Source organism: Pectinophora gossypiella, chromosome 7 (genome assembly GCF_024362695.1).
Source record: "Pectinophora gossypiella chromosome 7, ilPecGoss1.1, whole genome shotgun sequence".
NCBI classification, from domain to species: Eukaryota; Metazoa; Arthropoda; class Insecta; order Lepidoptera; family Gelechiidae; genus Pectinophora; species Pectinophora gossypiella.
In genome coordinates this window covers 6,789,508-6,926,534 of record NC_065410.1, presented here as the reverse complement: position 1 = coordinate 6,926,534, position 137,027 = coordinate 6,789,508, and the positions used below count along the sequence as shown (strand labels likewise).

The window sequence follows — 137,027 nt, the reverse complement described above, 5'->3', positions numbered from 1 at the left end:
GACACGTTTGAAGTTTGCCAGCCCTTATTGTGGCTTAGGACGAATATGATTTACTGACGTTCTGAGGGGTTAAAAATGCCACATCAAAACAATTCATCTAAAAAAGCAATATTGCTATTTGATATTTGTTTGCATTGCGCACTTACCTTTATATGCGCAAATGTAAAATTGTAATATAGCTTTTAGATGAATTTCTTCGATGTGGCGTATTTAACCCCCTGGACTATTAAAGTATAAGTATAACGTACGGTCACGAGTACTAATATGTATACACTTTGCAACCATGTCACATTAACTTTTTTGACAAATCAAACCGTAATCCTCATTAAATGTCAAATATGATAGTGCGACAGGGTTCTAAAGTGGGTACATGATATGACTGTACAACATAAACAGCTTAACAAATATATAAAATAAACATCTCAAGTAAATATACCTATGTAATGTAACGCATAAGTACGTATTGTATAGTAGGTACTTAAGTAAGTAAGTCTCCGAGATGTTCTGCAGCTACTGCCAGTGCACCAGGCACCAGGCTTCAGTGATGCAATTTCCAACCCGGGATTCGAACGGTCTGCAACTTTTAGAGGTGAAAGCACACAATCTAACTGGCCACTAAACCATCACAGTTTATGTTTAAAAGTTTTTTAGTTTATTTTGAAACGGATAGGGGGCTTAAGAACGCCACATCGAAGCAATTCATCTAAAAAAGCAATATTGAAATTTGACATTTGCGCACATAAAAGTAAGTGCGCAATGTCAAGAAATGTCAAATAGCAAGCAATATATTTAAATAATAATAATTAGACGAGTTGCTTCGATGTGGCATTTTTAACCCCACTGTTATTTATAAAACCAGTTTCGCAAAAAGTATGATGTTTTTTATTCAAAATGAAAATAAATTTAATGTAGGTACGTAATTAAATAAAGTAGGTAGCGAGAAAGCTCTGGCATCGGTAATTGGCTCCTTTGTATAGCAACGGAGCCTTCCTCGGGGGGCCATAAAAGAAAATAATTGAAACAATTTCCTCTCCAAATATTTTTTCATGCGAGCAACGAAACGTCGCTAAGATGTTTTGACACTTCATGTATGCAACTAGTTGGAGTAAAGCAAAATGAAACTAGTGAAGCTAAATTGATTGGCATAACCATAAGTTCACGACTATATCCCAATGAGGTAGACAGAGGTACATCCATCGCAAGATGAGCTAAGTACCCACACATCACCGAGCTTTCTGTTACATTTAAATTGATTGCAGTGAAAAATAAATCAATTTATTTAAGTACTTAAAATATACATTATATACTTATGTGAAAAACTTTGACAGAGAACAATAAAGAATACATAACAGTTAATAAAGATACATTTAAGTACTTACAGCCACATGATACGCAATCTAAAGATGGATAATATAATAGTACTTAATATAATGGTGAACTGAACAATGGCCCCGATTCCTGCAGACACCGCCTAATTTTATTTTAGGTTATATCCGTCATTTTCGTATCCGTCGAAAAGGAAAGGGACGGATGATTCACAGCTCTTAATTTTAGGAAGAATGAGTAAATTAATGTGTCGGGTTATTGACTGACGTAAAATTTTTAGACGGTTGGTTTAGATTTGTGCTTAAAATTGACGTGTGTTCCATAAATTTAATGCTTGTCGATTACCCGTCCCTTTCCTTTTCGGCGGATAAGAAAAGGACAGATATAACTTAAAATAAAATTAGATGGTATTTACAGGAATTAGCACCATTATATGTAGTTACTAACTTAAAATATGATTTGCCCATTGCTCTTTCTCGTTAAGTTAATTTATCACTTTGGAGAAGATGTGTGTACTGTACATACATAAGCTCACCTATTTCCTGCCGGGGTAAGCAGATACTATGGAATCTTCTCAGATATCTTCTTAGATCTTCTATGACACCATAAATCTTATATTGTATCTTGAGACTGATCTGACTGACTATAATCAGATGATTTGGGCTTTATATGACATCGAAGACGCTACCCCCATCAGTACCAGTCCTTTCTTTGAAGTCGTCATTCAGTATAACTGTTCTGATCAAAAAACTGAGATAATAATAATTAACTTTAAACGTATTCAATGTTTTTTCTTTATTTCCAATCCAATCTTAGAGTAACAATAAAAGCCACTTTTCTTCTTCTTATCGTGTCGATGGCAAACTAAATAGTATCGGCCCAAAGCCTGGTAACAAGTATGGCGCTATCTGTAGCGCTCATCAGATCCTACTAGGTGTTCGGGCTAGCACGACACGATGTAAGATGTTCCATCGTTTGAGGAACAGTGCCGCACTTGCACTATAAGTCCGAGCCGTTCGTGAAGACCCACTTGAACAAAATGTCCTTACTTCGGCCCACCTAAGTCCTAAGTATATTTAGAGACTTCCAAGTAAGCCAAAGCAAATCAAGACCTGGCGGAGGTCTGTCAGGACGACGAAACATAAGGGTTTGGGAGGTGTAACCGTCCTGCCAAATCCTGCATCTTTCTGAAACAAATTATGTAATACTAATCTAAATAGGAACCTAGATAGTTTTTCATGTTGATTAAAGGCGTGTACGTAAGTAGTAATATTTTTTAGTTGTAACTCAATAATGCTATGCGATTTTCTAAAGCAACTCGCCCGCTCACGTTCGCATAATACCTGTGGAATAAACTAGTATCTAGTACTTTGACAGTTGTCTCTGAAGACATAGACAAGAGTCCGTCGTTGACAGTTCGTCGGTGAAAATTTGCTGGCGAGGTCAAAGGGGTCAAAGGGAATAAAATCACTACGTTTCAAAGAGAATACAATTCACTACGTTTTACTGCGGTTGGCTCCACCAACCCGCAATGGAGCAGCGTGGTGGAGTATGCTCCATACCCCCTACGGTTAATTGAGGGGAGGCCTGTGCCCAGCAGTGGGACGTATATAGGCAGTTTATGTACTGCGGTTGGCGAGTTGCTTTTACAGAATCACACTGCAGAACATAACTTGTTAAAACTAAGATAGTAATTTCATGTAAGAAAAACAGTGCCAAGTACCAACCCTCAAACGTACTTTAGCTTGGAATCAAAAAGGCTACTTAATTATTTCTGTAATATTGTTACCTACTATTTCAAACAGCTTTCCAGAGCTTTCGTCGCCCGCCTGTCTCAACTGCCACATTTACTTTTTAAATAAAGTTTAATTGAAAAGTCCAAGGGTGATAAATAAGTAAAATAAATTGTTCAAGAATCGATTTCCTTTGAATCATCTTCTCCATAGCATTATCCCCCTTTGACAGGATCCGCCCGATTTGACGGGTTTGGCTTTTTACAGAAGTGACGACGGTCTGACCTTCCAATCCGCGAAAGGGAAAACCAACCATCAGGTTTAGGTCACATACCTCCGAAACACATTTTATCGGGAATGTGGGTTTTCTCACGATATTTTACTTGACCGCTAAGCACATGAACAATCCAAACATTAACTTAATTCGAAAACAAAGTCGTTAATCATTGGTTTTCGATCGTATCGTAGTACTTTCGTAATATTAAATAATTTTGCGCTTCGGATCAAAACAAAACATTCTCGGTAAGCGAGTAGGTAAGTAGATATCTACTGATCTTAAGGATGTAAAGCGCGGAGACAAGTAGCGAACAAACAAACAATATAACTTCGCTAACTATAATATTGTCCTAGTATAATAACGTTGGAAACTTGTATACTTTAATCAATTTTACGGTGTACTCTTTACTTTGTCACTTTCCTCTGGCATTAAATGGGAAGCGTTTCGTGACGCCGAGCAGTTTCGCCGAGGAGCTGCATTGGCTATTGTGTCTTTTGAAAGGGAACCAATTATGGATGTAATAATACCGATCATCAAGTTTTATGAAGCGTAGAGAAGATACTATAGTGTGGAAAAGACAACCCTCGCCTAGTTACCTTTACCTATAGATACTTGTTTCTAAGGATATTTTGAACTTTTCTCCTCAATCACACCGATACCGTTACGACGATTTCCCTTATTCAGCGCTTATCGCTATCGACCCACTGCCTCTCTCTCTCTCTATTTAAGAGCTGCGCTCTTGTCGGTGGAGTAACCGCCATTCCTCTCTTCTTCCCGCCAAAACCTTCACCTCCCGATACGACACGACCTGCACCTTCTCTTTTATTTGTTTCATAAATGTTATCCTAGGTCTACCCCTTCTCTCTCTATTTCCTCTCCGGTTCTCTATAGTCTTCAATATGGTTCTCTTTTCTTCAACTCTTTCCAGCACTTTTTCATTTGACACCATTTCAGTCCAGCTTATACCCTCCATTCTTCGCCAACACCACATCTCAAACGCTTCCAACCTCTCTCTGTCTCTCTGTGTCATAGTCCACGTTTCACTTCCATAGAGTGCAATGCTCCACTAGAGTCGATTAAATCTTTCAAATATAATCTTCTCAGACGTCGCCCTGAGCCGAGGTTCGCGTCCAACTGGGCACTCAGGCCTGTTGTCTTAAATTTTGTACCGGATGAGAGTCCCCAGTACTCCCCATTTCTCCAGCCAAGTAGTTAATGCTATTTGCGGCAAATCTACAATAAGCCACGTCACAAGTAAACTCCTCATCAATCAGGGGCCAGTGAGAGTTATTAGATCAATTGCGGGAAAGCTTCCACATTTCTTTAAAACCAAATTATTAATTCGCAAAGTTACGATGGGTGCTATGCATTATCATCCAAAAAGTTATTAGGTCCTAGGTGCTTCTTCTTCTTCTTACCACCAATTAAAGTTAGTTCATTTCTTACTACTGCAAGTTCTAGTCGACCTACCTAAATATTTAATGGCTGATACAACTACGAGTATAAGCATCTGTGGTATAGAACCAATCAGGAGAGATCGGGGGAGATCTTCAGCAGGGCTAACATACGCAACGTATCGATCGATTAAATAAATTTTGTCGAAATCGATAAGTTTGTTTTTTTCCTAACATGCGTGCTACGTGATTTTGTTCGTATTTTGACAGAACAACATTACTTATTTGGGTTCACTTAGTAGCGCACTAAGTGACAAAATGACATAATTATATCGTCAGAATCGATAAAACAAAATTTTATCACGTTGCGCATATGAGCCCTACAGGTTAGGTATGCGGCCCTGTGAAAATGGAATTACGTTTGGTTTTACAGGTCAATGCTTGTTGCACAGAGAACCGGGAAAGCGCATGCTTTTAGGTGACTTCTTATAGATTTGCCTCAGATGGCATTAACTACTTGGCCGGACAAATTTAAAATGGGAGTGTTAAGGGCTCTCACCCGGTACAAAATGTAAGGCAAAAGACCTGAGGATGCCTAGTTACAGGATATAATACAAATGTACTTTATTGCACCAAATTAGTTAGTTAGTTAGTGGGCTCTGTTTTCCGCATTTAGATTCTAAGATGGCCCATTATGCGTGCTATTATTGACTACGTAAGCCAACCTAACTCTACCTAACTCTGGGGTTTTTACAGGCTTCACGGAGCGACCATGGGGTCAGCACAACGGGTAAAAATCCTCAAAGGAATGGTCCTTTGAGGATTTTTACCCGTTGTGCTGACACTCCCGTGCATTTCAGGATTACACGGGGGGCAGTTTCTTCTGCATCCAGACAGCCCCTACAAAGTGGGCTATCCGTTAACCCTAAATTAAATAGACGTTTGTTGAGTGGGCAGTGACCCGTAATGCTGCCCACTACTATTCGGAGGTCGTTGCGGTTTAAGCGAAGCAGTCGGCGAGTAAAGCTCTTGGATATCATAAGCATGATATCCTTCGACTGTCTGCATGTGGGCAGCTGTGCCCATCTGTCGTTGTGTAGTCGCTGGGTATGGTCCCGTATCCGCGAGCGTAACTGACTGAAAGGTATCGGCAGGTTTATTGCACCAAAATAAAAGAAAATAGTTACAAAAGAGACTTAACTAGGTACATGGCAAATTATATGATTCAAACAAATTCAGTGGTTTAGAACCCGAGCTGGGATTTGAACTCGTGATACCACAATGTCAGTTAGGTGTTCTCTAAACAGGGCTATAACGTACTTATATCTATAATGTCAAACACGCCATTTTCACCGCACCATTCTGTCTTATATTTAGAAGCCACTTAGCAATTTGAATATACATAATATGCAAACTTTGAAAATTACTTGAGTGAAGTGAATAACTAAACAGTGAACACTATCTGACTATACTCAAACTTGGTCTTTCCCAAAGTTTAGTTCTGTACAATACCCTACCTCCTTTAACACGTTCACGCATATTACGGCAATCTGTTGCGCCTTAAAATTTTATGAACATCCGTTACGGGCGCAAATAACAAACAATGCAAAGTATTAAACTTAGGTACTGAGTTTACATGAACAACGAAAATATGTATAGGTAACACGCTTTAAAACACGCATATGAAAATTAATTAAGTTACGTCTACAGCCTGTGTCCGATCTAATATGTTCAAGTAGAGTCCTGATACTAATATCAGGACGACTTTACTTGGACTTTTATGTTAGCGTCAGAACCCTGGACCAAAGCAATATTTTATGTTTGGAGACTATCAAAGTTTTTAACACTATTGTGTACCCAATAGTATTTTAATACTATTGTGTACCTACATTAAATTATCTAGTACCTCAACGAACAGTGAAAAAACATACAAAGAAAATAGCCAGACATTCTGACATCAGGTTGTCTGGACCACATTTTTTTACATAGTTTGAGTCACTGCTATTCACTTTAGCATGTACATACAAACTCACGCGCATTTCCCGTCGGGGTAAGCAGAGAGTATGGAATTCCATTTGCTTCGATCCTGACAAACTTCTCTTGTTCCTCCACATACATTAATCGTTTCATATACGCCCTTTAGCATGTCAACGTAAATAAGCGAGATGAACTTACGTGAACTTTGTTCTCAAGATTCGAGATACTTATGAATACTTGTCATCTATTTGGAGTTGAGTGATTTTAACACCTGAGTACTGTTTAAATAGTTCATGATAGGTCGGTCTTCTAGGGTTTCCTGTAAGTTATTATATACCTTATGGCCAACTCATACTGCACATAAACTAGCTTTAAGTAGGTACATTGTTGATCGTTTCTACGTAATAAATAAGCACCACCAAGCTGTAACTCGTAGTAAATAGTATATTAAAATAAATACCTTGTAAGCTATTACATTTTCCAAATTAGTGCGGCACCATAAAACAGGGTCAAGTACGCTTGGCATAGTTTAAATACGTGTTGGATTTATTATATCGGCAGTATACCGGTGCAGTTAGCAAGCAATAACAGAAAATGTCTATCTACCCCAACTGGGAACAAACAAAGATAAAAATACAAATATTCTTTATTGCACAAAGAAAGAAACGATTACAGAGGTACCTAGGAGGAACATACTTTTACCAAAATTATGGAATAAGGAATGATGTCAAATTTGAAAATTCAGTAATTATCAACGATACTTTTTGAAAGCCACATATTATCTACCTATCGACCTATTGTAATAAAATAGTTAAGTATATATATAATAAAATAAGTAAGACATACTTACCAAACTACATTTTTTGTTTGTTTGTAGGTAAAGTTTTTGAAGAAATATTTTCTAGTTTTTATACTACTTATATTTTTTACAGCAGTTAATTCTCACGGCACGACAACCGAGTCGCGCGCTGCGGTTTCGACCAATAGCCGTTCGACGTGTGTCTACGTATGTAGCATTCGCTGCGTTTATTGGTCGAAACCCTGGATATAATTCGCGTCCCGGTTGTCATGCCGACCCTGCACGCAGAAAGAAGTTTGGCCGTACCGTTGCGTGAAAGAGACATATCAGGAAAATGTATTGTTTTGACAGCTGTCAAATTGTGGCAATGAACGAGATTTTTTAAACTGATTCTTGTTCATTTATTTTTTCACTCTATCCTATTTGGTTAATTTACAGAAGGCTAGTCAAATCAGCAACTTTTAGGGCGGTATTATTAAACTAATCTCAGCTTCGAGACTGCACTCAAGATCGTGTCAATGTGACAGTTCTCATATAAAAACAGAGACTTGAGCATGATCTTGAGGGCAGTCTCAGCTGAGATTCGTTTATTAATACCACCCTTAGTTATTTTTATGCTAAATATTTTGTTTTATCTGTTCTCTCGTGTCATGTTTATAAATCGTGCCTGCTTTGTCACGTATATATCCCATAAAAATAAAGAAGCTGGTTTATTGTGCTCACTAGTTACACGATATAAACATAATTACTTATTTATCTTTGTGCCATACTATCTAGTTAACAATACGAGTATAATTAGTAACAAGCCGGTGTAGATAGCTGAGTTTTATAAAGTATTTTTAGGGTATCGTAAAAAAACGTATAAAGATCCTGATAGGTTCACTCTTATGCCCGATGTCCGTCTGTGGCTCCTATGTCACTGTTCTTCTAGATATTTAAATTTAAAAAAAATGGTTTATATTAAGTTATTCTTCCAACAATCAATCAATCAATAATTCTTTATTGCACGAAGACATAAGTAAAGACATGTATAAACGAATAAAATAAGCACAATAGGCGGTTTAATTGCTATACAGCAATTTATGCCAGACAACCTTAGGGTGAAAAAACTTTATGTATTGGAGCGCAGGATGGTGCAATACAAAAAAGAAACAACAAATAATCATAACAGAACTACAATAAATCTGAAAATATAATATTTTTTTAATTAAGTAATTCAGAAGGTCCAGTAAACTAGCCCATTCAATATGAACTACCTTGACCTATTTCCTGCAGTACTTATTGATAGATACGGAACCCTAATTGTGGGATCCCGACTCGCTCTTATCTCTTACTTTACTAGGTACTTTCAGCTTTAGATGCTTTCAAGTAGGACTTTCAATTTTCAACTTGAAATTCTATCGGTTGATACTAAATGTTTAAATCTTGCAATAGATATCTATTTTGAGTGCTTAAAACAGTGAAGAAAAACAGTGTAAGCAATTTAGTTGAAACCTATTTCCCAGATTGGGTTTTCCAGGCATGTCTGTTCATGTTGCTTGGCGGAATGGTCTGCATTTTAAAATCACGGTACATTTAATTTCCATTGGAAATCAGCCGAGTTAAATCGTCAAATTGTCAACCGTCGCCACTGATTCGTTACTAAAGTGAGTAAAAAACATTAAATTAAATTCATCCATTGTAAATTAAACATTCCTATTGCTCAAAGGATTTGACGGATATTGTGTTTAGCATACCGCTACAAAGACGTGTTGTCCAATGATAAAATGCGTGCCTTGCTTCCTAAGGTCTCGGGTTCGAGCCCCACTGGACCCGTAGTGCTGGATTTATTTCAGATCTGTGTACAAATTTTAGTATAGCAGCCTCCATGGTGCAGTGGTTACAGCGTTGGGCTCACGATCTGTAGGTCCGGGTTCAACTCCCGATGATGCCATTGTCAAAATCACGGTGAGACTGTCATTTGTTTGGCTAGAACATTGCAGGCTGAATCACCTGATTGTCATGACAAAGTAAGATGATTCTGTGATTGAGAACGCACGTTAAGCCGATGGTCCCGGGCTACTAATCCAAACACCTCCACCAATCCACAGTGGAGTAGCGTGGTGGAGTATGCTCCATACCCTCTCCGGTTGATTGTAGGAAGGCTTGTGCCCAGCAGTAGGATCTAGGCTACATTTTATGCCTTGTGCGGTGTGGTCCCGATCATTAATCGAATATGCGACGTCTGGTTTCAACCTTTACACTACAGAGGTCGAGTTAAGGTGGTAATACACAAAACAACAGGTAATACTGCAAGTGTAAAGATTAACATCATATTTATGTTAAAAAGAATCTATTTGTTACACATATGTCCTTATTCGATGGATTTAATTCAATGCTCGAATGATTATAGATATAAATTACGTATATTTTGCTATAGGTACAAACTTACATGTTGTGTTTTGACGTGATTACTTTTGCGACTTGAGATTTGCCGCAAATGGCATTAACTGCTTAGCCAGACAAATGGGAAGCGCTGAGGGCTCTCACCCGTCGTACGATGGTGCGTAGGACATCTGTCAGAATAATGCACTTCCTTGGGATACTTTGGGATGTCTCTATCGCGTTAGGCAGTAGCTGTATCATGTAGATTTAGAACCCTGTCGGACTATCGTACTTGACATTTAATGAGACTTACGTTTTCATTTGTCATAAAAGTTAATGTGATATGGTTTCAAAGTATACTTACACATATGAGTACTCGTGACCGTACTTTACCATTCTGTATTGTTGTCATTCTCACCATGCTAGAGCGCAAAAGATGGTACAATTTTTATTACAACCTATATCACAGTGGTAATGAAAAAAGTTCAGAGGACAAGCCATCGTGGTAACTTTTTTAATCAACAGCTGCATATCATACCTACTTGCGAACTTTTTCCCGCGTTCATGAACGTCTACAACCCTTCTGGGACAATTTATGTCTTTTAATTCAGAAATTAAGGTTCTGTGTTGTGCTTGTATCATTTGAAAAGTTTGTGAAAGGTTATAATAAATTACTTAAGGATAAATTCCTTTTTTTTTGTTTTCGTTTAAAAAAGGAATACTTACCGTATAATGAATGTTCTTGTTTTATAAGGAGGTAATTTCTTTTTTCGTAGTGTTTTTTTTCTTTGTCTCTCTGAGAAGTGATTTCCACTGGTTTCATTGTTGTAAAAGAGTGCTCGATAAAACACGAGTAGAGCCGTAAATACGAGCCAATATAGATGATGCCCGCGGTTCCAGTCACGATAAATTCGGAGTATCACGGTTCTCCTAACCTAATGTACCAATTATTATTAGCTTACTAAGTACCTTGAAACTGCAAAAAGTCGTTGAAAAGGTGGCGGGCAGATTAAAAAAAAAATGATGCACTGCTTTTTTCTTAGTCAAAAATAGTCCGCGGTTGAAAATGATAAAAATAGCTTAGTCTCCATCTATCTCAACTTAAAAAAAATCACGTTAACGCTCCGTTTTGTCGTGAAAGACAGACAAACAAACAGAAAGACATACACTTTCGCATTTATAATATTAGTATGGATTGTCCCCCAGATTAAAACCACTTCACATGCACGTCACATGCATAAACTAATACAGTGTTATTAATTTATTATAGAAGCAAGACTAACAATAAAGTAGATATAATTTAATATACAAATAACGGCCTCTGCGGTCCAGTAGTTGAGCGTTGGGTTCACAACCCGGAGGTCCCGGGTTTGAATCCCGGTGAAGACATATCTCAAAAATCACTTCGTGGGCCCTGGTTTGGTTAGGACATTGCAGGCTGATCTCCTGTTTATCCGAAAGTAAGACGATCCGTGCTTCGGAAGGCACGATAAGCCGTTGGTCCCGGTTACTACTCCCGGTTGCTAAGTCAGTACATGAGTCACGTCTTTGGCGGCACAATAGTAACCTTGATACCAGGGTTGATGAGATTGGTTATTTATGTCACAACCCACACGATAGAAGAAGAAAACACAAAATAAGTCGATGTATTTTATTATTTATTTATTTATTTATTAACACAAATTACATAGACATTACAGGCAGTCCCAATTCGACTATGTAATGCAATTATAACATTAGCACCTAACTAAAGAATTTAATTTTGTATCTGCAACAGTATCGACGCGGCCGCCGAATATTTTTCGTGACATGGACTATAATATTTTAAACCTAGTTTATCTTTTAGTCTTCATTCTATACTAAATTCAAATTCGTTTATTGCAAAACACTAACACTGATAATCTCTTTTAAGTAAAATATTATGTATACTGCGAGTGCATTGACGATACGGAAATTTGAGCCGAGGTTCGCGCCCAACTGGGCACCCTCAGGCCTGTTGTGTTTAAATGTTGTACCGGGCGAGAGCCTTCAGCGCTCATTTGCCCGGCCAAGTAGTTAATGCCATCTGCGGCAAATCTACAATAAGTAACGTCAAAAAAATTGAAAAACGTGAAAAAAATTAGAAAGAAATGATCTTCACTAAAATATTTTTAAAGAGTAGCATAGATTTTTAAATCAATTATTTTAGATATAACTAGGTATAGGTTTATAATAATTAAAATAAAACTTATCTCTAAAAAAATCTCTAAAAAGGGACGTCAGCCTACACGTCAGCTCAGCAAAATGTTGTGACAATCCGACATTAAAGAAGACATTTTTGTATCACCACTTTTTATGTAAGTACCTACGAAAAATTCTACTTATAACTCATTGATAACACTTTAGTTCCGAAAATAAAAAGTTACTGTTCTTGACTTTCTAAAATAAATCGTGGAGTGTCACAGACAGTAAAGATGAATCCACTTCAAGATATCATTATCACTGCCAAGGGTCAAACCGAGAGCACTTTACTTAGTCAGTGTCGTAATCTCTTTGGCATTCGTTTGTGATTACAAAAACTTATGTTTGAAAACATAACAGAATTACAGTTTTGTAAAAAATATTTAAAGTTCAGGTTTCTATTTCTGTCTTTTTTTTTTTTGACGTGACTTATTGTAGATTAGCCGCAGATGGCATTAACTACTTGGCTGGACAAATGGGGAGCGCTGAGGGCTCTCACCCGGTAAAACGTTTAAGACAACAGGCCTGAGGGTGCCCAGTTGGGCGCGAACCTCGGCTCAGGGCGTCGTCTGAGAGGAAAAATATTTGAAAGAATTAATCGACCCTAGTGGGTCGATAGCGATAAGCGCTGAATGAGGGAAATCGTCGAACACGCCGGCGGGGTCGGTATCGGGGGCCTGAAGTGTTTGGTGTCGCGAGCTGATTGGCTGCCTCTAAGGCTAGAGTAATCGGGTCGTCGGGATCGTATATTACGTCCTTCGGACGCCGATACCTTTCAGTACCGTCCCTAAGCGGAATAAACATCCTTTAGTAAGTATAACCAACGATGTGCCGTTCACGGGAATGTTCCCAAAGTGGGAAAGTTCCAGATGTAAAAATCTGCTCTTTAATAGTAAGGAACCTGGCTGCACTTTTAGGGTTCCGTATCCTAATGGCAAAAAACGGAACACTTATGGATTCGTCATGTCTGTCTGGCTGTCCGTCATAACAACTATACTGTTGAAACTTTGTCTCGAATAAAACTTTACAAAACTGTTTTATGTGTAGTTTCTTATAAGTATTAAAAATAACATTTAAGTAGGAATTTAAAAAATCTTCAGAACAAAAGTAAACCTGAAGAAAATAGAAAGGATTTACAATATTTTTTTATTGTTTGTAAGTTCTCGAGACCTTCAAGTAGTAGCAAAAGGTGTACGTAGAGCTCATTTAGTTTAGTTTACGCAATCTATTGTTGCTGAGCGAGGGCCCCATCACCTTTAAGTTGTGCTAATTAGTGTTAGTAACAGAATTAAAGATCGATATCCCTTCGGTGCTAGTTAGTGCAAGTAAATTTTCACGTTACGTGGGTTTAGACTACTGGCAAATGTAGTAAGCCACTCACACGCTTCAATAAAGGTCAGCGCTCATAATCGCTTCAGCACCGGATCGGTATCGCCTCGACTCCGACCAAATAAATAATTCAAATGTTTGCTTTGTGATACGAGAACAGTTTGCAATTATGACTAAAATAGCTGACTGCCCGCATATTCCATTTGCGTTCAGACAGATTGATGTTTAGTTGCAAAGCGCATTGAATAAGACGAAACTATTTTAGTGTTGAATCAAGTACTTGAATTGGAATTCATTTTGTAAGAACTTACTGCCTTTGTCCATATATCCATGTTAGATTCTGGTGAAACAACCTGCATCCAAACTTACTAACGTTACCTATTTATAAATGGGTAGGTACTTATTAGTGAAAGTAGATGTTTGATTTTCATGCGAGCTTACGCTGAGGCGATATCTGCGACAACCTTCAAACAGTCAACCCATTGATTAATACCCATTATTTATGATTAACTACGTAAATAAATAATTATTTTAAACTATCGACGAGCATGTGCCGAGCTAGCGTGTAAGTCGAATGGGTGTCAAACGTAAAGACTTTTCCACATAAATAGCTGACTAATTGTGTTTCCAAGGGACACGCTATGTTCCTCAAAAAGACTGTAGATGGCGGTGTACAGTTATGTCTTTCTAATTTCAAAGATAACAGACAAATGCATCTTTTATCTTTGTTTTCGGGTATAACTGATGACCATTTTTATTACACCCAGGCACAATTCCACTCAATATTATTCTGATCAAAATAAAGAGAAGCAATATAGGTAGCAACATTATTCTATACATACGTAATGTGATCCAAATATGAAGCAACAATTAATATTATACATATATGCTTCTGGCATTACATTATATTTTTGAATAATTATTTATCCGAGTACGGCAATGCAGGACGGAAGAGGCGAGTCACAAGGACTGTAACCTGGAAACTGATAGAAGGCAGCAGTAACTATCAGTACTATTCAGAGGCGGAGGGCAGGAGTCCTAGTGCGGCTTTGAAATAGACTATTTTTGGCGTCATTCCACTCGCGTCAGACAGAGTAACTGCGGGGCAGAAGCCAAAAGGGAAACCACTGCTCTATTTTTCCCTAAAAAGTAGCATGGAGGATGCTACACCGACAAGTGCGTGGCTCTTAAATTAGTGATGATGTACCCGAGAAATGAGAAAATAGTTAAATCTCAACAGCTTCATCTATATTATTTTTGGGAAAGGTAGCCCGGAAAATGCCTCATTAGATGTCGGGCGAAGGCTGGTGACGTCATCCAATGTCGAGCGGTGTCTCCGGAGATACAGTCATGTCACTTTTTTTTTTTTTTTTTTTTCCTGGCTATATCTGCAATCAGTATCTTTTTTATTTTTTGTTTACTATGAGCAGATTTGGTATAAGTGTATTGTCAGGTAGAGTGTGTCTTCCAGCGAAGACAGCTACTCATAATTAGCTAATCTATGACCACTCATTCTTCTGAATGCTCCAGTATATCTTTTCTCTTGAGTCGCTTCCTATAGGTTTGACTGGTAAGCTGGATTGCCAATTCATTGGGATGGTTTTTCAACAGTCATGTCACTAGACATTTTTTTTTTACCGTGACTTATTGTACATTTGCCGCAGATGGCATTAACTACTTGGCCAAATATAAATTAGACTGGAATTTTAATATAATAATTCATTGATATAAGGTATAGCAATATTAAGATGATAAGTAAGGTTGTAAGTCTCATACTTAAAGCAACCACTTATAATAACCTGCCTTATTAAGTCTGTATACTGCGCCTGAACTTAATGCACTGACTGTATCTAAAGTTTTGTCCCTACCCCGATACCGACCCCGCCGGCGTGGTCGACGATTTCTCTCATTCATCGCTTATCGCTATCGACCCACTAGGGCCGATTAATTCTTTCAAATATTTTTCCTCTCAGAAGACGCACCCTCAGGCCTGTTGTCTTAAATTTTGTACCGGGTGAGAGCCCTCAGCCCTCATTATCGTTGTCTATGAATATCCTGTCCTATTCCCAAACATAGAGAATAGCCTAATTTATCATATCCTTGACATTTCAATTTGACACTAAATTTGTATCGAATTGTACCGTTCCTGGGGTGTTAATGTTTTGTTAGTTTAATTCAAGCTATAATATTATTTGAAGGTTGTAAGCGAAATTGAGCCCATGCTTCTGCTTTCTGTTTATTTTATCTTAATTGTGATCAGTTTTTGAGGTAAACCGTAAGTAAATAAACCACATTCTCATCATTCTATGCATATTATCATCTCATCTCAGGGCTTTATATCTCTGTCAGTTGATTTTAGCAGCGTTCTTCGTTAACGGCCTCCGTGGTCCAGTGGTTCGAGCGTTGGGCTCACGATCCAAAGGTCCCGGGTTCGATTCCCGGTGGGGACATATCACAAAAAAAAATACTTTGTGGTCCCTAGTTTGGTTAGGACATTACAGGCTGATCACCAGATTGTCCGAAAGTAAGATGATCCGCGCTTCGGAAGGCACGTTAAGCCGTTGGTCCCGGTTACTACTTACTGGTGTAAGTTAGTAGTCGTTACATGAGCCATGGCAGGGGCCTTTGGCGGCTCAATAGTAACCCTGACACCAGGGTTGATGGGGTTGGTAATCCACCTCACAATCCACACGATAGAAGAAGAAGCAGCGTTCTTGTGACTATGCACATAATAATTCTGAAGTACCATTTTCATGTATCATACAAGTAACGGTTACGGTATAAAAGGATTAGACGAAGAAGACACAAGTAACGGCCTCGATGGTGCAGTGGCTGAGCGTTGGACTCTCGATCCCGAGGTCCCGGGTTCGAATCCCGGTCCCCACATATTATTATCACAAAAACACTTGCAGCCACTCAACTGTCAAAATCATATCATACATAACATAAACAGCCTATATACGTCCCTCTGCTGGGCACACGCCTCCCCTCAATCAACCGGAGGGGGTATGGAGCATACTCCACCACGCTGTTTCACTCGAGGTGTTTTACGGCTAATATCCGGGACCAACGGATTGACGTGCCCTCCAAAGCACAGAATCATTTTACTTTTTCGGACAATCAGGCGATTCAAGCCAGCAATATCCTTACCGAACAAAGGACAGTGTCACAAACTGATTTCAGTGATTTGGGGTAGTTAATAAAAGTTTTATTTTTAGACAACGCATTTTAGTGCTGGTGTTCGAAATAGACTACGTAAACACTGGAATACCAATAAATAGTACAGCGATGATGGGTAAAACTAGTTTCAACATAGATTTCACATTAGCGATACAAATAAAATATAACTGTTACATTTTAGTCAGTCTAAAGTTGGAAGTTGAGAAGAGAGAGCCCTTATTTATTTATTTGACTGTACCCTCTAATTGTGGGAGCTTTGGGGGAGGACTATTTTAACTTAACCCAACCAAACAGTACCTGAAGGATTTCTGACTGACGAGTAGTGTTGAGCACTTAAATAGCTTCTATGCTGCGAATAAAAAACATAGAACACGTTCAGCTGCCTGTCTTCAAATCAAAGCCAATCAACAGTGGCTACAAGTTGTATTTGATTACTTGTGGCTCTGCCCACCCAATTAGGGATTACGGGCGTAAGTTTATGTTTGTTTACATATCGTGGCCAGGTCTTAGAATTGATAATTTCATGATGTGTTGGACCATTTCATAAACTAGCCAACTGATGTTGACTTAAATTGACCATATCGTTGAAACGTCAACGTTTAATGATATTTCAATCAACGTTTGGCCATAATGTTAATGTAGGCGGTGTCCATGTTATGTGGTGTATTAATAAAAATTCGAATAGTCAATTCATTTCTTAGGTTAATACTATCGATATGAAAAATTGTACAATGCATTGATTCATCGATTATAATATCAATCAAATGTTAAATATAATCGACACCAGCTCCGCTACCGGTGGACAATGTTACTAATTTTACGATATGATAGCCAATCATGAAGTAATTATGCATGAGGTAATTAAGTAGTTGCTCATATCGTTAAACGTTTTGTGTTCATTGATCTGGCCAAAATACTTCATGATGTGGCCAGCGAATGATATTCTATTTCATAAAAGATGACCGTTTCATGAAATGATCAATTCTAAGATCGGTGTTAGAGCTGATCTTGAGAACCACTAAATTTTGCAGGATTTGCATGCGGTTTTTTTTTTCAGATCTGCATTTCTACCTCTGACTACCCCAATCGGGATATAGTCGTGAGCTTATGTGTTTATTTTTCTCTCGTGTGGGTTGTGATACTAATGATCGACCTCATCAACCCTGGTGTCTGCGTTACTAATTTATTATGTCCCCTGGCTTGGTTCATGGCTACATGTTTACTTCTTCTTCTCCCGTGCGGGTTGAGAGGTGGAAATAATTAAAAGTAATTATGTATGTCTCTGCCCATGCTTCTTCTTCTTATCGTGTAGGTTATGACCAACTTCATTAACCCTGGTGTCAGGTTTACTATTGAGCCGCCAAAGGTCATCATGATTCATGTAACGACTACTTACATTAGTAAGTAGTAACCGGGACCAACGGCTTAACGTGCCTTCCGAAGCACAGATCATCTTACTTTCGGACAATCAAGTGATCAGCCTGCGATCACAAAATAATTTTTGTGATATTTCCCCACAGGAATTCGAACCCGGGACCTCCGGATCGTGAGCTTAACGCTCAACCACTGGACCACGGAGGCCGTTTACCGTCACATGTTTACTGAAAATCACTCTATAGTTTTATGGTTCCTTACCTACGTCAAAAGAAAAAGTGGAACACTTAGTATCACCTGGTTGTCCGTCTGTCGAAACCCTTTTTTCGATTGGAATAATAACTGGCAATTAATATTAAATACTAAGCTCTATTGTCCCTTGGGGTTATAAAACATTCAAGCTTCTAATTAAGCCAACGCAATCATATTAGATTACAGTCATTATACTTAGGTCGACAAGGATTTTCTGGCAAGAGTTTTTAAAGTAGGTATTTGCTACAAATAGGATCGCGACTCCCACTCGGGGTCGATCACCAAAAAGGTAAACCAATATACTTAATTGGGTAGGTAATGTCGCTTACCAACGAAATTACGTGTAAACTTTATTTAAAAAAATATACCTACTGACTCACCAAATGAATAGCCATAGGGTAGTTTCCAACTAGTTCAGTTACAAATTAGTTACTTTTTACTAAACGTCAAAATACGAAATTGCTATGGAATTTGTATGAAAAAGCAATCTATGATGATGTCATCGAAAGACATGACAAATGTCGCACTTATTGTTACATTTTTCTTTATTAAAATTCATAAATAAGTTAAGAAGAAAACATTTTTTGTCTTTATTTAGTAATCACAGAGGGATCGACAGAGGGATTGTGTCCTCTAACATGATGGACTAATGTTATGGGCGATAGGCTGATCCCTTATCACCATAAGGTTCATCATAACCATCTTTGGACTTCGTATCAACAGTGGCTGCAAGTTGTCTTTGATTACTTGTGGCTCTGCCCACCCCATTAGGGATTACGGGCGTGAGTTTATGTATGTATGTATGTATTTAGTAATCAGAATTTCATAACTTAACTTTAACCTGGGATCTACCCATTTTACATGTAGTATATTCATACAGAGAATGGCAGCAATAGAAATGTCAAAATCAATTCAGGTAAGCTCCAATTACTATGCCAAGTAGAGCTGCCACGCGAGCAAATTAAGATAACTCAGGATAAATGAAAAATGGGAACTTCAATGCAACATGTCGGTTATTTTTATAGACATAGCAATTTGCAGTTTTTATGCATTTTACTCGAGGAGCTCGGTGGCGCAGCGGTTAACGCGCTTGGTCTGCGATTGTTGAAATTAAGCAACTTTCGCAAAGGCCGGTCATAGGATGGGTGACACATGTCATTAACACTCCGTACAAATACATACAGGTAGCTATACAAGTAGGTATGAATGTTAGTGACACCGTAACGAATACTGAGGGGGATGGTTTAGACCATGATTCTGACTATTGACATCAACTCAAAATCATGAACTCAATCAGCTCTCAAAGTTTTCGTTACGATGTCACTAACACTCTGTATACAGGTATATTTTTTAACTTGTTTACGACTATGTAAATAAAAAATGAAATATTCCTAATTATGCATCATACCTAGTTATATCTCTAATTATACTTAATTAGTTAGCTATGATTAAAATATAAGTTGATGACGTTATTATACTTGTACATTACATGGGACTTAAATATAGCCGGTGAGGAGTGGGTGTATATACTATGCACCTCTACCTACCCCTTCGGGGATACAGGCGTGATGCTGTGTAATGTTATGTGTTACTTAATATCTTCTTCTTCTTCCTAGCGTGAATCCCGCCGTCTTGCGCCGGGGTCCGCTTTCCTACTGTTCTGCTGTTATGTGTTACTTAATATAAAAATAAAAATAAAAAAATAAAAAACTTGTATTCTCAATTGGGCTAGCCAAAGGCACATCCATCGCAAGGTGAACCAAGTATTCATGCTTCACCGGAGCTTTCTGTTAGACCAACGGGTTTCGGTGTAGAAAGTTTAAAAATTATATCGGATATATACCTTTATAGGTATTTATAGTTTTATAACTATGAGGTACTTTCTAGGTTACGTTCACCAAAAACAATATAGACTGCTTTATACAGCTTTAAGGTGTACATAATCATTACAAAATACTTAAAACGTAATGGTAGAAGCATAATTATATAAACATAATAATCGTTTGATATTTGGATCACATTATGTATATAATTTTGTTGCTATCTATATTGCTTCTCTTTATGTTGATCAGAATAATAATGGGTGGAAGATGTAATTGTGCCCGGGTGTAATAAAAATGGTGATCATTTATACCCAAAAACAAATATCAAAGATGCATTTGTCTGTTATCCATGAAATTAGAAGGTTAAATGAAGAAAAATCTGTACATGTGCCATGTACTGTGCCATATATTTTTTGTTTTTGAAGAACGTAGTTTGGAAAGTCCCTTATTACTGTCGTTACAAGCTACAATATTCTGTTCTATGCTACAATCAATTACACGTTCTATGCTGATTCTAGGCTTTGGATAGTTTTGAATCATTTGTCCTCGTGATTTCGCATTTTTTCGTCATATATCTTTCCATCAATAGTTCTATTTAAACCAACCGCGCCCTTTTGTCCACTGTGGATGTAAGTATTATTAGGCGATCCTCACACGACGCGGATTTTGTATCGGAAGATCGCGCGGCGATGCCGTGTTCGTACGTTAGGGCGAAAACTGGATGACAGCGGCTGCGGCGCGGCGGCGATAGCTGTTCCGTTCTCGATGCCAGCGCGGCCAAATCGCATTTTCGATTGTAGTTCTTTTGTTTCGTACGATTTATTATGGGCAAAAGAAGATCGCTGAATCCCCATAATGAACAAAGGAAACAAAAAGGTGAGTTTCAAATGCAGAGTCACCTCAACTAGAGCGCACCGATCGTACCCCGCTCGCCGCGCCGCTGCCATCGAGAACACTTCAATATAAATTTTAGCATTTGAACGCGCCGCTCCCCGCACCGCCGCCGCCGCCGCGACGCTGCCGCTGTCATCCAGTTTGAGGCCTTAGAGATAAGCGGATTAGATACTAGTCAATGCGACCTTGCCGACCGCTCCACCGTGATGGCAACCGCGTAGGTATGCGTAGTCGTGTAACTACGTAGACGTGTGAAAATCGCCTTATTATTTTAACGTGGCATATTGTTTTTTCATATTGGCCAAGTATGTTGCCTCAACTATGTCTGATGGTAAACATAGAGAAGCCCTAATTGCAGTAGCAACTGAAAAGCAACGCAATGAGTCAGTTTCGAATCAGTTGCGACTACCATACTGGCCTACTAGGTGCTTCTTCACGCTTCGCTTAAAGGACACCGTATTGTAAGAAGGAGGGAATAGTTGAGCCGGCAACCGGTTCCACTTTTTAATGGTGCGGCAAAGATAGGAGTTGCCATTCATATCATTTTGATATGGCGTTTACTACTTGGCCGAACAAATGGGGATCGCTGAGGGCGCGTTATTTTTTAAGTATTCTATTACTGGACTATGGGCAAGGAACTCCTAGGTACTGCGTAGCATAACTAACCTATCCATTATTGTTTCCCGTAAAATAGGTAACAAAGGTAACACATAATAACAGAAAGATGATTCCCTATTGTCTACTATTACGCGAAAATGGTTGCTGTTTAGCCTTTCGATAGGTATTATATAGGATAAGATACGAAGCGGCACGGCAATATTTTATTGTATCCTAATTGAGTATAAGTAGAAGCAGTTTACATGACTATCTCTTCCTCTCTAACTATTTTTCACTAACACAAAGCTTGACCACAGACGGTGATACGGCTCATCACCTATCACGTTGGGCTAACTGAAAGCTTGCTGAGGTGTGGGTACTTAGTTAATCTTTCGATGGATTAAGCTGCAAAAGTCCAATCAGTTTTTTGCAAAGTACTTAATAAACTAACTGATTGCATTTAAGACCTCCTGGTTAGTATATGTCGTTTCTGTAATAGACTAAAAACAGCTACAAAAATATAAATTTTACAATTACGACAACTAATGGTTCATAATTGACAACATTTCATTTTTACTAAGTTGCCTTAAATCGAAAACCATTTCGAGATATTTCTATGATTTACACAAAACACATTTTTTCAGATTTTTTAATTCAGTAATAATAATCTACGAGGTCAGAAGAGGAAGGCATAATAAGTTCAGACCTTTACATAAAAATTATAAAAAAAGTAAATGTCATACATAACATGACACTTTGATTGCGACTTGTTTTAAATACGCATGCAAAGGTACATTACATTATACTGCCTTCATTCTATCAATGGCAGAATCCAATTTTCAAAAAATATTTTTTGTAACTTCTAGTGGAAAAATCTTGAAAAGAAAAAATACGTGTCTTCTATTTAAACAAGTACTTTCGAAATAGCACAAAAAAACCACGGCTTAAAAATTTGAAATGTTGTCAATTTCACCACTGTGTACAAATAATTCGCTTGGCTCAGTGACTGAAATGTTGCTCTTTGATTGTACCTCTGATTACCGTAATTGAGACAGTCGTGAAGGTATGTTAATGTTATAAACGATAAAGGTACTATGACAAGTCTATCGGCTGCTTGAATACCTATATTGACGTTGAATTTACAATCATATCTAACATCTGCTCTTTATTTACTTTGTGCTCCCCTAGTCAGCGCATAATAAAGACCTCATATCACCGTTAGTGGAGTTGTGGTATGAAATAACATTTTAATCTTATCATACTTACGAGGAGTCGTGGAAGCCATGACGAAACAACCCTTGAGTCCCACTCAAGGTCTCAGGTTCGCAGGTTCGAATCCAGCACGGGCCTAAACCTATGATTTTCGAATTCATGTTTGGATCAGAAATGATTATCACGTGCTCGCGGTGAAGGAAAACATCGTGAAGAAACCCACATACCCGCGAATTGGGTCGGTTTTTCCTTCGCGTGTTGGAAGGTCAGACAGACAGTCGCTTCTGTAAAAAACCGGACCTTCAGGTTAGGTAAGCGGACCCTGTGAAAACGGTATAAAGCTAGAAAGATAATCATAATCATACTTACCTAGGCCAAAAGCTGGATAAGTATATAATATAATAAAGGGTTGTTTAGAATCATTAGATTTAGGAAACGAGAACGGAAAAACATACCGCAAATACATATCTACGCGTACCTAGCCACTGAACTGGCCTGCATTATTTGGAGTGAGATAAAACGCGTAGACCAAGTTCATCGGGATGGAATGCTTTGAGGACGTCCATTGCTAGAGTAAATGAAGATCAAATGTTATAGCTAACCTTACGATGACACACAGCGACCACAAATTCGAAAATGTCCTGATTCTCAATTTTTGTAACGTCAAACCGAAACGAAATTTCATGAAAATCAGTAAAGTTATACCTTTTTTTTTAAATCGAGGGCTGTTGTCTCTTGTCATTTCTTCTCCTCGTCCATAACACCTTACGAAAAGAGGTTGATTCAAAAATGTTAAGTGGATCTTCAACAAGGTTATCTATGGTAATTACTTTGTATAAATGATTTTGATATTTGATTTCTAAACTTCATTATAAGTAGATACATTTTGAATGATTCTGCATTTAGACCATCATTAAATAAAGTAAGTACTTACACAAACAGAAAAAGTAGCCTTATGTTGGTGATTTTCCCTTTAAGCACTTGTAATAGGGATTATGGTTTTTAAGTACCTGTGTAAGTATTTATATCCATGCAGTAGGTAGGTACTTTAACATATTCATGGAGTAATAATAAATTCCCAAACTTCGTGGAAATATTTTGAAATCTTAAATAAATGTTTTTCAATGGAACTTTTATACCTCAAATTATCTCCCGCTGAAGTTTCGAAGCCCCGGAACGTTCCCGTAAGATAATAAATTCATAAAGGTGTTTACCTACGTGAATTTCGCATCAAAGATCCTTTATAAGCAGGTATAAAGAAAACACAACATTACGGTAAAGTCCATTTATTTTTACGACCATCATACATAAATATTTACAATTGATTCCACAAATACATTCAATTTGTTGCTTTAACAAATGTCTTGGTTACAGATAACTTACATCTATAATATGGCCTATTCACTTTCTTTAAATTCTATGATTAAGTACTTTAAGATTACAACTACGTTTGTAAAAAAATATACAAAATAACATCGACTAATTAGAAATGAGTAGCTACACAAATCAGTATTAAAAATCGGGGTTGTGTCGATTCGCTGTGGTCGAGTATGTTACAAATATGTACGGAAAAGAACAGGGGGGTTATAATGGCCACATCGAAGCAATTCACCTAAGAAAGCGATATTGCTGTTTGAAATACTTACTTTCATATGCGCAAATGTCAAATTGCAATATTGCTTTTTTAGATGAATTGCTTGGATGTGGCAATTTTAACCTCCCAGGACAGTAATACTTTAATATCTGTTTTCTTCCACATAACGCGGCCGCGGAGTCGACACTACCTCAATAAAATTTAATTTTCATTGATTAACTACACTTTAATTGAAAGTTTTCGCTCGTGGTAGCTCCGCGGCGGATTCTAATAAACCAATCTGATCTTAATTAAAATAGCAATAGAGGTGCTGCAATGCCATCAGGAGCGAAAATCGATATACCTAGTATAAGATACATCAATTAACTAAAGAATATACATTTCCTAAAAAATATTAGGTAAAGATGTCATTGCATAAGAAGTTCATAATCGCAACCGCGACACTTGAGTCAAAAATATAAAAACGATCGATAAATTCGTAAATTAGAATATAACGAATGACAACCTGTTACATGAAAAAGATTGTACGCAGTCAAACGATCTCGATAACAAATGTCAGCCTAAATATAACTTTAGATTCGTTACTGTAAAAATATATCTGCTCATTGCAAGCACTTAGTATCGTAATTGAAATTTTCATTTAACCTATCCTACATGAGTTGGAAATACATAATTTAATCACTATAATAAAAGGTGGGCCCATTTCTTATTTTAATGCTAATAAATGTGAACTTTTGGAGGCACGTAAATGTTAGAGGAACGATTAGGTTGTGTGATAGGCAAGTTATGAAAAAATATAGCCATGTTCTAGTGCCATGAAATATTATACTAAAATGTTATAGTTCAGTATTTGAAGTTGAAGCATACCTTCAAGCGATATTGAATAATAACCAAATATATTTCTCCCGGGTGATATTAAATTCGTGGAGCTCACATTTTCCTGTCTACCGTATATAAATGTTTGTTATTTAAGCTATATTCAGTCAATAATAAATGTTTAAAATGAAAAGGTATATTTACGGGTCCTGTCGTAGTTCGTGTAATAAATAATTCTACGGAGGGAGTTAAGAGAAATTTAATTGAAAAGGCTGAGTGGTCCGTGATTTGGCACTTTGTTAGAGGTAAGCAGTTGAAGGTGGTATGAATACTTACCTAGTCATATCTAAATCAGGTGAGAAAAACGTTCAAAAGCAAAAACTGTAGTGGCAATAATATTATTAATAATACGGTAATATTCGATTGAGTATTCAAAAATATATAATATGAGTATATAAAATGCGTAAAATTAACTAGTCTCTGACAATATTGTGTTGAATTAGCTAAGCAGGTAGTAAATATTGATAAATGGAACAGAATTATGAAAACCGTATGTACGAGAAAAAATCCCATGGGTAAGTTCCAGGTGCTCGTAAATATAATACTTATTTGCTGAAAACACTTATTATGACTAAGTCCTTTAAAAATGTTTCGTTTTTACAAGAATTAAATTGTTTACTGACAGCAGTTAGAAGATTATTATTAGTTTCCTAATTATGTTTGTTTAATTTGCCTATAGAGACTTAACGTTTTTTTTACTTCACATATTATATGCCAAAACTTCCGCAAATGTTGTAGGAAAGCGCTCATTTAGAAGTTTGAAAGTGAGACCGGAATAAGAATAGCAGCTGTACGGTGAAATTTTGTGCTAAAACAATTTTATTCCTTTACGATTTTTTAATTAAATTAGCTCGGGTTTCAAACTGACTTTCAATTGCTAATGTGTTTTATTCAGCTTCAATATTTGGAGCAAACATACGCTTTCTGAACCTGGAGTTTTATAAATGTTAATTCCCGTAGTCAATATAAATTCGTGACAAATCGAAATTCAATAATCGCGGAACGTAACCTTATCTGTCATGTTAAGATGTGTGTGTATGTGTGTGTGGTGTGGAAGGAAATGAACTGAGTATTGAGATCAATTTAAGGAGTTAACTTATTTATTCTAAAATTCTATAAAACAACGATATGAATGTCGTTTTGCTTTTGCAAATAAATTCCTTGAAGAGTATATTTGTGACGGATGTACATCTTAAAGATAAACTTAAAGTTACCTAATTGTAAAGTTACCATAACATTTCATTTTACTGAAGCAAGAATCCACGATAGCTAAGAAAAATGGCACTCAGTCACTTATAGCAATGTGAGAAATAAAGTAGGTTAGTATGAGCCTAATCGATTCAAAATTCGTTGTCAGAAACATAAATATAAAGCGAAACCAATATATTCCTATGAAATTAGTTACATAAGCGATATAAACAGGTAAATTAATAACGTTAATTTTAAATGAAACTACAATTAAATTGAAATAGGTAATTATGATTTTAATTTATAATGATGATAATCTGGACGTTTCATAAGCCGGCCAGCTGAATAAATTTATAATGTAGGAAATAATGTGTAATGTAAGAAATTTTGAGTTTGGAATTTGGAAAGGGTAAATTGCTGACATTGTCAGTACACTAATGAGAGGCTGGGAACTGACCGGCGGTGACAATCACAAAAGCAACTTAGCTGAACTTTCAGAAAGGATCAGAGGTCACTTTACAACGGAGCACTCGCGCGGACAATATACCTAAATTAAAATCCCTTCCACGCACACCAAAATTTCACAGTAGTTTTGGAATTAGTTTTAGTTGGTGTTTATGAAACTAATTTTGAAGCAAAACATACTTTTTTGTGTATTATTACTGTTTTAATGTAAGTTGTCGCATATTACAAAAGTAATAATGCAAGAAAATATCCATGATTAGATTATACGCATTACAAATTTCATCATAACGTCACTCTTTTTATTTATCTCGTTTCTTTGAAGGCCTTGTGCCTACAAATGCCTTAAATTAAACATACAAAAGCGGGATTTACTCCTCCTCGACGTATTTGAAAGATAATCCGGATGAAATGCTGAAATAATGTAACTGTGTACTGTGTAAGATTGAGAAAAAAATGTCTAATCGGGCACTGACGGGGGATTTACGTTCTTTGTACGTTCTAATATCAGTACTACGAACATTTTGTAAACAGAATAAAATATACGGAATAAGATTCTTGCATAATACAAAACATTGTTTGATTATTGGTGTGTTCGTTAACGTGTTTCTGTTAATGATGAGATTAGGTGTATTCGTGCATTCATTAGCGGTTGGTAATGGCGCAACCGGCTAGGGCTGGGGCGGAGTAATCCAGTTGGTATGCTAATGTACATTAAACCTGCTCCACTGACACATGACTGTCGCGAATCCTATTACCTAGTTGTTTCAGCAGAATTATACCGGTGTTTATAAACAAAATATACTTTATAAAAAGCACTTTTTAATACTTCTTTAAAATCTTGCAGAGGAATATAATGTTAAAACAATAGCCATATTTATTCGCAGAACTTCTTTCGCGAATTTATTATACTATAATTGAAGAAACCTTTTACTGTAACAATGAAAGGAATTGTTGAAGGATCGAGAAAATTATAAAATTGCCAATTTCAATTATATCTACAACAGTCTTCCTCTATTCGTAATATACTCCGTAAATTTCAATTTTAAGCTCTTTTTTGAGAACCCACACTGAGAGCCAGTGTTTAACATTTACAGCTTTCAGATCGTGTTTTAAAACGTACGACTAGCCTCCGAGAAATTTATCATGATTGAAAATTCGTAGGGGTGATTTCAGAGCGACGCGTTTAGTGTTTGGAAAGTGCGCCGACACCTATGAAATGAAAACGCTGATGCTTTTCCGAACGCATCGCTGGCCGGCAACCAGCCAAACACCTCTCTCTGAAAACAACTTAAATTCTAAAAATTCTCTACTAACCACTCCAGGATGTCTCGGTTCATTGTCAATGTGCAGCGACTTGTAAACATTCTCACGCCAGACATAGTATTCTACCTCGAATGCTGAGAAATAGTTCCAGTAATACAATATTGATCTACCTAAATGCTAATAAATGCGAACTTTATTCATAAACGAAGGTCAATATTGTCGTAGGATGTGTCAGAGGTAAGTCGCACGCATAGATAAAGAATACAATTAAAACCTAGAGACGGTACTCAACTTTCTATGAATAACGTATCTCACATTTCAACCAATCATAGGCTTAAATAGAGTGAAAGAAGAAAGTCAGCCGAGATAAAAGTGTAGCATTAACTCAGTATTTATGGCTATGAATGGTTGAATCAATGAAGACAGTAAAATGTAAACTGTTAACTGAGTATGGCCTCTAATAGGACGCTATAAAAATATTGCTCGAGTTTTGCAAGACCCGTCGCTCTGCAAATTTTGTTCGCTAATTGGATACGAAAGATACCTAGTTATGTTTGCACAGGATTTACTATCTAGTCAGACGAATGAACGAGATGTGATGATGAAATATTATTCTTAAGACGCGGTCCTACAACTCCTCAGTATTGTGCATCGTTCTATGTACAACATGATCCACTTTTATGCCAAAGTGTGCTCAGTGCGGTATCTCTTACTCCTTAACTAGCTTTACGTCGTATTTATAATTTGTGTTGAGACGCAGACGGGCTTGTGCAGTTGCATATTGCCTAACAACTACTAGCCCGACTTCTTACAATATAAACATTTAATATCTAACGAATTTAGTCGAAATTCCTGTTAATCATCTTCCAAAACATGAAGAATAACAGGCATTATAATATACATATACAACTTACAACTAGGATAAAGGGAGGTAAAAATGTACCTCAATACAACCTCCAATTGTCAGTTAAAGAATGTGATGTCTTAATAGAGACATTTAAAATATACTTAGTAGCTAATATTTAATATGAATAACATTTTACGAACTGTGATCAACGTTTCATTAATATTTAACGAGTACAACAACTCTGTGCGAGCGAGCGGCCCGTGGGGATATCAACTTCACATAGCAGGGGTTCAAATTTTCTCGATATTATAACGAATTAATTATGGCCAACGTATTATATCTGCCTATTATATTCGTGCTTATCTGTTTAATGCTGCTGGTTTATTTTTGGTCAATGGAACCTAAATGCATTAGTTATGTTCAGAGCGCTGCTACTCAAATGTGTAGCAACTGAAGTTGTTGTTGTCTATTATAGTTGCTGCTATTTGTAACGTTTTACTCGTAACGGCAACTCCACTCTCTTTATTATTTATAATATATGCCCACAAACCACTGCTCACACTCAAATCTCTGGTCCACACCGGGACACTCATGCTACTATCACAATTGACATAACAATCACAACGTTAGGTTTTCGATGATTTTACAACCCTCGCACCTTACTTTAAGTACCCATATCAGATCATACTTAAAGTAAGGTAAGCAATACAAAAAAGTGGACGAGATGCCTTGTAAAATTTCAAATCATTTATTTACAGTCGCTTTGTTGTCGAGACGACTATAACTGAGTTTTATTTACACTATTTCTTGATTACCTATAAAAAAATCGAAGCCGTATTGTTTTTTTTTTTCTAAAATAAACAATATATCATTGTATACATACTCTTCTTCAATAGACGTGCAATCATATCCCTCCATAAATAAGTCCTCGAAATCAAAAAGCTTCCACTTTGTAAAGAGGTTTAAAGTCAAATGTAAAAGTAATGTACAAACGAAAGCCTGCTCTGTTTGAATCAAAGCATTTGCACTAAATATGCAGTCGCTCTATAAAAACCAGTCATAACATAATAGTGTTTAGGACAGCTGCAAATCAGCTTAAAATAAGCGTTGAAGAAGTTGAAACCTAGGACCACTCATTACTGAATCGAGAATTCAACAACAAGGACCTACCTGTGTTGTACTTTAGCGGCAGTGACTTGGTCCAATACTGAGCAGTGCCGAAGTTCTAGTTCTCGATTTTGAAATCTGTTATTCTAAATCCTGATTTTGAATATAAAACGAATTAATATAAAAATTATGACGTCATGATTTCAAATTTGACGTTCCGAACGGACTAGAACCTCGACACTAGGCCCTGTAGTGAGTATCAGTGGTGAACGTTCATACGATGATCTCTCGGATGACGCGGCGAGCGCGGGAATTGGGCGTGGAGTATCCTGACTCTAGGGACTCGTCATAGCTGAGGGACAGGTGCGGCGGCTTGTCTTCACCTCCCACCTCCTCGCCGCCCCCGCCGTACGCCTCCGGCAGCCCGCTTACTTCATGGTACGGAGATTCTGAAAAAAAAAAGATTTTGAGAGCAGGGCTAAGTCATACACTACTTATTATGGAACTCTTTTCCTGCGTTATAAATAGGTATGGCACAATAATCTGGTCTCGAAACGTGGCATTTTTCGGGAAATATTTCGAGACGTGTCATTCGAAGTTTAGATATAGACTAAGACATTGTACAGAAGGCGCGATTTACTCGCGTTTTCATACCACAGAGTAATTTGATTACTTTATAGATACCTGCATGCTTGGAGATGTGCGTCTGTATCCGTACGATGTTAAGTACTCTGTGGTATGACAACGCGCGTAAAACGCGTGATCTGGACAGGCTCTTAGGTATAGTTTGTATATATCGTAGCACTAGACTTGTTTTATATTGAAAAATGATGAATGAATGTCGGTCGGCCCGACATTTAAATACGAGACACTAATATACATCATCCTAGCGTTATCCCGTTTCTTACGGGGTCTGCTTACCTAACCTGAAAATTAGTCATGTCCTTTTTACGGCTGCCTTTCTGACATACCAACCAGCAAGACACTAATATACCTAAGTAGATTAACTCCTTATTTAAAGTATATTTGATTTGATTTGATTTAAGCACAAAAGTATAATTAATATAATATTAATATAAATCTGAATACCTACCTACAAGAGGGAAGATAATCTAAGAATAACTAAAAAGTAACCTAACGTTTGTAACAAAAACAAAAAAAACAAGTTTAGTTAAGTATTTATTCACCCATTTAAAATCACCTTAAAATAAACTGAATTGCCCGCACCCTGATAAATATTCAATAATCGGCAATTATCGAAGAGTGAAACTCAAGAGGTGTTATAAATACCTAATCATTATGTTAATACTACAAGGAAGAGGCTTACTAAAATCGAATTTTAAGCTTTTAATTAACCAACTTCTGCGCACGGGCACGGGAGTGACCTCGACCAAATCAAACACTACTGATTACCATAGGTACTTACACCCTTTTAGGGAAATCCTACATGGTATACTTTTTGGACCTAACAAGTAACCTAATAATAAGTATGTTCAATAACTATGTATAACAATAGAAAACTAAAACCTGTGTTGGTATAATATTATTGTGTTTGATAAGTTACAGAAACTTTCAGGTTTATATCTAAAGCAACTTATACCGCGTGCATTGCGGTTATATCGCCGTATTTATTTATATTTATATAGATAGCACTCTTCAAACGCTCGTTTAAAAGTTCCAGTCACCCTTGGGAACGCCGCGCGGTAACAAGACCAAAAGGTAAACCCTTTCCCGGCAAAGATGAAATGATTACTTATTAAAACGGTGTGAAGTTTTAAAGTCTTTGCGAAAAATATAATTATGTTACTCAATTTACAGAGTAAAGTTAGTGAATCTCTGGGTGATTATAATCACATTTGAGCCTGTGATGCGGGTTGACGAGTATTCTGAAGTTTACTCGATAGGTTTGTCAATTTAACTTGTTCTGTTTAAACGAACTCATTGCTGAGCTGCTAAACTCCATAGCTAAGTTAAAGTTGGGTTAGTGAGCCCATCAAGTTAAGGAAAACTATTTAATTTTAGAAACCTAAAGGAAAATTCCGGAATCGAGTTTGGTATACGGATACTGTTCTAGATGTTAAGGGTCATGATGTCATCATGTGTACACTAAAGAAATGTACTTATTTCTTTCTCCATTACACACAAATTAATTACATAGAAATGAAAATGTAAAAAGTTATATATTCAAAAGATGCACATAATAAACTTGGCTTTTTTTTAACTGGCTTTGCTCACGCACGTATTTTTTATATATAAACTAGATGTAAAATTATTCAACATTCTACATAATTAATGTTCCTTCACATTTAATACAGATGCCTACAAGTACCTAATACAGCCGTATGTAGGTTATTTGAATGACCCAATAAAATCTGGGTATCGATTATATTATATATAATCCATATACATTACCTATATCGATTACTTTATTATAGCGTTACTCAGTTTAGCTGGCTTGCTGTCTATGATATAATTAATATTGATTTTGAAATCATACACCATCCAGAAGTAAATACTATGTAGTACCGATTATTAACAAGTCAAACTGCTAGTTCCCAGGGTGGGTCGCCAAATAAAATTGTAGATAATAAAGTTACCGGAAGCTAAGGTAAATAATTTAGAAACTTATGTAGAAAATATGAATACATAAGACTTTTTTTATACTTGTCTTATTTTAATACCCGAAAATGGGACCCTTATTTGAGGTCAGTGTTATCGTAACTGACATTAATTATATTTTAGTCCTATTAGTATAATAATAAATGGATCTTAAAAATTATAATTAAAATACTTGACACATAGACAACAAAAAAAATCCATAAAATTCTTGGATAGGTAATCAAGTAGAGGTATCTATTTATACGTCAATGTATTCGATAGTAAATTGGCATGAGATTTAACTTTAGTAGACGAAAATAGCTCTACCTACCACGATTCAAACAACTTATCCTGCTACGCTTTAGAATCTGATAACTTAATTATAAAATGGAGTTTATACTAAATAAACTAAAGTAAATATAGCAAGAATCTTTTATCCATTCCTAGTTTAAGATTTACATCTTTTTCCCAGTTTGCTGAAAGAGATTTCTACTAATAAATTAATAGAATAAGCTGAATCGTTTGTCTGTCTTGTGAGTAAATCTATTTGTCTTTAAAATGTGTCGTACATACGTATACTGATGAATAAATAAATAGTAACTCACCAATATGTTGGTCCATGCGTTTCTTGGGCTTGTGGACGGAGGCATAGGGGTCGGAGCAGTACTCTTGTCGTGAGGGGTTCTGGCTGCCTCGCAGGTTGTAGTCTCCAGGCGGCGGTTGCTGGTGCGGTAGGTGCGGATACGGGGCGTAGTCGTCTATGGTACCATAACCCCCGTGAGTTATCGGGTCGTACCCATAATTACTCTGTCTGTCCATAATCTGGTGCGCCGGCATACCCGCTGCGTTATTCGCCGCAGCCATCTTCATTTGCCACAAAGAGTCCTGAGAGTTCACACTCCCCCCGTTGTTACTATTCGTATAACTGTTCTCTATGTATCCCATGTTCACCCCTGTTGGAACAAATTAGGAATGTGTTATATATATGTATAACGTAAATATAAATGGAAATTCTACTAATAATTATAAAATCGTATTTATCATGGCAAGAGTGCCGATTTGTTTTTCTTTAACCCAAACAAGAAATGTAAAATCCTGAAAATCCGGCCTTGTTTTCGGTGTTATATGGATCAAGAAAAAGAGCGCTTTCGTCGTAAGCAGACGATTAGCATAACAATACGTTCCGTGTTGTAACGTGTTTGACTGATTACGATAATGCCAGAGTAATCGCGGCTTTTGTAGAATGCTGTAATATCCGGCTACGTCATGTGTCTAGTTGAAAACGGTCAATAAATAAATGGAACGATGGGTATCGTGGTCGTAGAGAGGACAATGTAAGCAATATCGTTGCGGAAACAGGATCTATTCATAAGACTATTGACAATGCATGCACAGTGAGACGCAAGCGGGTGACCAGGCGCGTTGTAGGGATGCCAAGGAGATCCTATCAGCATAAATGTATTTAAAGACACGGCGAGTTAGAAATATCAAACAAAAGCTCCGTGTCTTCCGCAAGATTTTTATTCCAGATTTACCTAGCGCGCCAGGAATTGTGATATCCACTACGCAAACTTTATACAGAAATAAAATATATCTGAGTGTAGAAACGGAAAGGAGCACGTTACTGAAATAAATCTTAAAAGTTTATCTTCTCCCCAAGGCTAGAATTTCCAACAGCGAGTTAGTTGTCGCCGTCTGTTTAGAAATTCTGGAACAATTCTGAGGTTTCGCTCAGCGGGACACAACATGCAAAGCTAAAAATTTGGTTACCTGATACTTCTGCAACAACCAGCCATCCTGATAGCATGGGGCAAAATACATTTTCCAATCCTTCAATTCATTAATTAATTAATTTAAAAGCAATGACCACGTCACCCGCTTGTAAAAATGAAATTGTATATAAAAATGTCTACAATAAACTGTTAAATAAATGAATTTCTGTGAACATGATAGGTCATTGCATTATTAAAGGTGAGATGATGTGTATACGTATTACTTACATTCTGAGCTGGGCATGTTTTGGGTTGGATGTCCTTGGGCGTGTGGTGCGACGTGGTACCCGTAGCCGCCTTGGGTGGCGTACACCGCGTTTTTCGAGTCTTCTAAGGCCAAATCCATGGAATGTTCCAGAGCTTTGTTCTCCATGCCCGTACTGGGGTAGTAAGGAGGCGGCGCTTGGTTTTGCGGCGACATAGGCGGTCTCATTGAGTCCATTTCGTAGTCCTTGGAGGTCTCTTTGACATTTTCGTTGCGTTTACAGCGGCAGAATATGAATAGTAGGCTGAGGAACAGCAGGAAGACCAGGCAGGAGACCACGATGGCGATCAGCGTCGCGGTCGTCAACGCCGCCGCGTCTTTCGTGTATGATGTGCCGACTGCAAACAAACAGTCCGTTTAGCTATTGGATAGAGTTCGCATAGAGTACCAAGAGATAGAATAGATCTTGTATCTATCAGTGACATCAAATATACAAAACAAATCTTAAACCAACTTCAATAAATCCTCTGAGTATGTTTCGATCATGTTGAAAGTAAAAGTAAAGACGCCAATACCACGAGCAACAAGTCGTTTTGTTTTCTTAGAAGTGTGACTCTGCTTTTCTAATATAAATAGTAAATACACGGCTTTTCCTATCACATCATATCGTTATGGTAATATATACTTACTCTCCGCTTCAGTGTAGTTGCTGCAGATTTCTTGACCAGGTAGAAGACACAGTTTGACCTTCAGGCGAGGATTGAGGTCGTCTAGAGGCGGCTCGGCGAAGTGGCGGCCAGTGGACCTGCTGGATTTAGGTGGGTCTAGCACCTTGTCCTGAATCGTGGATGACGTTCCGGACAGCTGGAGAGGTATCGTGTCCACCACCTACGGAACAAAGGTAAAATCATAAATTGTTCAAGTATTTCCAAAGTAGGATCATCATTCACCAGAGAACTCTTATAGAAAGTCTTTTTTTTAAATATAGTAAATACGTAGGTAACTATACGTAATGAAGTTATCTTTACCATGGGATAATCGGATAATTACAGAACATAATCCTATACTTCCTTCACCACCACGGTAGTCCTGAATCTAAGGGTATTCTGCAGTGTAATCCACTCCGCTGCTCTATTATGAACACATATGCTTGGATGAATGATTGGCAGTCTAGATTCACCAATAAGCCATTTCGTGGAAGAGATCGGGAAGCTCGGATTACTTAGTATTTCAATGTAACTTAGCGGTGGGTTTGGCTAAATTAATATTAAGTTACACTACATAAATCTCGCTGTAATAGATACATAATTAATAACTCACAGCAATTTTGGATGTGTTTGTATCTATATCCCCAAAGGCTTAGGCAGATCTACACCTCACATTACTCTGCATATACTCACAGTGGTGCAGTGGTTGAGCGTTGGACTCACGATCCGGAGGACCCATTTTCGAATCCCGGTGGGGACATATCACAAAAATCACTTTGTGATCCCTAGTTTGGTTATGACATTACAGAATGATCACCTGATTGTCCAACAGTAAGATGTTCCGTGCTTCGAAAGGCATGTTAAGCTGTTGGTCCCAGTTACTACTTACTGATTTAAGTAAGTAGTCGTTACATGAGCCATGTTTTTGGCGGCTCAATCGTAACCCTGACACCAGGGTTGATGAGGTTGGTATTCCACCTCACAACCCACACGATAAGACTCTTCGTATACTTTTTATACAGGCTGTTAGTGATATCGTAACGAAAACTTTGAGGGGTGATTGAGGCCATGATTCTGAGATGATATCAAGTGGAATTTTCCGTCGCAAAAGTATGGAATTGAAAATAATAAAAAGAAACACAAAAAATTTCAGGATGATTCAGCCTGAAAATTCCACTTTATATCTGCTCAGACAAACCTGTTTAGGTTTAGCGATGTTTGTAAATAATCTATGTGTAATTTATGAAGTGTTATAAATAATAAAAAAAAAATCATGGTCTGAATCATCCCCCTGAGTATTCGTTACGATGTCACTAACACCCTGTATACTATACATAGGATAAAATATATCTACAATACACCCACTCCTCATTTTTAAGTACCATATAACAGGAAGCGAGGCTATTACTTTTAACCGGGGACAAATAAAAAAAAATATTTTAGTGGTTTAGTACCCGAGCCGGGTTTCGAACCAGTGACACTATATGACGTAAGTCCCTCGTCCTTGAACAGGACTGACACGTATTTTTAGAAATAAATTAAATGATTATTATGTTTTGCATGAGTGGAAAATCGATGGCCGAGTTTCAATTTACTTACCTATTTCTCTTTCCAGGAAGGAAATAACGTGAAAACAAGCAAAGCCTCTGCATGGATACAAAAACAGATTTATATTTTGGCGTGTATCGACCGTAAAGATAAATGGAGTAAATGGGTTGTGAATAAACCTACACAAGAGTAGGTAGGTTACATAAAAGCACTAGACTTTTGAAAAGAAGGGAATGAATACAGAATAAACCCTATTCACATTATGATAATAATGCTGCTACATTCCGTTGAGTTAGCATACAATTGAGAAATACCTACTTACCGGAGATTTATTTATTGTTTATTTTTCTAATAATTACAATTATAAGTTACTATACGGGCACATGCCCAAGGCGGTAACGTAGATACATAAATATAAACTTAAATTATTATATGAAACAAGATTAAAAGAATAATAATAATTATGAATAAATAATAATTATTTTGAATTTATGTTTTATGTAATAATAATTATTATTTAATTAGCTCAGATGGAAAGAGGCCAGACGGACTGACTTTGGTGCCTTGGAAGAGCGGTAGGTGTTTGACCTATGACGCTACTTGCGTCAGCACCTTTGCCGCTAATCACCTAAGTCGGACGGTTAGAAAGCCCGGGGCTGCAGCGGAATGCGCAAAGGTGAAAAAGCGCGGAAAATACTCAGCCCTCGCCCAGCAATATACTTTCGTGCCGTTCGAGGAAGCTGCGGGTTCCTGGTGCGCAGAGGCGAAGGCATTTTTGGCTGAGTTGGGCCGGCGGTTGAGAGGACGTGGTTATGACGCCCGCTCCGGTTCAAATCTTGTGCAACGGTTGTCTATCACTATCCAACGTGGAAACGCGGCTAGTTTGATGGGCACCCTTGCGCCGGGAGTGACACGAGGTGGATTATTTTGACATAACGCCTGCGCATATAAACTTTAATTCATTCATTATGGATTAATACAAAAGTCATTTAAATATTGTATCTATGTGTAATTAGACTAAGTTTTTATTGAATAATAAATGATTTATGAGGAATGGCGGTTACTCCACCGACAAGAGCGCAGCTTTTAAATAGAGAGAGAGAGAAATGATTTATATATTGTATTTAATAATATATACATACATACACATACATACATAAACTCACGCCTATTTCCCACCGGGGTAAGCAGAGACTATAGAATTCCATAATATAATATAATATAATATATAATATATTCGATTTAATAATATATAATAACCAATAATCCCTTTCCTTTTCGGCGGATAAGAAAATGACAGGTATAATTTAAAATAATATTAGGAGGTTTGTGCAGGAATCGGGGTCATAATAGTGTATATTAAATAACTTTTCTTTTAGACGAGTACTGAGACGGACCAAAAGGACAAATCAAGTAATATAGTTTCAAGTCTAATAATATCTTATCCGTTGAAATTCCTAGACATTTAATAAAAGAGAGGGCTCTCTTTTATTTAATATGAAATTAATATCTTTGTTGCATAAGAATGAAACTTGCTAACCTCTTTTGAATTTCGGTATAGGTACTCACACGAAATAGTAACCAAAACTTATTTACATTCTTTAAACTTTAATATAAACGCTGTAGTTGGACATTTTATAGCTATAGCACAATTTATTCTTTTTAAAAGTTGTGACTTTGAATTCAAGCATATCGACGCCTTATAGAGAATACGACGTAAGCTTCTTGTTGAAAAATCAATTTCTAACGTAATTTTCTTCAACGACATGTCAATTTCTTTCAATTAATTCGTTAGTAGTCGTTACATGAGACAGGTCAGGGGCCTTTGGTAGCTCAATAATAACCCTGACACCAGAATGTACGTATATTCCATAGATGAAAAAGAATTAATTTCAATCCGGGTAAAAATTTAAACCACATGTTATTATTTAGATTGAAACTAGCCTGTCTATTACGGTTTAGGTAGGTAGTTAACAAAACTTGCATGTGATTTTTCTAAAGGAGGTTTTCATTACAAGTCGACGGTATAGACAATAATCATGAATGAACTTTGCGTCATGTTCAATATGATATCATGAAAGTTAACAGTTTTATTTTTCATCCTTGACAAGTGACAAATGAAATACCCTTGTGGAACATCAAATAGTTGTTGTGTAAGTGAAGTGTGTATCTAGCATGTAAGAAAATAGAGCATACTATAAATAGTCGTATACCAATTTTATATTAAAAGCATATCAACATTTTTTCGGAGCCTTCTGACTATGTGACAAGGGATACGTTATGAATATTACTTACGTAGCCAGTGTATAATGGTAGGACGTTCAACCGGAATCACACCGTTGGGATTACTAAAATGCTTTTTGGATATAATATCTAAAACTATCAAATATCTTCAATTAAAATTAAAGAAGTTTATCAGCGTTGTCTATCATATTGGTATTCAATATATTGGACAATGACAATGTATGCACCTATGTGTTTGTATACAAGATGTTAGTGACATCGTAACGAATACTGAGGGGGATGAAGTTTCCGTCGAAAAATTAATGAAAAGGTCATTAATTTTGCTACAAAAATTCCGTTTGATATTAAATCAAAATTATGATCTGAATCACCCATCAATATTTTCGTTACAATGTCACTAACACCCTGTATATTGGTATGATTCCAGCACATCACTAATAATACTATCCACTAACCACTATTGAAATTCCACTTGATATCAGCTCAGAATCATGGTCTGAATTATCCCCCTCAGTATTACGTTACGGTGTCACTAACACCAATACGTATTCGTATGGCTACCTGTACATACTTGTACGGGTGTAAGTGACATTTTAACGAATACTGAGCTGGATGATACATCTCATTATTCTGAGTGTAGTTCTGAGTGTTATTAAGTGAAATTTTCCGGCGCAAAAGTATAGAATAATAAATATGATGAATATTTGCGACGGAAAATTCCAGTTGATATTAGCTCAGAATTATGAGCTGAATCATCCGCCTCAGAATTCGTTACGATTTCACTAACACCCTGTATTATAAGCATTTAATCCTCATCACTAATTTAAGAGCCACGCTCTTGTCGGTGTAGCATTCTCCATGCTACTTTTTAGGGACAAATAGGGCAGTGGTTTCCCTCTTGCCTTTCGCACCGCAGTACTCTGTCTGACGCGAGTGTGATGGCGCCCAGAATAGTCTATTTCACTGCCGTACTAGGACTCCATTTCATCCTATCAATTGAAAATTAATAAAGTAAAAGATCCGTGCGTAACGGTAACGGATACGGATATCCGGAACATCACTAAGAAATATGTACATATAAATCTTTCTAGTTGATGACAGCTGTTTTTAAAGTATGTACCTATTTTTTCTAACAAAATACGGATATTTTTGGCTAACTCACCTTTAAATAAAACTGTTCAAGTGCTGGTAAGTACTCTACGTATGTTTATAAAGTTGTAAAGGATCTAATATAAGGAACAAAAAGCTATAAGTACTTATTTTACTTGTTATAGGCTGTACAATATTACTTTTATATAGTTTTGTACGTACAAGTACAGAAAATAGTGAGCTATTTTGATTATCGAGTTGAAAATTGAAAGGCAACTGTGGAGATGTATGTCGCAAGCTTGTAGATAACATCATTAGAGAACACGGCTCAAAAAGCCGAAAAGCAAACTTGGAGCATGAACACCATTTTAACTCTTCCAATTCCGTCACTATGGCTACCATACCTGGCCAGAAACCCCAGTAATTAAAATAATCATCGATAATACGATACCTATAACGGTAATTAAGTAATTTGATTCACCAACTATAGATGGTGGTTATCCTGGGAATATTATGATTCTTTCGCAGACAGACACTTCGTTCAAGTTGTTAATGCCATATACGGCAAGTCTATCGACTATTTGCTATAAAAAACACCTCCACTAACTAACCTAACCAGCAGTTGAGTATAGTAGTGGAGTATGCTCCATACCCGCTTCGGTTGATTGACGGGACGCCTGTGCCCAGCAGTGGGACGATGTAGGCTATTTGTGTTATAGGTAAGTAGGTATGCTTAATCTGCAATAAGTCACGTCAAAAAAAAAAGCAAACATACAGGGAACCTAATAAGGCCGGATAGAATGATTTCTTTTCACGTAACATTTCGTTAGAAAGAAAGATAAAAAAGTGTATTATTTTAGGACGCTACAGAAACGGATACATTACATAACAAAATTACATTGATACAACCACAGAGAAAATAAACCTAAGAACAAAAAAAAAACAATAAAATATTTTGTATTACGAGTAAGTACATATATTATGTAATACAATAACAGCTTAATCATGTGAGGTCCTGTATATATAAATGTTTAGATAACTTTTTTGTGTTTGTTGTTTCGCAAAAGGAGGGTTATGTGTTTAACCGCTATGCCTATATGCATGTGTATAATGTATGTGTGTATGCACGTCTGTTCCAAACTAACTTCTAAACTACCTGTCAGAATTTTACAAATGGTAAGCAAACTAGCACAGATAGGCATACGCCCACAGTTATCTAAACATCACATATTCGGAAGAATTTCAGAGAAATATACCAATTTTTTAGTTTCAAAGTTTTTAGAGAATGATTTTTGCGTAGTCGAGTGTTAGTTTTTAAACTTTTAAACTTACATTTTTATATTCGTTTTGTTAGCATAGTGTAACGGCAACGAAAGCGAAAATCATTCATCAAAGTAAAGGTCTACTTTTTCCCAATACATTTTTTATAATTGGTTTGAAAAACTGTAACCATGGTAGTATGCTTGAGTCGCATTGTGAGGTCTCAGGTTCGAATCCTCTAAGCCAATGATTTTCGAATTTGTTTTTGAATTCATGTTTGGAAACTGATGATGATGTTTGAAAAAGTGTAACGGTTCGAACTCCCAAGCTGTAAATAAGTTAACTGCAAAGTTGTTGATAGTCGTATATCAAAGTGACTATTGAAAAACTACTTATTTATGTTTTGCGGAGATTCATTCCTTCCTATTCAAAGCAAGACCTTGGAGGAATATACTTACAATATAATATAATCTTAAGCTCACGACTATATCCCACTTGGGGTAGTCAGAGGTACATCCATCGTAAGATGAACTAAATACCCACACCTCACCGAGCTTTCTGTTAGACCAACGTGGTAGGTGGCAATATAATACAATATATTATTAAATCTCTCTTTATTTAAGAGCTGCGCTCTTGTCGGTGGAGTAATCGCCATTCCTCTCTTCTTCCCGCCAAATCCTTCACGTCCTGATACGACACGACCTGCACCTTATCTTTTATTTGTTTCATAAATGTTCTCCTAGGTCTACCCCTTCCTCTCTTCCCTTCAATTTTTCCTTCTATGATGTTTGTTATAAATGAATCGTGTCGTATCAGGTGGCCAATCATATTTCCTCTCCGGTTCTCTACAGTCTTCATTATATTGTAAGATTCATTTAAGAAAAGTATGGTAAAAGGTGATTAGGGGGGCTAAAAAGGCACATTAAGGTGATTCGTTTTCCATACAAAAGTTGATGCAGTGCTACAGGAAAACGGATAGAGGAATATTGCTTTACCAAATGCGCCATTTAGAAGTTAGAAGTAGACTTCAAATTATGCATCTCTTTTAATAGCTAACCTAGTTCGCATGTGTGTGGGACAGCTTCGTGTTTGTTTTTGATGCAATGTTTTAATATGATATCTGCAGTAAATACTTCAAAATTGTAGCTTAACTTAAAGATAATGTATGTAAGATTTCGCCACCTAACATTTCACTGGGTCAGAACTCAACACTAAACGAATAAATGGAAGAAAATACGAAAACTGCAGAAGTAACGCCATCTGCTGACGCAGCGCTACCTAGCTGAGTGAAACGCATCACCTTAAAATTAAGTGCGCAATGCAAATAAATGACAAATAGCAATATCGCTATCTTAGATGAATTGCTTCAATGTGGCCATTTTAACACCCCAGCCCATGGCTCATATAATGTACTTTCAATTTAGAAAGGACTCAAACCCTCTGGTTTTTAATGCTTGCCCGAGAACATAAGCAGCTAAACGTGTTCTATGTTCAATTGTTATTTTTTATCAATATCCCCAATTGTATAGAATTAGCCATTTTGAGAATTATGCATTTAGAGAATTTCCATTCTGAGAATTACCCATTTAAAGAAAAGCCATTTTGAGAACTAGTCTTTTTGCGAATCTGTTGCCATTTTGAGAATTAGACCTTCTGCGTTAAAACCTACAAATTATTACTGCCGCTCTATAATGTAAATAATTAATAGGAAGAATAGTATGAATGAGAAAGTTCAGAACAATACTATTATTCATTCATTCATTCATCTCTTTCATTTGCGTTTCTGATTACCTTTCCAGTATTATGTAAAGTTGAAACAGCAACCAAGATGAATTACTCCTTGTAATCGAGGGAGTGGGTTCGCATAGCTAAGTCTGTGGTAAAAACGTTTCACTAGAATTAAATCTAGACAGTTAGGTACGTAGTGTTGGATAGGAAAGAATCGATCGGCCTAATGTCGACTGATACATCGCTATTGTAATGAACGTTACAGCCCTTACGTACTTTGACAGTTCTAATTCTTCCCGCGCAATGAGGCTATTGTAAAATGACATATTTATTGAGATCGAGGAGCTCGGTGGCGCAGCGGTAAACGCGCTCGGTCTGCGATTGTTGAAGTTAAGCAACTTTCGCCACAAAAAAAGTTTTCATCTCGAGCTCCTCCGTGATTCGGAAGGCACGTTAAGCCGTAGGTCCCGGCTGCATTAGCAGTCGTTAATAACCATCAATCCGCACTGGGCCCACGTGGTGGTTTAAGGCCCGATCTCCCTATTCATCCATAGGGAAGGCCCGTGCCCCAGCAGTGGGGACGTTAATGGGCTGATGATGATGATGATATTTATTGAAATACAATCAATAAAATCAATATACAAAACTGGTCGTTTTTTTTTTTTCAAAAATAGTATTAAAGACAACCTGTCCTATTTGGACTAATCTTGAGAACCACGGAATGTGTGGCTTTTACAGTTATATACTGGTGTCAGTCAATACTTCTATTTCATACATACAGTGATATTATATCTATCCTTTTCTAACATAAAACAATAGAGTGGTTATCTCAAAGGCCAACCAATACCACAGTTAAAATTATCTTTCCACGAATAAGTATTCCTGTAATCGCCCAAGAGGCATTGAGGGCATGTGTTTATGTTCTTATGAAAAAAGAAAATTGTTATGTAGGATTATATTCGTACAAAACAGATATAACGTCATTTAATATAATATAATATATTAAATGACTTTCAATTCTTTATTATAATAAAGAATTGAAGATTTTTCAATCAATTAATCAATCTCAAACGGGCTTATTTTCCGAAAAAAGCCATCTATAATACTTACCTACTTGAATGCTTCTTAAATACATGGTAATACTAATTGATTTTTGAAAATATTTGTGATGTGAATAATATTAGTCACCGTTGCACCAAATTGTGATAAAAGTTTTCTTACCACTGGTTGCCTGGAAGAAATTTCTGCTTAGCAATAAGGCCGCCAGATTGTACTATATCTTTCGTTCATGTGTGTAAAACTTATTTTGTATGTTGTGTGCAATAAAGTATATTTGTATTGTGTTGTATTATTCTCAATCAACCGGAGGGGGTATGGAGTATGGAGCACACTCCAGCACTGCGGGTTGGCCGGAGTGTATTTTACGGCTAATAGCCGGGACCAACGCCTTAACATCCAGTTGATTGCCCTCAATCACATGTGCACAGCAGTAGGAAGTATACTATAGACTGTACGTATATATTATAAGGTGGCCCAGAAGTTTACGTTCAGAAACACCCCCATGTATGTTCAGGGATTATTTACGGTTTAGGAGATATGCCCCATTTTGTACCATTTTCTAGATTTTCTACCTTACTTCAGAAAATCATCATTTTGTCGGTATCTCTTTCTCAATAATGCTTTTATTTTGCTTATTTTGGGAAAATGATATTTGGAGAAAGAGAAATACGGAAACTACTCTAGTTTCCCAAAACATTATAATAATATGAGATGGATATTATTTTGTCTAATACAGTAGGCCTGTATGTACCTAGTACGTGATCGTGCGTCATTTTCATGTTTACAAACTGTAGGCGGATGCTTTCACGAAAGGCACAATACAAATATTATAAAAATAGCCTTGCGAGGTTTTCTCTTGAATAAATAAAATTTTATTGTCACTTCAGTAGATAGAAAAAATATATTTTTATAGTTATCTATTTTTGGGTAGGGAAATTTAAACGTCAAGCCGGCAAGTGGTAAACTTGATTCACATAATCGTTTAACTCGCAAATCTCGTAAAAAATAAATATTTTCATGTTCGCATTCTATCTATTGTTTTTATAGTTCTTGAGAAGATTAATAAAAAATGTTAATCTCCTTATTTTTTGGTGTCGGTTAAATATATCTACCTACCAAGTCTGTAATCTTAACTTAACAGACTTTACGTAAATCTTTAGATACTTAGGTCTTTTTTTATTTATTATCTTAAAAAGGAAATCTTCCAAGAGTCTTGCTTGGGAAAGGTATAAAGGTTTTCCGAAGACTGAAACACCACGAAATAAACTAAACTCGATAAATGTTTGGCGGCGAGGGTGTGCTGCCGCCAAAGGATGTTTTTTTTTGGGGTACCGAACTGAGCATAGTACCCCGCTAGCCACAAGTTGATAGTGTGACTAGGGATCGACGATCCAACAGTATTGTGTTGGAAGTTGTATATATACGTCTTGCCGTGAAAACTTCGATACCGCGTTTCAGGACTGCTTGAAGACTGCATTATTGAATGTGGCGCCATCTGTTGCATGTGAGCGGAACTAGGTGGCCAACTAGTTGGGTCCGCTACATCACTCCCCCCCTCAGACCGGAGGTCGATTTAAGTGCTTCAGTGCTCTTCAGGAATGCCGTGTTGCCTGTACTCCCAGTGAGTCGGGAAGAGGTGTGTACGGCGTGGGTTGTGCTCCTGTCCACGGTGAGTCGGGATGGGGAGCTGCTCCTATCCTCGGTAAGTCGGGATTGTGGAGCCGGCGACTGGCGTGAGGCGAGAAGGCGGCCTGCCACGTGGAGCGCGTGCTCGACAGCGTGGTGTGGCAGTGGACCTCGTGTGCTGTGTCGCTGCTGCGTGCGCAGTGCCAGGTCCAGGCAGCTTGGGCAGCTGGTCATGGAACTGTAGATGCTCCGAAGTCCTGGTGTGGAGTGTCAGATGTCCAGGCAGCGTCGTAGGCGGCTGGCAGGTGGACGTGCTGATGATGCTCCGACTGAAGGCTGATGATGAACGCCTGTTGAGGGTTGATGCGGGGTGATTGATGCTGGTGGCGGATGATGCAGGTGCGATGCAGTTGACTCAGACTCCCAGAAGGTGTAGGCAGGAAGTGTTCTGTCGAGGGTCACCAGTTTGGCGGCGAGGGTGTGCTGCCGCCAAAGGATGTTTTTTTTTGGGGTACCGAACTGAGCATAGTACCCCGCTAGCCACAAGTTGATAGTGTGACTAGGGATCGACGATCCAACAGTATTGTGTTGGAAGTTGTATATATACGTCTTGCCGTGAAAACTTCGATACCGCGTTTCAGGACTGCTTGAAGACTGCATTATTGAATGTGGCGCCATCTGTTGCATGTGAGCGGAACTAGGTGGCCATCTAGTTGGGTCCGCTACAAATGTCTGTATTGATTTACTTTGGTATTGTCGGTTAATATATATTTGTTGTTAGGGACGTCTAATATTTAATACATCCGTTCCGTTTTAGGCACCTACTTCCGTTATAGCTCGACAGTGAAACTTATCTATATAATATGTATAAAAGCGAAATACCACTCACTGATTAATCACAAAATCTCAGAAACACCTACAAACTTGAAATTAGACTAGTAGGTTCTTTATAGGGTGTAAACATCCGCTGAAAACTCAGACATCCGATAACTCCACGCTTACGAAATCACGAGCGGCCCGTGTTATCGTAATAAGAAATATGGTGCCCTAATGTCACTGTCATCTAACCACCATTGACTAACCACAAACCATTATCCATTGTAATTAGGTACATGGAGTTGGGAATCTTTAATGGAAATATACGATACTTGTCATTTTATTAATTAAAGTGAGTTTTTAGGGTACCTGAAGGGTAAAAAGCGGGACCCTATTACTAAGACTCCGCTGTCCGTCTGTCCGGTTATGAACAGTGATAGTCAGATAGTTGAAATTTTTAACAGATGATGTGTAATACTAAAAAACAGAATAAAATAAATATTAATTATTTTAATAACGGCAACAGTCATACGCTTGAAATATTCACAGGACATTAAGTTATATATTAACTTTAAGAAGAATTAATTAAATTAATATTAGGGGCTCCCATACACAATGAGTCCGACTCGCATTAACCGCTTTTTAAGTCCTTTTAATTTGAAATAATACAAATAAGAGAAGAATAAAAATACCTTAGGCATATTTATTGTTGGTGGAGCTTGAGAAAGGGATATGGAACGTACTCGCAGTATGCTACATACCCTCAGCAGTGCCCTGCAGTGGAACTTATATAGTCTGTTCAATCTTTATGTTTAGGTTATGCCTTACCTGCCATCCTCCAACAGCTCCAAGACCCTCGGCGACCCCAATGAGGGAGAGGCAAGTGGGTCCAGCAGTGAACACCACAGTCTTAGTAGCCGGGTCGTAAGTCACTTGCTCTGGAGGCGGTATCTCGTCCACTTTGGTCGTCACGGTGATCTCATTAGAATAGTTGCTCTGGCCCTTCGTGTTCACCGCTTTCACCTGACAAGAGACATGTTGTTAGGAAAAGTCTAATAATAAAAAATGCTATAGTGGTGCTGTCAAAACAAATGTGGAATGCGCTTTCGGGCTTTAGGGCATGGTTCCAAATTGATTTTTTTCCGAATAATTGTGGTTGTTTGTTCTCGTTAATCATCTCTCGAAATGGCACGTGCGTGGAATCCCAAAAGCGCATCCAACGAGCTAATCAACTGTATACAATATTTTCAGTTTCGAAAGTGTAGATGTGCTTTAAATTTCATAGGAAAAAAGAAAAGGCTCGATAAATTCGTGCTTTTGGTGCCAATAAATTTGTACGATAAATATCTTCAGCGTTATTTGTTGTCGTATTGAATGGGTAGCTCCAAAATTTATAGAAGGCCGCTTGGTGACAATAAAGAAGCGTTCGGCATGCTGTTTTTGGATGGAAATTAGTGTTCTGGGTATTTCAGGTTCATAGATGTTTGAGTTGCGCATTTAGTAGGTAGACGTTGTATATGCGAGCCAGCGTTATACGTTGCGTGGACACTCCAGCCCCTCAAGCGGCGCTAGCAATCCGTCAATATCTGTCATGTCTGAGAGAAACACGTGTAACCGCGTTCATATTTAAATCCAATTTACGGATTTCGGTCTTTTATGTAACCGCCACCGCAATGACAAACTGTTACCAGAGTAATTATATACCCGTAGTTTGTTAGAGTTTTTACCATAGGCACCTGCATATTATTTAATTCGGTTTACTAATACGTAGTAGATACCAAGGTATTTTTTTTAATTCAATAATCTACGTCACCAAAGTGACAGTTATTTGGATATTAACACAACATTATGAATTCAACTCAAAAATATCCAAAAACGTTTCTAGTTTCTCTAAGACACCACATACATACTTTTCTTGCCTGCTCTTACACAAAGCTCATGCGTCATCGACAAACCATATTAATTTAGTGTTTTATTTATCTTTCAGTTTTTAACATTGATCGTGTAGGTGGCATCTACAGCAACGTCACAGAACAGAATACAAGAACAGAACAGATACAGCTCGGCCAATTTACCTTGAAAATGAACGTTTCGTGCTGTCGGTTGCAATAAAATGAAAAACAAACATAAATTAATCATATTCGAACTTCTGATTTGTATGCCTAATACAATTCTTTTGCAGCTATTTTACAAGTCATAATCTACTAGTAATGCGGCATAATAAATAAATAAATGTTGGAATAGTCTCGTTCCATTAATATCCAACAACATTGATTCATGTTTCGTCAATACAAACACAATCTATTCGTAAGTATGTAAATATAGGGAATGAAGAAACGTTTATTTGAGGAATAGTCTCTGGCTCCCGGTACACGACTTTAAGCCTACGACATGTAAAATTACAGCGACATTCCAATGGTCACAAGTCATGACGTCATAGTTTAAACAACGTTGGGAAGTTTGAAAATGATGAAGATAATTACCTTGAAGGTGTAGGAGCTGTATTGCTCGAGGCGTGTGACGTTACAGGGGTTGATGCGTCCGCAGTCGTACTCCATCCAATCATGGTCTCCGGCACGCTCGCTGCCGCAGCGCTCGCCGCCCGCCGCGCTCCTGCCCACGCGTCTATACAACACGAAGTACTTCGTGCTCGACAAGCCCCCGTTAAACCCTGCCTCCCATTTCAATGTCACATACGAAGGCCCCACCTTCTGTACGGACAGCAATTTAGGCGATTCCGGAGCGCCTTTCGGCTGTAACCTAATCTGCGGCTTAATGCTGCCTAGCGCATTTGTAACTTTACAGTAATAGTCTCCGTAATCCCTCGGACTAATGTTCTTTATCCTCAACACGCTGTAGTACGAATCGTTGTTGTTCGTCGTGGTATTGATGTCGTAGTGACCATCGGATGACATTTGCAGTGGAGAAGTACTAGAGCCATACAGCCATTGAAATTCTGGTTTTGGGAACGAGAGAACTCTGCACGAAATCTCGGCTGTCTCCATTAGGTCGTATGCTACTTTCTTTTGCTGTTTTATAGCGAGCGGTGGATCTGCAAATAAAAATAAATAAATCGTCGACATGTAATACTAAGCTACAAGTAAAAAAGTTTTGCAAACAATTTGTCTTGTTGAACTTTCTTTATTTCTGGCTACTTACCTACATATTTACCTGTTTATTTCTATGTGAATGTGAGTGTGATGTTGAACTTCACACTAACGACTACTAATTAACCAAATTGAAGTTGGGAGTCAATTAAGTGTAAGTACGAGTGATACTTACGTTCTATTCTTAGCGTCATAGATGAGTCGACTCTCTTAACTTCATTCTCAAATGAACACGTGTACGTTCCCCTGTCATCAGGTATTAAATCATTTAAGTTGCTTCTCGCCTTTCCATTGAACCTGAGCGTTGATTGTACGTTGAACACGGCGTTGCTGCCTTCCGTGAAATCAGTCTTAACCTCATACAAATTCGCATCGGGTTTTATTTCAGCATTATCTTTGTACCACTTGATATTTGGTCTCGGTTTTCCTTGGGCACTACAAGATATGGAGTAGTCTTCTTCGCCAGATCGCTTCGTCATGTGAAGAGGAAGTTTCGACTGGAAATGCGGCGGTTGATGGACCTCGAGGGTCACGGAGGCGAGATCGCCGTGTCCGAGCTCGTTGGTAGCTTGGCAGCGGTAGACGCCCTCACTTCCGAGATGGGCGCTCGGGATGGTGTACTGGTTGCTGGTAGCAAGTATGGCCGGTTTGGCGTCGGGGTTGCCGTTGTCGCGGAACCAGCGGAACTGCGGCGCGGGCCAGCCGGGCGGCTTGGCGCTGCAGGTGAGGGTGACGGCCGTGCCCTCCTGCGCCACGGGCCGGTCGGGGCTGATGCGCGCGCGCCCCGGCTTGTGCCGCACCAGCACCGCCACAGACGCGCTGCTAGCACGCTCTACACTCTTCCCATTGCTTGAATTTATAACATTCGCCGCTCGACATACATAAGTCCCGGCCATATCGGCGTTAACTTTCCTCAATACTAGCGTATTCCCTTTCTGTTGAAAGTCGGGCTTGCCTTCCATGGTCCATTCAATGTATATAGGTTCAGGATTTGCGAATACTTCGCAACGGATCTCCACATTGCCACCCTCTTCGGCCTCATACGTTTTTGACTCAACGGTCACGCTCGGCGGAAAAAGGACGTCTAGGTAGACTTCCTTTTCGCCTGGTCTGCCGAGACCGTTGTCGGCTGTGCAGGTGTACTTGCCAGCGTCCTGGCTGGTGACGCCGGGGATGGAGTGAGTGAAGGAGTTGGATATGTATTTGCCGTTCCTAGTCCACTTCACGGAGCTGACTTGCGGCTTCGCGTCCACCTTGCAATCCATCGTCGCAGTGCCATCGATTTCCACCCGAAGAGGATTGTCAGGGCCAACTTCCACGCGAGGGTAGTCTAAAAACAAACACAAATAATTTATTACATTTCTGTAAACATACACAAAAGCTTCGTAACACACAACACAAACGTACAAAATTCGCAAGAATTATAAATTCCTATTTCAGTGCAATGTAAAACGTCCATAAAAAGTTATTAAGCAAATTATGAAAGTAATTTTGTTTAACAGTTAAAAGTTGAACCTCAACAAAATAAAACTGATGTAAATAAGAACACTCATAAAAGTTGAGGAAAAGTCGAAATAATTATTTGAATAAGTGAAGCATTTGAATGCTTGAAGGAATATTTCTTACGCATTCTTCGTAGTCAAGTCATATCCACGAGGAGCATAAAATGGCCCCGCGCAAGACGAGAGCTTTGAAATTTATGATTATGCTGAGGGCAGGAGGTTCGCCTTTTGAACAATGATAATATTCATAAATAAAATATTCGAGATGAGTACCAGACCACGGAAAAATTGGGGCATACCGTACCGATCTGGACCAAGCGTTTCATACTTTTGTTTATTTGATTGATACCATGTGCACCTCGTAATTTAGGGTTGCCAGCTGCGCTCGTGTTTATGCAGTAGGAATTTTAAATGAAAATGTAGGAAAGCAGGTGCGAAACATATAAGTACCTAAAAAGTAACGTAATACCTTCTAAGCTCCACTAAATGTAGAGTGCTAAAACAGGGGCGTGACTGGAAATAACTACCATAGCAGCACTGAATAAACGCATTTGCTTATTTTCTTTCTCGTTCTTACAATATAAATCTTACTCAATTTTAACATACGCCGGACAGCTTAATGCCCAGTAGCGCAGTAGACACATTTGTCTACATGTCACGCGCATTTCTCTTGTTTTACATACAATGAATTTGAATTGTATTCAAATATATAGGTGTACGAATGTAATCATAGAATTCGTATTCCATGTATGTACGGAGACAGACGTGTCTCTTGGTAACGTACCTACTATAGGAAGTCATGTCATGATCTTACCAATAAACCTAGTAATATTATTATGTACAGTAACTACGACGCATACTTCAGCAAACTGATTCAAAACTTCTTAATATAATTTGATATAGATTACGTAGGTACTCGAAGTGTATAAGGGTAGAGGTTAAATTTTACAGAATATTATTGCTTAATAAAGCGAAAAAATATTTTTATATATTTAAACTTATAATTATAGGAAGACCGTGTGAGAACGCGAGAAAGCGAGTTTGTAGAATCTGTACCGCTCAACGCTCCTTCGCGTCAGTGGGAACGTTACCTTATGGCTTCAACATTCGCGGCTTTTCATTTCAGCGTTAATCCTTTCACATGAGTTGAATGAGAAGCGGGTATAAGTACGTGATTAGTATGCTTTCTTTAAAAAGTCGAACTCGCGCACCAATGATTCCTCTGCCACCTTACAATATTAGGTATTTATGTACCGAAATAATATTTAATTCTAGTTAGTAAACACTTATAGAACCTAATTAATAGTTTTAATGAAAAGTTCCCCAATTTTTAGTGAAGGGCAAACTAAATAGTGGATGTTGTCCCACATATCGTAGAGTTTAAAATTTAATATTTATTGTTTTAGTATTTAGTGCCCTTCGAAGGACGACATCATCTTACTTTTCCGGACAAGTAGGTGATTCCAGCCTGCAATGTCCTTAACATACAAAGGACAGTCTCATCAGACAATGTCCCCAACGGAATCGAACCCCAATCTCCAGATCAAGAGCCCAACGCTCTAACCACAAGACCACGGAAGCTGTTAGTCCCGGCTATTAGCCGTAAAACAGCTCCACCAACCCGCATTAGAGCAGCGAAGTGGAGTATGCTCCATGTTTACGTAGTATTGAACCCGTTACAGCTACAGGTTGGTGGAGAAACGTTCTAAGCTGAGTCAAGTTCGTTTGCTAATTAGTGTCAACCGGGAATCGACCTGCAAATCGACCAACTAGAAATTAAACCTAGGTACTCTTTTAGAAGCAACGCTAAGATGATTATTTGATGCAAGACGTGTTCATAACATTTGATGTGGTCAGCCCTATCGTAATAGGAAGCGGATATGCCGTTATACCAGCCCACCAATAATAAATCTATTTACAATGTTCGTCGGATTACAACACGCACTGCATGTTTATCTCGTATGCACTGACGCTTTCATGCGCGTTCTGTTTGTTTAATCTGCGTCTGCAGGTATTCGTACACTTCCTTAGCGTATTTTTGTATGTTTACTTAAGAAATATTACGAAAATACTTTATTTGGTTCTCTGTACCAAATATTGTGGGGATGGGATACCAAAAGTTTCATGAATTTTCCGATAAGAAATTCTACTTGATATCAACTCAGAATCTAGGTCTGAATCATCCCCCTAAGTATTCGTTACTATGTCTCTAACACCCTGTATATTCTTGTACACTTTGTAGCAGCTCTTTACATGTTTACTTAAGTAAAATTACGAAACTGTTCTAGTTAACGGCCCTGGCTGAAAGTTTTAAACCCTTTTAAGCGTTCGCTTTTAACAGCTTATTCTTTAGAAAAAATGTAAAAAATAGCTCTGAATATGCTGTGAGCTTACGCGATGAGGATATGTTGTTGGCTAAGGCAAGAGCAATTTGCATAGATTTTCTAGTGAGCGGATCTCCCTAGCTTACCCGAGAGGGTGTTAAGTACTATAATAGACAAATTATGTAAGTTTTATTCTTCTTTATTCTGAATTTGACTTGCAATCGCTTTTAAAAGAACAAATAATTTACTCATTTTTAGTTTAGGATTTGCTTCAGAATGCTTTAAAATAATATCTGCGATTAAATTCAGTCATAGTAATAATTCATAGTTGTATTCTAAAGACTAGTTAGTCTTTTCAATTTTCTTTTTTAATTCATAGTTGTATTCTAAAGACTAGTTAGTCTTTATGAATTATTACAACCATACCTACATAGATAAGGCGTATAGGTAACCACCGTCGCTCTCTGCGTTGGTAAACCAAACATTGGTTGCCAGTGAATAGATTTGATGCTGTATCTCTGTGTTTCGATATGCAATCTCGGAATATTCAATTTTCTGTGAAGACGTGAAAGAGGTATTGCCTCATACATGTTATACCTGTTTTCATTCAGATAGGAAGTAAAGACACGAAATGCGTTCAAATGTTTATTAACTCGGACATGTCGTAAAAGTCTACTAAGGAATTATAAGTACAATACGTTACAATAGCTTATTGGCACCATCCTATAGCTCACAGGCACGGCTTAAATATCTGTGGCTAAAGCATGAAACAAACAGTAATAAGTACTACCACGGAATATAAGAAAGAGTTCGGAAAGGCCCTATCGAGCATTTTATATGAGAACCGCTATCGCCTGTTCAACCCCACTTTATTTTACTACTACACCTACAAACAGATAACTACGATAGCTCTAAGAACTGTTTCTCAAATTCCATAGGCACTTTACTGGCAATGTATATTTTATAAGATAGGCTGCGATTGTATGTCATATTTTTTTTGTAAGACAATGCATACAAAAGTATTTTTTTTTTAATAAATAGCCGATCATACTAAGGTTTTTTTTTAATCTCCTTGCATGATAGTCGATATTTGTATTTTCCCTGCAAGTTATAATGCAACTTTTAATATACTATCGCAGAGCTCCGTGTGTGTCGTAAAGTTTGCGGTCGAGTGGAGTGCAAAGTTGAAGTATTAAGTGATGACTATTTGCTCATACTTGCATGACACGCGTTTCGCGCTCACTTGGCCCATTAGATAGTATTATTTGTTATTCTATAGTCTTTAATTTATAAAGTAAATCGGAGTAAGGGAGATCGCGCGCGGACTGTTTCTCTCGCTTGCACGCACAGGATAGGCAGCAAACGGTAATAACGAGATTTCTGTATGGAGTGTCCCGGCTGTGATAATTTGTCCATTATGTTAGACATGGCTATTACCATATTATACAATGTGTTACGTAGGTAAAAAATGTGTGACGTACCTATGGTAAAATAATCAAATCAAATACGCTTTATTGCACAGAACTTATTAACAATCAGACATAACACATGAATTTAGTTTCGACGGCCCTATTGCACTATATAAAAAATACTAACGAATCCAGTATATTAATAATCCAATACTGTTAGTAATGCACTTACCATTATATAAAAATACAAAATATGCGCCTGCTAGTATTTGTTTAACAGAAGTACCTATGTATTATGATTATGTGTATTGTATTCGTTATAGTACGTATGAAATAATCAATGTCGTTGTTTCAAAACTTTAACCGTTTTATCTTTTTACTGTCATGTAACCGTTTATTTAATTAACACAGCTTTAATTGCATTTATTCTACATAAATATTTATTCTGTGACAAAACACACAAGATAATTGATATCGTTCAGTTCAATTCACATTAAAATTATTTGTTTGGTTCAAATAAAGAAGATAGGTAAAATATAATTATTTATGTTAAATATTGTCTAATGGTAGATCTTTGCAAAAACTTCAGGTCAATTAATGCATGTTATAACAAGGTTCCAAATTTCAATATGGAATATTCCACAAAGACTCAGGTACATCTCCGAGAAATGATTTGTAATTACCAACTCATATGCTTATTACGTTATGTTGGTAGTAGTGACTCTACCCACCCACCGACTATGTATATAATAAGTGCTATACAATGCATACATCTACATATACTTATAATAAATCTGTAGAGAGGTCAATTCTGTACATTAAATATATTTTCAAAATAACTATCAGGGGGTGATAAGTGATCGATACTGATGCCAAAAATGCAATCAGTAAAATTTTTGTCTGTCTGTCTGTCTATCTGTCTGTCTGTCTGTCTGTCTGTCTGTTTGTATGTTCCTTATAGAAACAAAAACTACTGGACGGATTTTAATGAAACTTGGTACAATTATTCTTCATATTCCTGGGCAGGTTATAGTATACTTTTCATCACGCTAAAATCAATAGGAGCAGAGTAGTGAAGGGAAATTTTGGGAAAACGGGAGAAGTTACTCCATTTTTTAAGCTTCCGTCGCATGAGCAGCCTTAATGGTTAAAGTTATATAGAAATCATGTATGACGGAAATATCTAAATATATAAAAGGAGAAACTGACTGACTGAATGACTGACATATCAACGCACAGCCTAAACGGCTAAACGTAGGCACTTGAAATTAGGAAGGGACGTAGCTTAGGTACCGTAGAGGTGCACTAAGAAAGGAATTCTCGAAATTCCCTCGGGAACAGGAATTAGCGGGAAAACCCTTTTGTATAAAAAATTCTAAACCGCTTAAGTTAGACGCTTGAATTTTGGCATGCAGGTACCATAGTTAACTTAAAGCTTAGTTGCAACTGGATATTGCAAAATTCCAACGGGAACGGGAGTTAGCGGGAAAAAAACATTTGTATGATAAAATCTAAACCGCGTAAGATAGATGTTTTCAATCTAGCATGCATGCTGCGAATAAAAGCATGCATGCATACCTTAGTAAATATAAATTTTTGTTATGGCTGTATTTTGAAAAATGGGAATTGGCGGGTAAAAAAAATTTTATGAAAAAATCTAAACTGCATAAGTTAGAGGCTTGAAATTTGACATCTCTCTCTCTCTCTATTTAAGAGCTGCGCTCTTGTCGGTGGAGTAACCGCCATTCCTCTCTTCTTCCCGCCAAAACCTTCACCTCCCGATACGACACGACCTGCACCTTCTCTTTTATTTTTGAAATTTGACATGCATAAGTATATTATATACCTTAGTGAATGCAAAGTTAAAAATTTCCCTGGGATCGGGAAGCGAGTTAGAGGCTTGAAATTTATAGCTCGCGGTAGTGGCAACCAAGAAACGTCGCGGCCGCGGCGGCGTTTGTGGGGCGGCGACAGAGTGGCGAGGCGCGGAGGGGGGCAGATACCCGAGTGAGCAACTGGAACGCGGCAGACGCGTGAGGGCAGACGTCGTTGATGGTCGTGTCAAATATTGAATTTTGCGGGCGAACTTTTCACTATTCTTGGATGGTTCAAATCTTTCGTAGGTAATTTTCTGTTGAATTTTCCAGGCGGACGTTTCACGGTGTATTTCTGTTGTAATTTTTTAATTTTGTTTAAATTTTCGAAACTGATCGTATTTTCCTAAAATATCAAACCAAATCATAAACTAATAATCTAGAAATTAATAACAATTCATTATTTAACTGAGCTACTTATACTGTAACCTCATTTAAAAATAATAAAATTAAGCATTTTTTAACCTTTCTCCCACACACACAAAGATCTTTCTTTTATAACACGCCACGCGGACGGAGTCGCGGGCAAAAGCTAGTTATACATATAACAGTACGGATAAGTCTCGATATAAGTATCGATTTATTTATTTATCTATATAAACTTATTTATACACTAGCTTTTGCCCGCGACTCCGTCCGCGTGGCGTGTTATAAAAGAAAGATCTTTGTGTGTGTGGGAGAAAGGTTAAAAAAGGGTATCATTTAAGCTATCACCAATTTAATTAGTTTTGTGTTTCTTAAATAATAGGGTTTGTCCTCAAAATAGTAGATCTGTCACCAAAATGTAGTCACCAAACAATGCAAAATCAGTTCCACAATAAATCACCTAAAATCCTGAGATATAAGGTCTAGTACCAAATAAATGTTTTTGTATGTATTATAATAGGTGTGTCCTAATAAGTATTTAAACAAACTAATTTAAAGAGATTACCAATAAATCATATTATGTTACTAGAAAATTGCATTAAGTTCAAATAAAAAATTAGGGTTGTCATCATCGTTTCAACCAAAAGATTCTGCTACTTAACTAGACTCCCAAGGTTCTAAATTTCCACTGGTAGTATAAATTATATTTAGCAGAGTAGTAAATAAAACAATTAAAGTCAATATAATCAATATTTATTGTTTAAAATAATTACCACTGAACAATCAGCGCTGGTTTAAAATGGCTGGCTTATGGCACGCCGCGCGCGTCGCGCATCGTGTGATCGAACCTCGTTACCTACTACCCATCGTTGAGGCCGGATTAGTCAATTTTTAAAGCGCGCCAATTTGTCTCCGCCCCTTTGATCATTTTTTCATTAAAATTATAAATTGATGTATTAAATTGGTAACGAATACTATTAATTTAATATCTGAACGAAATAAAATGTTACTACTGTATTGGTGACAAAATATCAAATAAAAAGGAGTCGCAGTCAGGGATCGATAATCGATTTATTTGGTGACAGATCTACCATTCTGAGCACAGAGTTATTATTTAAGTAACAAAACTGTTATTATAAGAACGAAGTTTATATTCATGTAATGCAATATAATTTTATTGGTTATCGATCTCTTATTTTACACATATATTGGCCCCGATTCCTGCAGACATCTCTTAATTTTACTTTAAGTTATACCTGTCATTTTCTTATCCGCCGAAAAGGAAAGGGACGGATGATTGACAGCTCTTAATTTTAGGAAGAATGAGTAAATAAATGAATAACCCGGGCGAATTTTTAGACGGCTGTTTTAGATTTGTGCTTAAAATTGACGTTTGTTCCATAAATTTTATGCTTGTCGATTACCCGTCCCTTTCCTTTTCGGCGGATAAGAAAATGACAGATATAACCTAAAATAAAATTAGATAGTATTTACAGGAATTAGCACCATTAACATTAATTTGATAATTCATACCTGGGAACAATTTTTGTTTATCTGAGAACGAAAATATTTCGTGGCGATAGATCTATTTATTAGGTGATACATCTTGATGACAAATATAAATTTTGGTGATAGAAAATATAGTCCCCGTTAAAAAATGCTTAATTTTATTATTTTTAAATGAGGTTACAGTATAAGTATCTCAGTTAAATAATGAATTGTTATTAATTTCTAGATTATTAGTTTATGATTTGGTTTGATATTTTAGGAAAATACGATCAGTTTCGAAAATTTAAACAAAATTTAAAAATTACAACAGAAATACGCCGTGAAACGTCCGCCTGGAAAATTCAACAGAAAACTACCTACGAAAGATTTGAACCATCCAAGAATAGTAAAAAGTTCGCCCGCAAAATTCAATATTTGACACGACCATCAACGACGTCTGCCCTCACGCGTATGCCGCGTTCCGGTTGCTCACTCGGGTATCTGAATCCCCCCCCCCCCCCTCCCTCCGCGCCTCGCCACTCTGTCACCGCCCCACGAACGCCGCCGCGGCCGCGACGTTTCTTGGTTGCCACTACCGCGAGCTATAAATTTCAAGCCTCTAACTCGCTTCCCGTTCCCAGGGAAATTTTTAACTTTGCATTCACTAAGGTATATAATATATGCATGTCAAATTTCAAGCATCTAACTTATGCAGTTTAGATTTTTTCATACAATTTTTTTTACCCGCCAATTCCCATTTTTCAAAATACAGCCATAACTTAAATATATATTTACTAAGGTGCATGCTTTTATTCGTAGCATGCATGCTAAATTGAAAACATCTATCTTACGCGGTTTAGATTTTATCATACAAATGTTTTTTCCCGCTAACTCCCGTTCCCGTGGGAATTTTGCAATATCCAGTTGCAACTGAGCTTTAACTATGGTACCTGCATGCCAAATTTCAAGCGTCTAACTTAAGCGGTTTAGAATTTTTATACAAAAGGGTTTTCCCGCTAATTCCTGTTCCCGTGGAAATTTCGAGAATTCCTTTCTTAGTGCACCTCTACGGTACCTAAGCTACGTCCCTTCCTAATTTCAAGTGCCTACGTTTAGCCGTTTAGGCTGTGCGTTGATATGTCAGTCATTCAGTCAGTCAGTTTCTCCTTATATATATTAAGATATTTCCGTCATACATGATTTCTATGCAACTTTAACCATTAAGGCTGCTCACGCGAAGGAAGTTTAAAAAATGGAGTAACTTCTCCCGTTTTCCCAAAATTTCCCTTCACTACTCTGCTCCTCTTGATTGTAGCGTGATGAAAAGTATACTATAACCTGCCCAGGAGTATGAAGAATAATTGTACCAAGTTTCATTAAAATCCGTCCAGTAGTTTTTGTTTCTATAAGGAACATACAGACAGACAGACAGACAGACAAAAATTTTACTGATTGCATTTAGTATCGATCACTAATAGATCCCTAATAGTTATTTTGAAAATATATTTAATGTACAGAATTGACCTCTCTACAGTTTTATTATAAGTATAGACAAAACTACGTTTTCAATTTTCAATCTCAAATCAATAGGTAAAACATAATTTCCACTCTTAATTATAACACCAGACTCATTTTTTACTAGGCAGTTAACGCATGAGGAAAAAAGCTTATTTACTCAAGAAAATAAGCGCCCTTTGACCCAAAACGTGTCGACTTTGCGCCTTCTTACAGCAAAATAGGAAAGGATCCTCTTAGATCTACGCCAACAAAAGCGCGATTTCCGACTTACATACCTGTAAATATTACACAGCTACTATGCAGCTAATTTCAAATGGTTTTGTTACTATTTTGTAAAAGTCACGTACTTAGTATCAACACGTACCGCGCACATGTTCCTGTGCCATTTATTTGGTTTTATGACGAAAGTTTCACAAGGGGTGCAAGTAAGTAACTCTGAGGTGTGTTTCCGGGCGCTGTTCTGACAGACTGCTGAACGAAGTTCCACCGCTTTTCGTTTGTTTACAATGGAAGACCGTGTTACAGACAGAAACTTCGTACTAAGGAAGTACAGCCAAAAATCAACAAAAACACAGACACTTTCGTCTGTAAACCATGTCAAGGTAGGCGACATAATCTCTAAGTCATCACAATATAATCTATAGCCACTTTCGACAAGTGTATCTACTTACTAAAGATAAATAAGGAGAACTATTTATGGACAATGATGATAGTTTATGACATAATCAAGTATGACCTTTCATCGAATTCCACGACACGCTCGGGGTGACAAGAATTATTTAAGCCTAATTTTTCTTTTTGTACAGCGAACGAATTTCTATCCATATCACCATATCACATACAACAAACATTTATCATATAAGACATACCACCTATTCTTGTCTGTATAAACTTTACATGCCCTAGAATTTTTTTTTAATAACTGTTTCACATAATTACGCAAAAGCGACAAGGTATTTAAAAACAAGATCATATTTTCAGAAATTACAAGCGTAACCTCTAAAATTAACCTACAATCGATTCGGAACTTCAATGATTGTCTTATTCACACGTACGAAGTGTAATTTTCTTTCTAGAAAAAATGTTGTTCTACTTTTATTTGAGGTTACTTCCAAACTATGTTCTTAAGGCCTTCTTAGAATTGTTAGTTATAGCAACGGGAAAATAACAAATACCAGGAAAATATTATAGGAATGAATAGAACAGTTGTTTACCTAGTTAAAACTTATATTAACTTTTATGTTTGTATTTTGCCAAAAGAAAACATTGTAAGAGCACGAACATTTTCACAGTAAGTACATAATATTTTCTCATTACACTGAGCACACAAAGAATCTGGAATAATAGAAGGTGGTGAAAATCTAATTCTAACAAAAATAATGCAAAATGTAGGTATTGCCTTTTTGTTAGCCCGTGGGCTTGCTCAGAGATTCACTGAGGCTAGAGGGTGGCCACAATTTTGCATTCCACACGGAGGAAGCAGCGCAAACAGAATCCCTCATTTCGCCTTTTCCTTCCTTTCAGCCCTCGCCGCACTCGGTAAACGGTTTTAACCTCGCCGTGCCGGTGGCTCGACACAACACTGCGTTCACGCTCCCTCGTGATACGCTTTTTATTTGTGCCCATGTTATGGGTACGCCTGAAAAAGGTCTTTTTGCATGTCATTTACCGAACAATATTCTGAGCGGACCGAAATAAAATGGGTCCGTTCCCGTGACGACACACCTATTATAACGGGTGAACCGAGGCGATGACAGACGTCTGTGTTACTATCGCTACCTATGTATGTGTGGGACGTTAGTATGCCTTAGATCATTATAATTTAATGACCCAGTGATTGCCGAATTAATGTCCAGGTCCATAGTATTAACATAGCATTTGCGAATCCAGCGACTACGAACCTCACAGAGCATAGACATCATTATTATAGACAGCGCATCACTAAATACAAAAATAAATTGAATTTACATTGCATTGTATGCATCACACACGAATTGCAGACTTAATTTTAGTGCGACACAGGAATTGTAACTGTTTCTAAAATTATAATTTGTTTAGGTACCTACTCAAGTACACGAACCATAAAAATGCGTTTTAATACTTTTAGCCTCACTAATGGTGTGAATTATTCGTAGTGGACGTTCCATTGTAATTTTGTACAACATTTACCAAATTAAAATGAATAAAATAATACTTTCTACAAATAGTAAAGGTATTTATAAAGTAGCTTTTCAGTATATTTTTAATCCGTCAGACGTAATATAACAAACAACATTATATACAATGTAACCTACGACAAATCGATGGTTTAGGTTTAATATTAGGTGTGTACCTCAAGTTGTCATACGCTTCAACACAGACGGTCTTAGTTCTCTATTCGTTGTCCATCGACTAGACCTCATCTCTTTGTGTCACTTGTAATACGTAGGTATTCATCAGCGTTTCAAATGCGCAAACAATCGCAAACCTAATCGGTAGGTTATTTTTATTCGACTGTGGCAAAGCCAAAAAGAGGGTTATGTGTTTGACCGCTATGTATGTATGTGTGTGTATATGCACGTCTGTTCCCACTTAACTTCTAAATCACCTGTTAGAATTTAACAAATGAAGTGTCATTAAAAGGGTCTTGATTCTCCGATGGTTATAGGCTATGTGACGTCACGTATTAAATGTAATGTGGCAATTGGCATCCTCTAGAGGACGTAAACTGAGGACGAAAAAGTTTCTTTTCTCAGTGGTTGTTTTGGGTATCAAAATGAAAGGAATTTGCTGGACTCGATAATTATAATGAATTGATAACTTAACTGCTCAGTCATGAAATGATAGATTTGATTTCTGAATCTTGTATAAATCACATATTGGAAGTACGTTATTTTATAATAAGACCCCAAAGTACCTAATATAAATAAAAATACAAGCATAAAAACTAAAACTCGACTGCGGAAAAATCTCGCTCTCAAAAGCATGAAACAAGAATCGTGAATGTGAAGTGAATTTTTTCATAGTCTATATTTTTTTCAGATGCATTGAAATTCTAACAAAAAACTAATAAGCCCACATACATCAAAGTCACGCTTATATCCCGCCGAGGTAAGCAGAGACTATGAAATTGCATTTACTTCGATCCTGGCACACTTCTCTTGCTTCCTTTACATTGATCAATCGTTTCATACGCACGCCGGTTCAGAGTAGATAGTACTATTAGCATAATAACCTAATTTAGTACAATAAATTAAATATACTTAGTAGTTATATTTTTAGGCACTTTAAAAGCACGAAGTACGGTAAATCTTAACTTAAACGACAGATTAAAAGGCAAATCACGTATAATTCTAATATATACGACTAGGTGATTCGACACACCTCGAATGTAGATAATCTTAATGTGATGTCGAAACACGCAAAACGCAAATCGTTCTGAAGGGGAGCTAATTGTCAATTTTCATTATGTAATCTAAATTTGGGGTAGAGAAGTAGATGAAACTTGCACTTGTGCCTGTATGGCGATCAACTCACACTCAACACCTACCAGCAGCTCTTAAAATTAAGCATGCAATATTATGCAGCGTATATTACGTCTTCTAGCCACAGACCTCCGCACATCAATGCGAGGAAGTGCGGAATACTCTATTCTTTATGTACAGATAGATAGATAGTCTCTGAATTCGCCAATAGAAGGACAGATTTTCACTCTGCAACCAATGATTTTCATTACCTATTTAATCTTCCAACTAGTTCAATCATATATTTTTTCGGTAAACAGATTGTTGGCATCCCCAACAAAATTATATTTCATATTTAATTATATATTTGCCTTTCTTCTTCTTCTAAAATCTGCATAACAAAGGTGTATCGTGTGTTAAACTTTAAAATATAAAAAATCAATAACATTGTCCAGCTGTATTATTCATCGCATCGCCAACACCTAGATGCCCACATAGATAATACTCAGGTTTAGGTCATACGAAATCTTTTTTAAGGTGAGCTTATGTATTTACACAAGTGTTTAACCAGAATTCTGAACCTCGCTAACAAAAAACATTTATTTACTTATTTATTTTACTTAAGGAAAAATAGAAAGAAAAACACATTAGAGCGACACTGTACAAAAGGTTACCTACAACAAAACCACAAATCTTTTAAGCTTTTTGTTTTACCAGTAGATTAGGTGCTACGTGGAGGAGCTCGGTGGCGCAGCGGTTAACGCGCTCAGTCTGCGATTGTTGAAGTAAAGCAACTTTCGCAAAAGGCCGGTCATAGGATGGGTGACCACAAAAAAAAAAAAAAAAAGTTTTCATCTCGAGCTCCTCCGTGCTTCGGAAGGCACGTTAAGCCGTTGGTCCCGGCTGCATTAGCAGTCGTTAATAACCATCAATCCGCACTGGGCCCGCGTGATGGTTTAAGGCCCGATCTCCCTATCCATCCATAGGGGAGGCCCGTGCCCCAGCAGTGGGGACGTTAATGGGCTGATGATGAGGTGCTACGCCACATTTAGTATCATTATCGCCTATGAAATATATCACGTTTGTCTCTGAAAGGGTAGTATTTCATAGCAAAATATGTCTAGTATATTGTATACTTACGTCCACTCCTCGCCAGCTATATTTAAATCCCATGTAATAGGGAACAAGCCCCACCCCACATGATATAAATTTCTATGATCCAAACATGATTTATAACTCAAAATCGAATTCAGTGGTTTAGAGCCCAAGCTAAAAAAAATATTTATTGTATATTTATAGATGTCGAGTATATAATTGTGTGCAAGCATGGTGGGTTGGCAGGACCTCTAGCTGAGCCTCTACATTGGCTTGTGCGTTAGGAATTTCAGAAGTGAAACCCTGTTTTGAAGTCTGTTGTCCAAAATCAGCGGATATAATTACAAAAGTACAAAACAAATCACGTGTTCGGCCAGAAGGATTAGTACGCGTGTCACCCGTTGCCCTGACCCGTACAGACTGAAGTATGAGGCGAGGGGCTACCTCTGCTAGCGGTGCGCTAGCGCTGTGTCAGCACCTACATACATAATGGCCCCGATTCCTGCAGACGCCATATAATTTTATTTTAAGTTATACCTGTCATTTTCTTATCCGTTGAAATAGAAAGGCTTTAAGCGATAAGGCCACCATTTGCCATGTATTTAGTTAAGAATCTTTTTGTAATTATTTCTTTTTTATTTTGGTGCAATAAAGTGTATGTAACGGGACGGCTAATCGACAGGCATAAAATTTATGGAATACACGTCCGTTTTAAGCAGAAATCTAAAACAACCGGCTAAAAATTTTACATCAAAATTAAATAGACAGCACGTCAAACGGACTGCATACCAGCGATATGCCTATTTTATTCGCACGGATTTTTCATTCATTTTAAAATTAACTTGTTGACAATCATCCGTTCCTTTCCTTTTCGGCGGATAAGAAAAATACGGGTATAACTTAAAATAAAATTAGGAGGTGTCTGCAGGAATCGGGGCCAGTATACGTACAAGTCCATACAACTTATACGTCCGCTGTATTGCAACGGCCTTTCCTATTCATTTGGAGCATTCGCGACTTTATAGAGAGGTCAAGCTATTCAAGACTTTTCTAGCCGCTTGAAAGCACTCGACTTCTATGGACATTATAGGAATTAAGCTATTATTCAAGCCTAGCAGGCTACTAAATAATCAACCTAAGTACCGAACGACTGTCCGCGACCAAAGTTATTTGTTTAACTGAATTGATCATCCCCGATCAGAAAACAAGCACCACCAGAGACTAATAAATAGATTTATGTCAAAGTCATAAATAACTATCCAATAGGCTTCGCTGACTGGCTTGTACGCATATATTATTCATCGAAATCAAAGTAAACGTTAATGGATGGTGTCGGTGTAAGTCAATAGTTTATTAAATGTCAGTAGTTTCATATAATCCGCACGGAAGGATCCGCATATTTTATTTTACATGAAACTCAACAACCGCAAAATTAACAATTATTTTCATTAAAACATTTATATTATTTCTCTTTTTACTCTTAGTAAGCGTGATCAAAAATGTTCTATTTACGAAATTTTGAATTAACAACGGCAAAAAATATAATATTAATACCACACCGATACACTGATTATTTTTATAGATTATGTACTAATCTTCAAATGTATTCATATATATATTCATATAAGATCACGCCTATTTACCATGAGGGTAGGCAGAGACCACGGAATTCCACTTACTACGACCCTGACCTTTCTTTAACATGTCCTGGATCTGTTTCTAATATTATATACACACACACATATATATTTATATGGAACAGGATAAAGAATTTTTTCTACTCGGTCCAGCAAAATGTTTATAAAATTTAAATTTTTCAAATATATATATATATATATTTGAAATATTTGGATTTTTGAAATGTTCGAATTTGCCCCTTGAAGACTGCAACTCTAAAAATTTTGCTGGATCGAGTAGAAAAACTTCTTTATCCTGTTCCAAGTAAATACCAGCTTAAAGCATGTACTCAGTATCTCCTCCAAGTTCACAGCAGGATAACTGTCGTAGTTAAAAGTTTTAATTGGGAGCGGCGGATAGCTGCTAGCGCGTCTTAGCTTATGAGTTAATGTTTAGCTCGCATGTCAAGTTCTACCGTCTTATTACAAAAAAATAGTTTAGTTTTAAATCCGGACTAGTAACTCCCGGTCTGTGGTGGTAATGGTACGATAGTACTAACTTTGAAACTAGGATTACAACAACCCACCCTTATTACAAAACGTGGAACAATGAAAGACTAACTAGTCCGAATATAGTCCGTGGTTTAAATCGTCATTCATTGATTCATTCAGCATTCCATTCGCCGTTCCTTTTTACGAATTTAATAAAATGGTTTTACTGCTATTTTTTTCGTAAAATGTTTTATATTATGTTTGATTTGGTTTGTTAAACCGAATGAATGGCGCGGCGCACGTATTGTTCAAGACATTACTTGTCATGATTGTTTGTCACTCCGCCTGTGATTAGGTACCATTATTATATTATTATCAAATCATTTAAATAGAATACGAAGACCTATTAGAAACTTTCATGGAGATAATGGACCCACCCAAGAAAAAAAGGGTGAACGTTGGGGTACTTACAGAAGTTCTCTTTGTACCCCAACGTTAAATGCACCCAAACTGGACATATTTTTTACTTTTTACGTAAATAAATGTGAATAAGTGTTGATTCAATATTTCATTGTGATTACCTCGTGAAATTTCTCTATTGCATTTTACAGCGGTGGAGAAGAGCGTCAAGCTACCACATAACAACAATTGATTTTAAAAAAGGCAGCTGGAAATTATGATGGTCGCTTAACATTCTTACAATATAAGTAGATACGAAATAAAAAGCTACAATTAGCAATAGCTTTGCTAGAAAGGCAGATAATAATAACTATTTTTTTTATTTCTCAATAAAGTATTTTAGCAATAAAGTATGTTTTTTTGATATGTACCGAGGATCTAACAGAGTTCATCACCGAATAAATTAATTTGAATTGCCTGACAATTAATTTTACGTTTCACGTCTTATTCATACAAAGTGTGTTTCCCCTCACAGAGTATTTGAAATCTTCTCTGACGTGGGATCCGGAGAAGAACCTTTACCAGGAATAAGTCTTCCCATATGTCTATACAGCAATTGTCTCAAACAGTACAACAGTATTTTCGAATTTAAATAATCGAATTCATAATAATATTAAAAATAATGTACCATCTACTCTGAACCGGCGTGCGTATATGAAACGATTGATGAATGTGGAGGAAGCAAGAGAAGTGTGTCAGGATCGAAGCAAATGGAATTCAATAGTCTCTGCTTATTCCGGTGGGATATAGGCGTGAGTTTATGTATGTATTAAAATATATCATATCGATTTTATTTCTACTCCAGCGAGTAATCGATTTGTAGGTTATTTATGATTTATGACATAATAACACTGGTCGGAAAAGATGATTATGACGAGCTATTAGTTCGAAAAAGCTAAATAATTTGCAGATAATAAATGAAAGTGCGATAAGAGAACAGACAATATTCAGAAATAATAACAGTGTGTTTTCAGTCTTCCTGTAGGTGCGCAGAAAGAATTATCAGGTAAGTCGTATATTATTATTTTTTTTAATTATCAGTTATGCTTTATTTGTGTAATCCGAAGCAGAAATTTTATTACCAAATAGAACAACAGACAGTAAACAGTAAAACAGATACGTAGTCAAACAGACAGTAAAACTTGCAGTAGGTAATATCGCTGTGGTGACTCTATCAGGCTATCAGATGAAAATATCAACCCATTCAGGTGGACAGGGATGGCTGTAATATTCACAGCAATATTGTGCAGGACTGCACATGCTACAATATAGTCTTCCTGACAGTTTATGTCCACATACTAAATATAATCCTCCAACAACCTTTTACGTCCCTTCCACAGACCGAAGCATCTTTTTATTAGTTTCATAGCTGCTATTGTAATTTCCTTCCACTTTTCAATTTCCATAGCCAACGATGATCCTCGGATCAGAGTTATTCTTTGTTTTCTAATAACGTTGTTTTAGTCCATGGTTTTTCTTAGAACCTCGTTTTATAATACTCATTCAATTTAATAGTCCAGAATTAAACCTAGTGCCAAAACTGGTAATATATTTAGTCTGCGTTTTGTAATAAGGCGACTAGTATCTGTTGACATGACTAGCAAAATTTTTCAAGTTTGATGCCGAATTAGGTAGTATTTAAAAACAGAATAGGTTTTACAGCCACTTTTCGTTTCTGTTATTTAGTTTTCACAATATCGGCAATAATACTTAGTAATATTACAACATACGGTTTGTGGTTTAAAATAGGTGTAAGTTTTGAACTAAGAGTTCTTATTAAGAATTCTTAAGAGTTTTTATTAATTTGGTCTTATTTTTCATTCCTTTCGGTTTTAAGTAGGTAAATATAGAAGTCATAGATAGCTGTTTCATAGGTATCTATACTTATTAACAATAACCAAAAATACTAAACGAGAATTTGATTATATACTATAAAAACATCAACATGAAAGTTAAGGGTTGAAGTACGCAGATGGCGTGAATTGAACTTCTGTGATCCGAACTTAATGGAGTTTGCAGTTCACAACTGGGTAACTCCCTATCCGAACATGTTCCGAATTATTTGTGAGAGGTAACAATGTTTACCTTGCCTCCTTAAATAAAACAAACACCCTTTGGCTGCGTCGCGTTTTATAAGCATCACGAGTTACAAAATATAACTTCATGTAAATAAAAAACAATGGATTCTTATATCACTAAGTATCACTGGCAAGTAACGCGACCGATTTCGATAAGTTATTTTTTATTGTTCGTTTTTTGACGACTGATTGTAGATTTGCCGCAAATAGCATTAACTACTTGGCCGGAGAAAAGCGAAGCGCTGAGGGCCATTGTGTTCGTAAAGGTAAAAGATTTGTATGATAGAGCAAGAAACAAATTTTTTATCATGTGTTTTTTCAAAACTCTACCTCCAGCGTTTATAAACGTTAAAATCAATCACAACGTTAGTTCTTCATAAGAAGAAAATGACGTGGAAAATTGTCAATAAAGTGCAATGCAGTCTGCGTAGCGGAGATAACTTGGTATGAAGCTGGTTTGTAAACAGATGAACCAGAAGATTTTGTATAGGGAACGCAACGATAAAGCTAGAAAGAGCTTGTACGGGGTCACATTTCTATTCTTATAGGGTCGACGTCAAATTTCCGCTACACAAAGTATCGTAAGCTTAGTCAAACGAAAACATATGTTACTACCCGAGCTTCGCTACCCAGATTCTGAGGAAATCTGAGTTTTAATCACTAGGTATCCTATAGGAACCGCATGTTTAGCCGGAATGAAAAGAAACCTATTTTTGCCACAGCCTTGTCACTAACCAGCCTAACAAATGTAACAGCCTAAATACGTCCCAATGCTGGTCACAGGCCGGGGTATAGAGCATATTCCACGACGCTGCTCCACAGGTGTTATAAGGCTGATGGCCGGGACCTAACGGCTATTCGAGTTGGGTGGAAGTCCTGGGTTCGAATCCCGGTTGGGGACATAAAAATCACTTTGTGATTCCTAGTTTGGTTAGGACATTACAGGCTGATCATCTGATCGTCCGAAAGTAACATGATCCCTGCTTGGGAAGGCACGTTAAGCCGTTGGTCCCGATTACTACTTACAGATGTAAGTAAGTAGTCGTTACATGAGTCAGATTCTTTGGCGGCTCAATTATAACCCTGTAGCACATGATAGAAGAAGAAGACTGCAAAAATCAGGTCCAACAAAGTATTTTATTCTAATACCTAATTCTCTTTTTGTGTACTTTCTCGCATGTTTCCTGTCAATAAGAGACAGACTGGAACGGTTACAGATTCTGATCGGTTTAATTCAATTATCTACGAAGTTAGCCCAATCAAAAATGGAAATGTTTGCAACAAAACCCATCATTCATGTCCGGATTTATAAATAACCAGACAGGAAAACGTTGCATGGAAACTACTTAGTTACCAACAGAAACTCTTGGGGGAAAATCTAAGGTGTGTATGCCTTAGTTAGTATGTTAGGCTCGGACTCGCACTATATTTTTTTTTGACGTGACTTATTGTAGATTTGCCGCGGATGGCATTAACTACTTAGCCGGACAAATGGGGAGCGCTGAGGGCTCTCACCCGGTACAAAATTTAAGACAACAGGCCTGAGGGTACCCAGATGGGCGAGAACCTCGGCTCAGAGCGTCGTCTGAGAGGAAAAATATTTGAAAGAATTAATCAACTCTAGTGGGTCGATAGCGATAAGCGCTGAATGAGGGAAATCGTCGACAACGCCGGCGGGGTCGGTATCGGGGTTCTGAAGTGTTTGGTGTCGCGAGCTGATTGGCCGCCTCTATGGCTAGAGTAATCAGGTCGTCGGGATCGTATATTACGTCCTTCGAGATCGTATATTACATCCTTCGGACTAGCACAAGTTAGTAATATGTAGGGTAACACCTAATGGTGAGGTTTCAGAAAGGATTTGTCTCTCTAGCATTGTATTTTCTGGAGGCTTCACACCCTCTTACCGTTATTTAGTACACAAAGCGTTCTACTGTAAAATCCTATGTCTTATCCGAGGGTTTACAATATTTATGTACAAAGACGCATACAGAATAGTATTACTCTCTATTCTATGACACAGATTGCAGTTGATTGACTGCATTGACTGGTGACCGTACAACTTTTATGAGCATGTAATATACCTGACATTTGCGCAATTATTCATGGAAATATGAATGGTATTTACTAAAAGTGGTTCTCTTAAAATGTTCCTGCTAACCTGCGATTGCTACGATTAGCATTTCTATCCGACCACGTCAAACTACCAACGTTGTAGAGTGCAGCATCAACGTTCATATGAACATAAGTACATACAAAGCCACCGCAAACGTCAACGTCACCACAACAGCGTCTAACGGAAAAGCCGAGGTAAAATAATATAATATTATGTATCGCACGGTGTTCTGGCATCGCGACAAACACCACCGATAAACCACGTGAACACGTATATATTTACAAATAGGTGGATAAAACTGACATTAACGTTATAACTTTGACAGGTTTAATGTAGCCAACTCCAGATAGTGAACAATTCAGGAAACTGAAATATTAAACTTTGTTCGAACAAAAGTAGTTGTAAAATCCTATATATTTCATAGCTTCGTGTTCAGGTGTTAAGATTACAATCGAAAGGAAATAAAACATTGTAACAAAAAGCTTTGAAAGTTTAATTTATTTTGTTTCGTGATGATGAAAGCTATAAAAACCAAGAAACTGTTCTACCAAATAAGTTATTTATTGAGTTTTGCAACGGGGACGGCTTGCGCGATGTAGTGGTTAAAGCTTTCACGATGTGCAAGTCCTGGGTACGATTCTGGACATATCGAAAACAGTTCACGGGATGTGAAACTATTTTGATTAGGCACCTTGTACTTGCGTATCAATAACAACCCTGATACCACGGTTGGTGAAGTTGGTTATCGTCCTCACAACTCACACTACAGACAAAGGAGAATAGGAATGTACCTAACTATTAGTGAATAATACAGGCATTGTTTGAATATTTATGCTTTAATTGATGGATATAAAAAAATTACGTGCAATTTTGTCTGTAAATAAAATCGAAAGTTATTAAGAAAATCTAGAACATAAATTATATCCTAGCTGATTCAATATACCAAGTTTATGAAAACGGCACACAATTTAAAAAACTGTGGACATTCTATACTATAAACTTGAAAATTCTTAAACTAGCACAAGTAACCACTTAACAGGAAAAAGTTCCTAATTCTGATTTGATCTCGTCGTGGTTGTAAGTTTTATCCGTCATGCTTACAATCGATAAATAGAAATCGATTATATATATTACCATTGATATATATCGATATATTCTTATATATGTATCGATTATATTATCGGTGATAATCGATAGATGGTTGTTTTTCATTTTCGGACTCGACATAAGGTTGCTATAGAGACAGTAGCCCATACATTTATTTTTTTATTTATTAGTACTGCCGCATGGTTTATATTTACACATTCTCTTAACTTTTGTTATATAAGTTCTGATATAAATCACAATTAATTTCTAAAAAGGAACAAAAACAATTAAACATTAAATAACTTATAAGAAACATGTCAATCAAAGTTAGTTAACGTCATAAACTTTTCATGTATTTCATCTAGACAGTTCATAGAAATTATAATAAGTTCAAAAATGTACTTATTCTCATTGGGATTTTATTTTTCATTTCTAATAGATCACTAAGCACTAATGGGTGGAAATAGAATAGCTACAATGAGCTCTAGAGCTCAAAACCGTCTACCTAGATACGTAAGTACCTACGTAACGTAAAGTACACCTGACAACAAAAGCTCCACGTTATTTGCTGTTTGAACTGTTTTCTTAATTCAATTTCTACTCTTTTAATCAAAATCCGGTATCTCAAATAAATTACTTACTTATGATTTTAATTCTTTCAAACTCTCTTAGGTATAACATTTGACACGTCAGCTAGAGAGTTATATTCATCTTTGCACCTCGAGTACTTAGTAATTCATAACGAACGTTTCAGCGGTTCATACGTGACAGACAGATAAACTTTCGCATTAAAAATTTGATAGTCGTGTCGTAGCCTCACGGGCCAAGTTGGACGGCTCCGGGCGCGAATGGGTTAGCTGTTAGGCCAAACACCTCCATCAACCCTTAGTGTAGCAGCCCCTTAACACTACGCTAAACATGTAGGTATTACTTACAGTTGACGCTGAGATCGACAATCGCATCGAGCTGCTGCCCCTCTGGCATGGCGCGATTCTTGACGATACACCGGAAGGTGGCCCCATCATCCTCGCGAGCCGGAGTGAAGGTCAAGGTGGCCACTGACGGAATCTCCCTGGTCTTCCCATGCACCACTTCAGCGTCCAACGGGTACGTGGATCCCTCCCGTAACCATCTGCAGAAAATTTTACATGCATTACATCTTGAATTATTAAAATACTTCGCCAAGTTTTATAGGATTCAATGAAAGATATAATGGACTATAAAGCACAAATGATGTGTTTGTCACTAAAAAGCTGTCACAAAGAAGTTGTTAAAATTTTGATGCGTGACAAATAGGGTTGCCACACGTGGTTTGTTTATTTACTTTAATCAGGCGATAAGTCCCCCATTGTACTTATACCTTAACCTATAGAATTGTAATATATAACATCTTTAAAACTAAAATTTATTGGTTTCTACATTTTTATTGATTTTGCCACTTCGGTGTTGTATGTATAGAGGTGCGTCCCTATGACGCGGACAATGAACCAGTAGTCTCTGTCCCGGTTTGATAATTGAGAAGAGTTGTCGACAGTGAGCCGCTCCACTCTACTCCGGTAAAGTTTCTTTTTTTAATTCTTGCTTCAATCTGTTCCAAACGTCAAAGCATTCATTTGAACACCTAGCATTGTTGTCTATACTATTTGGCGCTTCTATCCTACCTATATCGAAATAGTATGCCTATCTAATAATACATGTATATTGCTTTTATAAATGCCTCTCAGTGATACTTGACTGTGGTAACATAACATAACATACAAAAAAGTCCAGATATTCAAGACTCAATAATAGGTACTACGCTGTATGTACAAAATATTCGAAAAGAAAATAAAAAAATATATCAGGTTAGGTAAGCGGACCCAGTGAAAAACGGTATAATACTAAGGGGATGAAGATGATTTCAGGCTCATTTATACTAGAATTATTGAACATTTATAAGTAAACAGTTTTTTTCTCAATTCTCGGCAAGTTTTCAATCATCGTTACGTGTCTAGACTGGACTTGATAGAAAATTGGAGACTCGACATTAACAGTATAATCTAAATAATATAATGACTTCGTTCTAAAAAAATAAAGCAATATCTATCCAAACTGGGACGAACAAACAGCGACAAAAAGTTATTAAGTACTTCATTATCAACGAACCTTGAAAGAAAATATTTAAATTACTTAAGTACCTATCTGAAATTATTATCTTAAGCTGTTCCCAATTTTACTACTTAGTATTCTTCCTAAATACATTTGAATGATTATTCTTAACTTATCTCCGCTTTGAAAGTCCACACAGATAAAAAATCGCACCGAGGGTTTTGCGACACGAAATAATTTGTGTAATGTGTTTTATTTACCAAAAGAACAGCGTTTTCTTTCTACCACTTGGTTGGTTTTTATTACGACTTATTCGGATATTTGCGACAATAACGCATGTTGTATTAATATTTACAGAGGCGACCTTTTACGGTTCGTAAAATGCAGTCCCTTGAAGGTAGAACAGACAGACAGGTACAGACACGATGTACGATGAAAAAGTATGAACAATTTTAATAAAATATTTGTTTATCTTTCCCATTTCGTATAAATTACAGAAATTTGTTTTACCAAACGTAAAGAAAGTAAACAATACGATTAAAATTAACGATGAGAAACTAGATGTTGAATACTAGAGATGTTGAATACACTATTTTCTTATGAATTACTGTAGATTCAAAACTTCAATGGGGCCCACATATTGTATCACTAGCGGGCAAGCTAAATTCAGCAGCAAGTTAATATATTTATGAAAATGTTATGTATGTACGTAAAAATGTATCTCTCCTTCCGAGAAACTGTGAAAGACAATTTATACTACAAGGATTAAAAATATAATTGCTATTCAAAATTCTAGATTAAGTAAATAAAATTCATCTGTGTTGGGGTTATGTAGGTATACGTTTTCACAATAAAATACCAGATAATAAGTATTTTGAATTTGTCAGAATATAAATTTAGAGCCCATGAGAAGCTTACTTTATGTAAAAAAGCTTATTGTATAATAAACGATAACCTAAATCATAAAAATGTCTGGTATTAAATGTGTTCCTCTAGGTATTATAACTTGTAATGTATACCTAATTAGCTACACTGCTGTTGCACTTTCTTGTTATTTCTTCTCCTCAGCCATAACACCTTGCGAAATGACGTAGATTTAATAATGTTAAATTGACCTTCAACAAGTTTATTTATGCATGATAATTACGTTGAATAAATGATTCTGATTTCTGATTACCAAATATTATAATCGAAAGAGAGAGATAACCCCTTCAGAAACACACAAGCAGACATAAATATTTATAACGAAGGTGGTTTAGAAAATATTCTAGTCTTTTGAAAACTGTAAGTAGGTATGTCTGAAGCCCTGAAGCATTCTAAACTGTTGGTGCTACCTGGTAACGGGTAATGGTGGTAACCATTACTACTTTCTAATAGAATATTCAATATTCAGTGAATAGGGCAATGCATGCAGTTGTTACTAGCCAATGTATCTCGCAAGATGCGAGAATGGCTGTTCACAATGCAGCACTTGTCTCTACGCTGAAGTACGGTAGTGAATGTTGGGTATGGCAAAAGAAAGAAGCATGAAAGTAGGATTACTGCCATAGAAATGAGGTCGTTGCGTAGCACCTGCGGTGTTAAATTGAGTGATAGAGTGAGAAACAGCGTGACAAGAAAGAGATGTAGTGTAAAAGACGATATAGTGACTAAGATTGAGGAGCGAATGTTAAGTTGATTTGGTTGGACACATAGAGTGGATAAAGGATAAGGATTCCGAAAGCAATATGTAAAGCGAAGGTTGGTGGTAGGGCTGGCAAAGGAGGACCTAGAAGGACGTACATTTACTAAATTGGAGATGTCCTTCGAAAAGGTACAGTACGATCTACTCTGAACCGGCGTGCGTGTATGAAACGATTGATGAAATTCCATAGTCTCTGTTTACCCGGTGGGAAATGGGCGTGAGTTTATGCATGTATGAATGTATTCCTTATTTCATTTTAATTGCCCTCAGTAGAAATAATGGCGAAGCTCCACAGTTACTCGTACTATCGTTGAATTCCCTATTACGACTCAATATAGGCACAAAACTGTTGCACAACGTTTTTTTCTATTTCCATTTGCCCAAATGGAAAGGCACGTGATGGATGCCCTAGGCAACTGCTTATTTTGCATCACTGTTATTCTATGCTTATGGGTAGGCAGAATTTCAACTCATTAGAAAATATCCTATACCCACCCTTCAATATACCATAAAATTTTTGTGGGGATGGTTTATTTAGGGCGATACATAAACAGCATGGATGGATGTAAGTAATCTTATGCGGAGCTGTGGATATACATATTTTATGTACCTAATATCTATTTTGTCTACCTGGCTCGACAGGGATAGGCCAGATATATGTATACCTATATTCCAAAAAACAAGAGATATATAAAGAATAATAGGAACACTTTCTTTCTGGCAATTTATTATTATTTAGCTGGAAAAGCGGCGGATACGTAAAGAATGGATATCTTCGAGAGAGTTTCCTTCCTTAATATTCAGCATTTGAATTTTAAATAAGTGACTTTCGTTAAATATCTTTTTTTCCCTAAGTTGCCTACTTTTAAATAATGGATAAAATAAACCTCATTCTGTTTTGAAGTCAGTTAATGAAATAAGTAACTATCTCTGAATAATAATTGTTTTCTTTTTTTAATTCTGTTTAGTCAAAAGTGATTTTATTTTAATTAGGTAAGACAGATAATGGATTGGTCCGATTCTAACGAAGAACGTGGTCCAGTGGTTGCGCGTTGGGCTCACGATCCGGAGGTCCCGGGTTCGAATCCCGGTGGAGACATATCACAAAAATCACTTTGTGATCCCTGGTTTGGTTAGGATATAACAGGCTGATCACCTGATTGTCCAAAAAGTAAGATGACCCGTACTTCGGAAGGCACGTTAAGCCGTTGGTCCCGGTTACTACTTACTGATGTAAGTAGCTAAGCTGTAAGTAAGTAGTCGTTACATGAGGCGTGTCCCCTGACACGCCTGCCCCTGCTTTTGGCGGCTCAATAATAATCCTGACACCAGGGTTGATGAGGTTGGTAATACACCTCACAACCCACACGATAAGACGAAGGTCCGATTCTGGCAGACAAAACTTTACAAATTAGTCTGGTCTAAAATAGCACCGTTCTTTACTTATATGCTTTTCTTTACCTCCAATTTCTATTACATACAGCGAGAAACATTACCTAGGTGGCAATTACAGAAAAATTTCAACAAGCACTCAAGGTACCCGTTTGATAATATCGTAGAGTAGTTGTTAAATCTTCGCAGACGCGAGAATTTGTTTCAATTATCTACGATTTACTGGAAAATTTACTAACTATGCTATTTAGCCGTCTCTATATTTTCATCTATCTTTGTAGGTACCCGGTTTTATCCAAAGCGGTATAGAGGTTAAGGCGTGAAAAGGTATAACACAGTATTTAAGCGATAGTTTTCCTACCAGCCTTCCTCTATTTTCAATTTTGCCAGGAATGAATTTGGCCAGCGTAAAAATAAAAAAAACATGTGTTGTAACCGTCATTTTAAATGGTGGGATTTAAAATTCCCCGATAGTTCACGTTTTATAACAACTAGGACACCCTGCTAGGCCAGGCGCCCGAGTTATATAGGTACCACCAAGTCACGGGTGGAACCAACCGGCACGGACAGAGTAAAATATTTGTTGTTTTACCACAAACAAAAAGCACAGTTATTTTGCAGTTCCATAGTATACGCAAATAGAATAAAACGTAAATGTCATAACTTTCTTGTTTTACTCAACCGTGACGACCAGCCAGACCAACTCTACAATCAATCCTAAACTCTGAATACGATCTAAAAGGCACACAATTGATTGCTCAAGAGATTGTCGCTCCAAGGTGATTGTAAATGCATTTTTGATCGAGGAACCGGTTGCGAGACCCGTTTAGCGTACCTACTCGTCGTACAACAGGAGTGTCTGCCAACATATCATAACGTAAATATAGTATGATATATTACTTAAATAAAAAATATTTAAAAGCTTCCCTACAAACATATAAGGACGTGCGTTTCCATTTAAAACATCCGGAGAGTGGAAAACGCTGCCTTTGTTTTTTTTTTCAGAACGGTGTCTTTCTATTTTAGCAGGTTTATTACTCGTAGTCTGGTACCTAAATGCGGAACACTGCGGTCATTTAATTTATCCACGCTCGCTATTCGCTGTTTACTTACAGCACAATTCGCCGCTAAAGATATCCTGCAAAATATGTCCACGGTACCTTGTATTTTTTTTTAAGCTCTACGAGGAACTTTCTAAACTACGTTCCTCAAAAACAATTAAGATGGCGCTGTAAAGATTTTCCTACGATTAACTTTCTAATTTCATGGATAACAGACATATTATGCATCTTTAATTTTATAAGTATAAATGATGACTCTTTTTGTTACACTCAGGCACAATTACATCTTCCATCCATTATTTATTATTCTAATCAAAATAAAGAGAAGCAATATAGATAGCAATGTAAATCCATAACAAGTAACAATTATTTTTATATTATGCTTTTGCCAACACATTGTATTTTTGTTAAATTTTGTACTCGAGTAGTGAGGAAATTGATAATTATCACTTTAAATCTCAACAGCGCCATCTATATATTTTTTGAGGAACGTATCCTGGAAAGTCTCTCATTGAAATCATACATTAAAGTACTATATTTTTATATAATTTGATATAACACGATATGCTTTGCGGTTACCTAAAATGGATATTATTATATCCAGCATTGAAAAAGCCTAAGTTCTGTATTTAATGTCACCATTTTACGGAATAGCTGACTACCAAAACGTTGAGCGCAAGCAGAAAGTTCCACTTAACGTTTATTTTAATTTAAAATATTTTATTGAAATTATAATGGTACGGAGTTATGCGTTTTCAGATGAGGGAAATATTGCATGTGAATTACTTCTATTACCTAAAATGATTATAGTCCTATACATCTATGCTCTTAACAACTATTACGGAACAAATAACAGGATTGTGAGTATTGACATATTACCGTTAGCACTATTATTTATTTTGTACCGGACGTGCAAGATTCGAGAATTCTCTAATTAGGTACTTACTTACTCTTTCCCAGTGGCACTAAAGAAATACATCAATCTGAGAGAATGCATCAAAATAATCCACGAACTGTGTTCTAAAAACAAAAATATTTACAAAACAAGACAAAAAGCGCATAGTCCAACTTTTTGCCATAGCCGCCAGTGTCAGGAAAATCAATTTAAAAACTGAATTCATGGTTTCAAATCGATAGACAACATGCACACGCACAAAAACATAACGTGGTTATACGTATAAAAAAGTTGTAGCATAAATAAAATGTTGGCTTCATAAAACTGGTACAGCAACCTAGTTCTGTACTTGTAGTCTATCATTATAGGTATATTACAATATTTTTATATTATGTCTAATGTCTGTTTGTTATATATGTGTGTGTATGTTTCTGTTTCTATAACTTCTACTGTGTTATTTGTCGTACAAAGAATTTTTAGGAAAGCATCAGAAATAGACTGTTCGTCCTCTTTAAAATATGTAAAATCATAAAAATATTGTTGCTACACGAATTGGCGATAGTGGTAACGCCAAAAAAATGCACATTTTATTCCAACATAAACATAATCACGTCTATTTCCCCTTAATTAAAGTTAAATAAATTTCAAAATAAGTTTTGTTAATTTATTTTCATTTGAACTGTATGAAAAGTTTGTATTAAGTCCACATTAATATTATAAATGCGAAAGTAACTCTGTTTGTAATGTCTGTTACCATTTCACACGGAAGATAGTTTGAGACCTTGGGAAGAACATAGGATAGTTTTTATCCCGTAAAACGCCCGTAAGTGGTTTGAAAATACGTGCAGCGCGCGATAACTGAACTCCACGAGATAGTAAAATATATTTCAGTACATAACGGTACGAATACCTAACAACTTTACCCGATGCGGATTAAAAAGTCACTGATAACGTTTTGATGGAAATCAATAATTCAATTTACATATTATAGTTTTTTGTGTTCCTATTGGTACTCTCATGTTCACTATCTATATAAAACTTAGACCAATAATATTGCGATGGGCATCAAGTGTTTCAGAAAGCAATTTGCGGCCACATTTTATTTTTGCGTCTTGAGACAAAAATAGCAATACAATACTGTAAATAATCGAAGTACTTACTTACAGAAACTCTTTAGGATAGGTATAGTGATAGGTTATCGACCTTTACTTTTAACAGAATCCCTATTAGCATAGATGAAAAAATATACCATCTATTATGTATCATCTAGGGGTGAAAGTTTTCCGTGATTGGAAGAGAACTCGTAAAGCAATTAAAACTGAATTTCTCACAGAGAAAAACTACGATTGATGAATCTGAAGGAGATTTCGTTGGCTGTGAACACTTCTGAATAAGAAAGGAACCAAGTTTCTAATACAAAGGAGCATCTAAGAGGCTCTCTCGGTTGAAACTTCGTCCAATTGGAGACTTCTTTTTACTATGTTTGGAAGTCCTTTCTCGTCTGTAGTTGTTGAGTCAGCCAAATTTAAGTGCTAGATAGGATGGCAGAGGGCGTGATCCGATAGAAGTGGGTGTTTTGCCAAGACAACAAAACTGTTATATCCCCGGACATCGCACTATCCGCCTAATCTATATAATACCCTATTGAATAAAATAGCACGCATAGGAAATCAAAACCAAACAGAGAATACAAAGAAACAACCGACAAAAGAATCTCTGTGTATGTAGTAATTAATACTCGTAGATTCAACAGCTGTTCTTACAATAATATCGAGTACCTCTTGAACCCTTAGAACATCATTAACAACTGATAGACCGATACCTTATTGGATCTATTTACGAATACTTAATTTGGAAAATATCGCGAAGTTATTAAAGTTTTCGAATACTTAGTAATGAAATACCTGACCTTCACAAAATGTATTCAGAAAAAAGTGAGAAACTTATTATCGAGTAATGGTGTGAATGCCATCAATCAAATAAAACATTTCGTGTTCATTCTAGTAAAAGATTTATTTTTTATTACTAGGTGTGTTTCTGTTGATGTACGAGCGTTTTTGTGTTGATAATATAGTTTATCTACATACATACAAAAACTCACGCCTGTTTTCCACCGAGGTAAGCAGATACTATGGAATTCCATTTGTATCGATCATGACACACTTCTCTTGCTTCCTCCACATTCATCAATCGCTTCATACACGTACGCCGGCCGGTTCAGAATTAGCAACATGTACTGCAAAATCGAAGTATGCGAGTTCCCACTCGAATAATTGTTTTGTGCATATTAGGCTTAGAATTTTTTTGTAACGTAAAAAAGAGAAATCATGTCATGAAATCTATACTTGTGTGAAGTTTATGTATCTGTTTATTTTGGTATAAACAAAATACCATTATAAGTAAAATTAAATCATAGTGTAGGTTTTATTTGCAACACAGGACTGATTGTGACGTGACTTAGACAATTAATATTCCGGTTATAGGAGCTTCCATGGATGAGTTAGGGCTAGCCAGCCTAATTGTCAGAATTTTTGTTCGGTTCGATATGGCACGTGCTAATAATCGGTACTGCGCCATAAAAAGAGTTATCTACGCAAGTGAAATAAAGCCTTAACTACTGGTGGATTACGGTATCCATTTAAGCGACATAGCCTGTGTTTAGAGGCCCAGCTCTTCCATTATAACAAATAAATTGTCTGTAAACAAAGCAGTATGGTAGGTATACTTAACAGAACGCAAAAAGAAGACAAGTAAGTACTATGGCATGTAGATAGAAAATATATAAGCACAGCGCAAGTAGTTTCGGACAACGCTACTCTACATTTTACAGACATTTTAGCAGCTAAGATGCGTATATTATAATTCGCATCTTGAGATTGGCCCGACCAAAGAACTGACTACCTTTTCTATTACGTATTGATAGTATTTACACATAATGTATACAGTACCACGGTATTGATACACAGAAAGCAAAAAGTAGGTACAAACAAACGTATACTTCATCTACTTAAGTTGGCGTCTAAAATCTGTGTCTAGAAGTCTAAGCTAGTCGCTCGCCATAGAAAGTACGGCTGATACACGATCATCCGGTTTCCGGGCTACTTTTCAAATCCGTAACTCTAGAACGTAACATATACATCTCTCCGTTACATATTCAGTGTGAACTTATGAACACTAGATGTCTTTGTGCTAGATGGACGAATTAATGGACCGTCCACCCTGTCATGTCTATTCGGTTCTATGTGTTTATACCTACCTATCTACTTGGTGTCCGATAGCTTTATATTATTTAACATGCAAACATTACCTAAATAAAACCTACTACTAGTCGTACCACATTTCCTACACACACATATTTCTATATACATAATTCTACAAAATTAAACGCTTGCCCGTACAAAACTCAAAGCCGAGTTTAGTTCGCCTTTGTACACGACTTTCTGCCTTCAAGCAATGTTATTTCACTTTCTTTTTGTTATTTTACTGTTTGCTGTAAAACTATAATGCTGTCAAACGACAAGGCAGACGGTAGTTCGTGTGCGAGGAAAAGTTCACATTATTGACATGAAAATAAAACTATGTATAAGTAAGTAAAGTAAATACTAGAATAGCTTCTTTGTGGACAGTCTTTGTAACTACACTTGTGACGATATATTATACACAAATGAACAAAATAATATCGGTTAGTTACAGTTTTAGAACGGCTGGACCTATTCTTATATAGGTACTTATGTTTGATTTCTTTGATTTGTCTCGCCGGAATAACAGTAAAAGTATTGGAAAATATTATATAATATTTATAAAGAAGAGATAATTCTGAGAAGTTGCAAACTCGGTAAACCCGAGTCAGCTAGTAAAAAATCAAAAAGTACTCACTCGATGGAGGGTTCGGGCGATCCGCCAACGCTGGAGCAAGTCAGTTTGAGTTCGCGGCCCTCTTGCGCGAGGACCTGGTGCCCAGGGGCCACGGTGGGGGGCCCTGGCTGCGTCAGCACCACTAGCCTGTGGGCCTGCGTGTGGAACAGCCGTCCGGTGCCCCCCTGCCGCACCCGGCACTCGAACTTTCCATTGTCACGCTCGTAAGTCACGTTCGTGATCAACAGGTCGAAGCGGCCGTCGTTCGGCTCATATGTGATTCTGGAACAAAATGTTCACATGCTTTCAAGAACTAAAGGCATTGTAATTCGACATCATTTTAAATATGGAACATTTGGAAAGAAAGGTCAGTATTTGAGCCCAAAAGTTGAAAGAGAGAGTTGAATTGATTATGAGAACTTTTGGACCCAAAAATATTTGCTTAGCTTACCGCATGAAAGGAATTTACGGTCAAACTAAACAACTATACAACGTATGATTTGCGTTCATTCAGATAATCATAGTATCACATAACAAAGTCATTGTGGCCCTGTGTGTCACGATCACCAGCTTGCTTTTCAAATAGGGAGCGCCGGTTCGATCCCCGGTACCGGAATTGCACCAATGAGTTAACTCAATTTTCATTAATTCCACGTTAGTCTAACAGAAAACTCGACGAGGAACGTGGGTACTTATGTAGTTCGTCATGCGATAGATATACCTTTGACATACACCCGAATCGTAATATTAAGGTATACATAACTTTACTATCAATTGCAATAGACAAGTGTTTTCATTATAGTATAGTTTTTATTCCAAACACTTATATTTGATACTGGAAACATAGACACCAACACACGTCCAGACACATTATGCTACTACCAATTTAACGTAGGTTTATTTCCATCCCCAGGCATGTGGTGGCATGAAAATTCAACACAGTAATTTTATACATTCTTGTGTATGCTATCGAGGCACCGATGTATTCGCGTATTGCCCGCGGCAAAAGGATTTCGGAACACGACGAGCACAGAATTCCATATTGCCCCGCTCTCCCGAAAATGCAATCACTGGGCTTCGGCGGAAAGACTGCAGTCTGACTACAAATGGACGTCAATAATACCGTTTACAAACAGTTTGCATAACCAGCCCGAACCTCGTTGCGATCCATGTTAAAAATATCCTGTAAACCTGTCTGGGCTACCTGCGTTAGCGGCCTGAGTATTTGAGAAAACAACAACTTCGACTAGACTGTTGCTATACCGGGAACCAATACCCGCTGTGGTGTCGATCCTTATTCACACTACCAACTTGTGGCTAGCGGGGTACTATGCTCAGTACGGTACCCCGAATACATCCTTTTGCCGTAGTACACCCTCGCCGCCAAACCACCAATAGTTATGTTGAATGAAATGTATACCTGCACTACTGTTAGTAAGTATAGACAACATATTTAATGGTGTCATTACGACTGCACGTCAACTTTACTTCCACAAAAGCAATAAAGAGAAGTTGAAGTGCTGTAAACTGCTGATGCCTGGGTATAATGAAATGCAGCTTCTCCCACGAAGCGTACAGTTTTTGTTGGAAAGCAACCCTCGAAAAACTCCTCTATTCAACGAGAAATAATTGATGAATTACATTAATAATGATTCAATTTTAATTAAAATTCTCGTTTCCTCAATATAAATAAATAGGTAAATAAAGTTTTGTGAGTCAAAGTAAAGGAAAATCTTTTATAATGAATGAATGAATGAAATATTTATTTCAGATATTTATCCATATTTTGTTAGTAATAGAAGATTATATCTAAGTTAGTAAAATTTATAATTTTCATTGGATGTCACATGCATGTACATCCAGTGAGTGAGGATGGGACTGTCCATCCTTTGTGAGACCACCTTCAGGAGACTGTTGCTGCTGCCCCGCACTCGCTCCCACAGAGAAGCCACACGCTTGCGTAGAACAGCCTGGAAGCCATCAGTGCTCCAGGAGGCGAACATCCCCGAGGCACTGCAGCGCCAGGGCAGCCCCAACAACCCCCTGAAGGCGTTATTATATTGAACGCGCAGAGCACTGAAGGTCTTTTTGGTGTAATTGCTCCAAAGGTTGCACGTGTATAAACTCTGGCAATAGCTTTTGAACAGGGTAACCTTCACCTCGTAAGAACATCGTGCAAACCTACGTGCTAGCATATTACCCCTGATAGACAGTGCTCTGCGTTCCCTATCCAAGTCCACATCGTCCTTTAAAGTATCCGTGACCCAGTGACCCAAATATTTAAATTGCTGAACAACTTGAAGAGGAGACCCGCTTAGAGTTATTGGAGGAATTGAGTACCTTTTAACGCCAGATTTAAACAATAATATCTCACTCTTTTTTACATTATATTTGAGTCCATGAGCCACAGCATACCTTTCACAAATTGCTATCAGTAGCTTCAGAGCATTGACTGAGGGGCTCAGCAGCACCATGTCATCGGCATAGCTGATGTTGTTAACAAAACAGCCATCCACTGAACAACCCACCCCGGCGCTGCTGAGCTCCTCAATCAACCCATTCACATATACATTGAACAGAGTGGGTGAGGAAAGCCCCCCCTGCCGCACACCACACTCCATTTTATAGATATCCGAGTACGCCCCTTCCCACCGAACCACGTTAGTTTGATTGCTGTACCAGTATTTAAACATTTCAATTACTTCAACAGGTAAGCTAGTATTACTCAGCTTGTTCCACAGCACATCATACGACACCATGTCAAATGCCTTCGACAGGTCCAAGAAGCACGCATAAACCGGCGTATTCCTATCGGTATAGTACCGAACAGTGTGCTTAAGACATAATACTGCCGACTCAGTTGAAAGACCTGATCGAAAGCCAAACTGAGCGTCATGCAGATTTACATGTTGGTTCAAATATGAATTAAGCACACTATAAAAGACTTAGTGGAATTATGAGTTATTATTATGCCGAATTCTAAACGAAGTCTACACGTGGCAGACATACTTACTGATAACTACAGTTAATACTCAAATTAACATAACATAACATTCCAGAAAAAAAATAGAGGACTTTCCTATAATTGGCTACTTGACTCATTTTTTTATAATTATTTTAAATTTCGCTCCAAAACGGCTGGGCTAATGACATTTTGCCCAGTAACGTCACAGTTCAACAAACAAAGAAACTGTCAAACAGTATAATCACTTGAAACCTGACAGATAGTTTTTGTTTATTTTGTGAAATGTGACGTCACACGAAGCTCCATCATGGCCGCCTGTGTTTCGGGTTTTGTAAATAAAAATGCATTCTTATTTTGTAAAAATAAAATATTTAAAAATGATCTTAATAAAAAAAAACTATTGGATAATTATCGTTAAATTATAAACTGCCATATCCAACATATATTTCATATTTTATTGTTACAACTGTCAAGTAGCCAATTTGCCTACGCCAACGTCGTCAACATCCACAAAACCAAGTAACGTGTACTTAATTGCAATCGAACAAACATACTCGTATTTGTAGACATACCCGGTGGGGTTCTGTGAGGACTGACTATACGTTACGTTTCAGCAACTTGCGTATCCATGAACTGTCCAAATGTTAATGGTCTATTAAACCCTTTTCTTTAAAAAGTTAAAAAGCGTTTGTAAGCGCGTTAACATTCGACAGACTGCTCTACCCCGGAGACAACGGCTTATTCTCATCCGAAGTACTTAAGAACTTATTTCACTTTGCCAATTCAATTTCTCCCTTGTGGTCAAAGTCTAGAGAATCAATATTTAACCGAAGAAGTTATATGACCCCATTTGTGGCTCGTTCCCAGTTCAGATTTACAGTTCTACTTTTAATTAATAATATTAAGCTGTTGGCATTGCGCAAAGACACTTTCATTAAATGCCAAAATGAGGGGGGATATATGAAGAATAATAACTTTCCTACACGACTTATTATTGAATGTTCTATGAAGAGAGAAAGATATTACAATCTTTCTCTCATAGTATTAACATATTTACACAGTCTCTCACGCATACAATAGAAACATACCTGTGAAATGTTTTCGTCTTAGAATTTTACGGCTTAATAGCGTAAACGGAGTGAAATAACGTATTTGCTGTGTTTGTTATAGTATACGGCACACTGCATTTTTAAATTCAAATAAGACTAGCATAACATAAACATTATTAAACTGGGGAGGAAAAGCAAAATCTTATCAAGAGAGGAATTAAATCCGGTCACCGTTGCAGAGCACTAAGCCTAGTTTATCCTAGAGCACTAAATATGATAAACACGTTGCTAGAATGAAGATGTATAAGGACGTCATAGCTTACCTATAAGCGCTCTGTAGTGTGAGTTCCCCAAAGGCGACATTCTCTACTTCACTCTCTGTTGTCCGCACCCAGTAGTAGGTGATGTTGGGCAGGTTGGCCACGGGGTCGAACCGACATAACAACGTCACGTCGTCACCTTCTCGCGCGTCATGAAGTCCTGGTATGCCCACATCCTCGCATCCGACTGTAACAAAAGTTTCACACTATACTTTGATATTCAAGCTATTTAACATTCAAACTAACGATGTGAAATATTTGAGTACATCTACAAACTTCTCCTTCCCTTCAATTAAAATGATAGCTTCTCGTGAACTTTACGTATTTTCGTAAATTGGACCGCTACATAAACATCCAAACGACCAAACGATAAGTAGTTTTAGTTCGTTGTTTTAAGTTGCATTCCTCTTTGGAGTGTGGTCATTAGAGAATAGAAACAGCGACAAGTAGGGAATTACATAATGACCACATACGTAATGATGAAAACCTATCGGACATACATAGTGTGATACAAAATCAAGCGTGTATTATTTTAATTACTAAGAAATTAGTATATTCGAAATGGTTATTGTAATTATAAAACAAAATAAGTACGAAAACATCTGCCTACTTAACCGTGTCGCCTGCGAATGAAAAACAATGGCCGACAAAAGAAGTTTCTGGCTGTCTAATTAGTGCTCGCCTTCTTTTCAACATCTACTTAAAGAGACTTCGAAATAATGTTGTTTTCAAAAGTGCGACACAATTTAAAAGAGCTCTTGGACGTGTTCTTTATTTCGAGTTTCCTGAAGACTGTTTGTGAGGAGGGACACGTAACGTAAGAGATCTTGCTGGCAGAATTTCTGTGAATTATGTTATTCCATCTCCACTTGTAGTAGGCATTGTGTATCGGGAAAATACCGGGCATAAAGCGACTGCCTCTTGAATAGATAATGATGAAGAAAAAAATATATTTCCGGTATATATTGTGTAATACACTGTAATAGGTTATGTTTGCGTTATCAGCGTTATTAAATCAAGCCCATTAATGTAAATTGTGTTCGACGTAACTGATACCTAATGACATTAACATAAATACTTAGTTGTTATCTTACAAACATTGACTAGACAAGACACTACTTAAGGCCATCAAAAAACATATCAAATAGAAATTTCGTCTTTGAGGCGAACATTTTAAAGGAGAAGTAGGTAGGTAAGTAACTTTGTAATATCAACAAAATCATTACAAAATAACAGTGACTTTTAGGTACATTTATATAGGGACCTAACGTTTGTTTTCCGCCCGCGACTTCGTCCGTGTTGACTACAAGTTCTATCCAAATCGGTCCATAGTTTAGACGTAAAAAGGTAACAGAAAGATAGACAGACTAAGCCCGTGTTCGAATCGCACATTCGACTTTTAGCGCATTTTTCCCCAGCTCGCCCGCAGTGCGCTAGACCTCCACAGCACCGCCGCCACCGGATCCCAACAATTCAGTAGCGCGCACTTACTTTCCCCGTGTCGTAACATTTAAAATATTTGCCCAAATTGCATAGCGTAATATGCATTGGAATTATAGTATTCCATTGGACCATACAGGGTATTGGTGACATCGTAACGAATACTGAGGAGATGATTCAGACCATAATTCTGAGTTAATATCAAATGGAATTTTCCGTCGCAAAAGTATGGAATTGAAAATAATTAAAAAAAAACACTAAAACAATTTTCTCTATTTTGGTAATAATAACTTGTACACAAAAGCATGCAAAAAGGAATAATACACTCCCACCAGCGTCGGAGCTAGGATTACCTCACCTCCCCTTCTCAGTCTTCAATCGTATGGCGTGAGACCTCGCACACACAGATGCGCGTGTACGATAACGTCAATGTGTGGTGTCTGTGTAAAACGAGGTTGTTTGTATGAAGTGTCCGGGGTGTGACAAAAGATAGATAATTTATTTATAAGGTGTCGCTTACTTTTTTGGCATGTCTACCATATTACTATTGAATATTATGTTGTATTGGTGTAACTCTAATGGCTTTTCCTTTATAATACGCCTAAATAGCTCACAGATGGTAGATTTTTCTGATTTACTTGACACTTATCTCTATATTTTGGTCAATTTACATAGGTAAAAAAGTTAGCTATATTACTGTCAAATATCATCAACATTTGTTCAGTAGTTATTATTCATATATCCCCTTGATGACATTGCAGACATTTTTATAACATGTTTCTATTAAATAACCATTCCGTTCTCTTTGACAGTTAATTAGTATCTAGATGGCTCTCAGGTAAGCGCCACTATTTTGAATGTTGCGCATTTGAGCAACTCATTAAAGTGTCTGCAACCAGACGTACAAATTCCTCGTCTGAATTCAACGAACACCGAGCTTGGCACCAGAAGCAATCCTGGAAATGCACATTGTTAGTCTAAATGGTATACAATGTGCCCGATATAGCACTAAGATTCATGCATTGTATGTGACAAACAGAGTACGTATGAATCTATGAATACGCAATGAATTCAACGACAATGAGGGCCTTTCCAGGTTACGTTCCCCGAAAATAATATATATGGCGCGTCTAAATTCAACGTCCTTACTCTGGTTTATAATTTACAGATTGATAGGTATTTGGATCACATTAGGTATGTATAAAATGCTTTTTCTACCTACATTGATTCTCTTTATTTTGAACAGAAGAATAATGGGTGGAAGATGTAATTGTGCTTGGGTGTAATAAAAAGGGTCACCATTTATACCCAAAAACAAAGATATAAAGCATAATGTATGTTATCCATGAAATTAGATGGTTAAACGAAGGAAAATCTGTCTAGCGTCATCTATACCTATTATTTTTGAGAAACATAGACTGGAAAGTCCCTCATCTTCGGATGTCGTTACTGAGATAAAGATTCGAATACGATCTACCAAAACAAGCAGATTTATCTCGTTAAACATTTCTACCAAAGGGATTCCAAATCAAATATCATTCCGTAAAATCAATTGCGCTCTTAATATTTCGTCACCCCAATTCCATTGAATTTTCTCTTTGAATTTACAACTTTCTTTTCATGGCACTCGCGACGTACTAGGTACAAAAAGTAAATACTTTTGGTATTTTTTCGATTGAGATGATCCGATGCCCAAAATGAGGTGTTTGCATATTAATTGTTCGTTAAAACTTTTCTTATTTACAACTAATTTGAAAATTTACATTCCATTTTTTCAATGTTAAATTACTGTTCCAGAATGAAGGTGGTTTATTCATAATGACTTTTTTTAAACAAGAAAAGTTTGGATATCCCCTATTTCCTAGAATATCTAGGCGCAATTACATCTTCCATGGATGTAATTAATAATATGTTTAGAAATGTTAGTTTTGATTGGAGCTACAATGAGAATAAAATGTCCATAGACCAGATGTTCCGTTCCGTAGGTAATTAATTACATACAATACAAGTAGCAATTTTTAAAATCCTTGGCCATACTACCCAAGTAGAATTATATTGTATTATTTTAATAGTCTCGTTAATACAAACCGTATCATACGATATTGTACAACAGATTTTAGTAACAGGTGTTCTTTGTTGACAAATAGACAAACACCTTCATTTTCAATAACACTAGCGATTTTTTAAAATTTAGTGAAATAGTAACAGGATTGCTGTAACTAGGTAAATATCCTTTAATAATGGTAAAATCACATTAAAATACACAAAACATCCTTTAACAATGGTAATGTTGAATATATTATCTACATTTTAAAATCAAATCAAAAGATGACGGTCGTGTCTGCCATTAAATAAAACTCCATTTTTCAAGTCGGTGATGATGGGCCAACGCTTTTTTTTTCTCAAAGGTTTCTCTGTTTCCACATAACTAGCTTGATGCTGTCTCTGTTGCTCTCGTAGGACCCCGGAAGGCTGTTTCATTCGTACGTTGTCCCTCATCTAAGCGGTTTACTTTAGGGCTGCTCATTGGAAACATTAATATTTAGTCTAACTAACGGTACGTACAGTTGATTTGTAAACAAATCAAGATTCGAGTGTTGTTAGCTTTTTATTACCTTCATCATTTTCATTTACTTACTTCAATACTTATATAAAAAATAAATAGTGTTAGAAGTATGTCATACAGTAGATAATGTTTCTACATCGACTAAACGCACGTTTATTTATCATCGAAGATATAATAATTTGTTAGAAGTTTAAATTTTTTAACTTTTCGATAGGTCAAGAAGATAGAGAACAAATAAGGTACCTACCTACCTACCTACTTATGCATGTAAAGTCAATCCGCATATATTTAAACCGAACTACCTATTACAAAATTTATCATCATGACCTTTTCAACCACCATTCACGTTTCAGGTGCGTCTATTAGTGCCGCTTTTTCCACAAGTTCGTTACAAGATAAAATAACTAGCAGCCCTAAGCGAACGTTGGAAAAGAAGCAACCAACGGCGCGCGCGGGCGCTGCGTCGCGGTCAATGACACGAGGTCGCGTGCGCAGCCTGCCGCGCTCGCAGCTACCGACCAGCGTTAGCGGGGAGGGCGGGGGATCCAGACCCCTAATACGCGCGACACTGTCAAATTATCACCTCGCCTCGCTCCACTTCGATTGTCTTCCACAACACAAATATAAACATAGGTTGCCGACTATACTCCCAAATGGGGTAGTCAGACGCATTAATGCAAGATGAACCTAAGTACCCCCACGTCACTAAAATTATCATTTTTCTAAGAAATTTTATAATCTGTCACACTATCTTTAAATGAGGTGCGTCCGCAGTTAGGTAGTCTAGGTAGGTACTTAAATATCGTAAACATTCCGTTGTGTTGTAGTTTCTTATACATAAAAACTTAAGAAATGGACTAGAGTCCTAAATCTATTCTCTTTCACGAACTGTCTCCTTAATTTTTATTTGTGGACACAAAACAGGCTCCACAATCTCAAATACGTTGCAAGCTGTTTGTGTATTATTTTAATTAATACCTACATCAATACCACTTCCGATAAATTAATTTATTCGCTCGACCCACATCACTGGAACTGGCAGATCTATCAGAATGTTCGTATACTAATAATTTGGGAAATTCGATGAATCTCTAGACGCCAATTTTCTAGAGATATCGTTTAATATCAAACTGAGATTAACAAAGACAGAATAAAAAAAGCTAGAAGGAAAGAGAGGAAGGGAAAGATCAAGAAGAATTTAATAACAAATTTAGAGAAGGCGATCGTCGTGTCTTATAAGAAAGTGAAATAATGGGTCTTTGACAAACAAGAATGGAGAATGCTGCATCGACAAGACCGTGGCTGTGATGGCTAATGATGATGATCACATTTGTAAGCTTTTTTTTATAAGTAAATAATTAAAGTAGTTTTATTTAATGTGATGTTGACTTCGCTAAAAGACTGGGTTACCTACATTATGCAAGTCGCATGTCGTCAAGTAAACATGCAATGTAAAAACACATCACCTAATTCATTGACAAGCTTCATTTCCACGGAACACCTACGATAATTACCATGTACCCAACATAATTTGACCTGACACCGTTTCCGTGCATAGTCACGAAAATTCATGATTATTTGAACATTTTTCCCGCCATGAATATTTGAATAGCAATGTTGCTTATGTATGAGATGATAAGATTAACCTAAAAACCCCGATTAATAAACATGGGAGTTCGCTGCGTATAAAAAGTTACATTTGGCTAAAGGCATCGGGCAATGAGACCAAGGAAGCCATACACAACGCACATAGCCCCATTACTACCTCGTGCAAAAGAGATAGAACGTTAATCGCGGTTTCCAGAAGTTCTCAACCCCGAAGTTGGCCTTAGCTTCCTAGACAGGTAACGTCAAGCGAGACTAAATCTGCCTTCACTCTATAATCCCCGCTTAAAGACTCCCAAATCCAACCTATTCATTATACGTAAAGTGAAGTAACTTCATTGCCTAGTTTTATAATAACTTAACAGTTTCCGTCACGAAATATTTTCGAACATAATGGTTTTGTATTAATAAATTTCACGCGAACAATTCATGAAAAGGTTTTGTGACCACTTCAACAAGTTGCACCGGCTTTGGTCACGAATTCGGCTGAAAGTGTTGTGCATAATTGACCTAAATCAGACTCAATACCTGAAGCGCAAAGGCCAAAATCGTGGTTCTGTAAAAGCAAATTGACAATTCACCAGAATTGGCACTTTGAAAATGAAATGTAAATAACGAGTAAGTTGACAAACAGATGTGCGCTGCAGTCAAAAAGCGTTTTTTTTCTGAAATAAATTAAATTAAGAATAGTTGGGTAAGGTACACAAAGGTTGACAGCCACAGGCGTTTCTACCTCACGAGAGTAAACTGCAAGTATAAACATTGCCCGCATGCACGTCGTTTACATAATGGACCCGCGCCGGCACGGGCACAGGCAATCCGACAGAGGATGCTAATGTTAGCGAGATCAAAACCACAAAAACTTCCGTCAGGGAACTCAACTTTTTATTCACAAACTTGTATTAGCTACTTCGTGTACTTCGAGGTTCAAAGTTGGAAATTAGCTTTGTTTATGGCGAGCAACATAAAATAAGAATTTGAGCAAAAGTTTTGTTTGCACTTTTCACACCGTATAGTCGGAATATTCATACCGAGTTGAATAATGGCCGGTTAATTACGTACAAAATACAGCGCTATTCGGTTTTTCACGCTACACCTGGCCTGATGTATAATAACGTGAATAATCTAGACAACCGCAGACGTAGTGCTGGTTTCAGAGCCGTCTATGCATGCAGCAGAGCTTTCGTTTCAGGCTCCTCTGTATTTTACAAAGGCAATATTATTGATTAAGTACTAAATATTCCACTTAGTATTGTTTCCGCAATTACTTTGTTCGCTGCTTCTAACTTTATACTATAGAAATAAGCCAACAGGAGCAGTTCGTCTTGTTTTTATTCCACTGAAATGAATTGTTCATCATCACGCGAGTATAACAAGGCGAACAACCCCATAAATAGTATTTTGTAGAACTTTATTACGAAAATCTGAAATAAATTTACTTTTATTTAAATAAATTTACAAAGTATTTTTTCATACTCTTATTTATTACTCATATATCAAGGCGGAAGTTAACCAATTTTCTTTGAAATTGTTGTTAGTATATGAATAAAATATTATGATGCTTTATATTTATGTACGTAGTATCATTCATCGTGCCAACGTATCAATCAAAACTATAGAAATGGACTTAAGCTTTCGAACAGTTTACCTACTTAATTGTTGAAAACCTGATTTTTCTAGACATCGGATTACGTCTAGTTAACTCAACCCTGTATTTTTTATCAGTTATGATTTTTTTTATTAGAATTAAAAAGCACCTTAACCGACATGAAAACGCTTAGGCCCTGCGCAGACGACAGACTATCCGTGACGCACTTTTTAGTCTGTGAAAATATAACCTATGCAATTATATGCAGTAACGCACACGACGCGCAAAAAGTCCGGCGCGGATAGTCTGTCGTCTGCGCAGGGCCTTAAACACACTAGAGACATGTTTTGTTGAGAAGTTTTCTTTTCATCAATTTGATGTATTTAGACGTTAGGGGGTTTCAATGCCATTAAGTACATGAAACGCACATTCCAACTAATTTTAACTGCCTCTTAGGGTGAAACTGGCCCCGATTCCTGCAGACACCGCCTAATTTTATTTTAGGTTATATCCGTCATTTTCGTATCCGTCGAAAAGGAAAGGGACGGATGATTCACAGCTCTTAATTTTAGGAAGAATGAGTAAATTAATGTGTCGAGTTATTGACTGACGTAAAATTTTTAGACGGTTGGTTTAGATTTGTGCTTAAAATTGACGTGTGTTCCATAAATTTTATGCTTGTCGATTACCCGTCCCTTTCCTTTTCGGCGGATAAGAAAAGGACAGATATAACTTAAAATAAAATTAGATGGTATTTACAGGAATTAGCACCACTAGCGACCTAATTTCAATTTGACATTTTATGTGCGTTATAGAGTTACTACTTGCAGGTTTAGAACCTAACCTAACAGTGGATATTTTAGCCATATCTTTGTCACTCTCTCTGCCACATGTCTGCCACATTGGGATATAGCGTGAATCTATAATCCCGCAGTGGAGCGCACAGGAAAAGGGCTTTTAAACTTAGTACGAAAAAGAATAACAAATATTATACACTAGAAGTATCTACTAATATAGAAGTAATTTGAGGACAAAATTATACTTATAGAGTGAAAATTAAATACATCGGCTGATAATTTCGCTTGTAATTATACTATACGTAAGTAATTTTGTTTTTCATGACTACACATTTCACTACGCAACATAAAATAAATATTATGATACGGCCACAGGCATATTTTTAAAGTCAATTTAGTTCACCGTTTATTTTTCATACGATAAATACATCCCGCTTACGGAATTTCCGAAAATCACAGTTTATATTTAAGGTAAAACACTGAGTAATACCACGGCAGGGACGATGATGTGATACTAAAGTTTAAAAATCTGTGAGAACTGTTTTAAATAGACAGATTTCCTTACATACCTACCATCATTTGTAATATTTAATTTAATTTGAGTTTGAGAATTTTAATTTAAGTTATTATAACAGTAATGTATAATGAATGACACATTAGTGTATTTTGTGAGGGATCGTGTGACCACAACCTTTTTTTAATAAATTAATTTCAGCCCCTTCAGAAGCTACCCTGACATATATACATGAATATATGAGTACTTCTAAGTTACAATAAAAGACTGTCCTATTTCTAGATTGTTACTTATATCGAAATCGTGTCAAAATTTAAATTCATCCGAATAAATAGCAGAGATGCTAAAAGTTTGCATTGAAAATATAATCGGATGCCCATAAAAATAATATCGAATGTTGATATGTATCAAATTATAAAACACGCCATAGCTTCGTGCTAGATATTATTGTTTATTATATGCCCTTGCTAAGTACAGGCTTGTTTCTCTGGTTCCGTGATATCCACAGATATTAGGTATCCATTGTCAATGCAGTATCGACGTACAGTCAGAGTCAGAGTATCACATAACCACTTTAGAACCCTGCCGCATTAACATATATTATTTGACATTTAGTGAGACTTCAGTTGAATTAATCACTAAAGTGTCTACATGTTAATGCTCATGACCGTACAGTCGTTTTAGGTACTTCTAATGAACCGCGAGGAAATTCTTTTGAACCACATTATCAAAAAGTTAACAATTGAACAATGTAAACGTACCTGTCAGATTGTCCGTGCCCTGTCTAAGGACGTAACGCCTAAACTTTTGCAATTTCGCAACTCACCGGCCTGGACAACGTCAGCAGCAAATACCAACAAGCTTATTGTTCATAAACCTTACAGTAAATACAATATAAATTAAAACAAAGATGCCGAACAGAATGTCAAACAAATTATTTAAGTTATGATTTGTAGCAATTAAAACTTGTAACTGTTTATTTGTCCTAAATTTGGCTTGTCAAACTAGATGATTGTTTCTAGAAATGATTTAATTCAATCGTTAGGACGATTTGTGGGGCTTTACTCAAGTCCGAAACTCCATTTAATTGAGTCAAACTCGTGTAACATTGTTCCGCCGTAACTCGACTCAAAATCATTAATAATTTCAATTTCAAAGTAGGATTGTTATAGGCAACAATATCATAGTACATCTTTTATCCCTTGAAAAGCATATAGATGAGAGCGTTATCTCTTTTGGTGGAAGGCCTTTGTACGAGCTGTCAAAAAACGAAGACTTTTATAAGTTAACATTTTCGGAAGAACTCACATAGTAGAAACTTGAGATCGTCGTAGCGTATTCCGCCTTAGTCATGAAGTTGATCCGAGTGTTTCTAGTGGAAGATGGCGTCGCATATGTCACGCGACATATATGTCGTCAAGTATTGTCAACACAGGTGGTTATCCCTCGTATGAATAGCAGCATAAGGAATACATAAGCGCCTTGACAGACTGATAAATGAAGGAACGCCCGAAAGGATTTCCACGGTAACTTATGGTAATGATAAATTGTAAGATTGATGTAGGTAAGACGTTGATTTTGATAAAACCCTACATCCATACTCCATAATATAATAAATATGAAAGTAACTGTCTGTTATCTTTTCACGCCTAATCCACCGGACCGTTTTGGGACGAAAATTGGTACATAAATTAAAAAAATTAAAGACGGAAATAGGGTATTTTTCATGGAGATAAACAAAGTCCAAGCGGATGAAAGATTAGGCCACTAGTACGACTAACTACTAGACTAAGTATTTTATCTATCTATCTATCTCAATATAGTTAAGTTCTAAAGAGTTCAATCACTAGTAGAAAAAGCATATGCCAAATAAATCAGAGGGTTAGGTATGTAAAGTTCGTGTACTCTCCGGTATTTAAGGAGAAGTATATACTTAGTTATGGTTTGTCTTTCAGTGAGAGATGCCTGACATTTCTCATTTTCAAGGCGATAAAAGGGTCGCTCCGGGTAGATATCATTAAAAAAGGCCTTTGTTCGACTGATGAATATGACAGGTCCGAGATAAATGAATGAAGAGAAGATGATTAAGGTAGATTGAATGGAATATATTTAACTTAACACGTAGAGGTACATAAAGTAATGACTTAATAAGGTAATGAAAGTGGACATATGGGTTGGTCGGTTAATAAAAGGGGTAAACCAAAACGTTCTTCGCCAACATAACACATGTAGGAAATAGCAAGTGGGCACCGAGTCCAAAGAGAGATGTCCTCATATTTGCGTTAACAGAACAAAGCAAACCAGAGTCGCTTGACTGTATTTTGCATTTGCCTTGAAGGCTGAGAGTGTAAGGGACGTTTCCTAGTCAGTAGGAAACACGCCAATATAGCTTCTGAATTTTAAGTGTTGTGTGCGCCTCTAATTGGGAATGTACGAACTGTGTTAACTCTATTTGTGAATTGTTATGTCTAGACGTACGCTGTACGAGTACTTATTTGAATATAAGTTCCGTATTATTATATTGTTGATACCTTTTGTTTAAGTACTACAATCGTACTTAATTTATCGGCCGGCTAATGTACCTAAGTACATCCACAAATTGTAAGAAAACAACACTCCGTAATTTGTCGTTAATTCGCGTTAACTTAGATTCTCTGTGTTATCCAAGTATAATAGGTACATTCTCACTACAATACGCACAAAGAAAATAAACAATTCTAAGCTCATTACGCTTCGGCTTCTAAACATCCAATTCTACCCAAGACATAACTTTTCCTTCACAGAAAATCCAAGTGAATACAAGAGTGAAGTTAGACAAAGTATCTTTGTTCGATACACTTGTGAACACTCGAGCACACGTGTGCGGGGTAGATAATGAGACGAACAAGAACAAATACTGGTTCACAGTGGTGGGAGACGTAAGACGAAGCCCGTGGGAGCATGCGGGCTGCGACATGACGCCGACAGATTGATACTTTACAGCTTCACGATCCACCACGCAAGCTCTTATAGGAAACAATCAACGACTTGATACTATTTCATAGAGTTAGAAACTTACAAACGATCTCACAAAGTATAAGTACTTGCGCTACTGTTGGTTGAAACTTGAAACCGTTCAACAAATTGAAAGAAACTTTAAAACTAGAATATTATAAGAATTAAATTAATTTTTGTTTTTATAAAAATTAAATGGTTAGAGAAAAACTCACAAAGACCGTTTATAAGTCTGCAAGACCCAAGTAGAAACTACCAAGAAAAAACTGAACAAAGATCCTGTCAAATAGCATTTATTTTACATTTTCCATGCCCAAAGCACATAATAATTGTCTATTCCATTTATCGAAGCATTAATTATTGCTTACGCCGGCTTCAATATTTATGTAATGAACTAGGTTGTCTACCAATAGTTCAAAAGCCTATATTTCCAACGTTGTAGGTAGTAATTAATCTTAATGAGTGTTCGAGTAGTAAAACAAATAAACTATTTTCAAAACGTAAAATTCGCGTAAAATTTTTGAATTGGAAACTAGGCGAACGAATTGGCTACTAGCCCAAACGCCTCTACTAACTCGCAGTGGAGCAATGTGGTGGAGTATGCCCAATATCCCTCCGGTGGACCGAGGGGTGTGCTGTGACATCGTACCGAATACTTAAGAGGGATGATTCAGACCATGATTCTGAGTTAATATCAAGTGGAATTTTCAATCGCAAAATTAATGTTTTTATTATTATTTAAAATTATCTTCAATTCTATACTTTTGTGATGGAAAATTCTACTTGACATCAACTCAGAATCATGGTTTTAACCCTTTGGTTACTATGTCAGTACATAGTAACGAAAACTTTGACGGATGCGTAGTGGACTATTATCCAGGACTACGTGGGCCGCTGTCTCTTCCACCTACATGTAGACCCTGCACATTAGACAGTCCATTACACATAATGAAGATAGATATTTCTCAAAATATTATATTCGGTTATTACAAGGGTCACTTGTCTTAATTTAGACTTCTTCACAATGAGAAGTCTCTAGGTCATTAATATACTATATATAGCACTGCCGTCACCCTTCGCCATCCCTTTTTGCATTCTTTTAGGGTATGTTCTCAATAGTTAGTAACTTCGGTTCATTTTATCCCGTTCACTAACTACACTATAAATGGATTGGTGAAATCACCTTTTTTCGACATTGGCTTGCAGGTGGCATTTTAATGCAAATTTATTTTATAAAAGCAACGAAACAATTTCATCCATGCCGCAAAAAGCGCACACCTGTCCAGTCCACCCGACCAACTGCAACAGCTAAAATCTATACTGTCCCCGAGTTTATTTCCGCCCTAATAACCGTAATGAAAGAAAATTTCAAATTAGCCGCCAACGGAAAAGTTCACTACAATACTGAGCATTGTGCTTTTCAATTTCCATTTTCTTAGCCATTATGGAAGGAAGAAAGACCATCTTTCAGCATAACAAACAAAGCAAGAAGAAAATAGTGTCAGTTTTTTTCATTTCGCTAATTAGTTTTCAATTTTTCACTTTAGCAGAATTTATGATGCACTGCGTTGAAGGGAAACTTTTGTGTAGCTCGGCGACTTGTGTAAGCAGCCCGGATGTCATGCATAGCTAACGAGTTCACATGAGAATAGGGGGCTTGTCCCTCTATTCATTTCGTGCCCTGCAATATTTACACCGCGCGGAAATAACACAGAGCAATCAATTAATCATCACTACATCGTAATATACCTTTAATTCGAGTATCGGTGCCAACCACAGCAAAAGTGATACGGCAATTATCATTATATTTTATCATTTGGTCAGCTTTTAAATACACAATTTATTTTAAAATCATATTAATTTTACCCGCAAAATGTATTCTTTAAAACCAGGTCAATAACATAAATGCATTGACAAAATAATCAGATTTATATTTTAATTATAATATTATACTTCATGGAAAATGTAAAAACGTAATATAGATGTCGAGATAAAAAATACTTGGATAGCGTAACAACAATGAAGGTTTCACGTAGGAATTGAACATCAAATTCCAGTTCCCATTAAGTAATCGAATTGACATCACACACTCAAAAGCGCGGATTTTTAAAATATGTATATATCTCACACACATGTCCTTGTCGATTAAATTCGGCATAAAACAGGAAAAGTAAAATATTTTCAGACGGACAACAAATATAGCACAGGGAGAGCTATCAGAACGATCCCGTCCTGTTTTGATGCGATGATGATGAAATTCTCGGAATATGGTTTGACAAATCGATAAAGAATTATCGTTGACATTTCGTACACATTCTGAAGACATTCTGTGCTGACGCTGTCCGGTACGATGTGTGCCATGGAGCGGGAGGCGGCGGCGTGGCGCGGCCTCTGATAACGGTCGTGACAGTTCCGCGGAGTTCCACTCTTCCAACATACTCACTAGACCTACTAGAGGTACCCACCGCGGGGACAAGACACAACCCACTACAGCCACGGCCCATTAGCTCGCTTTAATACTTGGAATGGTTATTATCCTTATTAGAGATCGTTATACCTCCGGCAAAAACTCTTATACAGGTAAGTAATTAACGAGAACGAATTGATCGATACCATTAATCTGATACACGTTTGTGTTGCTTCGTTTAGGTGATAAAAATATTTTACTAATCGTGTTTCTTTCATCTTAAATTCGGGACAGATATAATAACATTATTTTTTATAAAAATACATGGGAATACACTTTCCTTGCTGTACATTTGGAGAAATATGTACTGTTGCATTTATGTCTTCGTATAACAACCGTCATCATTATAAGCTGGCCGTATGACAATCTATACTTTACTTTGTATGCAAAATACATTACTCGCCTGGCCTTGAATGACGACAATCCAGTCCCTTTCTAAAGTGTATTTACAATTGCATATTTCAACATTACGCTTTTAATGATTCGTGCTCTAAAAAGCGTTTCCTTACTTTCCACATTTTGCGTAACTGATCGGCAAACTTGGGAAATGCTACGCGTGATGATACATACATTGATGATCTCATTTTAACGTCGATTAAAAATGCTTTTTAAGGATACGAGGAATAAAGGGAAGCTTTATTGCAGAGCCGCGCTAGCGTGACAATTGGTGCTCAACAAATAACGAGCAAAGCGCAAGAAGACACAACTTAGCAAAAATTGCACATGTGCTGGCCTCATTAGAGATGGACGTTAAAAAACGTGGGAAACAAAATCCAACGACATACATATGCGAGTTATTAGTTTACGCCCGAATGCTTTGCAGATTGCTATATCATTAATTTGGACAAGCCGCACTAGCAAACTCTCGTCAGGCCGAAGATAAACTTAGTAATAAACTTGTATCTCAACACCACACAGTCTTGTGTGACGATCGTGTTGCTAGTCAGTCGCCATGCCAATATATCCAATACAGACAATAAGCATTTGTCTTTGTTGAAAAAGGATTTATCTTTACGGCATTTCATGATAGATTCCGTTTCTCGGTAAGAAGCTTGATGTGAGAAAACACGTTATCTGTTTCTTTACATACTCAAGGGAATTATTGTTCGCAGTATATTTCCTCGAGGTCTTTGATAGATTTAAAAACTTTTACAATTGAGTTGGCGTAACCATTTTAATCATTTCACAATGCTGCATCTCAAGACTGTTAACGGCTAAACGAAATGGAAAAAGGGTGAGTGTAATATAGCTTTTAATCGCGTTCAATGGTAGGTAGATAAGTAATGACTTCAATTACAGCGTGGTCATGCAACATTGGTCACAAATGGGACCTCAAATGCATTTTTTTTACCCATTAACCCCTCCAATGAACCATGGTGTCTATCCATGGTAATACTCATGAATCACTGATTTGTTAAGTCAAACCCCACATTTAATAAAGTGATATAAGTTACATCTAAATAGGTCAGGTCAGTAAATGTTTTACTACAAAGGATCTGTCTAATTAAATTCCCGATAAGGTGTAAAACACTAACGAAGTAGAAAATACCTAATATGAAATAATCACAAATTTCAAATTTCTACGTCATGTGCTTAACTGCAATAACATTTAGTACGTGGTGGAGTAAGCTACTACACGTTCCTGGTGTTGTGGGGAAACTAGTGCCCACTGTAATATTATATTATAACAGGATATATGACACTCAAGGGTTGCAGTTTTATTATTAGGTCAGAGAGGACCGCATTGGCCTAGGTTAAACGCCGCAGGCTTCCGAGGCCGTGCCGCATTGATTATAAAGCCATGTTGCCATTGTCCTTTATTCCCAACAGTTCTGTCCCACGCACAATAGCTACCTACCTGGTACACAGAAACGATAAAGACATGTTGCCTCACATTGAACTCGTCTTATATTACGGGGAGGTTCTTTCCATGGAATAATGGATGAGCAATAAAAACAGCGCATGCAAAATCAAGCTACAAAATACCTACTTGAGTTAGTTTTTTGTATGTAAAATATGATGCTATACCCAGATATGCTCAAGATGATTGAACAACGTGGCACATCTTAAGTATGGTTCTGATTGTGCTTAAACACCGATAACCTCTGTACTAATAAATACCAAACAAGAACGAGAAGAACCTAAAAGTTCTCCTCAAACTCCCAATTTAATGATAAAATTGTGTTTTACACTAACTAAATTAATTTCAATATTACTTATTGCAAATTCTGTTTTTGTGTAAGTACCGCACATCGTACCCGGGCACCTAAACATTTCGCTTTGTATTCAATTTGGTAATTCCATTTAGTCCGCTCACCGAAGCCGTCAGAATAAATCCTAGCAATTACGCACACAATACTCCTTTCAGTAATTACTCAGTCAGCTTATCAAACGAAACGTTTTTTACACACCTACCTATTTTCTTTCCTAATTACGCGGCCACAATCTCTATTGGGCTGGGCAAAGCCAAGTCAATTTTGGTTCTAAGTCAGATATGATGAACTTTATAGTGGCAGGTCAGGTCTGATTACTCAATTACCTTAGTGAATTTCTTTTCGATATTCCCGCCACCCAATTACTAAACCCCGGGTCCCTAATAATGTCAACCGTCTGTCATTTCCCATTTGGTATTTTAATTCGTTTTGCTAATGTATATTACACCGAAACGTTTAAAATGGAAAACCTTTTATTTCATGTAAGCTTTCAGGCAACAAGCGTTATATACCTATTATGCCTTTCATCTATTGGATTATTCTCTTTTATCATGTTCGTCACAATTTACTGAATAACGATTTATTAAGCTGGATTCAGTATGTGAGTTTTCCTTTGACGTAGTAACTTTGTTTTTTTTATTTATATCGACAACTTAAAGCTTGTCGTAACAACAAAAATCGTTTTCTTGCTTCCTTATGTTTCTAAGTCCGATTGCTGGTGCAGAAGGTTTATAAATACGGCTTATTTTCATCTCCAGATGCCGACCCATCAAAACAACGTGTTTAAACATTTGATTCCCATGTGATGTGGCAGAACAAGGCATAAATATAAGGAAGAAAACGTGAAAGATGAAATTACACAAAATATTCATTTGTAGTCAAAAAGTCCGTATTAACTATAAGGTCCATCTAATATTCTACAAAACGACAGAGAGAGTAGTAAATGAGAAATTAGAAACAAGGAAACAGAACTACCTTTCTACGAAAGGCAGTGGGTACACCAAAATACCGCAAGCAATTATAATCATTGTTGCCTGATGCAGGTCAAGCCCGGACAATGTTGCCTGTTGATAAAGCCTTCCCCTCTCGAATACTAATTAGATATACAAAGTAAGTACGCAATAATCTAGGCAAAATAACCCTGTCCCCATTCTACCTGTCGAGTGCGTGATTAGGAAAATCCTAGCTAATTAGGATAATTAATTATAGCCTAAGCAGCCCTGCCCTCACCGTTACACAGGAGTGTCCATATTTGTTATATAAACAGTTGATGAACCGTTTATAAATGTTAGAAGTTATATACAGCCATGGTATAAGAAAACCAGGGGGGTAAAAATGGCCACACCGAAGCAATTCATCTGAAAAAGCAATATTGCCATTTCTGAATATAAAAGTAAGCACACAATGCAGACAAATGCGAAATTACAATATTACTTCTTTAGATGAATTGCTTCGAACTGGCCTTTATAACCCCCCAGGTATGACAAACCGCCCTTGCTAGCCCATGGATGACGTAAATGTTATCATTCAATTGGTAACTCCAACATTCCAAGGACGTAAATTTTATTATTAAAATTAAGTGAATTCCTGACTAATGTAATTAGTTACTATTATTTGTCACATATATAAAAATCATTAAAACTGTACGTAAATATTTTACTAAAAGTTCAAAATTATGATTTTTATTTTTGATTTTGGTTTTTGATTTTGATTATTTTTTGATTATGGTTGTGATTTTGTGTAAGTTTTTTTTTGTCCCGTACTGTGTTTGTACTGTTACTGTGGCGTCCTCTAATAATAAATACTTTCTTTCTTAAATTTCCTTGCAAAGTAAATAAAAAAGATGGGATGACGTCAGCTAGGCTAATCTTGAAATAATAAATGTCAGTTTTGAGCATATCTGGGTTTCTTATACCATGTATACAGCAATAATAATAAGTTTACTTAGGTACCTGTCCCGTAATCGTAATTCCATTACCGCACAGAAATAGAATCAGTTTTGTACACAATATATTGTGTACCTAAATTATTGGGAATAGGTGAGTATCGACACAAATTATCTAAGTATAGTAATGATCCAGAATTATAGGTCTATTTCTAGGTAGGTACTATTGTAGTCTTATAAATTATTCGCGGTTCATTTGATATGTACAAGGCTTTCTAATTCGAATTTAATAAATCACAATACCTATAGCATCAAATGTACAAAAAGAGGTACAAGCAAAAGTTTGTGTATTAGTAGCACAAAAGCAGTTTTAAGATAACTCAAGGAAGAAGATTTAAAAACAAGCAAGTGTACTTTCATTTTCCCCGGAGCCTTCAAGTTACCAGTTCAGCCAGTTTAAAAGTTATCTCCTCAGCCGTTCGCTTACTGAACAAATTGGCGTGAAACATAGCAGCATAAAATATATAGTTCATACTTATTGTATGAACAATTCATACCTGTATGCATATATACTTGGGGGCTAAAAAGGCCACATCGAAGCAATTCATCTAAAAAGTAATATCGCTTTTTGACATTGCGCGCTTATTTTATATGCGCAAATGTCAAATAGCAATATTACTTTCAAGATGCATTGCTTCAATGTGGCCTTTTTAACCTCCCTGATCTACTAAATCTTGTCGTCCATCTTCTATACTAGGATTCTTTGAAAAATTCTGATGTCATGTCACCCAGCGTGCGGTGTCTGAAATTACGCGCGCATTTTTACATACTTAATAAGAAAACAAAAATCGATCTTATCTGAGGGGTTAAAAAGGCCACATCAAAGCAATTCATTTGCTTTTATATGCGCAAATTTCAAATTGCAATATTGCTTTTTTTGACGAATTGCTTCAATGTGGCCTTTTTAATCCCCCTGTTCTATAATAGTTATTGTAATTCCATAGAAAACTGAAATTGTTCACGTACGATTCGAAAGAATCTGTATTTAGCATTAGGTGATGCTTCGAATTGTGTTATTGATGACTTGTGGCTCTGCCTGCCCAAATACAGATAACTGAATCACATTAAATTAAGCGCAATGCTTTATACTACTTCTACCAATATGTTCAGCATGATAAACGGCAGAAATATTCCCAATTTATATTCATCTCCGACCATGAATAGAACTCATGAATGTTAGCGCAAAGCACACAAAATACAGCGTTTATTTCATGAACATTCAAATCTAGTAGACTAAAATAATAAAGTGCTAATTTATTTGGTAACGTAAAACACGCAGAGAGTATTTTAAATTGGGCGTTCGACTTACGACCCTTTCTGCTTACACAAAAAAGCAGTTTCGTAACCGCTTTCGAAAGGTTGGAAAACACTAGTGAAACTTTCTGGGGTAGAAATACCCTGAAACTATACAGAGAACAGTTTATATGGTAGAATATGCAAGGATATTTTCTAAAATGAAGCACGAATGGTTGGGCGACCCGCGGTTTAAAACCACATCTAACCGCTGAGTGTGGCGACAGTCTGCTAATATGCACAAGGAGCGATAATGCGATCCGCAGCGAGATACGCAGATACCTACGTCCGTTAAATATGCAGTTGGAAAACACGAATAAGGATTACGACAAGAATTTCTACTATAGAAAAGACTCTTATTAGTCAGGTTACATTTGAAACACATTAAAATTGTCCAAAAGAGAAGAGGTTATCTATCGAGGTCAAAAACTAGACGCTTAAAAATATAAATAAATATATATATATATAAATCAAATATACTTTATTGAACAGAACTAAATTTTTTACAATCAGATAACACATGAATACAGTGCAATTTGGGCGGCCTTATTGCTTATTGTTCTGCATATTGTCCACCTAAAATTCGTGATAAATTGCTATAAAATGTGGAGCAACGTGGAGTATATCCCGTAAATGAAAGATGAGTTATGAAAAAAAGCCAAAGATGAGTTACGAAAAAAAAACCATCAGTTGGAAAAAGTCAGGTGTGTAATTAAGCTTTTCTAAGATTTCTTGTTTCCGATCTTTTGGGAATAAATATAACACTATGATTTTGGGTTAAACGCTGCGCAAAGGGTTATAGTGTAAAAATACGTATAGCCACGACAATCTATTTATTTACTCCATAAATACGTCTAGTATGAGAAACTGTCAAAATGTAAGTACACTCGACGGTAGCGACACCTGATGGGAGAAGTAGGTAGTTTTTATTCTCATTGATTTTTTTTTTAAATTCCTATTTTACTCCGTACGGGCTCGAACTCAATACTTTCTAATTGAGATGTTTAAGTAACCAAAATACCACAGAGGTTGTAATGGCACTGCGTTCATAGTGGACATGTATGTAGGCTGTTTATATTATGCAGCTTTTAACATAAATCACTATTTAATTGTACGAATATTTAATAATTTAAATGGCGCTTACCGACCATGTGGATAAATAAACATAGTACTTATTCCAAAAACTTCCACGGCCATTACAATAAACTCGTTTGCCCAGCAAACTTTTATTTATCAACCACCACGATTGCAATATGTCACAAATTAAACACGTGAATTTATATCAGTTTCTTCCTTTTCATATAATAATATGAATTAATATTGATGTATAATAGATATGGGACTTTGGTTAACCTCATTCGTTTCGACCGCTTGTCGTGTAGTTATAATATAAGAAACAGAAATAATCATGATTGTCAGCGTTCTCACACAATTTGGAATAAAGTTTTATGATTGAAGGAGATGCATTGTTTACTGTGTTAACGAGAAATCATTAATACAAGTTACTAGGTGATTTTATACGTTTGAACGACAAATTGGCGAAAAATATAATCGTATACTGTTTACTTCAATAATGTTGTGGCTAGGGTTGCCATCCGTCCGGGTTCGCCCGGATTTATTCCAGTTTAGAAGGTGACCGGGGAGCGTCCGGTCGGACGGTTTTTTCTTTAATCACCGGTGTCAACGCGATATACTTGATAAATAATTAATGCTGTAGTACATTTTACTGATTAGTAGTAGTAAATAAAAAACAGTTCAAACGGCTGGCTTACAAGCTCCAAAATCCAGGGTTTTCACACTTCTTGTCCTAATTGACATATTTTGCAGATGGCAACCCTCTCTATGGCATAGTGCATTTTATATCCTTTATACTCCACAGTTTTTCGCATTGATAAAAACACATTCCATCAATATTTTACTAACACAGAGAGATAGAGGAAAGAAGGAACAAAATCGAAGTAATATGTCTTTATGTAAGTACATTAAAGTTGGGGAAAGCTGACACTTGGACATGGATAAAGCAAGTATTTTCCTGTCAAATGTTACTTGGAAATTTGTACTAAGTATAGATTTTCGTAGGATTTTACTTATTTGAACTTCACAAACATAAATATGTTGCAGTACTTTTGATTTTATTTCTTGTAATAGAAATATAATAATGATTTCAAAGATCAAGTAGAAACGTTGTAGGAGGCAGTGTAGTCACTGTACGCGCATAATGTTAAATTACACGTAATAATAATAGACGAAATATAGACAGGCTAAATATTACTGATAGTTCCTTCCAACAAACCTTATGACATGTTTTGTATGGGTGTTCGTTCATTCGTAAAAAATATATATTTTTTAAATAGTAACTAGTATAAAATTAGTAACAAACACTTTACGAAAATAAATTTATAAAGACAATATATTATGATTATGAAAAAAGACAGTATGACAAATATATACGTATATATATATACAAGAAACAATTTATATCAGCTGATATGAAACAGTTTTGTGTTGATGTCTACGGTCTATCTATAGGCATTACGATTGTTAGTTTATTACAATATTAAGTACTTCCATTTTCTATTATTCAATACAATACATTTGTCGGTATACTAGCGATATGTACAGATTCCATTCTGAAACGTTATGTACAATTCTGGGTAGTTTCGGGTATTATCAAGTCCACATTAATGGATGATCGATCTGGCATAATGTAGAACAGTAATGCTACCTATTTAGACGGTGACAAGCAAGTTGGCATGTTATTTATTTGCAGTAGAACGTGTCGACACGCGAAAAGCTAATTTCCTGGCCATGTTCTATTCTTGTTTAAACTAATTGTATACATTTTAGTTGGACAGTCACGTTCCACCGCTGTTTATTTATCACATCGTAATTTTAAGTAGCTGGTCTAAAACGTCCCCGCAATTCGGAGCAGTTCGATAACTTAAAAGAAACTGCCTCAGAGCGCAGTAGTGCGACAAACAAAATGTTTTTGTTTCTATTCGTTCGGCAACTGAGTCATAGGTTAAAATAACCTCGAAAACCTTTATGCCGTCTAGGTACGACATATGAATGGTTATTTCCACACCAAAGCCAATATTTTGTAGACTTTATCGTTTGGGGATACGTATATATGTAGGTCCATAAACTAACGCTTGTACCTACGTAATACCTACTGCGACCAGCAGCTCCCCAGAAAACAACTTGCAAAAAACCGGCTAATAGTGTGTCGGACACGTTGAAGGTTCCGTAGCAATTACGGGCTAAATACGGTATAGTTTGCTTCTACTTTATTTTGTGTTAGATGTTTCGGCGCAAGTAGTGTTGTGTTGTGTAGGTGTTGAAATGTTATTGGGGACGCTCTAAAATGACACTGACGGTGAATATCTACAATGGAAAACATATGTACATTGGCACTATGTAGTTGACCAGAGAACCCTAAAAATCTTAGAAGTTCGTTTTGTTGCATGCCCGTCGCCAATAAATGGCTGGAGTATTGGAGAGTAATGTCAAATGCATCGAACGGAGCGTAAGTCCCGATTTTCATAATTTCCACTATTCGATTTCCACATACGTAAGACTTTAGTCATTAATACCTCAAACAAACTAATTCAATTTGGTTCTGCCCATGAAACTACACGGATAACGAAAATTATGTTAAATTACCCGTTATATTTAATACGTTTTCTGACCGTAATGAGTAAATGAGAGGCGTTTACCTATAATTAAGTCAAGTAGTTCAGTCGTTTGAAGCCAGATAGATAGACAAAAGACTTTATGGAGCACAATGGACACAAAATACAGACATAAGGACAACATGTACAGAAAAGCACAACAGGCGGCCTTATTGCTCATGCAGCAATTTCTTCCAGGCAACCTTTGGGTACAGGAAATTTTGTTTTGCCAGGTGTTTGTTGTTGATGGCGGTGGTTTTGTTTACCTTTGGTTTACCTATCACGTAGGTTCATAATTTAAACAGAGAAAGTTTAATATTCAAGTTTGCCTACAAAACTGAGAGATGAGAATAGAAAGTTATATACTGACAACTAAATACTACGCAGGTACGCAGTAATAGGAGCTTATCAAGGACATATGGAATATGTTCCACTGTGGAATCGATGGCCGCTGGGGCGGAAAGGTTCTCGCATGGCGACCACGTGTCGGACGACGCTCAGTGGCTAGGCCCGCTACAAGGTGGACCGACGATCTGGTGAAGGTCGCGGGAACCCGCTGGATGCGGGCAGCGCAGGACCGATTGTCGTGGAGATCCTTGGGGGAGGCCTATGCCCAGCAGTGGGCGTCGTACGGCTGATAATGAGTGGAACCGGTAAGATAAAATCAATGGTTTGAGCCACTTCCGCGTCCACCACTCCCACCAGTCTTCATAGACGCTCAGAGTACTCTTGACCTGAGCTTTCATTAAATCCTCATAATTCTAATACGCATATAGAGTGTATTAGGCGAGTATTTTCATGTAATGGGGCAATTACCAACAAAAGCGTCTATATTATACTACGGATTCAATTAAGCCCTGCTATCGCTCCACCTATTACAATATTTACCTACGTTTATGTGCTAAAGTGCCCTGTATTATATTTTCGAGGAAAACACGATATCTACGGGCTACGGATGTTATGGAGGAAGTCCGTCAAACGTTATGCTTAAACGTTTTCCTTGAAGGTGGATGAATGATAAAGCCGCAATTTCTAAACACTTCAAATTGAAATTCTGAACTGAATCCTTCGTAATCCCGGAATCCATATCAAGATAGACAGCAACAAATCATTAGATCTCAGCAATTCACCATTAAATGAACGCCTCCGTTCATTCACCATGTGTTCGTATTTAAATGAAGACAAAATCCTTTTATAAATTCCCTTGTAACCAACCGACTGCGCGAGAATCAAAATGTTTCCTGTTGTCAAATTTCTCAACATTTTGGGTAAGTATATTAAACTCTTTATTGTATTGTACATATTAATACATAATTTATAAAAAATAGGTACTTAAGGTGTAATGTGTTGCGGGGGTATGTGACCTAACTTATATTGGGCTGGTTTTCCCTTTGCGGATTGGAAGGTCAGACAGGCAGTCGCTTCTGTAAACAACCGGACCTGTCAGATCTTCAGGTTAGGTAAGCGGACCCTGGGCCAAAACGGGATAACGCTAGGGAGATGATGATGACATACAAAAGGTGGACTTATCTCTAAAGGAGATCTCTTCTAGCCAACCCCGCATGGTGTGAGAGGTGAATAAAAGTAGGAAGGCGGAAAGTGCACGACTAGAACAAGAAACGTATATATACATACAAATGTACATATAAAATAATAAATTAACACAAGTGTAAATACTAATAGTAGTACATTTATAATAACAATCCGCTCGTCTGTATAAAGTGGTTTATATGCGACAAGCGTTTAAATAAACAGTACCTAAAATTGTAATAAAAATAATGTCTCGATCGGAGTGCGTGGGATGCTACCTATTTTTTTTACACTAACATTATTTTATATCTTTCCTATGACATATAAAAAATATAACTCAAATGGTAAAGGCTACACTCATCTATTTTATTGATGGATCTAAGCTTGGCAACAGAAATTCCGATAGAATTTACTTATTTTTACTGAAAACTACTTTTTTCTTTTATAGCACTTTGAGCTGTTACAAAGTGAACCGTATTTTCACCATTGGCACTACCATACTTTGTAGGTAAAGAGATTATGAATGACTTGTGTAATAGTTTTGACTGTTTTGAGTTATGTTTCTCACACCCGTAGTATTCCGCTTGGTTTAGTTAGTACGCTTCGTATCAAATTGCTCGGCAGTTTGGCAACCTTTGGAATGTAATTAGTCCACTGTAGAGCCGTGTTAGAGCCGTGGCTCTACCCACGAGTAAACAGAAGAAAACTACAGTTTTGATACGATTATGACGATTACGTACAATTATAGATATGATGAGACGATCGTTCGTATTTAATGGTCCTTCAAAGTACAGTGGACTAATTGCATTCCAAAGGTTGCCAAACTGCCGAGCAGTTTGATAAACTATATATGTTAAACTATGTTTTCACATATACTTATGCTTATTATACGGACTTTCGTCCGTCGCGTATTTTAGAGAGGAAAAGCAGTGTAACTGGTTTAAAGCAGTGAGCTTGCTGGAGTTATTTGAAAGGTGTCAGAAGTGTTTTTTTTTTTGGCAGAATACTCCGTCGACATGTGCGCGACGAGGGGCGCTTTGTAAAAACCTAACATGTGTTGCGAGTCCTCTCGTGCTACATCCGGGCCCGCCCGGGACACGGCCCTTCGAAACAATTTCTAAAGTGTTTATTTAAAGCCACACTAGAGAATATGGGGTTCTCTTAAAGGCCAATTTATCATCGTTATTTTCTACGCTGTGAATTCTGTCCTAAAAACACTTGCGAATTTTCTCGTGTTATTTTAGTACTAATCTAAACGTGCAAACAGTAATGTCTTTTATATTTTTCATCATGAAAAACTTACTACCATTCTTTATTTTATTAACATGACAGAATTCTAAAAGCATTTCTTTGCAAGATAATCGTTTGAAATAGCTAGGTACTAAGTAGGTACTTAATAGTCTCGAATCTGTACTTACACTTAATATTGCCTTGTACCCATACTGCCTGTGATCCAAATAGACATTTTCATACAATATAAAAGTCTATTGAAGAGAGCTAGAAATCACCTTTTATTATCGCTGTAACTGGACCCCATTTTTGAATCCCTTCAATGGAAGTAGCAAATAAGTATGTCATTCATATGATCGTTAATATTTAAAAAAAAACTCGGTTCCAACTCAAACTCAAAAGTATCTTTATTAATGGTAACACAGTTGAGTACAGTTTGGAATAAAGCTACTAGTAAGATCCAAAAACAAAATATTCGATTGATAAAGATTTAAGCAACAGAAGTGCGAACTCCCGCTCGTAAATAAATAAAGAGCTCGATAATGGAATACCCGAAGAAAGACGACTGATGAATATTTATAGAATATTATATAAGATTGTACTTAGTCGTAAATAAAAAATAATATATTACTTCCTCATCCCATTTTGGACTAGACCGGAAAACTGAAAAATGCAAAGTTCCTTACAAAGCTTTTGTTCTTTGTTTTCTCATCGAACATTTGAATAATATAAATCCATAAGAGCGCTAGATATTCAGATAAAAAATCCTTCATTAGAATTTCATAAATATTCTTCCGGCGCATAATAAACAAAATTAATAGCTTTTAAGAAGCTTTTGGTTCGTTTAACTGGACTTTAATTACATTTGATTCATTACGCTGACGCTTGACGACGGTACTGTTTGGTCACATTTTTCTGCAGGTGTCAGTTTTTGTTGTATATCTATAATGGTAATTTACCTGGACCATTCTGACAATGCCGCATATTCGAGAATAAGTAAAAAGTCATAAAAGTAAGCGAAACTGACCGTGGTTGATCGACTCAAGTGCAAAAGCAAACAATGCGTGTCTTCTGGCAGCCTCGGCGAGGAGAATGTATTGCATAGGCTCGGCTTGCAGGTAAAGCGATCACGTTTCGTGGTGGCTGCGTGCGCCGGCGCAGGCTACGCGACGTTGCAGCCCCGTGCGCGCGAGCGGGACAGAGCGAGTCACACGCGCGAGAGCGAGCGAGGGCGCACACCGGCCAGGTAACCGCGCGCGCGGCGTGCACCGAAATCACGAAACCAGATGCAACAACGGTTCGCTAAGCAACCGCTCTATCTATAACCGACTACGGGTTGATACTCAATCAACAAAGGACTAGTCAGTCACTGTCATGGGAGTCTAAACAAAAACTATTTCTTCTTACTAAGTTAGTAGGTATAACTTAATTGACCTATTTTACTTACCTACCTAATAGACACAAAGAACTCTTATGTAGATTTCCAAACGTTTCGTTATCATAACTCACCCACTTACTTATATTAATGTAGATGACACTTATATTTTTAACAGCTTACACCACCGCTAAAATCAGCACGACAAGGGTCCTTAGCCCAATTGCAAACGATTACTTAAAACGACAGTGTAAATTGAAAAATATACGGTCGAATTGAGAATCTCCTCCTTTTTTGAAGTCGGTAATAAAATCTGGACGTTTATTATTTACTTAGATAAACTACCTACTTTGTATTTCAGATGTCAGTCATCACTTCATTCGATGTATTACCTGTAAAAACAAATCCAATTATAATTTTACTTAAGTACTTAGACAATACAATTCTTATTTTATGCTCTATCTAACCAATGACTGACTTTCCAGACTACGTTCTCCAAAAAATATATAGATGGCGCTGTACAGAATTGCCTTCGTTTATCTTCTAAGTTCACGGATAACAAGCATAAGCAATTTTCTTTGTTTTTGGGTATAAATGATGACCCTTGTTATCACACCCAGGCACAACACATCTTCTCATTACTACTACATTACAATTCTATACCATATCTGATCCAAATATCTGGCAACAGTTATTTTTTTGTATGCCTCTGCCATTTCATTATATTTTTGTAAGCAATGAGAAAATAGGCAATTATCACGTTAAATCTGTACAACGTCATCCACCTATATTTTTTGGGGAACGTACCCTGGAAAATCCCTCATTCAAGTGTACCTACTTAAATTAATACTACTTCAGTACAGCTCGACTCGATTCATTTGTAATGTAAAAATAAATAGGATAAAATTGTTAAAACATCATTAGCGAGTCAGTACAAAATTATCGTTCGGTAGTGTACATCGTCATTTCGTTATTTTTCGACCTTTTAACTTTCGGCCGGAGCCTCACAATCTATCTTCTTTGATGTCACTTTGATCCTCTCCATACAGACCCTCACAAGGTAGCTGCTGTGCGCTTGAGTTCCATTTATTGAATGAAACTGTTGACCTCTTTTACCAAGACCCTAACACAATGGGCCTTTGCGACACTTGGATAGGTAAAGACTTTTTGATCTTAAGTACATCCTAAATAAAAGTATTTGGATACACGCGTAAATGTACAGAAACATTTTGAATAATACCATATGCAAGTTAGATAAGAAATATTTAAAGGTATTAAAAAAAATCGAAACAAGATTTTAATAAATCGGGCCATTCGTTACGCATAAAGCAAAATTACTTTTACAAAACCTCGTGAACACCTGTCACCTTACCACCATTTTACAACGGAGTAGTGTTACCTAAGAAGAATTACCTTACTTTCACTCGGTAATCGTGGCCGAGCAAATTTACTGCCATCTGCCATAATCATTGTCTATTTGGCGAAAGAATAAGCCTACGGAATCGTAAATGATTTTATTTCACCGAATTACGGAAGAAAAGTAAAGAGCTCGTTACGATGAAATCATCTATAGAAAGTACCCACTTCTGAGATATCTGCCCAAGAAATTGTGTGCCGAGTGCTGGAGACAGAGAAGAATATCGTAAAGTAAACTGTGTACTTTATTGTTAGCTGTAAAAATGTCCAGAAAGATTTAACATTTTGAAAGTTTTTACTGTGACCGTTTGAAGTTCCTAAACTTGCATTAATTAAAAATAGGGCGAGATGAGTGCGCTCTACAACCGGAAGTAAGTAAACATTTAAGTTCCTGTATCCGACAGCGGTAATACAGCTTTTAATTAAAACTTCATTAACAACTCATCACATAAAACAAAGGTTCAGTAAACAAAATGATGAGAGGTTAAAAAGTCATAAATTCATAATATGTTCGATCATCAGGATACTGGATCGTTAATGTAGCTGGTGTTCCACAGACATGACACCGTTTTATCAGGGTCTATGGCGGCTCAATAATAACCCTCACATCAGAATTGATGAGTTAATCATCCACTTCACGTATACACAAGAAAAGAACACTGTTTTAAAGCCTTTAAACGGTTTAGTCTATACAAGAACGAATAATTTCAGGACATATCTGATTGATATGATAATCACGTATGTCGCTAACGTATTCGCTTCATCCTACACTAATAAATAAAAGAAAAGCTTCGTTCAACTCATTGTGTATTCTAATCGGATATTTTTATAGCATTCATTTTATGGTATGGTATTGTGTTGGGTATCAAATAAAAGGGCTAAATTTGCACATTTGAAATATGTAAATATTATTAACTTTCACTTGAAAATGAAAATGAAAATGTTTTTATTACCAGAAAACAATACAAATTGGCACATAAAATAGGATGAGTACTTATATTAAAAATATATCCAAATGAACAGAGGTTCCCAAACTAGGCGGAGCCTGTATCTTGGGAAACCGTAAAAAAATGGGTACATGTGATATTGGCGCATTTTTCTCGATAATAATTTTCCATTAGTGGCGCAACCATAGTGTCCCAGTGAGATAGGCGCTTAAGGGGATTACAAATAAGTAGGTCCAAGTAATTAGTTATAATACTTTCACAAGGCTATTTGCCCTAATACCAAATTTATTGGTTTCTTATTTTCGTTTCCCTTATTTTATTCGAATAAGCTTAACCCTAATAAATTACAAAGTTTCAGTTTGTGTTATTGGGATGGATAAAACACCTTCGTCTATTACTACCTCATTACCAGGGTACTTATTTGTAACTACTAATATTCTAATTTCCAGTTCCCTTGTTTATTTGCAGTGAAACGTGTTGCTGTTATACATAAAATTAATTGAGTTACTAGGTATCTCGCGCTGTTTCAATCTACAGTTGAATACCCCATAAAATTTGCATTGTTAATTAGGATATTCCCTTCTGCACGGAGAAATGAAAGTGCTTTGTTTGAATTTCATTCAGGAAATGAAATATTTTCACAAGGGTGCGCTTGTTGAAACATTGCGCAACGCCGTGACTAAATGTGCAACAAAGTCGTTTTATAATAAACAATAATCGCTTATGAACTGTTTCACGGCTGAAATAATTGCACTTTTTCTACGCAAAGCCAAAAAATAGAGATCAAATTCTATTTTAGCATTCGTCGCCAATCTGGGCTACGTCGTTAGAATATTTAAGTTGAACTAAACCGAACATTTCACCCAGTTTAATCCACTTTAATCCACCCTAATTAAAACCTCGCTTCGGCGTTACGTAATATTTGTTGAAGTACGAAACTGTTCCCTCACTTCGTGTTAATTTATGTCAAAATAGTCGTACCTACTAAAAAAATAACAAGACCTGAAGGTAAATGAAAAATATTGAGAAACAATAAAGGAAAATGCAAATAAAATAAGTCAAAGGACGCTATCGAAACTTGCAGACTTACTATTATATACTATCACTTACTATCACATAATACCTCTTAATAAAGCTTCCCCTGACAACATTCATAGTTCTACTCTTTCATGAGCAGGTATTATTAAATATTCCACGTTGTATTATATAATGCCTTATATTCCCAACGACTCAAGAAAACAAAGCCATATCCTCAGCTGAAGATAAGCGCATTATAACATAAGGGATATGTGGAACAGGGGCTCAAAACAAAAAAAAAACACACCTCTTCAAGTCACTTTTTTCACAAGAGCCTACTTTATAAACGAAGTATTTGGAACAAGGATCAGTTCAAGTGTGATGAGCTTAATTTGCCTAACTCATTTTAACTGAAGAACCAGTGACCCACAAATTGAAGAATTCGCAAATTGCTTATGAATAGAGTCGTAATCTTGTGGATAGGCGCTTAGTACTTTCCGTCATCAGGGGGTTAAAATGGCCACATCGAAGCATTTCATCTAAGAAAGCATTATTACTATTTGACATTTGTTTGCACTATGCACTTACTTTTGTATCCCTGAACGAACTTAACATTTCTGATGATAGGCAGTTTAATTCTATCAGTGACTAGCAATGAGACGGCAATACTGTGAAACGTTACATAGGCTCGGCCTAAATTAAACCCCAACGAAAGCCCGAGTACTTATTGGTCGTGAATGTAACCAGAGAATACGTGATAGCTCACATAATACCTCTTAATAAAGCTTCCCCTGACAACATTCATAGTTCTACTCTTTCATGAGCAGGTATTATTAAATATTCCACGTTGAATGCATTATACGAGAATTACCTTTGTCTGTCTCATTCCATAAGTTACGTTTGATCGGGAATATAAAACTGACGAATGTTGCTCACACATAACACGTGTGTGAGCACCGTATCGGTTATGGCATTGTATTTACACGTCAATTTCGCTCCAACCGAAAATCGCAATGGATTTGCTATCAAGTATTTCTAAGACATAAGCATAAGAAATTGGAAACGAACGTCTAACACATAAAACATATTTTGATTAAACCCAGCTGTGCAACAACAACGTTTTATGTATACATAACATACATAAACAGCCTATATATGTCCCACTGCTGGGCACAGGCGTCCCCTTAATCGAGCGGAGGGGGATGGAGCATACTCCGCCACGCTGCTCTACTGCGGGTTGGTGGATATATTTTTACGGCTAATTGCCGGGACCAACGGCTTAACGTGCCCTCCGAAGCACGGAATCATTTTACTTTTTCGGACAATCAAGTGATTCAAGCCTGAAGTCCTTACCAAACAAAGGACAGTCTCACAAAGTGATTTCGACAATGTCCCCAATGGGAATCGAAATCCAGATCACGAGCCTAACGCTGTAACCACTAGACCACGGATGCTGTTTATGTGTTATACAACAATAATTCATTCTAGGAATGTTTGACACAAATCATAGTAATGGAGGAAGACTACTTCAGACTTTTGGAAAAATCCCAAATGTAGAGATACAGAGGACGCTCTTGAATTCCAAAGGATATACTTGTGTAAAGTGCCTGTAACGAAATTAAAGACCGTTGCAAATTGTATTAGCCTGGCCCGTCGGCTCTGTTTGACCATTGCTTATTCTTTTTTTTCCAGTTCTAATTCTACCTACGACATAAGTATTTTTAAATAAATCATCGATGCTTAAAACTGTTAAATAGCTTAAGAGTATTTACTTCCAAACGCAGCAACCAATTGTATACAGCCAGTAATATATTTATATTATATTTATTAATGTTATTATTTCATATTAACAATTTAAAAGAAAAAGAAATGCGAAAAATTTACCGACTCTAATTTAAAAATAATGCGTGTGTCTTTTCTACACTTTTTTCCTATTTTTCCGTCCCCGTTTTTTCACTAGGTATAAAAAGAAATGAGGTACAGTGTAATGAGAAAATTTGCGCAAAAATACGATCGTGAGAACGCCGAGATAAGACAACGGCATTGTATCGAGTTAATAGAACCGTGGAACCCCGTATTGTATTGCATTTACTGTACAGACGCACTACATGTGTACGGTCTGTGTACTCAAGTATAATGATAATATACAATACGTCGCCCCGGATCACCGAGCCACCCCACCTTTGTATTCACTGACATTTCCCTCCAACGATGCTACTGCCGAGCTATGGAATGAATTTACACCCAATTAATAAAGGCTACAAATTAAAATTGTACCGAAATCGCCTTGGGAATATCATGAATCCCTTATAAAAATATCTGCGTCTGAAGCTCTCGAAAGACCAAGTGGCCAGAGAGTCGTAAATCGCTAATGAGTGAAATAGTGTGTATTGATACAAAATCTTCACTACTTTATCTGAGTTTCTCGTGAAATCATCTATTTGTGCGTTTGATATAATAGATAAGGGAAAGAGAAACTAATCACAAAGGATAATAAATGATTAAGGGACCAACATGAGTTCGGTGGGGGTATTGACAATAGACGTTTTGTTTTCTTGATGAACGCTAAAAGTGACAGTCAGCGAAGTGTAATCGATTTCATAATGCCTATTTCCCGACCGAGAGCCTTAATTATTGTGCTCGTGCCTCATGCAATGTGACCATAACTCTGTGAAAAGTTGGCACGCGGTCGCTGCGCGCCGAGGTTTTTGATAACTTGAAATAACTGTAAACGGCAACTGAAGATGCAATAAACCAATCGCCAACCGGATTTTAAGTAGCCCTACATGCGTGTGTGTACTCAAGCGACGCATGGAGAGGTCGAATACTTGAATATCACGTGGCCGATTAAAATACACGAAATAACGGAACATGCATTGCAGCGAAATACGATAAGCAACTTTTATAGGGAAAATAAAATCTTGTACATATCGTACTGTTTCTTGGTCATTTATAAGAAAAATATGTATTTCTACTTGATAGTTGCGTCAATCAACAAACGGAGTAGCCCACTTAGAGAGAATAATGAAGACCAGTCTATATACGCTCTGATATATCGACGGGCTAGGAACTATCGATGTTTCCGTATTGTATCTAGGTAATATAGGACTTAAACCTGACACCAAAATCAATAACCGGCGTTTGTTATTACATGGCGGTCAGAGAGATGGTCCGAAGACTATATACCATTTAAGACTGCAGAGAAATTCAAGCCTGGCTGTAAGCCAGAGCAAATGGACTGGGAACTGTATATGAAATTGGCTTGGAAACAGATTGAGTTACCTACTTGTGCTGCCGAATATCCATTCAAGAGCAACAAACTTCTTGATAAAGTTATTCGCAGCATAATTTACTTTGATAATGGTGCGTTTACGTCAATATGTGAAGGTAGGCATATTAATTAACCTAAGCAAGGGGCATGTTATCATGTCAGATCAAAGTGGAATTAGCATTGCGTAAGCTACATGCAGAAGGCACAGGAAATTAATTTTGCACCCAAATACGCAGATTTTAGTTAAAGCATGTGTGGTTGTGCCTACTGCCTATATTACTTTGTTAGGTAAATACAAACATGTATGTATTCCGCCTTGGTAATGTATATTAATTAACTAAATACGCCTGTATATTATACTAAAATGCATGCAGCCTTTGTTTCGTTTTGTATGCGTGTTAGTATTGCGTGTTATCATTAAAAAAAAACTCGTAATAGTTATGAAACAATCGTTACACGCACGACAAGTGACAGATGACGGGGTATTTAGAGGCAAGGAGCATTCAGTGCCGTAGGAAGTCCTCGTTTGTATCCCCTGGCAATAAAAAGAAATGAGGGCTAGCTGAAATACGCACCAGGCCCGCATCCAGACGCCGCAGCCTACTTACACCAACTTGAAACATTTTTTCATACGTTACAAGCAATACCATAAGCTCGATCACGACGAATAATGCCAGCTGCTGTATTAATTTATCTATTTCACCCACACTCACTGTTCATTGTTAACAACTAGGAACTCGGATCGTCTTCGCATGGGTACAATTTTTATCCTTCTCACGGAAACCTCAAAAGGAGATTAGTACAAAAATACATTGAACAGACATCCTTTTTTATACTACGGATATACGACCCAGTCAAATGATCTTAAACAAACGTAATGACCGAACCCTGATAGTTTAATTTGGTATGCCGTGGTAAGCGAACTATTAGGACATATAAAATTTAACGTGAGGTCACGTAGCCACCGGACTATCAAGACGCTTCTAGTGACACCTCATTAATTAGTTAAATTCGGACAGGTGGTTTAGAAGTTAGGTTGGAAACTTGGAAGAGACAAGCTTTTTACTTCGCCGCAGTCGAGTAGTAAAAAGTAAAGATTTAAAGAATAAAGAATCAATAATATGGTTTTCTAGACGAAAGCCGGCCCTGTAGGACTATGTGATCTCAAGCACGACGAAACGAACCGTTGGACAATCCAATTTAATTCAAGGGAAATTTATAGAGCCGAGACTGGGACGATTGTGTAAAAAGCACGTTCAGTTTACCTGTTGTTAAACAATGCTTAGGTCAGTGTTCGATTACGTGTGTCGCAGTGAACCGCATTGTGCGGGGTTGAGCGCGTTCTAGTAATTACTGTTACGTTTGCACTGTCTTGACCACTACGTGTTGATACTTTTCCCTCCTGTTGACCATATTTTTATAACTCGATAAGAAAAATAAGGCAGTTTAATCAAGCTCTGAACAGAAAATAGCCAATAAATATGTATTCTTTGCTTGATGAGGTCCAATCTAAGTTATAACTATTAGGATTCGCGGAACAGACTCCCTGAGCTTTACCGGTTCTGATTAGTTGAAGTTACGAACGATGAAGATCACAGAGCTGATGAAATGGGATGTCAACAACATTCTAGCACTTTGTTGTTGCTTACCAGTCAGCAGCGTCAACTTAATACGACTTAAGTTTTCAGGATAATATTACTTAGGACCGGGTCATATAACAGCAGGATATTGCAAACTCAATTCACCAGACTCGTATAATAAACATGCCATAAGTTCATTTTAAACGCTGGTTTTTATTTACAATGCCCAAGCATTTCGTTTACACAAAGGAAGCTCGTGATATTAAACACTGCATCCAAACTACCAGGTAATTAGTCGTAAAATCAGACTGCAAATACAATTTAAACGCTTGCTAAGATTTTAAAGAAATATTAACTTACCTACCTATTCCTGTTGAAGTATTGTATATTTGAGGCTTATAAGTACGTACAGGATCATTCTTATCCCCTTCTTGAATCCCTAAGTCAAAAAGACAACCATACAGTTTGTTCCGAAACGTATATTTATTCTGAAAAAAATTGTGTCAAAGTGTGCGGTAATTTTTCAAAATAAATAAACCAAAAATTGACCTTATCTGTTCGATAATAGTGATTACAATTTCATACAAAATTAATTAAAATACTAACATCGCATACTACTTTCAACATGATAAATAACTACTATACTATAATGTAATAAGTTTCTTTTCTTGTTGCATAAATAGGTTCCAGTAATAATACGAAATTAAAAAGGGGTAGTAGGTATGTATAATTATGAAATATCAGCGTTTTGGCTAGATTTTGTAGGTATATTATTTTTTGTTTCGTGTTTTCCTCCGTTAAAAATTTTGGTTCACTAATGTTTTACAAAAAACGTATAACAAATAATCATTTTACAAACAACGTTTGGAAAACTAATCATTTGACAAACTTTCATTTCGCAAACATATTACTTTAAAAACAATCATATGACATAATACAGATTCCGCAAATGTTTTACTTAGAAAATAATTCAACTGTTAAAATATTATATTTAAAATAATCACATGACTAAATAATTCGTTTGCCAAACTGGTGATTATACAAAAAGTTACAAGATAAATTATTATTTTTTTAAAATAACTATTTTTATGTGAAGCCGTACAAAAGGCGGTATTTTAGAATAATTTTATTGTAGTACCCACTTATTGCCGCACTATTTCGTTTATTGCACTCTTTTAAAATAAGTGTGACTGACGCGTATTGTATTTTTTTTAACTATAGTAAACAGAGAAAAATTTTTGTTGATTAACATAGATTTTGGTTATTACAAAAAGTTAGAAAATAAATTATTACTTAGTTTTTAAAAATAACTATTTAAACTTTTGAACAGATTGTTTATAGGCCAGAAATAATTTTGTATTAATACTAATACCATAGAAACTTAAATCTTAAAAAAAAATACATACTACGTGAATTAAGTGAAATAAGTAGAATTTGGTTCTGGCACTCGCCGGCCGCTGCCGCGGCACGCTCGCTTCGCTCGCTCGGCTCGTGCGTTGTGGTCGCAGTTCTAACCTAACCTAACCAAACATTGGAAAATAAATGATTATTATAATTATTTAACTTCTTTATTATTATTGGACTTTCATGCATGAACCCAAAGTAATGATATACAAGTACTTAATAGCTTACTACTTTCTTCTAAAATGATCTTTTTTCATACGTTTTTTGTTAAACTATAGTAAACTAAGAAAGATTTTTGTTGATTAACATAGATTTTGGTTAATAAAATATTTACCAAGCAATGCATTTTGTCAAATGTTATTTTTGCTTTACGTTGTTTTGCCATCTAACATGTTTAAAAAATAATCAATTTGTAAATAAATGTTTTAACGTAATAATTATTTTTTTTGTAAATAAATTGTCTAGTGAGTAGTTTATTAAACAATAGTTTGTAAAATGATACATTTATCAAATATAGTTTTGACAAATGTTGTTTTTCAAATGAAAATTTATTATTTGTTTTTTGTCAAATAATCGGACACCAAAAATTTTACTATAATAACAGACAGACTTGAATAACAGACACCCATACTGCAGAGAATAAGTAGGTAGGAGACAATAGCTTACAGTCTCAAATAAAAATAAATCATTTGCATTTCAGGACACTCATATTAACTCTTTCGATACCTATTCTCTCATTTTGATTTCTTATATCAACGACTTCAACGAGTTTTCGAAGTTTCGACTTAACCGAAATTCAAGTTAAAAGTGGACTAATGAAGCCTTCATCGGATGCTACAAAAAATAATAAAATGCGCGTAGATAGCCAACCAACTGCTTTCGAGAGATGGCCTGCGCCGGCGCACCTGCGCGCGCAACCGGTTCTATAAACACGGTTTCACTCTCTCAACACCAACCTCTGCCTAATTTACTCGGCACAGTCTAACGAACACAAAAAAAACGATTAAATGAACGGCCAGATTACGTACGATTTAAATATTACAAGTTGAGTTGAGATGCAGCCTCTAAAATATTACTATAAAGTCCCTTACATAAAGGATTTTGTTTTCATAGCACTCACCCGTGCTTGGGGAAACCCACAAAGAGAAAATCGTTCCGCTCGTCCCGGCTTGACAAGAGCTGTGTCGGAGTTAAACTTTTTCTGTTTAATTTTCTTCCTCGCATAAATTGTGTATGGATTTGACACATAATTGAACTCAATTTCATCATAAAATAAAATAAATTAACATTTGATTTAAATACGAAAGTACAAGACACCGGAAATCGACTTAGGCACCTAAATGATTCGGAAATAGGTTCTATTGCATTATATTTCTGTTGTAAATCTTCATCTCCGTAGCGTGATCCCATGTTCACGGGGTCCGCTTACCTAACTTGAAGATTTATCAAGTCCGATTGTTTACAAAAGCGACTGCTGTAAATATTACTTATATAAAAAACGCATTACATGTTATCGGTCCAATTCATTTAAGGTGATACACGAAGAGAAACTGTAAAAAAATACATGAATTTTTCTAAATAAGTACATGTTTTACTCCACCCTGAACGCTTATTTTTTAGCTTTTTAAACCTTCAAATACCTAACTTGTATCGTATAAAATTATATCTTTATCTAGATGAGCATTTAGGTGGAATTTGAGATAAATAAATATATAAGAAATAAATAACATTTATTAAAATGATATCTCAAGAGTAATCTCTTGAGAGGTGCTCCTTTTTATTTTAATACATAGTTACCTCAAAAGTACTCTAAAAACGTATTTCTTAGCTTTTCAAAATGTTTAATCAAATATGGATCATTTTAAAAGTCAAAGTAAAATAAGCTAAAAGGCCAATCAGTACCAGCAGCTGCTATAACATTAATCGAATTAGACTGAAACGAGAGATAAGGTAAAACTAATAATTACTTAGGAAAAGTCTTCGTCAACAAGTTGACAGTGATTCAACCCGAGAGCTATATCCTGCAGAAAATTCAATTTTGAAAGGAATAGATAATATCCTTACGTTACAATTAAACACTAAACATTGATTATTTTCAGTTAGGTTTAATTATTAATTAAGAAATAAATATTGTAGATTTCTTATACATATACTTAGAGGAATGGACATACAAAACAAAATGCGGAGAATAGGTTGAAGAATACTTGAGATCCATCCATAAACTGCTTAGATAATTGGAATAGCAATCTACTAGACTTCGAAAGACGACAACCCACACAGGATATTTATTTATTAACTGAAGAATTCTTCAGTCATAATTAAATCCCTTCTTAAATCAAAAGCTGTAAGTTTGATTTTCAACAGCGCATATCTTAACGAAGGGAAAGGGCATAATTAATTACTTGGGAAAAGTGTCTGACCAGTTACAAGTAATGTTCTTCTTCTAAGCATGAATTGGAAAACAAATTCGAATATCAGTCTTCATACACTGACCAGCATTACTTTAAATGACGCTTCCATAAAACAGTTTAAAGTACGCCCTACTCCATATCAGGGGCATTACATTCGTCGTTCCCCAACTAGTCTTCTTCTATCGTGGAGGTTTCACCTCGACTTGGTAATCGAGATTGGTACCTCAGCACCCCTGGTGTCAGGGTTATTATTGAGCCGTCAATATCAGTAAGCAGGGACCAACGGCTTAACGTACCCTCCGAAGCACGGATCATCTTACTTTCGGACAATCAGGTGATCAGCCTGTAATGCCCTATCCTAACCTAACTCCCTAGTTCCAAAAATCACCTAGTGATCCCTATCACTAGGTGATTTTTGTGAATGTCCCCACCAGGATTCGAACCTGGGACCTCCAGATCGTGAGCCCAACGCGTAACCACTGAACCACAGAGGCCGTTCCCTAAATAGTGAAATTTACGAGACCATGAGTGGTTATAAAAAGACGACGAACATTTCAGAGAAGTAATGCCCAAACCTCCATAAACTCAAAATATATTCAAAGGCGGATGTGAACTCATGCAGTGCAGTGCAGCGTTATGTTACGCCAACCAATATGTTGTGTACCATATGGCGGAAATTTCATTGCGGAGTATCCAGATATTGACGCTCCATCTTCTGCTATTTAATCAGTAAGAACAAAGAGTGAAGATTCCCATTTTAAGATTGTGTTGAAATAAATGGGCTCAGCTACCAGCGGCTCACAAGTGCCGTTACACAAAGTGAAGGTATTTTGGTGATTCATATCCGGCGCGAAGGACCATTAAGTGTCGAAAAAATATAAGACGTTTTTATGTTAAATAATGACAGAAGCATTATAATCTAAGCTAACATGCTTTTGCATATGAATTACTCGCTTTAAAGTAGAAAACAAATATTTTCTACTAATCATGCTATTGTTATAGGTTGTATGTATTTCTTTCAGGACAACGTAGCCATAGTTCGGCAATAATAGAAATTTTCATTGTACTGCTATCAAAATGCTTACAAAACTACCTTTTATTTTATCTGCCTTAGATCGTACGTAGTTTACTTATTTATTATAAATCGTCTGAACTATCTGACAAATCCATTATAATGAACACCAATTAAAGGTGACAGTTGAACCTATTAACTATTATTCTATTCATGATAATAAACAGCGTCTAATTGCTATACCTACCTACGTAACAAATTAATCAATTGGTAACGCTTTGACTATAGTTTCAAAACGAAAAACATGCGGACCTACTTTGTTTTGTTACGTAGGTATGAGGTAATTAATGGTGTTAGTAGTTAAAATAAAATGAGTGGAGAAACATCCCCACTCATTTTATTGTACTAATACTGTTGAATTAATATGAGAAACTAAAAGACAATTAATGTTGTTATGAAGGTTATATATTCAGATTTAGTTATTAGGGCAAACAGCATAGTCAGGTCTATTTTTTTGTTAATTGAGAAGATTTAAAAAAAATAGTTTAAAAACATAATGTACTTAAATATCACTTATCAACGAAACTTGGCTGTTTACCCCTAGATAAAGTCAGCATCAATAACACAACATTCCATAAATAAAACCCTGGCCACAACTTGTTAAACGCTATCTTTGTTATTTTACTATAAAGAAAATTGCACCATGCAATAGCCAGGCAGCCAGGTAGCTAGCATTCTATTTCAAAATGCTTTGAAAGCGCACCCTGTGCAATAAGCAAGCAGCAACCTCTATAAAGGTAAACACAGACATGCAAACGGGCACACACACACGGACACGGGCCAAGTTGTTGAATGTTGATCCGCGTCTCGCGACGAGGTAAGTCTCTGAGTCAGAAAGTAAGTAGGTAGCTCCGCTTACCTGTACAAATGAACAGCAGCAGAGTAAACGGTGAAAGCAGCCGATCGGTCCTCATGATGGCTGCGCAAACTTTCTACAATTAGCACTGTCAAACAATCCTACGCGCCCACCTCACAACACATTTTTTTAAAACGCTTAACTCCAACTTAACTGTCGTACATTCTTAGCACAATAATAAACAATACAACACTAAAACTATCACTGTATTGTTTCTTAAGTCACCAAACATCCACTATATGGCACTAGTAACACTTCAGAAATTTTCTATTTATCTCATTTTCAGATCCTCAAGTGTAAACTTTAGCGCGAAATTTCGGCAGCGAAGCGACATACGTCACACGCGAGCAACGGTCGACGCAACGCTGAGTTAAACTGAACGAACGGACCAATCCTAGCGGGCCGACTTGGCGTGCTCTGTGGTGTGTGAGAGAGAGAATACTAGCGGCGAAGTGAAAGGGAATATAAAGTTTTCGTTGTCTCTTCCATGTGGCAACAGCGCGCGGGCGGTTAAAGCAGTCTTGCAAGTTTTTCGCTAGAGGGCAGCTCTGAATTAAAATAAACACGTTGGGTTAGCGGACTTCAGACCTGTTGAAGTTCCTCCCTGCCCTGAACAAATTGCAATTGTCCACCGCGGTGAGTGATGAAGACGTTCCTTACTTTCGTAGATAGCTTATGAAAACATTCATAATTTTATACCTATGTACCTAGGTACATAAATTAATAACTTACACGACTGTTATTATCAAAAACTATTTTTATATTAATTAGTATGAGTTGAAATAAAATGACGGATCATTAAATTGTAATTACAAACTTATATCAAACCACATAATTAAAAAAAAAAATGATACAAGTGTAATCTTCAAAACCACTAAAACCCATTTACCGGCAATAAATACCTTTTATTCTTATTACTTAATTCATATTTTTTACCTCAGATGTATTGTATAATCTGTGCCAGCCAACACGCAGTTATGCTTTGCCACTTCTAATTAAAACGATAAAGATTTCAGAGCGAACGTTATGAAACACAGACATTTACTTTCATAGGTACATAGGTAAGTATATTTAGTTTTTGCCCGTTTAAGTATGTAATGTACTTACATAATCACTTGAAAATTCTTTATATGCGAGGTAATAATGAAAAAATTAATGAAAGTAAAAATACCTTGGGCTATTACAATCGGACTACATTTGCAAACTTTGCAAATTGCAAAATAGAAGCTAGGACGCAGTTTTTGTTGCAATACGTGCCGTACGTTCTTGCAGTTTCGATGTAGTTACGTGAACAGCACAAAACTGCATTCTGACTGCAATTTTGGAGTTGACTTGCAGTTCAAATACAGTCAGTAATAAATAGTCCGTACGTATGTTTCACTAAACATCTCTGAAGTTCGTCACTTCGACCAGACCTTCGCTAAACCAGACCGGTACTTACCGGTTTTGATTCCCGATAGAGTTAGGTACTTACTAAGCATCTCTATTATCCTGCGTACATATCCAGCTCTCCGCTCACTTTCAGTGGAGCACCGCCGTAATGTTACCATACCACAGATTACTAAATAGTAGAGATGAACCGACTAGTTCGCCAATGTCATACGCGGTAATTAGTCGCTCGGCGACCTGCCGGCAAAAAAGCTTGCTAAGCTATAAATATTTTAGCTTTAAAATGCAGTAAATATGTGCAATAACAACTTTGTGAATATTAATTATTATTTATAACAATCACAACAATCGACATGCAAGAATAAGAAATATACCTACTTATGTCGCATTTAATTAGTATTGCCATAAGTAAGGTAGGTATGTAGTGTTAGATAAAAAAAAGAATCGATCGACCTAATATTGACTGATGCATCACTATGCTAATGATCGTCACAACACTAGCTTACGTACATTGAGAGTTCTAATTGTTACCGCGCATTGAGAAAATTGTAAAATATTATCTTCATTAAAATATAATTAGGTACTTATTGTACTGAACTGGTTCTTCTGTTTAATAGTAGGTACAAACATCGATCAATTATTTGATAATGTATGGTACGAGTTGAGGAGCTCGGTGGCGCACCGGTAAACGCGCTCGGTCTTCGATTGTTGAAGTTAAGCAACTTTCGCAAAGGCCGGTCACAGGATGGGTGACCACAAAAAAAAAGTTTTCATCTCGAGCTCCTCCGTGCTTCGGAAGGCAAGTTAAGCCGTTGGTCCCAGCTGCATTAGCAGACGTTAATAACCATCAATCCGCATTGGGCCCGCGTGATGGTTTAAGGCCCGATCTCCCTATCCATCCATAGGGAAGGCCCGTTCCCCAGTAGTGGGGACGTTAATGGGCTGATAATGATGTATGGTACAAATAATTGATAACCATTTTTATTAAGACAATAACAAAATTGCTGATGTTATGAATATGTTCTACATACTCAGTTTCTTGTATATTTTCAACTTCACAAACAGTATTTTCCTACGAAGTAGTGTCTGGTGAATTGGCTGAATAGTCGGCTTTTTAATGCCAACTAATCGACAATCGGCTAGTCGGCCAAAACCGTAGTCAGCACATCTCTACCAAATAGTTACACCATACTCTCAGTTCGATAAAAGCCTAAACCCCTAATGGGACATAATAATATATTTATTAAATGTTATTGGTTATTGGTAACGGCCTCCGTGGTCCAGTGGTTGAACGTTGGGCTCACGATCCGGAGGTCCCGGGTTCGAATCCCGGTGGGGACATAACACAAAAATCACTTTGTGATCCCTAGTTTGATTAGCACATTACAGGCAGATGATCAATGCTTCGGAAGGACGTTAAGCCGTCGATCCTGCTTACTATTTACTGATGTAAATAAGTAGTCGTTTTAAAAAAGGCCATCGAAGCAATTCATCTAAAAAAGCAATATTGCAATTTGACATTTCCGCATATAAAACAAATGTCAAATAGCAATGTTGCTTTCTATGTATGTATTATGTTTATTTTTCCTATTTCTAATTATTTTTTATTTTATTTCATTTTCTTTAATATTACCATCCCGCGCTCCAATGGATAAACTTATTTTACCCTAAGGTTGCTTGGCAGAAATTGCTTGCTGTTTAGCAATAAGATCGCCTATTGTGCTTATTTTACTCGTCTGTACATGTCCTGTGTTTATGTTTTTATGTTTAAGAACTATTGATTATTTTTATTCTAAATATTTATGTGTATCCCTAATCATATTGGAAAACATAATAAAAAAAAGAAGAAAACTGCGTATACATATTTTTAGTATTTGATGACCGCTTTTAGTGCGCAGCTTTTTACTTTTTTTTTACTTATCGTAGATTTGCTGCATATGCCAGGCCGAACTAATGGGGAGCGCTGAGAGCTCTCACGTAAATATAAACCTGAGCGCTGAATTAGTCGTCCCTAGCGGGCGGTTAGAGATAAAAGAAATCATCGACCACGCCGGCGGGGTCGGTATCTGGGTCTTGAAGTAATGTTAAATATGTATAAGAACGCAAGGCATTAACACCCCATATAATGTCTACCTGCGAGTTGTATTTGGGGGAAACATTTGTTTTGATTTCAACCACTTTTGTTAGCTAGTTATTATACATGCCATGGGGTGAAAGTGAGTTTTCTAACTTATCTAAGGAATAGAACCGCTTCGCCTAAGACCTTTACAATCTAGTTCCAGGATTGTGGAAACCATTTATGAAATTCCAATTACACTGGCATTTGCAGTAGTTGGAAACAATGTTGTTTAGTAAAAGGTTATAAAGGCTAAATGTGGTTGTTGACGAATATTCACAAACATTTGTGAACCCTAAACTTATGGAGAATCGACAGAATTTTATATTGAACGTCAAGATTTATACAGAATGTTAGTGACATCGTAACGAATACTAAGGGGATGATTCAGACCATGATTCTGAGTTAATATCAAGTTGAATCTTCCGTCGCAAAATTCACGATTTTTTTTATTTATTTTTTTTAATTATTCTCAATTCTTTACTTTGCGATAGAAAATTTCACTTGATATTAACTCAAAATAATCAGCGGGATCACTCCTCTCAGTATTCGTTACCTGTAATACCCTTAAATAGCCCTTGAAGTCTGTGTATTATACTTACTTGAGTAGTTTCATATCATATGTTTGACGAGGTACAGTTAACGCTTTCTTTCTTTCTTAGGTAGCCATACAAGTACGTATGGGTGTTAGTCAAACCGTAACGAATACTGAAGGGATGATACAGACCATGATTCTGAGTCGATATCAAGTGGAATTTCCTGTCGGAAAAGTCATGAAAATTATAGTGTTTTTTTTTAAATTACTTATTTTCAGTTCTATACTTTTGCAACGGAAAACTCCACTTGATATCAACTCATAATCATGGTCTGAATCATCCCTCAAAGTTTTCGTTACGATGTCACTAACACTCTGTATTTTATATCCTGACTGCTACTACAAATCAATAGTAAATAGTTACTTTACTGTCACTTCACCAGTTGTTCTTCTTACTTACATCAGTAAGTAGTAACCGGGACCAACGGCTTAACGTGCCTTCCGAAGCACGAAGAGAAGAAGAAACAGTCGTTACCGCTGAAAAAAGAAATACTGAACACTGCCCACTGCGCACTGGCCGAAACTGCGCACTGGTGGGTGGTTTGACCGAAATAAACCGTTATTATTATTATGTAGTTTCCATATCTCGGGCCTATGGAGTCCCGACTTTTGGAAGGCATGCGGTGCGTCGGTTATATTATTAACCTTCCTAACAACGCTTTTTTCATGGTGAAAAGTGGGTGTAATACTACCTATACACGTCTGCCTACCCCTTCAGGTCGTTTATAACATTTTTTGTCTATGGAAGTCCCCGCGCCCGCGCCTGTTTGATTTATCGAAAACCATTTTAAAAATAACCTTCCCAGAACGACTTCTAGACAGAAAGTCATTTCCCTAACTTAGATTGGGTTGGTTTCCAGGAACTCACATAGGTCGTTCGACATACAATAATATTATGGCAACGAAGAAAAATGTCTAATAAAGTAGTAGTGGGTGTCGTACGGCTGATGATGAAAGTAGTAGGTACTTTTTAAAACCTACTTAGAAGAACGCCAGACGAGCAGAATGTCTAAAGAATTAGAGCAACAAAAACTTTTATAATTTCCTTTGTATTACTTATAAACAAAATTCAAGAATATTTCGTCAGGCTAGACTTAGGCTTAGGGCCATATAAAATGTGTCGCTTTTTCAACATATTGCGTCCAAATTTTCCTGTAAACTAGATCAATAAATAATTAAAATAATATTAAAGTCATCAAAATCTTACTAAAGTACATTTGACTAATGACCAAACAATTAAATGACATAAGTTGCAACATACTCGAATCGAACTCAGAAATGAAATACTAAAATCCATTGATTTCTAGAAAATATTGTTCTCCCGAGTGTATCCAAATGTGTAATAGGTCACTTGTCATATTGTCGATAATTGCCTTCAGAGGGTTCATTGGGTTTACCTGAGACAACGGCAACGTAGCGGGTACTGCCACAGTCGAATGATTTACTTTCCACCCCTATGCACAGACATGATAACAAATTGTTATTAAAGCAACGCGCTGTGACATTTGCCCAACTACTTTCGAAACACCTATATTTTATGTCTATGTATTTGTGTGCGAGATTAATTCATTCACGTGACTGGCATTATTACGTAACTTATCGTTATTTGCTTCAGATGGCATCAACTACTTGGCCGAACAAATGGGGAGCGTTGAGGGTTCTCAACATCAATTTAACAAAGACAACAGACCTGACGGTGCCTATTTGGGCGCGAACCTCGTATTAAGGCGGCGTCTGAGGATTATACAGGGTGGCCCAGAAGTTCAGGTTCAAAATGAAAAATTAGATAGAGGGGCTCATTAGAGAGCTACCAGAAATACCCCCATGTATGTTCAGCAATTATTTACGGTTTAGGAGATATGACCCATTTTGTACCTTTTTCTAGATTTTCTACCTTACTTCAGAAATAATCATTTTGTCGCTATCCCTTTCTTAATAATTATTTTATTTTACTTCACAACTATGCCTAAGGCTGTGTACCGCTCAATCAAAGATAAATCAAAGTCAAATCAAGTATAAAAAAAAAGTTATCGGAAGACAAAATGAGAATTCGACCAAAATTGTTACAGTTGTTAAAACTTCGCCGAAGAATAATAAACACATGAGATTGTCATAAACATTATTTGGTAAAACAAAGCCCTGTTTTGTCTTCTTTACTCGAAGGGGGCAGGGGTATGTAGCAATGTTAACGTAAGTATTATTTCCTTCCTTCCAATAAACCTCTGAATTGTTTAATGTGCTTACTATTTTCTTTCTATTTATATTAGATATCTAATAATAATAATGACCTAAATATAATCATTCGTTTGTACGAGCTGTTAGTTTAATTACAGCTTAAAGCTTCGCCTGTGTTAAGCATCATCGATCGTCAATTACTATGAACTCGTCTGTATAAAAGCAGAAAAAAGCTTTTTTCGTTTGCTACGCTAGATTTTTTATTTTTAATGTAACAAAATCAAATAAATACAATCCAAAGGTAAACAGGTATTGTTTTCCTGGTGTACCAGGAAAACAAACTTGTTGTAGTTACTTACTTTCCAGATGTAGTCTACATCTACATCATGTAGAGTGTACGTTCCTATCGCGATAAAAGCTGAAACTAATACAAAAGACACTGGCCTATAAAGCTAAGTATCACTCTTAAAAAAAATACATATAATAACTTTTTAAATACACAACACAAGTTAATACTTTCAAAATAAAAAGGACTCAAAATAAGTTTAATTTTGTATATACAAATTCTAAGAAAGCTGTTAAGTTATATTATAATTACATATTTATTAAACGTATAGAAAAAAATAAATTTTGAGAGTTGTATTTAGTTTTGTAAGCCAGTGTAGTACAAGTTTTGGACATTTCTTGGTTTTTGATTTTTTATCGTGGAATACTTATGACATTTATATCTCAGAAACGTAAAGGTTCACAATAAAGGCAAGTGGAGTACTTTAATATAATAATAATAATAAAATGTATTTATTGTTCCAACAACTTAAAAACGAATAGGTACAATTATATGATTATATTAGGAGATTAACAATTTTAAAGCACTGCTGGCACTTACAATAGGTACTACCTGTGCTATAAGTACCAGCTATCTTCCATTTGTACAATATTATATTCATGAGTTGTGCGGAGTTCTAATACAATTATTATCTATATATTTTTATACAATTTAACAATGAGGTGAAAAAAAGAAAATTAAATTATGAAAATTATTATAATATATTTATATAGTTCAAGCTACTTATGTGTAAGTATGTGAGTGTGAGAAGGTGTGTATGTACGTGTGTGAGTATTTGTGTGCATGTATGTGTGTATATGTGTGTGTGTGTGTGTGTATGTGTGAAGTACGGATTTACGGATATATATATGTCGGCGTTAGTTATGAATTAAGAAGAGAAATTGATCAAATCGGAAAATAAAATGAAGTTACATCACTTCCGTTATGAAGTTGCAACGCTCCGACGAAAGGTGGCGTACGGCCAGAGCTGCGTGAAGTCGAGGGAGTCACTACACAGTCGTCGTGTCGAGCGGACGTGTACTGCCGTTCTAGTCGGGCAGTCTACCGCGAACCATCGTCATGAGCGGACGTGTCGAATGTCGAATTACGAGGAGTGCTATAGTCGCTCACCTATAACTTGTAGGGACATCAAGAAAGTGTGATCGGAAAAGAGCACATGTCCCGATGATTCGGTCCGAATAT

At 36.7% G+C, this 137,027-nt stretch overlaps 1 protein-coding gene across 1 annotated transcript; it reads right to left on the bottom strand.

Moving 5' to 3' along the window:
- Positions 1–24,021: 24,021 nt before the first annotated feature.
- Positions 24,022–129,588, bottom strand: LOC126367990 (hemicentin-2). Its single transcript, XM_050011810.1, has 11 exons — positions 129,228–129,588; positions 88,026–88,209; positions 83,710–83,970; positions 73,649–73,845; positions 50,026–51,180; positions 49,227–49,795; positions 47,572–47,766; positions 35,356–35,554; positions 34,690–35,064; positions 33,295–33,642; positions 24,022–30,540 (listed from the first exon to the last, which is right to left on the bottom strand). Exons 1-11 carry the CDS (start codon positions 129,280–129,282, stop codon positions 30,365–30,367), a joined length of 3,714 nt encoding a protein of 1,237 aa, XP_049867767.1. The 5' UTR covers positions 129,283–129,588; the 3' UTR covers positions 24,022–30,364.
- Between the last annotated feature and the right edge of the window lie 7,439 nt (positions 129,589–137,027).

Excerpts from the sequence above, each read along its gene's own strand:
- LOC126367990 (XM_050011810.1), bottom strand. The coding sequence starts at position 129,282 with ATGAGGACCGATCGGCTGCTTTCACCGTTTACTCTGCTGCTGTTCATT. Across the intron at positions 35,065-35,355 it reads CAACTACACTGAAGCGGAGA|TCGGCACATCATACACGAAA; the intron begins GTAAGTATATAT and ends GTTTGTTTGCAG. Across the intron at positions 30,541-33,294 it reads ACGCATGGACCAACATATTG|AATCTCCGTACCATGAAGTA; the intron begins GTGAGTTACTAT and ends TTTTTTTTTCAG.